Below are 144,179 nucleotides of genomic sequence, written 5' to 3' on the forward strand. Positions count from 1 at the left end.
CCCTGACGGCACATTGGGTGAATTTAGTGGAGGCTGGGACAGAGTCAGAGCCTGGGACCGCTCACGTCCTACCCACCCCCAGAATTGCGGGCCCCAGCTCGGTGGTGGTATCTGCGGAGGTGTATGCTTCCTCCACTAAAGCACCCTCCTCCTCCTCCTCTGTCTCGCAATCAAGATGTGTTAGCAGCAGCATGTCGCCAGCAGTCGGTGTCGCGCGGTGTGGCAGCACAGCGGTGGGCAAGCGTCAGCAGGCCGTGCTGAAACTACTTAGCTTAGGCGATAAGAGGCACACGGCCCACGAACTGCTGCATGGTCTGACAGAGCAGACCGACCGCTGGCTTGCGCCGCTGAGCCTCCAACCGGGCATGGTCGTGTGTGACAACGGCCGTAACCTGGTGGCGGCTCTGCAGCTCGGCAGCCTCACACACGTGCCATGCCTGGCCCACGTCTTTAATTTGGTGGTTCAGCGCTTTCTGAAAAGCTACCCACGCTTGTCAGACCTGCTCGTAAAGGCACGCCGGCTCTGCGCACATTTCCGCAAGTCCCACACGGATGCTGCCACCCTGCGCACCCTGCAACATCACTTTAAGCAGCCAGTGCACCGACTGCTGTGCGACGTGCCCACACGGTGGAACTCTACGCTCCACATGTTGGCCAGGCTCTATGAACAGCGTAGAGCTATAGTCGAATACCAACTCCAACATGGGCGGCGCAGTGGGAGTCAGCCTCCTCAATTCCTTTCAGAGGAGTGGGCCTGGTTGGCAGACATCTGCCATGTCCTTGGTAATTTTGAGGAGTCTACCCAGGTGGTGAGCGGCGATGCTACAATCATTAGCGTCACCATTCCTCTGCTATGCATCTTGAGAAATTCACTGCAAAGCACAAAGGCAGCTGCTTTGCGCTCGGAAACGGGGGCGGGGGAAGACAGTATGCCGCTGGATAGTCAGGGCACCCTCCTGTCTATTTCTCAGCGCGTACAGGAGGAGGAGCATGAGGAGAATGAGGAGGAGGGGGAAGAGACAGCTTGGCCCACTGCTGACGCTACATCGGCTGATTGCCTGTCATCCTTTCAGCGTGTATGGCCTGAGGAGGAGGAGGAGGATCCTGAAAGTGATCTTCCTAGTGAAGACAGCCATGTGTTGCGTACTGGTACCCTGGCACACATGGCTGACTTCATGTTAGGATGCCTTTCTCGTGACCCTCGCGTTGCACGCATTCTGGCCACAACGGATTACTGGGTGTACACACTGCTCGACCCACGCTATAAGGAGAACCTGCCCACTCTCATTCCCGAAGAGGAAAGGGGTTCGAGAGTGTTGCTATACCACAGGACCCTTGCGGACAAGCTGATAGTAAAATTCCCAGCCGACAGTGCTAGTGGCAGAAGGCGCAGTACCGAGGGCAAGGTAGCAGGGGAGGTGCGGAGATCGAGCAGCATGTACATCCCAGGCAGTGCAACAGTCTTTAAGGGCATGGACAGCTTTATGGCTCCCCACCAAGACTGTGTCACCGCTCCCCAGTCAAGGCTGAGTCGGCGGGAGCACTGTAAAAGGATGGTGAGGGAGTACGTAGCCGATCGCACGACCGTCCTCCGTGACGCCTCTGCCACCTACAACTACTAGGTGTCGAAGCTGGACACATGGCCTGAACTAGCGCTGTATGCCCTGGAGGTGCTTGCTTGTCCTGCGGCTAGCGTCTTGTCGGAGAGGGTGTTTAGTGCGGCTGGGGGAATCATCACAGATAAGCGTACCCGCCTGTCAACCGACAGTGCCGACAGGCTAACACTCATCAAGATGAACAAAGGCTGGATTTCGCCAGACTTCTCTTCTCCACCAGCGGACAGCAGCGATACCTAAGCAATACGTAGGCTGCACCCGCGGATGGAAGCTACGTTCTCTCTCACCATCCAAAAGGGGGACATTTCTGCTTCATCAATCTGTGTCTAATATTCCTCCTCCTCCTCCTCCTGCTACTCCTCCTGAAACCTCACGTAATCACGCTGAACGGGCAATTTTTCTTAGGGCCACAAGGCTCACTCAAATAATTTTTCTAAACAATTTTTAAAAGTTTCAATGCGCTTAAAAGCGTTGGAACTGTAACTTGAACCAATTTTTCGTTACACTGGGCTGCCTCCAGGCCTAGTTACCACTTAAGCCACATTAACCAAAGCGATTAATGGGTTTCACCTGCCCTCTTGGCTGGCCATGGCCAATTTTTGGGATGTACATTAGTACTGTTGATACAGCAATTTTTCTGGGCCCTCGCCTACAGTGTAATCAAATTAATTTTTAGCCCACCTGCATTCCAGCTGACGTTACCTCAGCTGTGTTGGGCAATGCAATGGGATATATTTATGTACCGCCGGTGGCTTCCTGGCACCCACCCATGCTGTGGGTCCACAGGGAGTTTAACCTACATGTGTCCACTTCTAAAGAACCCCAGTCTGACTGGGGCATGCAGTGTGGGCCGAAGCCCACCTGTATTACGCACGACATTACTACCTCAGCTGTGTTGGGCAATGCAATGGGATATTTTTGTGTACCGCCGGTGGGTTCCAGGGAGCCACCCATGCTGTAGGTGCACACGGAGTTTAACCTACATGTGTCCACTTCTAAAGAACCCCAGTCTGACTGGGGCATGCAGTGTGGGCCGAAGCCCACCTGTATTACGCACGACATTACTACCTCAGCTGTGTTGGGCAATGCAATGGGATATTTTTGTGTACCGCCGGTGGGTTCCAGGGAGCCACCCATGCTGTCGGTCGACAGGGACTTCACAATAGGGAGTTGTACCTGCCTGTGTCTATGAATTAAAAAGCCCGGTCTAACTGGGGCATGCAGACACCTTGACAGAATGAATAGTGTGTGGCACATAGGTTCCCCATTGCTATGCCCACGTGTGCAGCTCCTGATGGCGGTGGCACAGGATTCTATTTCTCATTGCTTCTGTACAGCATTGTGGGCTATCGCCCCGCCCCTTTTAAAGAGGGTCGCTGCCTAGCCATGCCAACCTCTGCAGTGTGTGCCTGTGGTTCCTCCTCATGGCAGACGCACTTCTAAATAGACATGAGGGTGGTGTGGCATGAGGGCAGCTGAAGGCTGCGCAGGGACACTTTGGTGTGCGCTGTGGGGGGGAGGGGGGGCGGTTGGGCAGCATGTAACCCAGTAGAAGTGGCAGTGGAGTGTCATGCAGGCGGTGATTGTGCTTTGTTGGAGGTAGTGTGGTGCTTAGCAAAGGTATGCCATGCTAATGATGGCTTTTCAGAAGTAAAAGTTGTTGGGAGGGGGGGGGGCACTCTTGCCGCTATTGTGGCTTAATAGTGGGACCTGTGAACTTGAGATGCAGCCCAACATGTAGCCCCTCGCCTGCCCTATCCGTTGCTGTGTCGTTCCCATCACTTTCTTGAATTGCCCAGATTTTCACACATGAAAACCTTAGCGAGCATCGGCGAAATACAAAAATGTTCTGGTCGCCCATTGACTTCAATGGGTTTCGTTATTCGAAACGAACCCTCGAACATCGCGGGAAGTTCGTTTCGAATAACGAACACCCGAACATTTTGGTGTTCGCTCATCTCTAGTTGTCATGTATCTGAATGTCACACCTTCCTTTGTTAGAATGCTATGTAAACCTTTTCCCACCAAAATAAAGGCAGATGTCCTGTGGTATACACACTGTGATGGGTGTCTTTCATTAGCTTCTCTGAGCTCATATTTTCCTGCTTAAACTAATTTGAGGCATATAATAAGATTGATTTCATGCACACCTATGAAGCTAAAGATAGGGAGAGGGAGCACTCCTGGATCTCTAGAGAACTGGCATGTATGATTTTGCTGCATTTGTGAGATACTTTAGAATGGACTTTCAGTAAGTCATTAATGGTAGATCATATAGATGTAACAGAAATAAGGAGGAGGCAAATGGTAGGTCAAAAACTTCAGAAATTGTCTCAAAATCTTTCCATTTTGGGCAATCCCAAAACTTGTATAGAAGGGAACCCTCAGGCATGTGACATCTCCAACAGTAACGGGGGGCAGGAGGGAATTTTTTGTGGAGCCTGGTAGGTACAAGATACCATCTAGCAGGCAGTTTGTAGCCAGCTTCTTGATACTTATTTGTAATAAAAGAATTACATCTAAATTCTAAAGTCCTGTCCATTTGTGATTCAGAAAACCTGTTCCTACTTAGTCAGGAAAATCAGTTTAAAGTTTGGATCTGGTGAAATGATGGGAGAGATAAAGACTTGAGAGGAAATGAACATTAGGGCAGAGCCATAGGTGCACCATGACAAAAATTGCCCTTACAAAGGTGTCAAATAACCTCCTGACAGCCAAATCGAGGGGTGACTACTCCCTACTCGATCCTCCTCCATCTCTCTGCAGCATTTGACACTATTGACCACAAACTCCTCCTCAGTATGTGGCACTCCATCAGCCTAAATGACACTGCTCTTTCCTGGTTCTCCTCCTACCTATCTGACGGCTCATTCAGTGTCTCCTTTGCTGGCTCTACCTACCCTCCTCTTTCCCTTGTTGTTGGGGTCCTCTTATTCCCCTTGCTGGAGGGTTCGGTCCCCAGCCCCCTTCTTTTCTCCATCTATACAGCCCCTATTGGGCAAGCCATCAGGTGATTTGGCCTCCGATACCACCTCTACGCAGATGACGCCCAGTTATACACCTCTTCCCGTGACATTTCTGAACTTTTCCGCCAAAACATCACCGACTATCTGCCCGCTGTCTCTAACAATATGTCCTCTCTCTACCTAAAACTGAACCTCTCAAAAACTGACCTACTAGTGTTTCTGTCCTCAACTAACCGACCTCATCCTGACATGTCCATCTCAGTGTGTGGTACCACCATAACTACCAAACAGTATGCCCGCTATCTTAGGGTTATAGTCAACTCTGATCTCTCCTTTACCCCTTACATCCAATCTCTCACTCAAACATGTCAGCTGCACTTCAAGAACATTGCAAGAATCCACCCTTTTCTCACTGTGGACATGCTAAAAATGCTCACTGTTGCCCATCCACTCTCGGCTCGACTATTGTAACTCACTGCTGATCGGTCTCTCCCACGCCAGACTCTTTCCCCCTCCAATCCATCCTGAATGCGTCAGCCAGACTCACCTTCCTGTCCAGCCGCTATTCGGGCACCTCTGCCCTGTGCCAGTCATTGCATTGGCTGCTTATTAAATACAGAATTCAATTTAAAATCACTACCTTCATCCATAGAGCTCTCCATAGCACCATGCCACCCTACATTGCCTCCCTCATTTCAATCCACCACCCAGCCCAGGTCCTTCGCTCCGCTAATGAAATCAAATTAAGTGCCCCATTCATTCAAACCTCTCATTCCTGCCTCCAAGACTTCTCCAGAGCAGCACCAGTCCTCTTGAATGCGCTACCGCGAAACTATCTGGGCAATCCCTGACTCAAAAAACATCAGGTGTGCCCTAAAAACATACCTCTCCAGGGAGGCATACCTCCTTATGACCACTAGGTGGACATAAATGGCTGCACATTCAAGTGGAAGAATGAATCAAGTGGGGTACCACAAAGTTCTGTCCTAGGCCCAATGTTGTTCAACATTTTTATAAATGATCTGGAGGAGGGAGTTGATGGGAAACTGATCAAATTTGGAGGAATAGCTAACACTAGGAAAGAGTGCACAATGGGCGGCGACTATAGGTAGGACGTATGGCAGAGTGCGGGGTAAAGCATTCAGACATAAACTGCATTCAGGGAAACAAGTCCAGAGGAACACTGGAAGACTCATTCTATAGGAACCTATTAGTTCATCTCAGCAAAACATCACCAATTAACAACTGTCTGGAGCAGGGAGGCCAATGTCACCTGTACATTTGGGTAAAAAAGAAGAAAGCAAGCCAGACATAGTGGTTTGTCAGCCCAAATGAACTACTTCAGAGCCAATTTTATTAAGTGAAAAAAAATCTGTTGGCGGTCTTGATTGTGAGCACCTGGAAAAATGTACAAGAGGCGGAGTATAATATTCATTTTAAAAATGGTGTAACATCCAACCAGGTGTAAAAGTTTTTGGACCTTTTGCATAGGTCATTTTTGATGGTTCACAAGAGATACAGGAGGATAGGAAGTCCAGATGAGCAGGAATCTGTACCCCAATAGGTGGCACTATGGAGTTTTTATTCAATCTCCCTTATCTGTACTTCAAGGTACAGCAAAAGGGGAAGGATCCTGCTAGCAACTCCTGAAGGGAAGAGGGCAGGGTAGTATTGAGAGATTCTGGTTTAGAGAAATGTATTTTAAAATTGGAGATTTGTTGAAAAGCACTAAATTCAACTAAAAGGACGATGAGAGAGGTCTGAGGGGAGGTAATAAAAAATAGAAAGTTGTCCACATAAGTAGCCATTTTTAAGTCTGTTTCACCTAAATGAACGCCGTTGATAACTGGGTTAGCCCTCAAGAAGGACTTCAGAGTAAAGACAAAGATCAACAGGGAAAGGGGGAATTCTTCTTTCGTGCTAATGTCACAGGGGCCCGGTATAGAGTAGAGATCCAGGAAGATATCATTGGACCTAGACTCAAAAGTTTCACAGGAGTGAAAATGAGAGGCCATGAATCCAATGACTCATTGGAGAGTAGCCCCCTGGTCAAACATACTGGCTACATGGCTCCCTCTCAGAAGGTACAAAAAACTTCCTCATTTTGGTTTTATATCAAAGGTCTAAAAGTGTGGCTATACAGTAGTCATCTCTTTGCTTCATGATAACAATACGGCTGTCAGCGCGAAACCCTGACTCGCTGATGCTGCTACTACTACTACTACTAGGCACACAGCTGCTGCTACTTATACTGAGCCTGACTACATGGCTGGTGCTGACAGTGCTGGTACTTTCACCAACACACTTACTGGCAGTGAACATGGCACAGGTGTTTTTTCCTCTTCCTGGTCCTTTCTGATTTTCACCCTTTCTTAAAGCAGATACAGCACAGTACTGTACAGTATGTCTCTCTCTCATAGTCACAGATATCTTCTTGCACTTCTCTATCCCTGGCTGAAGTGGCTGCTGATACAATGGTGCATAGACTTTTATTGTGGCTATGACCTAACCCGTATATTGCCTCCTGATTGGCTGGGAGTGCTATTTGCACAACATTATGGGCTATTCTGAGGTGATGTGATTCTTCCTTCTTCTTTCTGTCTTGTGGCAGATGCCATTTTAGTAGGTTCGGCCAAGACGTTCAAGTATGCACAGAACTGCAAAATTCAACCCAAAACCTGGTTCTACAGTTTCAGTTTGCTCAACACTATTTAAGACCTTTGCAATAAATAATATATGCATCATTATTGTTTGCAGTTGTACAAGGAATGCATCACTTAATCGTGGTTTCACACTCTGTTTTTATTTTGTGTTTGCGGCATTCTTCCTAATTTCCCCAAACCCAGCATGCTCTAGTTTTGGCACTTTTGTCATGTTCTCCATAGAACAAGGATGCAGCTAAGTTTGAAATGATTTTACCACAATTTGATAACTTTCTGTGTCACAGTTTGTTCACCCCTTCAATGGGTTTTGTTGATTGAAGAAAAAAGAACTATAGTTTTGAATGGCTTAAGACCAGACGTTCTGTAAAAAGTTCCAACAGATGCAGTGAGCACAACCAAGCACAGACCAACAGCTAGGCTTAAGTGGCGAGGTACAATAAGATGGTAGTCATGGTGGCTCTGACACTCCCTTCCAACATGGAAAATCGTGGGCTTGATTGGTAAGTCACATGCAAGAGTGGTAAAAATGGTTAGCATAAAATAAACAATTAGTTTATCATTATGCCAGTCCATGTGTGAACCGGAAACCATCACGAACAAAAACAATAATAACAAAAAATGGAATAATGATTCCATGGGATGATGTGATACCTCAGGGCAGAGGTGGTAAGATGGTGGGAATTAATCCTGAAGGCAGATATTAGGTGAAAGCAACTTTCAACTCTTTATTGCAGGAGAAAAAGGAAATAGGCTTACTTGGCAGTAGATAATCACAGTTCAGATTCACTTACAATTAACGGTTGCATCACATTGATTTGTGGTAATAGAGACATGGAAAAACCACACTATTCAACATCAGATTGGAGCATTGGCTCAGGGAGGCTGTGGCAACAAATTGCAGAAAATTACTTACAGCTCTCATCCCTGGCTTTGACTAATGATTAGTAGACACATTACTGCATGCATCCCATTCTATTGATTCTTCTGTCTCTTTCTTCTCTCTCCTCTGCCCCCTCTTCAACAGTACTCCATTTTTGTTCTGTTTGTTCACGGTTTTTGCCTCTCTTTCTTATCCTCATTCTCTTGTATATGTAATCACTCTTTGCATTATTCTTCCCACACTGGTTTAGAGTGGATCACCTCCTTCTCTCCTTGATCTTCTTCCACCTCCATTTCACTGGCTAGCCTTCACATGGCTCTCTCTCTTCTCCCACATACACTCTACTCCCCTTCACCTCCCCCCTCTCGCTATCTTTTATACTCTCTGCATCTCCCAATCCTGAGCAAGGGCCAAACTAACTGTCCAATCCCCAAACTACCAAAGGATGATTCACGGGAGGGAGAGGGGGTTAATTTGCGTTCTGCTGAATCATGCAGAGTTAGCTAATGGGGGCATTAAAAATTAACTCCTAAGGGACCAGACACTCTTGTTTTTCCATAATCATTCATACCTCACGTACAACTTTCCACATTTTGCTCTGAATATGGACATTTAGTCTGCAATAGTGAAAGATGTGCTGTGGGATGCCCAACTCTGGGACACTACACAGACAGCCTTAAATCTGCTAATCTGGAAACTGGAAAATATATACTAGGAATATTTATGACTGCTTAACAGGGAATTATGAATTTAGCAAAAAAAAATCCACTTGCTAAATTGGGAAAAAGACCTGAGGAAAGAGATCTCTATGAATAGCTGGGAATCGGCCCTCAGATTGGCTTTACAAAAGGAGTAGCAACACTTGAGACCTTCACAAAAAGTGATATCTACTGGTACCTTACACCAAGAGTTCTTAAAAATAGAGGATTAAGTGAGGACGATCAATGCTGGAGAGCATGTGGCCACTCGGGAACACTTATCCATGTTTTTTAGGAATGTCCTGAAGTGATACGTTACTGGGAACAAGTCTATGATATGTTAAATAAAATAAACTCCCAGGTACCCAAGAGACTAGAAGTAGCACTGATTATTCTAGGCCTAGAAAGTTATCAGATAGAGCTCAAGAAAATGCTAGCCCACATTCTTATGTAAGCAGCCAATTTAATTGCTAAGAGTTGGAAAACCCAATCATCACCCAAAGGGAGTGACCTCCACAATATACTACAGGCCTTATTGCTCACTTGTGCAGAAAAAAAATTAACTCCCTAAAAATAATCCGCCCACCATCTTTTTGGTATTCCCTAAATCTTAGATAAAAGTAATAATGTAAACTGAGTGGTATGTCTGAAAACAGGGGTAATTACAGAGGACAGGTTGGGGTGGGCACATGAGGCAATAAGACCAGATATCCCTCCTCCTCCCATGCTTGCTGCAAACCTGACACTTTTTTTTTGGGGGGGGGGGGGGTATTTCTTGACCTCAGTAGCAGGATTGGGGTGTAAAAAGTGGTGCTCTGTGAGGCTTTGTAAGCTTGCTGAAGTGTGGCGATCTCAAGCATAAGGCGTTCAACAAGCTGCTCCTGGAACTGCAGGAAGGCAAGTGTTCCCGGGGATTTTTAGTAAATTACGTAGGCATTATGCAGGGGATCCTAGCTGTGAGTCCGGCCGTGGCCCTGTGTATGGCTGTATAATATACTGCGCATAACTGCATACTCACACAGGCAGTAATGCACAGTAGATCTTTTTGTTTATATGTCCAGCGCCGTCGCTTAGCGATGATGCGGGTACCCGCAGCCCGTACACAGTGTAGTTGCATATGGGCTGTGGGCATATCCATGACTGTAGAGCACAATCGGCTTTATGTTGCGGATATCCAAGGTAAAATAGAACATGCAGCATTCTGTTTTCTGTGAGTGGATTACGTAATTCCGCCCCGATAATGTGAGCAGAATTGTGTAATGCAATGCTGTTGATTGATCCACGTATTACCACAGATCAAATGCATGCGGAATGTGCTTGGAGGTGGGACGAGGCGAAGACCGAGCACCCCGGCCTAGCGTTACTCACACACTGATCAGAAGCGCTAACCTTTAAGGATTTTGCTTACTGTATGAATCCATTAGCTATCCCCCTCCCTCCCCCCTCTCTTCTCCCCCCCAACCTGTACGTCTTGCCTGTGAGTCACCCCAACCATGCTTAACAAGTTCACTGTTAAGCTTATTAGCAGGACTACTCGGCTTCGACCTGACATGTTGAACTAGTAGTCCCTTTTCATCTGACCGACTTGTTTTGTATTGCTTTCATGTATTACATGTCTGTCATATATTGGAAATTATCAATAAAAACGGATTTTAAAAAAAAATGCATGCGGAATCCATAATTTCTATCCGAGCATGAGAGACCGGCCTTACGGTAGACTGCTACCTTTTTATCACGTGACCGGGGACAGCTCAACAAGGCCACTGGTCACTGCTCTAGGCCGTCGGCTATCTTTAGTAGACAAGAGCAAGGAGATTTTAAATTTCCCGGGTGCTCCCCTGCTCCTTCACATGTGTCCGTCATTTTGCCAAACAGTGCATTCGCAGAACCTGTGGAAGGACCGTGAAGGATGATCGTGTCGTTCAAATGCAGAGGCCTACAGCAAAAAAATCATCTTCCCTCACCGATTGCATTACAATTTTTGTTTCTTTGGCAATTGTGTCATTTTAAAAACATTTTTTTTTGTACAGCACACATAGCAATGAAGACTTTCATCCCAAAATGAATACCCCTGTTTCTCACGTGTTCAGAGCCATACCCATTGTGGCCCTAATCTTCTGTTTGTATGCACAACGGGGCCCAAACCAAAAGGAGCATCATTCTTCATCTGTATTTTAACTTTTACGTGATCGCCCTTATTCATTGGATAATGATGGTCACGTGGCCGGGGACTGCTCACCACGCCCCGTGGTCACTGCTCCAGGCGCTCGGCTACAGTTAGTAGCCAGGAGCAAGGAGATTTTACATTTTCACGGGGCCCACCCCAGCTTCTGTGCTTGAATCCACCATCTTTCCGATGGGCACATAAGCCAAAGCTGGGGAAAGGTCTGCGGATAAAGATCTGATTGAGGAACATCGTCAGCGGCCTTAGGAAAGTAATATAACCTCCCATCATGGATTGGATCCATGACAGGAGGTGAAATTTACAGTTTTTCTTCTTTACATGATCTCCGTTATCAATTGGATAACAGTGATCACAGGACCAGGGACCACGTACACGGCCCCCGTGAAATCTACAGGCTCTTGCCTACGTTTTTGCGTCTGCCATTTTGGCGACGGACGCGTGAGCAGAAACCCAGGTAAGGCCTAGGGATAAATCTGTGGGCCTAAGGTTTGTAATTTCATATCCACTCACAGATACGATCCGTGAAGGAAGATAAAACTTAATCTTTTCAAACTTTTTTTTTTACTTTTTAACCTTTTTTTTCCATGAAGGGAGCTGAATCTTTAACTTTATTTAACAATTTTTATAGTTTTATGCGATCGCCGGTGGTCGCATGACCACTGACCGCATCTCTCAGTGTGTGTTCTAGACTCCCACCTACCTTTGGTGTAAAAAGATTATGTAAAAAGATTATTAGTGTAAGGGATATAATATTTAACCCCATTCGTAATGTAGGGCAAATACTGTATATAAAACAGCCACAGATGTCTCACAATATGGAAATTAGGTGACGTCACTTCCTATTCTATAACATCTCCTCCATAATAAAGACAGTGCTGATGGGTCACACATCACCTCCTAGAAGTAACCAGCATCAATGAAGACTTTCCTGCTCCTCCTTATATCACTGGCCTGCTTGTCAGGTGAGCATTACTAGAGACATTACTAGTACATTAGTAGAGAGATATTACTAGCACTATGATGAGATATTTATATGGATGGAACCTTATTCTGTGTATTTCCAGGTGTCCAGTCTGAGCGACTTGTCCAGTCATCAGACCCAGTGGAGATAAAGAGCGGGGCTTCAGGCAAACTATCATGTGAAGGGTTTGATTACATCTTCAAAAACCACTGGCTGTGCTGGGTTAGAGAGACGTCTGATGGAAGATTACAGTGGGTGGCTTATATTAGCGGTACTGGAAGTAGCACAAGCTACCATGATTCTGTTCAAGGCCGATTCATAATCTCCAGAGATAACACTAATAACATGGTACATCTACAAATGAACGACATGAAGCCTGAGGACACGGCCAGATATTACTGTGTAAGAGACTCACACTGATACAAGACAATGTCTGAGTGTGACATAAACTGGTAGAGAGATTCCTCATTTCCCCACTAGGGGGCAGCACACATCCTATAATATTACAGGGAAGAGAAGAAATAACAATGGAACTACAGTATAAATGGAAATATCATAGAGTGACAGAAATACAATGCTTCATGTATTAGATCATAATTATTACTTGTACGTTCCTCTTTTAGAGGGGAACTTCTGCAATTTGTTCTTCTATAATAACAATGATATATATTATAATATCATAAAAATGGGTGGTTTATTTTGTGGATATAGATTGAGTCTATCAGATGTCACTACTACATCAGACAGGACACACACTCAACTTTTTTGCTCCCAATAGCTTCAGTCACAAGCGCGTTTCGACACACAAATTTTTGAACGCATCAGTTATGCGTTCAAAAATTTGCGTGACCGAAGTGGGCATCATGGCGGAAAAAACGCGGCAAGTAGTGTGATAGTTGCAGCAAGGGATTCCTTGGATGTAAAACCCCTGGATGCTGTCACATCCAGGGGTTTCACCTGTGGTTAATTTGGCCGGCAGCAGCTGTGGCGGCCCCATTGACATACAGAGAACATCGCGATCTTCTGCTACAGCTGTGACAGAGCATTTCTTCATCTCTGCAGGGAGTCCCACTGTCACTGGACACTGTGACAGCATTGTCACTGTGTCTAGTGAAAATGGGACTCCCCGCGGAGATTAAGAAATCCTCTGCCACAGCTGTCACAGATGTGGCAGAGGAGAGCAATATTCTCCCATTGAAAGCAATGGGCTGCCAGCCAGCGCTGCAGTGATTTTCGGGGAAGGGCTTAAAATATAAGCCCTTCCCTGAAAAACAATCCAAAAATGTGTAAAAAAAAATGTATACTCGCCTCTATGCAGCTGCCGGGGCTCAGCCGCGTCCAGCCGGCTCTTCTCCTGCACTGCTCCGAGTAGTATTCAGCAGGCGGGGATTTAAAATACCCGTCTGCTAAATGGGCTGCCTGTGATTGGCTGAGCACTTTGACTAATCAGAGACAGCTCTCAGTTATTGAAGGACAGCTGAGAGTCGCCTCTGATTGGTCCCTACGCTCAGCCAATCAGAGGCAGCACTCACCCATTCATGAATTTGTGTAATTTTTTCTTTTATAAAAACAATGATATATTATAATATAAAAATGGGTGGTTTATTTTGTGGATATAGTTTGAGTCTATCAGATGTCACTACTACATCAGACAAGACATGCACTGAACTTTTTTGCTTCCGATAGCTTCAGTCTGAGGCCTAAGTCACATGGCATTTTGATACACGAATTTTTAAACGGATTCACTGAGAAAACCCACGACTTGTTTGATGAAAAATTAAAAATTAACTTTTAATAAGGATATTTAAAAAAAGTGGAACTCACTATTACAAACACGAACACTTAATACACATAGAGTGTCGAGAATTGCCCAGGTTATATCCGTGGGTTTCAGCGACAAATACTGACCACTAAAGCAATTAATCAATTAAATACAGGTACTGGGTTATCATAGAGTAACAGGGAAGTTGATAAGAAAGTTTCTCTTGATAATTCCGTCACTTCCAGATAGACTAGAATAAGTCACGTTTAACGAAACACCTATTATGCTTTAATTGCTCCAGGGTTTATTAGTGTTCTGCTTGGTTGCTATTGTAGCTGGAAGGAGAGATCGTACCCTCAAACCTCAGGAGACTCCAAATCGGATCGTGGACCTTGGAGTATGGTGTTAAGAGCTTGTGGTCATTAGTTATAAAAGAGAGAAACAACGGAGTTTGTGTGTCCTGTTAATTAGGGTCTATAACACTCCGTTGAATAGAGAATAAGTCTGTCTACATACAGTAATTACTGTTCAATCAAGGACCACAGATGAAAGGGGCCTTATGGCTCTTATGACATTTAGTGCAAAAGTACTACAGGTACCATGTTGCTGATACCTGATTAGCCAGGTTCTAGAAAATTAAGCTCCTGAAGTAGTCAAAAAATCAACGCATTTCCTCAATTGCAAAAAATATGCAATTGCTTCATCAGGATTCTTGAGCTAGAGCTGTAAAGTCCTTTGTCAATTTTTGGCACAGACTGATAACTCCTATTTTCACATTAGGGATACACAGTTGTAATGTGAGTTAGGAGGTTGTGTTTAGAACAGATAGGAAGACTGAATATCAGGCGATTGTGGATAGGTTACGTGTTATAAACCCTTGTTAGGTGTTGTGCGTGATTGAGATCTGTACGCAGGGTAAAGGTGGAGGTGTTGCTTATTATAAGCACTTGACAGGACTGCTGCTGCGTATTTGGCAGTAGGGGCTTCTGATCATACTACTATTCAGCCAAAGTGATAAAAGCGACTAGAGTGAGTAGTATTCGCTTAAATGTGCTGCAGCCTTGAGCTGTCAAATAACCTATGGTTAGGTCTATTTGAATACATAGACTTTTGCCCTAAATGATAAGTGCATTGACCAAGATAATGGCCTCAGCACTCAGGGTCCGATATAGTTTGCCCCAGAAAGCTACCAGATTACAGCGCCCAAATGCCTGCTGAGATCTATAATAGTAGGTAATCACTTCCACAACACACACACATAACTGTCGGGATCAACGTCCCACAACCATCTGACAGACTTGGTAAGTAGCAGACCTAATGGTGTTTAAGTAGTGAATCCTGTAAGTTGTACAGTTAACCCTTCTGTCTCAGTAAATATTACGAATTATTAAACGCATCAGTTATGCGTTCAAAAAGACGCATGACCAAAGCGAGCATCATGGCGTAAAAAACACTGCTAGCAACTTTAACCGCTCAAGAAGGGCGCTGCCCGCTATCCCCTGCTGCGGCTGTGACAGTGGCAGCAGGGAATTCCTTGGATGTAAAACTCCTGGATGTGGCAGCTCATCTGAAACTGGCCTAACACTGCTACTAGAGATGAGCGAGCGTACTCGTTAAGGCAAATTACTTGAGCGAGTATCGCCATTTTCGAGTGCATGCCTGATCGTTCGAAAAAATTCGGGGGCTGGCGGGGGTGAGTGGCAGGAGTCCCCGCTCTCCCCCGCCGCCCCCGAATCTTTTCGGGCAAGCATGCATGTACTAGAAAATGCTCATACTCGCTCGAGTAATTACCCTTAACGAGTACGCTCGCTCATCTCTAACTGCTACATCTTATGTGTTCAACTTTGATAAATTCACATCTGTTGCATCTGATTAACTCATCACTACTACATGTGACATATAGTAACCTGTAACGTGTAACTATTAGAGATGAGCGAACGTGTTCTTCCGAGCTTGATATTCGTGCGAATATTAGGGTGTTCGGGATGTTCGTTATTCGTAACGAACACCATGCGGTGTTCTGGTTATTTTCACTTCCTTCCCTGAGACGTTAGCGCGCTTTTCTGGCCAATTGAAAGACAGGGAAGGCATTACAACTTCCCCCTGTGACGTTCAAGCCCTATACCACCCCCCTGCTGTGAGTGGCTGGGAAGATCAGGTGTCACCCGAACATAAAAGTCGGCCCCTCCCGCGGTTTGCCTCAGATGCCTGGTGAGTTAGCTGAGGGACAGTGCTGTTTGTACCGGAGCTGCTGTAGGGAAAGAATTGGTAGTTAGTGTAGGCTTCAAGACCCCCCAAAGGTCCTTATTAGGGCCACTGATAGCTGTGTGTTGGCTGCTGTTAGCAGTGGCAATTTTTTTTTCTCAAAATCGCCTCTGCAGACCGTTGCATCCGGCATTAGGGACAGAAGTGCTGCATAGGCAGGGAGAGTGTTAGGAGTGAGTGTAGCCTTCAAGAACCTCAACGGTCCTTTCTAGGGCCATATTTATCCGTCTGCAGTACTGTCCAGGCTGCTGTTAGCTGTGCTGCATTTTTTTTTGCTTCTCAAAATCGCCTCTGCAGACCATTGCACCCTCCATTGATACTGCAGGGAAAGAATTGTATAGGCAGGGCCACAACACAGTTATTATTCATAGAATATACGCAGTGCTGCCTTTTGCTTGTAAAACAAGTGAAAATAATTCTATTTGTCCGGCCTCTGTCCGTCCTAAGGGCGGTGGACACGTGTCGGCTGCGTGTGACACCTTTAAAAATCATACGCACCCAGCTACGTTTTACTCCTGGCTTCGCCATTTCCATTTGCTTTCCTTAATTGGGAAAAAAATACCTGCTCTGCCACAGTTAATAACTCTGCTACCCTCACGTTCTGTGACACATTAGCAGGGACACAGCACAGTTATTAAACTTCTCATGTTCATAGAATATACGCAGTGCTGCCTTTTGGTGCCAAAAAACGGAAAATAATTTTATTTGTCTGGCCTCTGTCCGTCCTAAGGGCGGTGGACACGTGTCGGCTGCGTGTGACACCTTTAAAAATCATACGCACCCAGCTACGTTTTACTCCTGGCTTCGCCATTTCCATTTGCTTTCCTTAATTGGGAAAAAAAATACCTGCTCTGCCACAGTTAATAACTCTGCTACCCTCACGTTCTGTGACACATTAGCAGGGACACAGCACAGTTATTAAACTTAGATTATACATTCACTAGAGGCAGTGGGGCCTTTCGTTTTCAAAAATGGGAAAAAATTTTATTTGGCCTGCAGTCTTGCGCCAATTTATTTCCTGCCTGTGAAATCAAATCACTGGTAATACAGCATGCTGAGGGGTAGGGGTAGGCCTAGAGAACGTGGACGCGGCCGAGGACGCGGAGGGCCAAGTCAGGGTGTGGGCACAGGCCAAGCTCCTGATCCAGGTGTGTCGCAGCCGACTGCTGCGCGATTAGGAGAGAGGCACGTTTCTGGTGTCCCCACATTCATCGCCCAATTAATGGGTCCACGCGGGAGACGGTTATTAGAAAATGAGCAGTGTGAGCAGGTCCTGTCCTGGATGGCAGAAAGTGCTTCGAGCAACCTATCGTCTACCCGCAGTTCTGCGCCGTCCACTGCTGCCAATCCGAATCCTCTGTCTGCTGCTCCTCCTTCCTCCCAGCCTCCTCACTCCACTACAATAACACCTGCTCAGGAGCGGGAACACTCCCAGGAACTGTTCTCGGGCCCCTGCTTAGATTGGGCAGCAGCGGTTCCTCTCCCACCAGAGGAGTTTATCGTCACTGATGCCCAACCATTCGAAAGTTCCCGGGGTCCGGGGGAAGAGGCTGGGGACTTCCGCCAACTGTCTCAACAACTTTCTCTGGGTGAGGAGGACGATGACGATCAGACACAGTTGTCTTGCAGTGAGGTAGTAGTAAGGGCAGTAAGTCCGAGGGAGCAGCGCACAGAGGATTCGGAGGAAGAGCAGCAGGACGATGAGGTGACTGACCCCACCTGGTGTGCAACGCTTACTCAGGAGGACAGGTCTTCAGAGGGGGAGTCAAGGGCATCAGCAGGGCAGGTTGCAAGAGGCAGTGCGGTGGCCAGGGGTAGAGGCAGGGCCAGACCGAATAATCCACCAAGTGTTTCCCAAAGGGCCCCCTCGCGCCATGCCACCCTGCAGAGGCCGAGGTGCTCTAAGGTCTGGCAGTTTTTCACAGAGACGCCTGACGACCGACGAACAGTGGTGTGCAACCTTTGTCGCGCAAAGCTCAGCCGGGGAGCCAACACCAACAGCCTCACCACCACCACCATGCGCAGACATATGATGGCCAAGCACCCCGCAAGGTGGGACGAAGGCCGTTCAGCGCCTCCGGTTTGCACCCCTGCCTCTCCCCCTGTGCCCCAACCTGCCACTGAGATGCAACCCCCCTCTCAGGACACAGGCACTACCGTCTCCTGGCCTGCACCCACACCCTCACCTCCGCTGTCTTCGGCCCCATCCAGCAGTGTAGCTCCGCGCACCGTCCAGCCGTCGCTTGCGCAACTGTTGGAGCGCAAGCGCAAGTACGCCGCCACGCACCCGCACGCTCAAACGTTAACCGTCCGCATAGCAAAATTCATCAGCCTTGAGATGCTGCCGTATAGGGTTGTGGAAACGGAGTCCTTCAAAAGTATCATGGAGGCGGCGGCCCCGCGCTACTCGGTTCCCAGTCGCCACTACTTTTCCCGATGTGCCGTCCCAGCCCTGCACGACCACGTCTCCCGCAACATTGTACGCGCCCTCACCAACGCGGTTACTGCCACGGTCCACTTAACTACGGACACGTGGACAAGCACAGGCGGGCAGGGCCACTACATCTCCCTGACGGCACATTGGGTGAATTTAGTGGAGGCTGGGACAGAGTCAGAGCCCGGGACCGCTCACGTCCTACCCACCCCCAGAATTGCGGGCCCCAGCTCTGTGGTGGTATCTGCGGAGGTGTATGCTTCCTCCACTAAAGCACCCTCCTCCTCCTCCTCCTCCTCCTCTGTCTCGCAATTAAGATGTGTTAGCAGCAGCATGTCGCCAGCAGTCGGTGTCGCGCGGTGTGGCAGCACAGCGGTGGGCAAGCGTCAGCAGGCCGTGCTGAAACTACTCAGCTTAGGCGATAAGAGGCACACGGCCCACGAACTGCTGCAGGGTCTGACACAACAGACCGACCGCTGGCTTGCGCTGCTGAGCCTCCAACCGAGCATGGTCGTGTGTGACAACGGCCGTAACCTGGTGGCGGCTCTGCAGCTCGGCAGCCTCACGCACGTGCCATGCCTGGCCCACGTCTTTAATTTGGTGGTTCAGCGCTTTCTGAAAAGCTACCCACGCTTGTCAGACCTGCTCGTAAAGGCGCGCCGGCTCTGCGCACATTTTCGCAAGTCCCACACGGACGCTGCCACCCTGCGCACCCTGCAACATCACTTTAAGCTGCCAGTGCACCGACTGCTGTGCGACGTGCCCACACGGTGGAACTCTACGCTCCACATGTTGGCCAGGCTCTATGAACAACGTAGAGCTATAGTCGAATACCAACTCCAACATGGGCGGCGCAGTGGGAGTCAGCCTCCTCAATTCCTTTCAGAAGAGTGGGCCTGGTTGGCAGACATCTGCCATGTCCTTGGTAATTTTGAGGAGTCTACCCAGGTGGTGAGCGGCGATGCTACAATCATTAGCGTCACCATTCCTCTGCTATGCATCTTGAGAAATTCCCTGCAAACCATAAAGGCAGCTGCTTTGCGCTCGGAAACGGGGGCGGGGGAAGACAGTATGCCGCTGGATAGTCAGGGCACCCTCCTGTCTATTTCTCAGCGCGTAGAGGAGGAGAAGGAGGAGCATGAGGAGGATGAGGACGAGGGGGAAGAGACAGCTTGGGCCGCTGCTGACGGTACACCGGCTGATTGCCTGTCATCCTTTCAGCGTGTATGGCCTGAGGAGGAGGAGGAGGAGGAGGATCCTGAAAGTGATCTTCCTAGTGAAGACAGCCATGTGTTGCGTACAGGTACCCTGGCACACATGGCTGACTTCATGTTAGGATGCCTTTCTCGTGACCCTCGCGTTGCACGCATTCTGGCCACGACGGATTACTGGGTGTACACACTGCTCGATCCACGGTATAAGGAGAACCTGCCCACTCTGATTCCCGAAGAGGAAAGGGGTTCGAGAGTGTTGCTATACCACAGGACCCTTGCGGACAAGCTGATGGTAAAATTCCCAGCCGACAGCGCTAGTGGCAGAAGGCGCAGTACCGAGGGCAAGGTAGCAGGGGATGTGCGTAGATCGAGCAGCATGTACATCCCAGGCAGTGCAACAGTCTTTAAGGGCCTGGCCAGCTTTATGGCTCCCCACCAAGACTGTGTCACCGCTCCCCAGTCACGGCTGAGTCGGCGGGAGCACTGTAAAAGGATGGTGAGGGAGTACGTAGCAGATCGCACGACCATCCTTGGTGACGTCTCTGCCCCCTACAACTACTGGGTGTCGAAGCTGGACACGTGGCCTGAACTAGCGCTGTATGCCCTGGAGGTGCTTGCTTGTCCTGCGGCTAGCGTCTTGTCGGAGAGGGTGTTTAGTGCGGCTGGGGGAATCATCACAGATAAGCGTAGCCGCTTGTCAACCGACAGTGCCGACAGGCTAACACTCATCAAGATGAACAAAGGCTGGATTTCCCCAGACTTCTGTTCTCCACCAGCGGACAGCAGCGATACGTAAGCAATACGTAGGCTGCACCCGCGGATGGAAGCTACGTTCTCTCTCACCATCCAAAACGGGGACATTTCTGCTTCATCAATCTGTGTCTAATATTCCTCCTCCTCCTCCTGCTCCTCCTCCTGAAACCTCACGTAATCACGCTGAACGGGCAATTTTTATTAGGGCCACAAGGCTCACTCAAATAATTTTTCTGAACAATTTTTATAAGTTTCAATGCGCTTAAAAGCGTTGGAACTTTAACTTGAACCAATTTTTCGTTACACTGGGCTGCCTCCAGGCCTAGTTACCACTTAAGCCACATTAACCAAAGCGATTAATGGGTTTCACCTGCCCTCTTGGCTGGCCATGGCCAATTTTTGGGATGTACATTAGTACTGTTGATACAGCAATTTTTGTGGGCCCTCGCCTACAGTGTAATCAAATTAATTTTTAGCCCACCTGCATTCCAGCTGACGTTACCTCAGCTCTGTTGGGCAATGCAATGGGATATTTTTGTGTACCGCCGGTGGGTTCCAGGGAGCCACCCATGCTGTAGGTGCACACAGAGTTTTTAATACATCTGTACACTTCTAAAGAACCCCAGTCTGACTGGGGCATGCAGTGTGGGCCGAAGCCCACCTGTATTACGCACGACATTACTACCTCAGCTGTGTTGGGCAATGCAATGGGATATTTCTATGTACCGCCGGTGGCTTCCTGGCACCCACCCAGGCAGTGGGTCCACAGGGAGTTTAACCTACATGTGTCCACTTGTAAAGAACCCCAGTCTGACTGGGGCATGCAGTGTGGGCCGAAGCCCACCTGCATTATGCACAACATTACTACCTCAGCTGTGTTGGGCAATGCAATGGGATATTTTTGTGTACCGCCGGTGGGTTCCAGGGAGCCACCCATGCTGTAGGTGCACACGGAGTTTTTAATACATCTGTACACTTGTAAAGAACCCCAGTCTGACTGGGGCATGCAGTGTGGGCCGAAGCCCACCTGCATTATGCACGACATTTCTACCTCAGCTGTGTTGGGCAATGCAATGGGATATTTTTGTGTACCGCCGGTGGGTTCCAGGGAGCCACCCATGCTGTAGGTGCACACGGAGTTTTTAATACATCTGTACACTTGTAAAGAACCCCAGTCTGACTGGGGCATGCAGTGTGGGCCGAAGCCCACCTGCATTACGCACAACATTACTACCTCAGCTGTGTTGGGCAATGCAATGGGATATTTCTATGTACCGCCGGTGGCTTTCTGGCACCCACCCAGGCAGTGGGTCCACAGGGAGTGTAACCTACATGTGTCCACTTGTAAAGAACCCCGGTCAGACTGGGGCATGCAGTGTGGGCCGAAGCCCACCTGTATTACGCACGACATTACTACCTCAGCTGTGTTGGGCAATGCAATGGGATATTTCTATGTACCGCCGGTGGCTTCCTGGCACCCACCCATGCTGTGGGTCCACAGGGACTTCACAATAGGGAGTTGTACCTGCCTGTGTCTATGAATTAAAAAGCCCGGTCTAACTGGGGCATGCAGACACCTTGACAGAATGAATAGTGTGTGGCACATAGGTTCCCCATTGCTATGCCTACGTGTGCAGCTCCTGATGGCGGTGGCACAGGATTCTATTTCTCATTGCTTCTGTACAGCATTGTGGGCTATCGCCCCGCCCCTTTTAAAGAGGGTCGCTGCCTAGCCGTGCCAACCCTCTGCAGTGTGTGCCTGCGGTTCCTCCTCATGGCAGACGCACTTCTAAATAGACATGAGTGTGGCGTGGCATGAGGGCAGCTGAAGGCTGCGCAGGGACACTTTGGTGTGCGCTGTGGGGGGGGAGGGGGGGCGGTTGGTCAGCATGTAAGCCAGGAGAAGTGGCAGCGGAGTGTCATCCAGGCAGTGATTGTGCTTTGTTGGAGGTAGTGTGGTGCTTAGCTAAGGTATGCATTGCTAATGAGGGCTTTTCAGAAGTAAAAGTTGTTGGGAGGGGGGGGGGGGGCCCACTCTTGCCGGTATTGTGGCTTAATAGTGGGACCTGTGAACTTCAGATGCAGCCCAACATGTAGCCCCTCGCCTGCCCTATCCGTTTCTGTGTCATTCCCATCACTTTCTTGAATTGCCCAGATTTTCACACATGAAAACCTTAGCGAGCATTGGCGAAATACAAAAATGCTCTGGTCGCCCATTGACTTCAATGGGGTTCGTTGTTCGAAACGAACCCTCGAGCATCGCGGGAAGTTCGTTCCGAATAACGAGCACCCGAACATTTTGGTGTTCGCTCATCTCTAGTAACTATGTAATCGGCAGCAGTGAAGGAAAGTGCTTTTTTCTGCAGGCCCGAAGTAGAATGGCCAAAAGGCGGAGTATCCAAAGGTTAAAATGTCTTATATAAGAATGCCTTCCTTTATTCATAATAACAGCAGAGATTCCTCATTATTAATTGTTGGCTGCATTGTGACAATATTTTAATAGTGTCATCTGAATGCCCCATTAAATAAAACAGTCACAAAAAAAATGCATTGTACATGGACCACCCTAATGGCCTACCAAAGTGGGCCCAGGCAAAAACGGGTTGTACAACCCTGATTAAAGCTTGGTTTAAACACAACAATAATCGCTCAAAAAATCTTTTGAGCGACTTTTGAGCGATAATCGTTGTGTGCCCTTAAAGGAGATGTCCCGAGTCGAAACGGGTTTTTTTTTTTTTTTAACCCCCCCCCCCGTTCGGCGCGAGACAACCCCGATGCAGGGGTTAAAAAAACCACCCGCACAGCGCTTACCTGAATCCCGGCGGTCCGGCGTCTTCATACTCACCTGCTGAAGATGGCCGCCGGGATCTTCTACCTTCGTGGACCGCAGCTCTTCTGTGCGGTCCACTGCCGATTCCAGCCTCCTGATTGGCTGGAATCGGCACGTGACGGGGCGGAGCTACACGGAGCCGCTCTCTGGCACGAGCGGCTCCATAGAAGACTGCTGAAGACCCGGACTGCGCAAGCGCGGCTAATTTGGCCATCGGAGGCCAAAAATTAGTCGGCTCCATGGAGACGAGGACGCCAGCAACGGAGCAGGTAAGTATAAAACTTTTTATAACTTCTGTATGGCTCATAATTAATGCACAATGTACATTACAAAGTGCATTATTATGGCCATACAGAAGTGTATAGACCCATTTGCTGCCTCGGGACATCTCCTTTAAGAGCAAGCTAATCGCTCAAACATTGAGCGATCACTTTGCGCTCTGAGCTGGGGATGCAGGAGACAAGCAGGGCCGCTTGTTTTCTGCATTCAGCTGTTCTCTGTTCAGAGCGCCCGGCTGTTATACAGCCGAGCGCTCCAAACGGTATATGCAAAACACAGCTGGACAGATGTGTTCCTCAAACCCGCCTGTCTTCAGGGAGCAGGATACAGCTGAAATAGTCCAATGTCTCAATAAAGGAATGACAAGCTTGACAAAGACCCCAATGGGGTCAAAACGTAGCAAGATTTTGGAGGAATAAATTACTGCTTTGGATTACGCCCTGGATGCTGCCATTACTTTATTGAGACATTGGAGTATATCTTTTTTGGGTTTCTGGAGCTCTTACCCCTGCATGTTTGGCGTGCATCCTATTGACTTGTTAGTCATCTTTAATAGGTTTAAAAATCCTGAGGAGTGCTGGGAGTTAATCGAAGTAAAGTACAGCTGAAATAGTACCAGCTGTATCCCACTGTGAAAGCATGATAAGGCTGATCATTCTCTTTCAGCATGCTGAAAGAGAACGTTTAGCGATTCCTTATCGAAAACTGCACGATGTAAGTGCAGTTAGACACAACGGTTATCGCTCAAAAGATGGCTTTAAGTGATTTTTGAGCAAAAATCTCCTTATCAGTAGGCTCTTTCTATGATGGCACTCATAGGTTATTACAGGAAGATCCCTTTCTTTATTTGATTTTCAGGCTTGACTGTCAGATCTCCTGTAACATCCAGGTCAGAAACAGCAGCAGTAAGTCATGGAGGTGAAATTATCCAAGCATCTCAGTTCTTGCATTCTTCATATCCATAGAGTCCTGGTCAGTCTACTGCAGTAACCCTATATTAAAATAGAGATGTTTATTAGAGATGAGCGAACCTACTCGGCCACGCCCCTTTTTCGCCCGAGCGCCGCGATTTTCGAGTACTTCCGTACTCGGGCGAAAAGATTCGGGGGGCGCCGTGGGTGAGTGGGGGGGGAGAGGGACAGAGAGAGGGCTCCCCCCTGTTCCCCGCTGCTACCCCCTGCTCCGCCACGCCTCCCCCCGACGCCCCCCGAATCTTTTCACCCGAGTACGGAAGTACTCGAAAATCGTGGTGCTCGATCGAGTAATTACGCGAAACGAGTAGATTCGCTCATCTCTAATGTTTATGTAATGGGAAAAGCTGCCCCGCTCTCCCCCCCACAGAAAACAGCAGCGCAATAATCACACTGAGCCCTTCCATATGATTGGGCCAGGGGGAACAGCAAGAGAAGACAGTGTAGAGCTGCCAGAAGGAGGCTCCACCCCAGTGACATCACCACTGAAAAACTGCCTCCACAGCAAGAGGTAGTAAAACGAGCCGATGCCTGCCCCTGCTGATCACTAAGTTGAACTCTGCACCTGCAGACACCCTACATATAAAGCAATTTGTACTGCACCACATGAGGTAGAGTGCACAGACTTGAGTCTATAGCCGAGGCGCTGTGACCCAGAAAAGCGCTGGGCCCAATAGTCTGCAGGAGCACAGCAGGAATGGCAGGCCAGAAGCTACTGGGAGGGCACTGGGGCCCCAAAAATGTGGGATATAGACTAAACAATGTCACATAGAAGCTGCTGCAGAGGTGCAATGCTCTGCAAAAGAAAGAGAGCCAGCAATGAGCCTGCAACCAGGAGAACATGAATGTTTGTAATTCCCGATTAGCCAAAATCAGTTGAAGTCATCAGTACTTCCATGCAAGTTATATAAGTAAGCGAGCATTATCATAACCTGAATTGTGGCAAACACCACAAAGGACTTGTTAGTTAGTCATCAGCAAGGCCGTCCATTGGGGTGTGGGACCTGTGCTACTGCAGCACTCCACTAAGACCACTTCAGCTCTTAAAACTCTCCCCCTGATTGCTGAGTCCTCTGAGCAAAATTTCAGCATGTCCTATTTTTGTCCAATTCTCGGATGAGAAGAGCACATGTGGGGGTACCCATACATTGGCCAGCACAGGGAAAGGATGTCTGTGTGCCCAGGATGCGAGTGGTGCCTGAGAATATCAATCTCAACTTTAAAATCGTCCGTGTGCATGCACCCTTAGGCTTCCTGTCCACGGGCAATATGTCACTGTGTTATTTGCGGCGATAATCCGGCCGCCGGTAACACAGTAAACGCTTTCCATAGACTTAACTATGAAAAGTGCAGCCTGACGTCCACGAGCGAAGAATCATAGTGATTCTCCGCTGGCGGGATTCAAATTGCGGCACGCTGCGATTTGCCACTATTCTCCGCAGTGAGCCTATCTATCAGATAGGCTCATCACAGAGACCTGTTATTTCTTCTCTCTACTTGGCCTAACTAGCAAATTTGTCTTCAGGTTTCGAGGATACAAACACTATTCCTTTGGAGAATAGTAATTTCACGGAGACCCGAACAGTTTGCAGTGGACTTTCATTAAGGCAATAGCCAATAATCAAGACTGGACATTTACGGACAATATTCGAGTTGATCCAAGCTGGCTTCTGAATCCACAAGCTGCAGAGTTGTGTTTTGTATTATTGAACTGTGTGGATATAACTAGGAGTTGTGGTTCTATTACTCTGTGTTAGGGCTTATTCACACGCCGTATATCGGCCAGGTTTTCATGTCCGGCCGATATACGGTGCCGCTTTCTGCAGGGGGAGGAGGTGGGCTGGGAGCAGTGCACTGAGTTCCCGCCCCCTCTCTGCCCCTCACCACTGTTTGCAATGGGAGGGGCAGGGGCAGAGCTAACTTCCACCCGCCCCGCCCCCTCCCATTGCGAATAGTCACGAGGGGCGGAGAGGGAGTGGCGAGGGACAGAGAGGGGGCAGGAACTCCACGCACAGCTCCCGGCCCGCCTCCCCCTGCAGAAAAAGACTATGTATATCTGTTGGGCGTGAAAACCCGGCTTCATATACGGACGTGTGAATAAGCCCTTAAAGTGTGAATTGCCTTTCTCATACTATGCGTTCTCAGTGTTGTGATTATTTCTTAAAAAATGTGTGAAATAGTTCCCTTTCTTCTCATGCATGTAGCAATACCTGCACACCTTAGTCACGCTAGCTAGGACTTATTAACAGTACAGTAAAAATTGATTTGTTTCCATCATACTGTATCATTGTTCTTTTACCGTTAATTGTTCTAAAATAAAAATCTCATATTTGTGTAACTCTGTCTACTGCATCGTATCTGGGAACCTGCGTTGCAGCAACACCTACCAATGATATATACGCTAGTTTTACTTGCCAATATCTATAATGTAAGCAGGTTGTGGACTGTAGCGACATCTCACTGCACAGTTTTCCACCCAACTGATGTTATGTCCCAAATGGTACGTTCCCACAAGACACAAAAATGGATTTCCCTTGCAGAATTTGCACACAGATGATCCCCAGAAGTGACGCAGTGGGTAAGATGGGAACAAATCTCATCAACATGATGTGGATAAAATCTGTGGAATTGAGCAGCTATGTGAATTTTGCATCTGCGGCGTGTCAATCGTTTGTTTTGTTAAATAGCTCAGATTTCATCCTTAGCTGCGCAAAAAGTGAAAATTGCAGCAAATTCGCATTATTTCCGCACCAAAAAGCGATCAGTATTTGGTGGGATTTTGTTTGTGCTGAAAAAAAGTATAGAAAGTATTTCCATAAAGGAAAACATCAGCTGCCAAAATATTTTCCACGTAAGAGTTACAGAATTTGTACCCCCAAAGAAATATGAATTTTTCCACTGTGGAATTAAAAGGTATCATATCCAAAAGATTACTTGTTTTTTTTTTTTACTGAGGACAATCACATTCCACTGTGTAATATCACATGTGATTCCGCACTATAAGGGTTTGTTCACATGGTAGATTTTTGTTCCATATCTGATGTCTAATCAGCGATAATTCCACGTCTAATCCTTGTCAATTCTGCATCCTATTACTTTCAATAGCAATCCACACTTTAGTCTATAGGGCATGGATTTCATATCCACATGCAGAAAAAAGAAAGCGATGTGTTACATCTTGTTGTGGATTCCATATCATATCGGCATAAAACCAGTGTCAGGAATTCCTTACGTGGAATTGCCTGTTAAAGAGATTAAACTGCACCCCCCTTACAGTTTACGTTAATCCCTCCGGCACTTAGATGCAAGCTGGTACTATATTGAGGCCATTAACAATATGATAGAGATACCAAGATATATACATCTCACAAAATGGAAATTAAGTGAGGTCACTTCCTATTCTGTAACGTCTCCTCCATAATAAAGACAGTGCTGATGGGTCACACATCACCTCCTAGAAGTAACCAGCAGCAATGAAGACTTTCCTGCTCCTCCTTATATCACTGGCCTGCTTGTCAGGTGAGCATTACTAGAGACATTACTAGTACATTAGTAGAGAGATATTACTAGCACTATGATGAGATGTTTATATGGATGGAACCTTATTCTGTGTATTTCCAGGTGTCCAGTCTCAGCGACTTGTCCAGTCATCAGACCCAGTGGTGGTAAAGACCGGGACTTCCTACAAACTCTCATGTGAGGGGTCTGGATTCACCTTCAGTAACCACTATATGCATTGGGTTAGAGAGACTTCTGATGGAAGATTAACATGGATTGGTCGGATTGATACTGGAACTGGTACAGTTTATCATGATTCATTTAACCCCTTAGTGACGAAGCCTGTTTGCGCCTTAGTGACGGAGCCAAACTTTGGAAATCTGACATGCGTTGTTCAACGTAGCATAACTCCATAAAGGCTTTACATATCCAAGTGATTCTGACATTGTTTTTTCGCCACATGTTGTACTTCATTTAGGTTGTAAAAAGAGACCGATATAATTTGTGTATATTTATTAAAAGTACCAATATTGGAAAAATTTTGAAAAAATTGTCATTTTTTCACATTTTCAACCGTAATAGCTCAAATATGTCCAAACACACTGTACAAATTTTTGATAAGATATATATTTCCATCTGTTTACTTTATTCTGAATGCACACTTGAAAAACTTTTGTGTTTTTTTTAACCATTTAGAGGACATACAAATTTAACATTACTTTTCAGCATTTTGAGGAACACTTTGCTTTCCTGCACCAAACCAAGTTTGCAAAGGCTCATAAGTGTCAGAATAATAGATACCCCCTCAAATGACCCCATTTTAAAAACTACACCCCTTAATGTATTCACTGAGGGGTGTCACGAGTATTTTGACCCCACCAGTTTTTTTCAGGAATTAATTCAATTTAGAGGAGAAAAAATAAAATTTCATATTTTTGCAAATATGTCATTTTAAAGACATATTTTTTTCCTATAGAGCCCATGAAAATGAGGATTTACACACCAAAATGGATACCCCCGTTTCTCCCGTGTTCAGAAACATACCCATTGTGGCCCTAATCTTATGTGTGGATGCACAACGGGACCCAAAATGAAAGGAGTAGTCGGTGTCTTTCAGAACATAAATTTTGCTTGAAGGCGTTTTAGGCCCCATAGCACTTTTGTAGAGCTCTTGAGCGGCCAAAACCAAAGAAAGCCCCCACCAGTGACCCCATTTTGAAAACTAGACCCCTTAACAAATTTATCTAGGGGTGTACTGCCCATTTTGACCCCACAGTTTTTGAAAGAATTGAAGCAAAGCAAAAGGAAAAAATTGTGATTTTCATTTTTTTGTCAATTCTGTCATTTTAAAAACAGCTTTTTTTGTACAGCACACACATGAATGAAGACTTGCACCCCAAAATAGATACCCCAGTTTGTCCCGTGTTCAGAAACATACCTATTGTGGCCCTAATCTTTTGTCTGCATGCACAACGGGGCCCAAAATGAAAGGAGTAATCGGTGGCTTTCAGAACAGAAATTTAGCATGAAGGTGATTTAGGCCCCATTGCCTACTTGTAGAGCCCTTGAGCGGCCAAAACGACAGAGAGCCCCCACAAATGACCCCATTTTGAAAACTAGACCCCCTAACGAATTTATCTAGGGGTGTACTGTGTATTTTTACACTACAATTTTTGAATAAATCTAAGCAAAGCAGTAGGAGAAAAATTACAATTTTCATTATTTCGGCAGTTGTATCAATTTAAAAACAGTTTTTTTTGTACAGCACACATAGGAATGAAGACTTTCACCCCAAAATGGATACCCCCGTTTGTCCCGTGTTCAGAGACATACCTATTGTGGCCCTAATCTACTTAAAGGACACATGGCTAGGCCTATAATGGATGGAGCACCCGTTGGATTTCAGGGTACAATGGTATAAATTCCAGGCCCCATTGCCCACTTATAGAGCCATTGAGCGTCCAAAATGATAAAACCCCCCCACAAATGACCCCATTTTAAAAACTAGACCCCTTAATGAATTCATCTAGGGGTGTATTGCGTATTTTGACCCCACAGTATTTGAATAAATCTAAGCAAAGCAGAAGGAAAAAATTACGATTTTCATTTTTTTGGCAATTTTGTCAATTTAAAAACATTTTTTTTTGTACAGTGTACATAGGAATGAAGACGTTCACCCCAAAATGGATACCCCCGTTTGTCCCGTGTTCAGAAACATACCCATTGTGGCCCTAATCTACTTACAGGAAACATGGCAAGCCTATAATGGAGGGAACACCCGTTGGATTGCAGGGCACAACTGACTACATTCCAGGCCCCATTGCCCACTTGTACGGAATAAAAATTGACACCTTAAAAAAATATCCCCACACACACACACCCACCCCTACCGCTCCGCCCTTTTCGGCGTTACCCAAATCTTAGATAAAAGTAATAATGTGAACTGTGTAATATTTCCAAAGACAAGGGTAATTACGGAGGCTGGATGGGTACATGGGGCTATAAAACCATGTATCCCCCCTCCTCTCATGCTTTTTGGGGGTATTTCTTGACCTCAGTGGCGGGTATGGGGTGTAAAAAGTAGCGCTCTGTGAGTCTCCGTAAGCCTGCTGAGGTGCGGTGGTCTCACACAGAAGGCGCTCAACAAGCTGCTCCTGGAACTGCAGGAAGGCGAGCGTTCCCGGGGCTTCTTGTAAATTGCGTATTACAGGTAGCGGTCTGAATAACGCCGGGCTCACACGGCCGTATGCAGAATCAGCTTGCGGAGGCCCACAGCGGATCCCAGCTGTGAGCCCGGCTGTGACCCTGCGTACGGCTGCGTAATGTACTGCGCATAACTGCCTACTCACACAGGCGGTCATACGCAGTATATATATATTTTTTTGTTTGTATTTTCCGCACCGTCGCTTAGCGATGACGCGGGTACCCGCAGCCCGTATACAAGGTAGTTGCGTATGGGCTGCGGGTATATCCACGACCATGGAGCACAATGGGCTCTATGTTGCGGATATCTGCGGTAAAATAGAACCTGCTGCGTTCTCTTTTCTGCGAGTGGATTACGCAATTCCGACCCGCTAATGTGAGCGGAATTGTGTAATCCAATGCGATTGATCTGATTACCGCGGATCAGACGCATGCGGAATCCGTAATTCCTATCCGGTCATGTGAGACCGACCTAAGGTAGATCGCTACCTTTTTTTCACGTGACCGGGACCGCCCAACGAGGCCACCCGTCACTGCTCCAGGCTCTCGGCGACCGTTGGTCGCTGGGAGCGAGGAGATTTTAAATTTCCTGTGCTCCCCGACTCCTGCGCATGTGTCCGGTGTTTTGCCGGCGGTCGCATGCGCAGAATCCGGGAACGTTCACGGAAGAAGATTGTGTCGGGGCGCAAATACGGAGGCCTCCGGTAAAAAGTTTCATCTCCTCTCACCGATCGCATCGGTGAGGGGAGATGAACCTTCACCTTTTTTTTACTTTTACGTGATCGCCATTATCCATTGGATAACGGCGAACACGTGATCAGGAACCACTCACCGCGGTGAAATCTCGTGAAATCTCCAGGCTCTCGGCTAAGTTTTGTAGCCAGGAGCAGGGAGATTTTAAATTACCATGGCTTTTGCGCATGCACCTGCCACATTGGTGACGGGCGCGTGCGCAGAAGCTGGGGTAAGGTCCGCGGATAAATCCGCGGGCCTTAGGTACGTCATTTCATCCTCCCTCACGGATATGATCCGTGGGGGGAGATGAAACGCAAGTTTTTTAAACTTTTTAAAACTTTTTTTATTTAACTTTTTGCACTTTTTTTTTTTACTTTTTACCCCTTTTTTTATTTTTTAACTTTTTGCACTTTTTTTTTAACTTTAAATGATCACTGTCATCCATTGGATGACAGTAATCATGTCCCCAGTGACATCCCTCTGCTCTTGGCTACACATTGCAGCCAAGAGCAGAGGGATTTTGAATTTCCCGGGGCTCGAGCCCCTCTGTGCACGCGCCCGATGTCAATCATCGGGCGCGCATGCGCAGACCGGGATTTCGAGTCCCGGGACATCGGGACATCGCAGAGGACCGGGGGTGAGTATTTTCACCTCCCCTCATGGATCCGATCCATGAGGGGAGGTGAAACCTTACTTTTTTTTTACTTTTTCAACTTTTTCGCGATCGCCGCTATCTGATCGATAGCGGCGATCGCGGGCCCGGGGACCGCTCACAGCGGTCCCCGGTAACACCTCCTGGCTCCCGGCTACCTTCAGGAGCCGGGAGCCAGGAGATTTTAAATTTGCCGGGGGCTCCCGGGCTTCTGCGCATGCGCGTGACGTCATCGTCTGGCGCGCATGCGCAGAAGGCCGCCGGCGAGTCCGGGAGGACGAGATCTCCGTGGGACACCGCCGACAAGCCGGGTAAGTAATTTCAGCTGCCCTGGTGGAGCCGATCCAGCAGGGCAGCTGAAGAACTAACTTTTTTGACAGTTTTCTTTACTTTTTTGCGATCGGCGCTAGCCATTGGCTAGCGCCGATCGCAATGCCGGGGGGGACTGCCCGCATCCTGGGATGACAGCTCCATGCTGTCGGCTACCTGCGGGCACCGACAGCATGGAGCTGTCACGTCCTCAGGCAAGTGGGCATTAATCCAAAGAGGATGCATAAAACTACGTCCTCTAGGATTAAGGCCCACTTTCTGAGGACGTAGTTTCCCGATGGGGCAGTCGTTAAGGGGTTAAAGGCCGATGCACAATCTCCAGAGATAACAGTAATAACATGTTACATCTACAAGTGAGCGACATGAAGCCTGAGGACACGGCCAGATATTACTGTGCAAGACACACACTGATACAAGACAATGTCTGAGTGAGACATAAACTGGTAGAGAGATTCCTCATTTCCCCACTAGGGGGCAGCACACATCCTATAATATTACAGGGAAGAGAAGAAATAACATCAGAACTACAAAATAAATAGAATTATCATGGAGAGACTGGGACACAATGCTTCATCTATTAGTGCATGATTAATATATTCTTTTCTATTTTTTTCTTTACCATTAATAACTAAATGACATATTATATGTAACTATAAACATGATTGGCTGGTTTGGTGGATATGAGTAGAGTATCAGATGTAGGAGAGGTTACTGTTACATCACTACTATATCACACAGGACACACACTCAGTTATACTGCATTTGGTAGACTCATCACTACTACTGTACGTATAAAAGGGCACAGACTCAGCACTGCTACATCTGATATGCTAAACACTACTCGGACTGACATATTCAACTCTGATAGACGTAGCTCTGCTGCATCTGATCAACTCACCACTACTGCATTTGATATACAATAACCTGTAAATTGTAACTATGTGACCGGCACCCATGAGGGAAAGTAGTCATTTTCAGGCCGAAAGTGGGATGGCCAAAAGGTGAAGCATCTAGGCATTAAAATATCTTATGTAACAAGAAGCCCTCTGTAGCAGTAGAGTGCCATCCTTTATTGAAGGATTTGTCCTATTTCAGCTATATAACCCATATACAATTGATGGGAGTCTAAAATTGGAACCCACACTGATCTTGAGACTTCACCCTTGGCATGTCCTGAAGTTTTAACGGGACTGGCTGCACACCACCATCGCTCTGTTTACTTCAATAGGAACCACTGGAGAGAGCCAAGTGCTTAAACTTGGCACTCTCCGGCGGTTTCCATAGAAGTGAATGGAGTGGTGGTGACATCTACAACAACCACAGCCAAAACTTCAGGACACTCCAGAAATGATATTTCAGAGATATTTCAGGACATTTCATAGATTAATATGGGGGTTCCAGCTGTCAGACCGCAGCCAATCAGCACAATATACCATATCCAGTGGATAGGAGATAACTTGCTGAGATTGAAATAACCCTTTAACAGTATCAGCAGAATGCTCCCATTTAATAGTGTCATTAGAGTGCCACCGAATAGTATTAATAGAGTTCTCCTAATTATTAGTAGTGTGATTAGAGTGCCCTCAATTATTAGTGTTCATTTAGTTCCCCCAATTATTAATAATTTCAATAAAGTGCCCCCGATTATAGTACCGTCCAGAGTGCCCGCAATTAAAAATCCAACTACAAAAAAAAATGTTTTTGCAAGGATCACCCTACTCATCTGTTAACTGTTAGTATTGTCAGCAGAATCTGGCCCTCAGACTAAAATGGTTGTGAACAAAAAGTTTCTGTAAAATTCAGCTTCACATGGGGTAATCTTCTTAATAACCAATCCCTCAGGCAACATCCAGCGGGCCACCAAAAAACCTCATAGAGGAAGCACTCGAGCACCAAATCATAACAAAGAAAGTGAAGTGTTTCTTATTGTAAAAAACTCCCGCATACCAATCTTCCATCACTTACCCAAAATCCATAAAGATAAAAAAAAATCATCCAGGTAGACCCATTATATCAGGCATCAATTCCGTCACGAATAACCTATCTCAATATGTGAAATGTAAACAGGAAAAAAGGGGGGGGGCACCGCGCTCCTTAAGGAAAATATCCTCCGGTATCCACAATCGATATAACAAACGTTTTATTCTGTACAACGCGTACCGCGTTTCGTCACTTGGACTTTATCAAGTACATGAAAATTTACAACATAAACACTTTATATAGTATCAGAAATCAAGTATTACCTTCCCTGTTGGTGATCCATGGCTGCCTCCGTGCCTCCGGCGCCTTCAGACGTCCGCTCTGCGTCCCGCGTCATGACGTTATGCTAGGGGAGCGCAGCGCGATGACGTCATCCCGCTAGACGCTTCCCCTTGTGCGGGGAGGAGTTCGGAGCCACCGGATCGTATCTTGCACCGTTGTGCCTGTATATTATGCTCCACAGTGTGTTCCTAGCCTAAAACACAACGGGAGCAATGTTAAAAACCAGGGCAATATAAGTAACAGAAGGAATAAAGGCTACCAATGATAAATACTATCAGGCATATAAATCCTACCCCAATCTATCTCCTATACATAATGCATATATAAAAACACCAACATATATAAAAACATAACATCATATTAAAAAACATATACTGTAAAAATACATAACACAGAAAAAAGTATATATATATATATATATATATATATATATATATATATATATGTGTATAAATACATGCTTATCATGAATAATTCATTATATATAAAAAACATTATCCTCCCTGCTATAGATGAAGACCTAAAACTCCAAAGGGGTGACAATTAATAAATTATATATAAATACAATGGAGCTAAAATTTATATTAATACCCTATCTAAAATTCATATATATACACACATACATACTCCATGTCATAAAAATTTTTTTCATTAAAACCTAACTTATACCTTTTCCAAAATCTCATTGAGACCATTGGGGATAAGAGTGTTTAACCTAAAAATCCAAAACATCTCTTTTTCTCGCAACTTTTGTACAGACTTTTCACTAATATATTCGATGGGTGTAACACGTAATCCTACCGTATCTTTATTATGTTTGTTGAGAAAGTGGCGTGATATACTGTGTTTTGTGTACCCCTTTCGGATATTGCTCCGATGTTGGTTTAACCTCTCACGGAGTACATTCTTGGTTCTCCCAACATATCGTAGCCCGCATGGACACTCCAATAGATATATCAAATTCTTTGTCTTACAGGTGAGATGTTGTCTAATCACATATTCTTCATTATTGGGTAATTTAATATTTCTTGTTCCATGAGCGATATTCACACAGCATTTACATTTCCTATCCTTACATTTATGTACCCCTCTATTCTCCTCCTCAATCCTTACCCCTTCTTTTTTCCTCTCCCTTCTCGGACGTGAGGGGGCTACCAGATTCTTTATAGTTTGATTTTTACGGAAAACACATGGCGGTTGTATGGGTAATTTATTACCTAGAAAAGGATCCTCTCTCAGTATAGTCCAATTTTTTCGGAGAATATGACTGATTTTATACGCCTGTACACTAAACTTAGTTACAAACGCTGTCCTATAACTACCACTGCCTCTACTACTCTGTGCTTTAGATGTTTTTTCTTTTTCACTTTGTGATAATACTTTATTGAATGCAGCGTCTATTAAGCCTTTGGGATACTGCTTATCTAGGAATCTCTTCCTCATAATCTGAGCTTGTGCCTTAAAATCCACTATCTTTGTGCAATTCCTTCTAATGCGCTGAAACTGACCAAACGGAATATTACGCCTCCAATTTCTATGATGACAGCTGTAGTAATCTAGATAGCTATTACTATCAACACTCTTAAAGTGGGTACGGGAGATGATTTTCTCTTCCTCGTTTCTCAATTCCAAATCCAGATATACAGCCACATTAGTGCTTATGCAATAGGTGAATTTCAAATGGAACTCATTATCCGATAAACCTAGAACAAAACCTTCTAGATCCCTTTCACTCCCATCCCATATCAAAATAAGGTCATCGATGAACCTTCTATAAAGTACTATCCTAGGGTCACTAAATCTCCCCTTTTCAAAAGACCCCATAACGAGGTTGGCAAAACTAGGCGCACACTTGGTGCCCATTGCTGTACCCCTTCGCTGTTTATAAAACGCGCCATTATACGAAAATACATTATTTTTCAAGATAAAGGTAATACTCTGAAGTAAAAAACTTCTCTGATGTGTGGGCATGAGTATATCCTCGGCAAGTATATCACCCACCGCTTTCACTCCCATGTCGTGATCAATATTAGAATACAGTGCTTCCACATCAATGGTGCACCAAAGATACGTAGACTTCCACTGAATATCTTCAATAACCTCCAGGATATGCCCTGAATCCTTTACGAATGATGGTAAATTCACCACATATTTTTGCAGTTGATTATCCACGTATTCGGACAACCGATTGGTAACAGATTGCATGCCTGCGACTATTGGTCGCCCAGGGGGATTTTTTTGGTCTTTATGGATTTTAGGAATATGGTAAAAATAAGGCGTTCCTATTGCTGTTTCTTTCAAGTACTGATATTCCGCTTTGGAGATACTGTTATTACCATATGCATTATAAATCAACACAAAGAACTCTTTACTAATAATCTCTGTGGGGTCACTCCTTAATTCCTCATAATAGGTAACATCACTCAATATTCTTAGTGCCTCTCTGTGATACTGATCATATCCCATAACGACTATTCCCCCACCTTTGTCCGCATTCCTGATAACTACATCCTCTTCTTCCATAAGTGACTTGAGAGTGGCCCTTTGATTTTTATTTAAATTTCCCTGTGTATACCTGTTACTGTTACATAATTTCGTAAAGTCCTCCATCGTTTTCCGATAGAACAATTCTACAAATTCCCCCTTAGCCTCAATGGGATAGAACTTACTACGAGGTCTAAGATCCGTCACTATAGGATCTTCCAGGTTGAACACATCTTCTTTAAATTCGTATAAATCATGGGTTTTCTGTCCCATATTCTTCAGTTCCTGTATATTATAGTATCTATTAAGGGTAATTTTACGAATAAATGAATTTAAATCAATAAATAGATCAAATAATTTAGAGTCTCTGGTGGGGCTAAACGAGAGTCCTTTGGCCAAAATCTCAAGTTCTTTTCTTTTTAACAGATGATCCGATATATTAAATATACCATATTGTTTCCCGGTTTCAAAATCTACAATCTCTTCACCGTCTGGTTTGAATTTAACCCTGTTTTGGGAGAGTTTGACGCCCCCCCCCCCCCTCTTCCCTCTCCTCCTTCTTTTATTGATTTTAATTTGGTTGTTCTTATCGGATGGTAAAACTGGTGGATCTTGGATTTCACTGTTGATGTTCTGTTTATTCTGCCTAGTTGTAAATTGGTAAGGTTTCTTTCTGCCCCCTGTCTCGATCCTGTGGATTCTAGATTGTTTATGGAGGTCCTCGGTTCCCAACAAGTTTGAGGACCTCGACCTCCTAAAAAAGAAGAGGAAGTAGAGGGCGTGGGGGAACTACCCTGTCTTTCTTGATTGTCTATTTGCAACCCCCTAGTATCCCTCCTCAGGGGGTCTATACTTCTTCTTGTACTCAAATCCACTATTTCCGTGGGTGAGTCCGCCATAGGGGAACTTAATAATATGTTGGTCACTCTTTCTGGTGTCAACTTTGGGGTAGATAATAGAGGTTCCTGATTTTCTCTGGATCGTCTATTATTTTGGCGCCTCTGTAGGCACGGATCCCTGCAAGGATGCGGTTTATGGACACTGCTGGCTCTCCTAGTCACTAGCCTGACAGGATGAAAAGGATCTCCGGGAGAAAATTACATCTGTAGTTCATTTTGAAGCTAACGTGGATAAGGGGTGTTAGTGGGTCCCTTTGCAGGGTCCTGCTAAACACCGGGTAAGTCCATCCATACATTTTTTTCCTAGCCCCTCGGGCTATATCTATTGAAACTCCCTTGTGGGCGCTGTCCTGATATAGTTTTTTTATTATATAGTGCGGCTATCTCAATATGTGAACATTCTCCTACGGAAATATGTCATAAGCTTAAATTCATACCTCAAAGACACCCCTTCTCATCAATTTATTGTAAACATTTCCTCGGCAGCCATCTTTCCTTTTAGCCATACTTGACATACCTCACTCTGTTTGAACATTCCACAGGAAAAAGGTCTTGAAGCCATTCACTTTGTTCTACAACAAGATTCTGCAATTCCGACTGAACAGAAGAATTTCATTTTAAATAGTATCAAATTCATTAAAAAAAATAACTACTTTTCTTTCAATTCAAACATTTTTTTGAATCATGGGCACCGCAATGGGGACTAAATTTGCACCTAATTTCTCAAATATATATGTTGAATGTTTTGAAAAAGAATATATATCCTCTGAACACGAATGGTCCAAGAATATCTAGTTTTTATCTAGGAAGGCACAGAAGAAGATTTTAACCATTTTACTAAATATCGAAATAAGAACCTTTAACCTTTTCTTTTCAAGCAAATGTTCCAACACTGAAATAGAATATTTAGACCTCGTCCTATATAGGGAAAAAATACAATCTTAACAAAACCCTTTTTTCAAACCCCAGATACAAATAGCTACCTGGATTTCAAGAGTGCACACTGCAAGAAATGGAAGACCAATCTTTCATATGAGCAGTTCAAAAGATTGAGATGTAACTGTTCCAAAACAGAGGAATTCATCAAACAGAGCAATATTATTAAAAAGAGATTAAAAGACAGATGTTAGCCGGGACAGTTAAGTTCCATTTGCATAGGAGCAATTCACAGACGTGACTTGTACTAAAACTATAAATTTTATTAAGATACGATTAAAATACGAAAAAAGGGCACAACACTGACAAACATACATGGACCAGGTGGAATGAGCCACATAAGAAAATAGTGCCTGTGGCAGCCTGGGTTATGACACTCGATGAATATCTAATGTCTAGAACACTTCCACCAAGACGAGGATCAAGGATACCTCAACAATACAGGGGGGGGGGGGGGGAGGAGATTGTAAGGGCTCGTTTGATTCTAATTGTATATGAGCCTAATAGAGTCCGTTTGGAATCTCTAAGCCCCACTAGATCCCTGTAAGAAAGGCGTGTCGGGTGGGTATTCAACTTAAGATCTGCATCAGGCTAGTACGATTTGATGCAAATACAGAAGTATTAAGATTTGTAAGTCCTATATGGACGGTCATTGGTCTAGTGCCCAAGTACAATCACCAGACACAGAAACTCGTAGAGCACCCAGAATAACACAATTTGTAATAAAGTCGTTTAGGGTCGGTTAGGGCTCGATATGTTATAGTGGAAGTGTATTTTCTCCAAATGTTAGATACAAAACTGTGGATAGTCAGGAGAGAATATATGTGTAATTTTATTTACTCCTCTATCCGATAAATGTAACTAAAAAGTAGTGATGCAGTGATAGTATCTGCTAGTTAATACGTGAAAACAGTACTTTGAACTCGACGCGTTTCACCACATGATCTTTGTGGATCATCAGGAGATGTAGTACTCGAACTATAGATGACGAGATTTATATAAAATCACAGAGTATCATGAAGGGTTCATAAACTGAGGTGAACGATGAGCTCTCAGCTTTGCTTATTAGACAAATAGGTCACCTAAAGTGACTCAGTGACCTATTTCAGGAGTCTAAGAAGATGGATCCTAACTAGAGATGCAATTAACTCCTGCTAACTGCTGAAGCATACCGGGCTATTATCCCAATCTGGGGAAATTATAACGCGATAGTTAAGCGCTTCAGGATGTTAAACACCCTGTACTAACATAGAAGAAGCACTGTGAGGGTAGACAACAATGTGTGTCTTTTAACCCCAGTCTTTATTGTGTACCAAAAAGACTAGTGCTTCTTTAAGGGAGTGTACTAAACCGCAGAATTGCAGCAAAGTTGTTATCCCAAATCTTAGTAGTAGATTTTAAAGCAAAAAGGTAAGTTAGAGCGCCTTCAGATGGTAGCTAATGCCCTAATACAAAAGAAAAAAAGAGCTCCAGCAGGAGCATAGTGGAGAGAGTAACCCGTTGCCTTGACTCCCTAGCCTACCATCAAGGCAACGGGTTACTCTCTCCACTATGCTCCTGCTGGAGCTCTTTTTTCTTTTGTATTAGGGCATTAGCTACCATCTGAAGGCGCTCTAACTTACCTTTTTGCTTTAAAATCTACTACTAAGATTTGGGATAACAACTTTGCTGCAATTCTGCGGTTTAGTACACTCCCTTAAAGAAGCACTAGTCTTTTTGGTACACAATAAAGACTGGGGTTAAAAGACACACATTGTTGTCTACCCTCACAGTGCTTCTTCTATGTTAGTACAGGGTGTTTAACATCCTGAAGCGCTTAACTATCGCGTTATAATTTCCCCAGATTGGGATAATAGCCCGGTATGCTTCAGCAGTTAGCAGGAGTTAATTGCATCTCTAGTTAGGATCCATCTTCTTAGACTCCTGAAATAGGTCACTGAGTCACTTTAGGTGACCTATTTGTCTAATAAGCAAAGCTGAGAGCTCATTGTTCACCTCAGTTTATGAACCATTCATGATACTCTGTGATTTTATATAAATCTCGTCATCTATAGTTCGAGTACTACATCTCCTGATGATCCACAAAGATCATGTGGTGAAACGCGTCGAGTTCAAAGTACTGTTTTCACGTATTAACTAGCAGATACTATCACTGCATCACTACTTTTTAGTTACATTTATCGGATAGAGGAGTAAATAAAATTACACATATATTCTCTCCTGACTATCCACAGTTTTGTATCTAACATTTGGAGAAAATACACTTCCACTATAACATATCGAGCCCTAACCGACCCTAAACGACTTTATTACAAATTGTGTTATTCTGGGTGCTCTACGAGTTTCTGTGTCTGGTGATTGTACTTGGGCACTAGACCAATGACCGTCCATATAGGACTTACAAATCTTAATACTTCTGTATTTGCATCAAATCGTACTAGCCTGATGCAGATCTTAAGTTGAATACCCACCCGACACGCCTTTCTTACAGGGATCTAGTGGGGCTTAGAGATTCCAAACGGACTCTATTAGGCTCATATACAATTAGAATCAAACGAGCCCTTACAATCTCCTCCCTCCCCCCCCCCCCTGTATTGTTGAGGTATCCTTGATCCTCGTCTTGGTGGAAGTGTTCTAGACATTAGATATTCATCGAGTGTCATAACCCAGGCTGCCACAGGCACTATTTTCTTATGTGGCTCATTCCACCTGGTCCATGTATGTTTGTCAGTGTTGTGCCCTTTTTTCGTATTTTAATCGTATCTTAATAAAATTTATAGTTTTAGTACAAGTCACGTCTGTGAATTGGGCCTTAATCTGTCAGTTTGACTTAACTGCCTACCCTCTGAGAACTCTCCATTTGCATAGGAGGAATGTCGGGCAAACGATGACCAACACTCGTCCCTGTGTTTCCTCACTCCCGTGCTCCTGCACTGGAGCTAGAAGAGCTGGCTCGCACATTGAGCGGCCAGCTGGGGGGTGGAGCAGTGCAGGAGATTTTTCTCCTCCCGCTCCACTGCAAAAAAAAAAGAGTCACAAGAAGATGCGCTCATTAAATCTATAAGAAAGGCACCAAAAGACTTACCTGGTCATAATTTCAACTTGAATTTTATCACAACATACAACTCCAAACACAGCATTATCAGGTCCATTCTTGACAAACATTGGCCTATACTGGTTTTAGGAAGCACAGCGTATCCTGCCATGCCAGAGCAACCCCCAATCGGAACTTTGGATCCTTTTCGATTATAGCAATAGAACAAGGTTCTCCGAACAACGCAAACAAATTTGAAACCCTGGGGATGCGAGAAATGTTCTGGATTTTCTGTTTCAGATTAAGTGTTTATCTCCAATAGGCCTAAACATAGCCCTAAAGACCAATATGTCAATCCATTCATTAAGTCATACCATATACATTTTTGACCCTACTGTGCTTATACATGATTATTCCACATATGTATTTTGGCTATACATATATAGCTACGCATTTTTCCGCGGCAATTAGAAAACGCTGCACATTTTTCCACGGCTATTAGAACACACCGCGGTTTCTTTCACACTGCGGAATTTTGCAGCGTGAACATTGAGCTATCAGACAAGATGCCCACGGCCAGAGCGGGATTCTGCCACGGTATTATACCACAATCGCTATTGGGGATAAACAAAAAAATCCCCGCTGGCGATCGCGGAATAACTCGCATTATTCCGTGGTTGCCGGGAGGTCTCCATTAACCCCTTAACGATGGCCCCATCGGGATTCTACGTCCTGGCCAGCTGGGCTTTATTCCTAGAGGACGTAGTTTTATGCATCCTCTAGGAATGACAGCCCTGCAGGCTCAGGACGTGATAGCTCCATGCTGCCGGTTACCGGAGGTAGCCGACAGCATGGAGCTGTCAACCCAGGCCGCCGGACCCCACCCCCGGTAACGCGATTGCTGGTATCCACCGGATACCGACGATCGCGTTAAAGTCAATGCAGAGTTAAAAACAATTAAAGTTTCAGCTCCCCTTACGGATCGGATCCGTAAGGGGAGCTGAGAGTACTCACCCCCGGCCCTCTGCAGCGTCCGGATCCTTCGGTCTTCTCCCCAGCACTGCCGCCGGCGTCTGCGCATGCGCACCAGACGAATTGCGTCACGCGCATGTGCAGAGAGCCGGGAGGCCCGGGAAATTTTAAAACTCCCTGCTCCCGGCTAGAATGAGTAGCCGAGAGCAGGGAGCTGTCACCGGGAGCCGCTGTATGCGGTTCCCAGTCACATGATCGCTGCTATCCAATGGATAGCAGCGATCATGTAAAAGTAAAAAAAAAGTTTAAAAAGTGTAAGAAAACAAAGATAAAAAGTTTGTTTTATCTCCCCTCATGGATCATATCCATGAGGGGAGATGAAATTAGGTACCTTAAGCCCCCAGAATTATCCGTGGAGCTTGCCCGGCTTTTGCGCACGCGTCCGTCGCCAAAATGGCGGACGCAGGCGCAAAAGCCGCAGATTGGCGCGGTAATTTAAAATCTCCCCGCACCTGGCTACTAAATGTAGCCAAGTGCCTGGAGATTTCATGGGCGGCCACGTTATCCAATGGATAACGGTGATCATGTAAAAGTAAAAGCTCAATTTTTACCTCCCATCGCAGATCGGATCCATGAGGGGAGGTGAAATTACTTAAATAAGGCCACCAGCGAGGTTCCCTGACGGGATCCTTATCCGCGGACCTTCCCCCAGTTTTGGTGCATGCGCCAGTCGCCAAAATGGCGGACGCAAGCGCAGAAGCTGGGGAGGGCAAGAGGAAATTTAAAATCTCCTTGCTCCTGGCTACTAAAGGTAGCCAAGAGCTTAGAGATGTCCCGGGGGGCCGCGGTGAGCGGTCTTTGGTCACGTGATCGCCATTATCCAATGTATAATGGCGATCACGTAAAAGTCAAAAGACAGTTAAAGTTTGACGCTCCGTTCAGTTTGGGCCCCGTTGTGCATCCAGACAGAAGATTAGGGCCAGAATGCATATGTTTCTGAACACGAGACAAATGGGGGTATACATTTTGGGCTGAACGTCTTCATTCCTATGTATGCTGTACAAAAAAAACTATTTTTAAAATTACATAATTGCCAAAAAAACAAAAATTGTAATTTTTTTCCTTCTGCTTTGCTTCGATTCATTTAAAAACTGTGGGGTCAAAATACGCAGTACACAGCTAGATGAATGCGTTAAGGGGTCTAGTTTTTAAATGGGGTCATTTGTGGGGGTCCTCTGTCGTTTGGGTCGCTCACGGGTTCTATAAGTGGGCAATGGGGGCCTAAAACACCTTCAACCAAAATGTCTGTTCTGAAAACCACCCGCTGCTCCTTCCAGTTTGGGCCCCGTTGTGCATACGGACAGAAGATTAGGGCCACAATGGGTATATTTCTGAACATGGGACAAATGGGGGTATCCATTTTTGGGTGAAAGCCTCCATTTATATGTCTGCTGTCCAAACAAAAAATGTTTTTAAAACCACATAATTGATAAAAAAAACAAAAATCGTAATTTTTTCCTTCTGCTTTGCTTTGCTTCATTCAAAAACTGTTGGGTCAAAATATGCAGTACACCCCTAGATTAATGCGCTAAGAGGTCTAGTTTCCAAAATGAGGTCATTTGTGGGGGTTCTCTATCGTTTTGGCTGCTCAAGGGGTCTACAAGTGACCAATGGGGCCTAAAACGCCTTCAAGCAAAATGTCTGATCTGAAAGCCACCGGCTGCTTCTTTTGGTTTTGGCCCCGTTGTACATATGGACAGAAGATTAGGGCCACAATGGGTATGTTTCTGAACACGGGACAAACGGGGTTATGCATTTTGAGGTGTAAATCCTCGTTTTCATGTGCACTATAGAAAAAAATTCTGTGTTAAAAATTACGTATTTGCAAAAATATGAAATTTTATTTTTTTTACTCTAAATTGCATTAATTCCTGAAAAGAAACTATGGGGTCAAAATACTCCTGACCCCCCTCAGTGAATACACTAAGGGGTGTAGTTTTTAAAATGTGGTCATTTGTGGGGATATCTATCATTCTGACACCTATGAGCCTTTACAATCTTGGCTTGGTGCCGGAAAATAAAGCGTTCCTCAAAATGTTGATAAGTAATGTTAAATGTGTACGTCTCCTAAATGGTTAAAAAAAAACGAAATTTTTTCAAACGAGCATTCAGAATAAAGTGAACAGATGGAAATATATATCTGAGCAAAAATTTGTACAGCATATTTGCACGTATTTGAGATATTACAGTTGAAAACGTGAAAAAATGACAATTTTTTCAAAGTTTCCCATTTTTGGGGTTTTTAATAAATATACACAAATTCTATGGGTCTATTTTTACCACCTAAATGAAGTACAACATGTGGCGAAAAAACAATGTCAGAATCACTTGGATATGTAAAGCCTTTATGAAGTTATGATATGTTAAGTGACACGTCAGATTTCCAAAATTTGGCTCCGTCACTAAGGCGCAAACAGGCTTCGTCACTAAGGGGTTAATACTGTATTATTGAAGATCTAACGCCATGGAATAACGCAGTAGAATAGAAAATGCTGTGATTTCTTTCCCGCGGTGTAAATCTGCGCCAGAATCAATAGAACCTAATAGCAGTGTTTTTCTGCCGCAGATTTACGCTACAAGAAAACAGAGAATAAAATGAATTAAAAAAATATATATATACACATTTTTAAAAACTTTTTTCTCCAGTTTTTTATAACACATTAACCATTTCAGCAAAACCCACATATGTGGTATCACCGCGCCCGTAACGATCAGTACAATAATTTTAGCACACTAATAATTGTGTGCATAAAAAATGAGAAACACAGAGGGAAAGTGCTTATTATAATAATGAAACAGCTTAATAATAGCAAGCAAGAAAGCCATATGTACCCAAAAATGATACAAATATAACCTACAGCTCTTGACACACAAAAAAGCCCTCACAGCGCTCCGACCATGAAAAAATAATGAACGTATGCCACTTTCCATGTGACACTTCAAAAATAAGTATAATTTTAAAAACAAAAGGGTTTTTTACCTGCAGAAGAGGAAAATACATACCAAAATTATATATATATATATATATATATTTTGTATGGTTGTAATCGTTCTGACCCCCTGAAATATTGTATTGTCATTAATGGTGTTTGATTGACGCTTTAAAAAAAAGAAGAAAACATGGCAGAATTAAAGCGTTTTCTCTTCCAGAAAACCCCCCAAAAAACAAGTTTTACAATACATATTACTCACCCAAAAAAGGTACCAATAAAAAATACACTTCGTTAGGCAAAAGCAAGACGTTGTACGGGCGAGACTATGGCAATAAAAAAAATGGCTCTTCGAAAAGTGGGAAATCAAATCCACAAAACATCATGGCGTTCTTCAGCCCCAAATGGGCCATGTCCTTTGGGGTTAAAGGCCACAAGCACCGCAATTTTACTGGTACGTATCCTAAGAACATGGAAACATTTTCAGCAATCAACAAAGCAGTAATGTCACATGAAAACCAGTTAGGTACACTAAAGGAAACTGGGCAGCGATCTCCGCCATTATGTCCTTGAAAGGTGGTTTTTCCTGCCCTTTTTTATACCAATATCCTGCCAAATGTCAGGGCAGCATGTTTGCTGATGTTCCCTTCACACGTCGCAAAATCTTGTTCTTCACATGTCTTCAGGTAGTTTCAGTACGTTGCATATTGGCACCGCTTACAGGGTCAACAAAATGATGCTGATGATTAACAGTTTTATGCATAAAATTGAACCCCGCCAACTGTGATACATTTTGGTATGCAGCCCATTCATCTGACCAAATTTCCGTACCTGGTGCTATATGAAGTTGAATAATGGCCCCTAGAGTTTGTTCCTTTTGTCAAAGCACCTGGAACATTCGTATTTCTTAAGTGCCATCAGCCCAATTCCACACCATTCCAAAAATCCAGGGCCCAACTACACATTTCCATTAAGTTTTGTGAGCCAATTGCACAGAATTACCTAGAAGCAAAAGCCCTCTCATTACGCTCTTATCAATTTGAACAATAGGGCTCCGAACTGCCATGGGTGGTTCTTTATTCAGGGACTTATCAATTGAATTCATCAATGAGAACAATGGATTACCAACCTCTACTCAGGGACTGTGGGCAGACTTCTTAATAGAAGGGTTATCAATTGATGAGCGGAGCGGTCCTTGCTGGCTTGGATTATTATTATGTGAATTCTTTATGTGAAAGATAGCATGTTCTAATTGCCACGGAAAAACGCGCGGCTGGCATCCATTGTAGTCAATGGAAGCTGTCTGTCATGCGATACTTCCGCTGTGAGCACAGTGGAAGAATCGCATGATTACGCGTCACCACCCACTGGGGACTGTGTCATCACCCACCAACGGAGCATCATCTGATCCAGAGAGGAGAGTATGGGGTCTTGTGGGGCACCGCGTGGGATTCCGCTGCGATATTCCGCTGGCGAAGTCTGCCTTGTCCGCGGGCATGAAGCCTAAGAGCTCCTGCCGATAGACGGAGCAGGATACGCCTGCAGTTTAACGCCACGGGAATCCCAAGGACATAACTAAAAAGTGCCTGCTGGTGATTGCGGAAAAACGCGCGTTTTTCTGCAATGTACTGGAGGTCTCCTTTAATACTATATTAATAGAGACCATACGCGGTGAAAAATGCACTAAAATACAGCATGCCGCGTTTTTTCCCCCGCGGCATTAATTCGCAGCAGCATCATGCCGCCGGGGGAGCCACTGCAGAAATTCTGCCCTAAAGGGGACCACCGGCGATATCACATATGTGGGGTTTAGCCGAAATGTTTAATGTGCTTCATGAAAATAGGGGAAAGAAGAGCAAAAGAGGGTTTTAAAAAGTCGCTGGCAAAGCTTTTGCACATCCCCACCAAGCTGTTGCTCTCTGCTGCACCCTGAAGGTGGCTGAAGATGTGTATAAAAGCAGCCAATCAGCAGCTAGCACAGACGTCTTGGCACATCAGTGAGGGTGTGTATGTGGATGCCAATAAGAAGCTCTGGACATTCCCTTTACCTCATCCCGTCTCCACCTTGTATCTTGTTTCTTGGTGACAAGATACAAGAATACCCACATTATTACTTACATGGTGGTGTCGGGCAGAGATGGCTTTTTGGCAAAAAATAGCAGCTGGCACCTGGTACTGTGGGTAAGCACAATGCATAAAGTTATAGAAGGTGTCTGTATCCTCCAGCCTGAAGGCAGCATTTCCATTGCAAGCAGCTGTGCAATGCTTTTGTTCCGGCTCTGTGCTCATGGATGGTTGAGATGGTATTTTTTCTATTTTCCCATAGCTGGGGTTAAGAGGGCTGGCTGTTGACCAGGGACATACTCAAGTATGGGGTGGATGTAATTTTCGGTGAAGGTGATGATAGTGACAGTTTAACTTTTGCTCTCCATTTCCCACCCCTGGCTATGATGCCTGCAGCCCCTTCCTCAATTGCAGAGGAGAAGCCTGAAGTAGGAATGCTACGGCCCTAAAGAAAACTGCTTTTCTGTGCTCAGAGACTACTGCATGAACAGGGGGGAGATGAAGGGAAAGGCAGCTACGCAGCCGAAGAGGTAGCAGGATGAGGCAAACTCTTTGCCCTCTGGCCAACTTGGGCTTTCCAAGGCAGTGGGTGGGCAGAGTTCATGTGACTGTCCATACACGTTGTGTTGGGGTTGTTTATGATCTTGTTATGCCTTAAATGCTTACCGCAGATCTTACAAATGACTACTTTTCTGTCATCACATGCAGTTACAAAGAATGTGCCGGCTGCACAAGGCCTGTAAGCAGATCTAGCTATGGGCCTAATGCCTTCATGCATACAGTATAGCTATAAGTGTCAGTATGTCAGACAACATGGTACTGATTGCAGAGAACCCTCCTCACACACATCCCCAGGCATTGATCATTGAGGGCTCCATTGATTTGGGATGTTTTCATGTGAATAAGAATATTCCGCCACCCGCAATAAGATATTCCAACAAGTGGAATAATTCACACCAAAGTCCACATGTCTAATGTGCAGACTTTAATGCTGATTCAAAAATGGCTTCATTCCACTGCAATTCCACATCAAAGGGAGCCATTAGACATAGATTTTGGAGTGTACTTCCTCTGTGGAATATTCTGCTGCAAGTTCTGGAATATTCCAGATGTGAAAACAGTCTAAATGGACCTTCCAGAAAAAGAATAAGAGCCACATTATATTTACACGACTTCATAAGATTTTCCGTGTGAACACCAGCTAAACACCAGTACCAAAATAACTCGGGCGAAACCGGGTGTATCAGCTAATATATATGTGTTAGTTGTTTTGGTACTGGTGTTTAGCTGGTGTTCACACGGAAAATCTTATAAAGTCGTGGTTACTTTGGAGATACCGAGGAAAAAAATATGTTCACCATTTTGCACGGTTCTTTGCGTTACCCAGGAAACACCATGTGGAGGTAATCATGTGACATTTCCTTTATATAAAATGACATCAGGAAGTGAATTAGATTGCGTACGTAAAATTTGGATGCTAAGAATTGAATAATTGACTTGGGACTCATTAACTTTTTCTATTTATGACATAATCAATGCCCGTGCCAAATTTCAAGTTTCTATGACATCGGAAAGTGATAGAATTAGATTACATATGTAAAATTTGAACGCTAATTCTTTTGCGCTTAGAATTAAATAATCGAGTTGGGACTCATTAACTTTTCCTATTTATGACATAATCAATGCTCATGCCAAATTTCATGTTTTTATGACATCAGGAAGTGAGAGAATTAGATTCCTTACTTAAAATTTAGACACCAATTCTTTTGCACTTAGAATTGAATAATTTAGTTGGGACTCATTAACTTTTCCTATTTATGACATAATAATCAATGCTCGTGCCAAATTTCAAATTTCTATGACATCGGGAAGTGAGAGAATTTGATTATGTACCTAAAATTTGGATGCTGATTCTTTTGCGCTAGAATTAAATAATAAAGTTGGGACCCATTAACTTTTCCTATTTATGACATAATCAATGCCCGTGCCAAATTTCATGTTTCTTCGACATCGGAAAGTTGGAGAATTAGTGGCGAGTCAGTGAGTCAGTGAGGGCTTTCGTCTTTATATATATAGATATGTCTTATAATAGGCAAATTAAGTGACATCACTTCCTATTCTGTAACATCTCCTCCATAATAAAGACAGTGCTGATGGGTCACACATCACCTCCTAGAAGTAACCAGCAGCAATGATGACTTTCCTGCTCCTCCTTATATCACTGGCCTGCTTGTCAGGTGAGCATTACTAGAGACATTACTAGTACATTAGTAGAGAGATATTACTAGCACTATGATGATATGTTTATATGGATGGAACCTTATTCTGTGTATTTACAGTTGTTCAGTCTCAGCGACTTGTCCAGTCATCAGACCCAGTGGTGATAAAGCCCGGGACTTCCCACCAACTCTCATGTGAAGGGTTTAATTACAACTTCGGTGGCTACTGGATGTGCTGGGTTAGAGAGTCTTCTGATGGAAGATTACAGTGGGTGGCACTAATTTATAATGATGGATCCGGCATATACTATCATGACTCTGTTAAAGGCCGATTCACAATCTCCAGAGATAACAGTAATAACATGTTACATCTACAAATGAGCGACGTGAAGCCTGAGGACACGGCCAGATATTACTGTGCAAGAGGCACACTGATTCAAGACAATGTCTGAGTGTGACATAAACTGGAAAAAAATCTATTACTTCCCCACTAGGGGGCAGCACAAGTCTTATAATATTATAGGGAAGCAAAAATAAAATCAGAGTTACAAAATAAATAGAAATCTCATGGAGAGACTGGAACACAATGCTTCATGTCTTATTGAATAATTATTACTTATACTCTTCTTTTCAATTTTTTTCTTTAATATTAGTAACTAAATGACATATTATATGTAACTATAAACATGATTGGCTGGTTTTGTGGATATAAGTTGAGTATCAGATGTAGGAGAGGTTACTGTTACATCACTACTATATCAGACAGGACACACACTCAGTTATACTGCATTTGGTGGACCCATCACTGCTACTGTACATATAAAAGGATACAGACTCAGCACTGCTACATCTTTTTTTTTTTTTTATAAATCAATATTTATTGGTTTTAGAATAAACACAGATATACATAACAAACATATATCAAAGAAGGGGTACAAATATAAACCATAAAGGCACAGGTGCGCCTCCCCCGTGAGTTCTGGAGCAAGATATAACGTAACTCTCAATACATCTACATGCTGGGGGGGGGGGGGGGGCACTTAAGCGAGAAGAGAGGGGTATGTGGACCCCTTCTTGAGTGTGAGGCTGTAACTGAGGTGAGATAGCTATAGGTTGCGCTCAGCCGCCTCTTAGATACAGACAGTACAAGACAAACAGTCGGGGGAGTAAATTACAGAGTAGTGGGGAAGGGAAGAGAGGGGAGGGGTGGGGAGAGATGTGGTAGGAAAGGGGAGGGGAGGGGTACTGCACTTCCAGAGTAGATCCGTGTCTCGTTGTGCCGTTTGATCGTATGCGCGATCAAAAGGTCGCCCGATATCTTCCCTCTTTAGAGCTAAGGGGAGCAAACGGCGTTTCGGGGATCAACCGCCACACAGGGGAACCAGGAGGAGAGTTCAACCGCAGAGGACTAGAGTGCCTGGGTCACGAGTCTGCCTTCCTAATTTCCTGCCAGGGTTCCCAGATCTTCAAGAATCTATCATGTGTTCCGTTTGACCAGCTTGAGAGCTCCTCTAAATTTCTCTAACCTATCAAATTTGGACCTCCACAGAGCCATCGTCGGAGGGTCCCTCTGCTTCCACAAAAGTGGAATAAGAGATTTGGCAGAGTCGATCAGCAGGGCGACAAGCTTGTGCTTGTACGGGTGGAAGGCAGGGGTAGGTCTCCACAGGAGGACCACATCTGGGGAGAGCACTAAGTCTGGTAGGAGTTTTTTTTAACACGATTGCCAAATCCTTCCAGAAAGGAATGATATTCGGGCAATCCCACCAAATATGAAGGTAGGAGCCTGTGGAACTCCCACATCTCCAGCACATGTCCTCCGCCACCAAATTATGGTCATGCAGCCACTGCGGGGTCCTGTACCACCGCGCCAGGAGCTTGTAATGTGACTCCTGGGCGGTGACGCAGGGGGAGAGCCCGAAAGCTGTCTTCAAAATCGCTTTGGTCTCGCTTTCTGAGAGGGAAATGTGTAGCTCCTTCTCCCAGGAGAAGAGGAAGGCAGGTTTCCCAGACGAGGGGCGGGAAACGAACTTTTTGCGGATGAGAGAAATTTTCCTCAAAGAGGGGTTAGGGAAGATGCCAATTGCGGTTTCAAAAGGGGTAAGTGGTCTAGAGGGACCGCGGGTTTTCCGAAATTCGCTCAGGACCTTCATCACATGGGCCGACACCAAGAAGGGGAGGGGGCGATTTGGTAGGAGATCGTCCGTAAGAGTGAGGTCGGCCCCCTGCTCAAGGGTAGGTACATCGTGGAAGTGTTTGCCAGAGAACATCCTCCACGCCCGTGTCGAGCAAGAGTCTAGGGAAAGATTCATAAATTTATATAAGGCAGACAGGGGCGTGCGAGGGGAAGGGGGGGGGGGCAAGGTCCTCCCCAAGACAGCCCAGGATTCCATTGCTCCCTCCAGAAGAGGATTTTTCTTCCGATCTCTTCTGCTCGTCCCCTCAGGGAACCAGAGATCCTCTATCAGAGTAGGGCCGTAGGATCCTTTTGCCAGGCGTTGTAACAGCGGATCTGTACTAGGGTGTGTAAGCTCTATCCAGTGGTTCAAGAGAGTAGCAAGATAGAACTCCCGTGGACAGGGGAGGTCCACTCCTCCTTCCGTGCGCCTTTTAATCAACAGGCCATAAGCCAGTCTAGGCCTCCTTCCCATCCAGAGATATCTGGAAAAGACTGTGCGAAGTGCTTTGAAGAAGCTGGCTGGGAGGGAAATGGGGAGGAGCCTCATTTTATAAAGGATTATTGGGATAACATAGGATTTTAGGATGTTCTTACGACCTAGCCATGAGATAAAAGGGAGATCATATGATCTTAGCAGTTTTTTAACTTTGGCCAGGATGGGGAGGAAATTTGTCGCGAATAGGTCTTCCGCTTTCTTGGGTATCTTTATGCCTAGGAAATCGATTGTCGTGTCGGACCACGCAAATGGGGATACTTTTTTGACAGCATTAATTTGGTTGGCGGGAATGGAAACATTTAGAGCAATTGACTTGGTGAAATTAATTTTAAAATTAGAGAGGTCACCAAAATTTTCTAGCATAGAAACCAGGCGAGGGAGCCCCTCCTCCGGGTTAGTAATAAGGAAAATAATATCGTCGGCGTAAGCCGCCGTCGAGAGAGTGTCGTTCCCAATTTTGAGACCTTTTATGGAAGGGTCCGATCTCACTTTTTGGAGAAGAGGCTCCAAGGCCAGGACAAAGAGCGTAGGGGAGAGGGGACACCCCTGCCTAGTGCCATTTCCTATTTCAAAGGAAGGGGAGAGAGAACCGTTAATCTTGAGTCTCGCATGGGGCATTGCGTAGGGAGAGAAGATCGCTGAGACGAATTGGGGTGGGAGATTAAAGTGTAGCAAGACTTGCTCCATATATGTCCAATGCACGCGATCAAACGCCTTTTCGGCATCAGTACCTACTAAGGCGAGTGATATGTTTCGTTTTTGGGCAAATCTAGCAGCATGTAGGAGTCTGAGAAGCACTGCTACATCTGATATAATAAACTCTACTCTGACATATTCAATTCTGATAGACGTAGCTCTTCTGCATCTGATCAACTCACCACTACTGCATTTGATATACAATAACCTGTAAAGTGTAACTATGTGACAGGCACCCATGAGGGATAGACTTATTTTCAGGCCAAAAGTGGAATGGTCAAAAGGCGAAGCATCCAGACATTAAAATATCTTATATAACAAGAATCCCTCTTTAGCAGTAGATTGCCATCCTTTATCCCTTTGAAGGATTTGCCCTATTTCAGCGATTTATCCCATATACAATTGATGGGGGTCTGACAGTGGGGACCCACACTAATCCCAAGTCTTTACCTTTGGCATGTCCTGAAGTTTTCACAAGGGTGGCTGCACACCACCATTGCTCTGTTTACTTCAACAGGAATCTATGCCCTATCCTGTGGATAGGAAATAACTTGCTCAGATGGGAATAACCCTTTAACAGTACCAGCAGAATACTCCCACTTAATAGTGTCATTAGAGTGCCCCCGAATAGTGTTAATAGAGTTCTACTAATTAATAGTGTCATTGTAGTGCCCTGATTATTAGTAGTATTAATACAGTTTTCCCAATTTTTTAATAGTGCCAGCACTCTGACAATATTATTAATAGGGCCATCCGGAGTTCCCCCAATGAAAAAGCCAGCTACAAAAAAAAAGTTTGTGCAAGGATCACCCTACTCCTGTAAACTGTTAGTATTGTTGGCACAATCTGACACTCAGATGAAAATGGTTGTGCACCTCTGTGTACAGCCTCCTACTCAGTAGGGACCCTCCATGATGGCGCTCAGAGGATATTATAGAATACTGACTGCTCCGACCCCTGTGTAGTGGGCCGCGCTTATAATTGCAGGCACAGGAAAGGAGCAGCAGCTTTGCTGCGACCCCATGTATCCCAGCACTGACAGCGGGCGCTGCCTGGAAAACACCTTTAACTCTCTGATCGTAAACTGGTACATCAGCTGCAGAAACAATAGCAGCAAGACACAGGCCAGAGAGGAATTATTACTATCACTCTTCACAGACATAATGTACTTGTATATGAAACCTATAAAATAGAGAGATTCGACCCCTAACCCTTGAAGACACCAGTCTGCTGCAGAACCATGTTGGTGATAGTAATCTTATGCTTAAATAGCAAACATAGTTTAATTGATGATATTTATACGCTAGTAGGGACTGTAGCCGCATCTCACTGTACAGATGTCCACAGAATGCCCTATGTTATATCCTTGAGGCCGGTGACAGACAAGCGTATTCCAACCACATTTATGCATCCACGAAAAGGATGAGTGTCCTTCTCTTACCGAGAGTACTCTGACACAAACAGATTCATTAGATTCTTTTCATTGGGGTCAAGAGAAGCGCGGTTGTACTTGCCCATACTTATAGACCACTTCAGAATGTATTTCATATTTGTCTTAGGCCGGCTTCACACGAGCGTGACGGGCTCCGCTGCGAAATATTCCGCAGTGAAGCCCGTCACGGCGCCCCCCCAGAGACCCCATACTTACCAGCGGAAGATAGCGTGAAGACGCTTCCCCGACCACCGCCGTCGCGTCATGTGACACGCCCACCGCGTCACATGACGCGGCCGGCCGTGTCACGTGACGCGCCGGCCGCATTATATGAGGCGCCGGCCGCGTTATATGACGCGCCGGCCGCGTCATAAGACGCGCGGCGGTAGGTGGGGAAGTGTTTTTTCACGCTATCTTCCGCTGGTTGCAGCGGGAGATAGCGTGAACGGACGGCTTCCATTGACTGCAATGGAAGCCGTCAGCGCGTACACCCGCGGCAAATAGAACATGCTGCGGGTGAGGACGGGAGATTTCACGGTGCGAAATTCCGCGGTGGAATTCCGCACCGTGAGCATTGTGCTATTAGGTTCAATAGAACCTAATAGCAGGGGGCAACGCAGCGGATTTTTGCCGCGGATTTACGCGGCGTAAATCCGTTCGTGGGAAGGAGGCCTTATGCCTTTGTATTGTCTGCAACTTCTGTGTGCATGAAGTATGTATGGTACACCTGTGCAGCACTGAAAGAGTTAATGTCTGCATGAGTTGTCTCTGTCTGGAAATGTATCCTTTTTCTGTTCTGAGTCTGTGGTCACCTGAGCATGCTTAATATTAATGTTTGCAAAGTGTGTGAGTATGGGTTGTGGTTCGGAGCAGTCTGCAAGGAGAGTAATCTGAGTCTAGCTAGTCCGTCTGCAAGTAGTCTGGCCTCAGTTAATAGAAATGGAGGAGGCCAAAAGGTATCACATGTCTCATTTGGACTTATCTAATCTCAGGAGACTGTTGGATAACTGCCAGCCTCTGTGAACAAGAGAAGTTTGCCATGCAGCATTGAGAAACGTCTGACAAGTAAGTCTTGACAGGTTGAGAGTCTGGAGAGTGAAGAGTGAGTGATTTTCCAGGAGGGGAGTTACACAGATAACTAAGACTGTGGGCCCGGTATTCATCCTGGGTTTTGCCTCCCTGTCTCACCACTAATTACGTCTATAGCTGTGCTGTATTGGACTTGTGTATTTTGGAACTGTTTAATATTGGATTACAAGTAAAGCAAGATTGACGACCATTCCCGGTTTTGTTTTCAACTACTCTGTGTGTGGACTTTCTTTCCATAGCCCAACATCACCGCAGAGGAAGGAACAGTGGCGTCAACTGTGACTATCCAGCAGAAGAAACAAGGTAACCAATTACCCGGTTGCCCACACTTTAATAGCCTGCCTGAGGCTCTGTTGTAAGGGCCCCTGGCTACTCTCAGAGTGGGAGACGGTAGCGCTACAATGACAAGGGACTACCACCAATCCCTCTGTCTTCTAGGCTAGGGCCTGCTCCTCGGGCGCCGCATGGTCAGCACACTTGTACGTATTATGTATGCATGAATGTGTCCAGAATACACTTGTCATTCACCACCTTAAGGGCTTTTACCCACTGGCTTTTTTTTGTAACGCTGCGCTTTTTTCAATGGGCCTTTCTAATGTTAAAATCGCATCAAATAAAAATCGCAAAAGCACAAACTTGCACTTTTTGTGCGATGCGATTTTAACATTCGAAAGTTCCATTGAAAAAAATGCAGCAATATTCCAGTGTTAAAAAAACGCTAGTGGGTAAAAGCGCTAAGGATGCCTTCACACTGACGATAAAACCGTGGGATTTTTACATGATGCAAAAGTGAATGAAAATGCATAATTATGAAACCAATCATTTTCTATGGTTATATTCCCATTTGCAATGTTTTTACTCACACAGTATTGAATAGAAAAAACAATCGCCACATGTTCTATCTTTTTGCAGACTCACTCATTGTTTTCAATGGGGCTGGTAGCTGCGGGGATGAAGGAAATCCTTGCAGTGATACAAGGCTATTCTCCCAATGAAACATCTTGCATTACTGGGGATTTCGCATGTTGGAGAGCGCAATATCAAGCCCTAAAAGTTGGTTCCCACGGAGAGCGAAGGCTGCTGACTTTCTGTTTAGAGTTTCCACGCAAAATCTCCAGCATTTGCAGTTATGAGTGGCGGTTGATATTTAACCCCTTAACACTATATAATGTAAGTTTACGTCATTGCAGTATGGTACTTAATGCACCAGGATGTACCTTTCATCATGCGGATAGTGTGGGATCAGAAGCACATTCTGCACCATCCCGCAGTGGGAGTTGTCTGTTACTGATAGCCGGCTTCCTGCTGCAAAACCCCAGATCAATCAGAACATTCATCTCCGCTTTTAACCCCCTGCATGCAGTGATCTACATGCATCTCGGCATGTAGAGGGCTTACAGAGGGAAGGCGCTCCCTTTGTGATGTCATCTGACCCCTGTGAGGGCCAATAGGTTGCCATGGCAACAGGATGCCAGATACTGGTGTCTAGACTTGTCATTGCCTATGATGACTATCACTGTACAAGCAATAGGGCATTGCAGTGCAAAGGTCCTGCAATACCCTAACATAGTGATTATAGCTGCTATGGTTTAAGCCTCTTACAGGAATATAAAAAGTGTAAAAAAAAAAAAAAAAAAACAAGAAAAAACAAATTACAAAATAAAATAAAATTTTATTCATTTTGCCTCACAAAAATGCATTAAAAGTGATAAAGCCGTGTGCACCCCTATACAAACTGCAGCTTGTCACACAAGCCCTCACAGAGCTTCGTCCATGGAAAAATAAAAGTTATAGGACTTTGAATACAGCAATGTAGAAAACAAAAATAATTTCCAAAACAGGGTTTTTAGTGTAGAAAAGTTAGAAAAACCTACAAAAAAAAACCTACAAAAAAATTGGCATCGTCTTAATTATTCTGACCTGCAGAAAAAATGTATCATGTTATTTATGCTGCATGATTAATGCTGTAAAAAAAGCAGAAGAAACAATGGCAGAATTTTCGATGGAAAAATAAAAAGTGTTGTCCCCTTATGCCCACATAGGCTGCAGGGTTAAACTAACCTGCGTGGATCTAATTGTGGAATTAACCTGCTGAGAAGACTTTGAATTAGAGCATTTCAATTGCTTGCTGAGGATTTCATAGCGAATATCATTAAGCAAAGAATGTAAGCTTGATGGCCATTAGGAAGAAAAGCACCCTGGGATCTGAGCGTTTAATGGTAAATATAATATATATGCCTTCAGTAATGAGGGATAGGGATTTAACCTTGTGCTTAAGTTCATTTCGGGGTCAGATGAGATCATCATTGGAAGATTCTTGAATATCTGCACCAGTAGCAGCTGGCCCAACAATGGTATCCGATTGGCCAGCGCAGAAATGGAGAGAAAAAGCTAAGCAGAATCGCTGGCCTAGTAACAGCAGCAGATTGGCTGGATGGAGATCTTAGGGAGGGAGCTGTTCTATAAGTATCCCAGAGATCAGTGAGGCAGCAGCAGTTAAAGAATCCCAGTAAAGGGATTACCCTGCCCTCCCTCCCCTTTTGGTTTACCCCATCGCGGATTTTGATTAAGAGGTAAGTCCTCATTTAAGTTATTACAAAGTTCATAGGGGTTTGGGGGCTGGAATTGGGTTGACAATGCCCTCATTAGTTACATGGTTACTTGGGTCGTGGTGACCAAGTATTGGTTTGAATTTTTACATGGTGATTGATAATATTGGTTTATGGGAGGAAAACTCCCCAACTGAACCCTTTAATAAAATACAGCAGCCCTTTATCTCCAAAATGCTGTTGTGTGTTTTTATTCAATGAAGTTGGTTTAATTATATGTCAATAACGCATAGGATCCCATGATAATCGCTGCAATTCTGCAGATTGTTTGCATCATAAGTCATTCCAACAGTCCACAGTTTTGTCACAGCAGATTTCCAACAGATCCACTACTCATTGTCTGCTGCAGAAGATCTACAGTAGATCTGTTCTGTGGGAACACAGCCCAAGGGTGAACACACAAAATATGGCACTAAATACACAGCAGTAGTTATGCAGAAAAAATGCAAACGGAATTAGGGTATTTTCACGCAGCGGAATTCATGGAATTCCACATGTTTTCTGCCTCTAAAATCTACAGCAAATTCCACGTCTTTTTGATGCAGAAAACATTTAATATGAAAAATTGCCTTTCGATGCGTTTCCACATCAAGATTTAACATGTTACTTCTTGATCCGGAAACACATGGAAACACGGTTTTCTGTATCTAAATTCGGCACGTGGATTTTGTCTATTGACAGGGAAATTCCCCAACCCTATACACACCAAAAAACGCATCAAAATTATGTGGATATTGAAATGGATTTTAGAGGCAGAATTCATACAGAAGTTTTTCATGGTGAATTCCACTATGTGGAATTACCCTTGAGCTAATTCCTCATGGGCGAGCACGGTATCGGGCTGTGAATCACAGCCAAATATTGCGCTCGCCAATGTGCAATTTCCCTCGCGGATGTGAGGAGTTTTTCTATCAAATACCTCTCACATCACTTTGAGGAGGTAGTGATCCAAAGTTAGGGCATGATGGGATTTTTTTACTACATCCCGGTATGACGCGGGAAAAAAATCGTTCATAGTTGAACCCCATACAACATTAGTAAGACAATCTTCTACTAGTCTATCTACCTTGGCCATCTTGAGGACCACAGTCACCAACGTGGTTTGCACTTGCCAGTCACAGGGCAGGACTCCAGAATTCTGTGCGCAGCCTCCTCCACCACAGGCTGGGGTGACGCTCGAGGAGCCACCAAGGCACGGAAACCCTTCGGCTCTGAGGCAAATTGTCCCTCTGGAACGGGAGGAAACACAACTGCTAAGTGCAGATAATGGGCTGGCGGCTCTTCTGCTACAAGGGGACAAGCACAGTGTTGAGGGAAGTGTACCGAAACAATCTTACCATTACACGCAGGTTGCTCCACGAACACAGCATGACTCTTTACAGCCGGCTGTGTTCACGCTCTCTCCCATTGATCTCTATGGCAGAGTGCGCGCTCACAGTCGGCTGAAAATAATCATGCTGTGCGCACGCAATTTCTTCAAGGGAATACAGAACTAAAACGGGGAGACCCGATAGATATCAGTCACAGCTCCCCAGCCTCCCTGCCTCATCCATGATTTTTCATGCTTTTTTTTTTTTGTATTGTTAAAACGTTGAGCAGTGGTCGAAGAACCAATCACAGCCACTACTACCTGGAGGTGGGATTTATGAATCCTGTAAAGAGGAAGTGATGTTGTATGAGTGGCGGAGGACTGCGGAAACTGCGTCAAACCTCTAGAGATCAGCGGAAGGGACCTAGACTGAGCCTGCAAGGTAATGTATTTCTTTTAATGTAGTGTAACTGTGCTTATTTTCAGACTGGGTTTATATTTCAAGTCTTCGCAAAAATTAGGCTAAGGATTATTTATCCTTTATTATTATAGTAGGTCTTATTTTTGGGGAAAACGGGTATAAGGAATCAAAACCCTTTGAGGAGCATGCTAACAGTTGTATCAGTGCTGAAACTCTCAGACCAATCCATTAAAGCGGACCTGTCAGGTGACTTACACTGGCCTCTGTGAGAGTGCAATATAATAGATTCTAAGCTCTGTAACATATTACTTTATACTGTATGATTTCAAGCAGGATTTCTGAGTAAAAAAGCAGAATAAGGGAGGCTTCGCAAATGGTGTAAACGTTGCAGAATTTTCACAGCAGATTTTTTTGCAGAAATTCTGCAGCATTTACAGTACAAGCCATGTGGACAAGATTTCAAAAAACTACTCCATATAGAGTAGGAACTGTCCGCATAAAATCCGATTTACACATGCATTAGCAGGTCCTATTTCTCATCCAGGACGTGAAGCGCCAATCTGCATAGGCCCATAGGCTAGAATAGGGCCGTGTGCAGCCCATTAGATAACGCAGTTACACTCAGCCCCAAATATGCTAGTGTTCGCATGGCCTTACTCGGAAATCCTGCTCCGAGTAATGTAAACTTACACATCCCATAGGGGACCGCATACAGTTAGGGCAGCATAAGTCACCTGACAGGTGCACTTTTATTTATCCTGTCTATAATGGCACAGAATACAAGTACTTTGCCCAAACTACCTGTAGATAAGCTCTATAACACCACAGAACAATAGTCACCAACTTTTCTAGTAAGTTTCTTGGCTTTTAATGGCATCTGGGATCTGTAAGTGGTGCAAAGCACTCATGTACATATATTTTACTGCAGGCATAAGATCTAGGTAGACAAAATAAAGTGTCTCACTGCTGTCACTAAGAAGACCAACTCCTTAATATCACTGCTGTCACCAAGAAAGTGATATTGAGGGTCTACTCTGAGAATGTTCACTCTCACTGCTGTCACTAAGAAGGCTGGCTTGACGCGTTTCACCAGCAGATCATTGCTGGATCATCAGGAGATTGACAAGCTTGACTAAAACATACATCTATGCCTAAATCCTAGACTGCTCTAAAGAATAAGGAGCTTTCTGATAATAGGCTAACATCTGACATGAAGAGGAGATAGAGCTCACAGATACAAAAATAATAGGGTAGGGTGGGTGTTTCTCTAGCAATATGGCTCAGTGGTTAGCTCTGTTAGCTTTCGGTACTAGGTTCCTAGGTTCAAATCCCAACAATGACAACATCTGCATATACTCTGAATATCTCCATCCAGCTGCTGCCCTTGGTCAGATTTGAACCTACAATTCCAGCACTGCAAAGCAGCAGTGTTAACAGAAAAGCCACCAAACTAGTTTGTTTTGCTCCATAGAAGGGAAAAGAACAACAAGAATGTAAAAAAACTCAAAGAGAACATAAAATCTCCATCCGGATGTTGGCCTTGAACAGATTTGAACATAGAATAGCAGCACTGCAAAGCAACAGTGCTAACAGCCGAGCCACCATACCTGGCCTTTCTGCTATCCTCTGGAGCCAAACAAAGAAGTGTAGTAGCTCAGTTATTGGTACTGCTGCTTTACAATGGTGGGGGTTCTATGTTCAAATCTGCCAAAGGGCAACATCTGGATGGGTTTTTTATGATACATAGTATGCTAGGCTGAAAAAAATACTTATGCCATCTAGCTCAGTCTATTACTCCCTCCTCCCAAAACTGGTCCAAAGGAAGGCAAAAACTCAAATGAGGCAGAAGTCAATGTTCCAAATGTTTGCTTTGTATTTATTCTTGTTGTTCTTCCCCCTCCTCTAGAACAGAATAGATGAGTGTGATGGCTCAGTTGTTAGCACTACTAGAGTAGGAGGTTCAAATCTGACTATGGGCAACATCTGGACGGAGTTTTTCAAAGTAGACACAGATGTTATCCTTGATGGAATTCGAACCAAGGACCCCAGCTTTAAAAAGCAACACTTCTATCAGCTGATCCACATTCACAGAAGAAGGGAAACGACACAGACATACTTAGTGAAGCCATGTTTCAATGCAAATTGACAGTTTTGATTTAGAATATTTTTTTAAAAATCAGGCCAGGCAGTCCCAAATCAAATAATTCACAAATTGTTCAACATTAGCAGTGTTGTATAAATGATCACAAATATTTATTGTGTAGCCAGAATATGAATCTGCATATTGTCATCATTTATGGCCATTTACAAGTTAAAGCAGAACTCTCACCTAAGGATTACATATTTGAATAAATTATATAATCAGAGACATATAATATTTAATGACATCTAGATAACTGTAGTCCATATCACATGCCCTTCAGTAGTAAATATACATTAGAAGGGGCTCCTATATAAATATGGATGACTATATGCAAATTGAATAGAATCATTTCCTTCTCTGAGATATCCGGCATCATAAAAGACAGGACTGTTCTATCTAATTCTCATCCTGTAGATCAGAACTGAACAACAATGAGGACTTTCCTGTTCATATCATTATTAGCACAGATTTCAGGTGAGAATGTCTGAGACGTCTAAAGATGAACAGAGATCATTATATTAACCAGCTGTAAAGTTACTAAAGAGGATTCTGCTTTCTATATTTCCAGGTGTCCAGTCTCAGCGACTTGTCCAGTCATCAGACCCAGTGGTGATAAAGCCCGGGGCTTCCCACAGACTATCATGTCAAGGGTTTGACTTCACCTTCAGTAGTCACAGTATCAACTGGGTTAGAGAGACTTCTGATGGAAGATTACAGTGGCTGGGGTATATTAGCGGTGATGGGAGTAGCACAGGCTATCATGATTCAGTAAAAGGCCGATTCACATTCTCCAGAGATAACAGTAATAACATGGCATATCTGCAAATGACCAACGTGAAGTCTGAGGACACGGCCAGATATTACTGTGCAAGATACACACTGATACAAGACAATGTCTGAGTGTAACATAAACTGGTAGGAAGATTCCTCATTTCCTCACTAGGGGGCAGCACACGTCCTAAAACATTACGGGGAACTGAATAACAGTGAAATACAAACAAAAAGCCACAGTATTGTGCAGCGAGATAATAACTCTGAATGCGCTGCACTTGGAAACTAGTTTGTGTTCGGGTACATTTACAGGGGTGATTTTTACAGGTGATTTCTGTGCATTGAGAGATGACAGAAATCATATATGAAAATAACCTACGATTTTTTATTTTTTTTGCAGCAATGATGCGATAATGTAAAATTGCAGCATGTCCTATTTTTGGGCAATTCTGTTCAATGAACCTCTAGAGAGTGAAATTAAAAAAAATTACATCGCACTCGCATCTAAGTGCAGGGCCTATGCGGGTGTGATTCCTTTTTTTATTATTGAAGCATATGAGTTTCATGCATATGAAGATCACAAGTGCAGCAATGTGATGTGTTTTTCTCCCTAAACCTACCGCACTAGCATGGAGAATAACAGGAATACAAGTGTGATATCAGTTTGAGTTTCTTGGACTGATATTGCACTCACCCGTGTAAAAGCACCTTTAAAATAAACCTGTCATCAGCTTTGAGCCACATACATTCCATAATGGAGTTCAAACATGAGGGGTGGGGAGGTCCGGGAACTGTTTGATACTCACTACATCCTCTGTTCCAGCGCTGTGTAAGAACATGGTTTTACTAATAAAAAAGGGAAGAGAGGGGTTTTTTTGTCCTCTGTGTTTATTCTTGCTGTTGTTTGTTGGCTCTAAAGCAGGAAAGACAACTTGGTCGCTCGGTTGTTATCGCTGCTGCTATGCAGTGCTGGAGTTGTAGGTTCAAACCTGTCCAAGGTCAACATCTGGATGGAGTTGGATGGAGGGACTCATAACCCTTTTTTTCAATTTTTCAATAATTGCTCAACACATTTATTTATCACTTAAAGATGACCGGTCACGTCTGCTGACATGTCTGTGTTGTACATAGCAAATCAATGTCAGACCCTTAAAACCATACACATACAGCTGTTTCGGGGTTTTGCCCCTATCAGTTTGCAGTAGGTTTCTGGCTTGGCCAGTGAGAGGCATGTGATGTGGATCAGGAAGAGTATCATCTCTCCAAAAGGAGTGCTCCAAAGTGCGTGAGAAGGCTTATAAGGCCATGCAAGCGCCTCTGGGAAATATATGCAAATTCTTATTCATAATAAGGGCTCCTTCACACTGGTGATCACGATATTGCCATTAAATTGCAGCAAAATTGTGACTTTTTTTCAGCAATTTTGAGTGTTAGCATTGTTTTTTCTCACAAAAGATTGCTACTACTTGCGATTTTCTCACGGGTTTTTTGCCTCGATTTTTTAGCATGAAAGTCAATACGAATTTCTAATGTTAAAAACACATTGCTCGAAAATCGCAAGTTTGTGCTTTGTGATATGATAAAAAGGATGCTGCATAAGGGAAACATGGGAGATTTAAAAACGCTGAAAGATAGGGCATGCCACATTTTTTTTCATGCAACACAGCATGAGTGTAAACATTGCAAATGTGAAGAAAACCATTAATTTCATAATTCAGTATTTTCACTCACTCTCGCATCGCTCAAAAACAGAAAGATTTTCTTGCAAGTGTGAAGCCATCATAAGGCAGTGCTCACAATGGTACTTATTGCTTCTTAAGGAGGGCCTCACGTATTCACACAGTATTTCAAATCAGTCACATCACAGACTTCTGAATTTAGGATGTACGTAATTTTTTTTAAAATCCACTATCAAAAAGGTGCCATATGTAATCAGATGCATATTTTCTCAGGCAAAGTGTAGTGACATTTCAGACCACAGCATCCTTTATCCAGCAATTAACAGGTAGAACTGCATAGCCGGGGACTCTAATGATACCTGGACAAGCAATGGCAATAAGAGGAGCATAAATGTGAACCCCCAGAAAAGTTGCTACTTTTTTTCCGTGATTTTTTGAGGCCGGTGATAGCTGAGCAGGTTATTATGATGCGTAATTATTGTTATTTTACAGCTCACAGTAAATGCTGGTAATGAGTCCTCAGTATCTGATGTATAAACACGCATCAGTTAGAATATTTATCATTGATTATGATATTATTTCCAGTCTGACTTAAAAACGGGGGCCGTCTGTGATTGCTGGATGAGTTGTACAAAGAAAAAGAAAAATTCAGGTGTTTATCCTGAGAAGCTCATGGGAGTCTTTAAGGTATCATAACTGCACTTTGGAAATATACTCTCGCCCCTAAGCTCAGCATGTATGGCCTTTGACCTGACAGCCCTGTCACTAATTCATGCTGCTTCTGATAGGTCATCATGAACATGGAGACAAGTTTGTTTCACTTCCTGTTCGTAATACATTTATATTTTTGCTATGCAAATAATGGTGACAAACTTCCTGTTTATTTATCCTGTCTATAATGGCACTGAATACAAGTACTTTGCCTAACCTACCTACACATAATCTCTATAATACCACAGAACAAAAGTCACCATCTTTTCTAGTAAATGTCCTGCCTTTTGATGGCTTCTGGCATCTGTAAGTGGCACAAAGCACTTATGTACATATATTTTATTGCAGGCATAAGAGGGCTAGGTAGATAAAAATATCGATAGGTAATATCCTGGTTCGTGTAAGGGTAACAGTAAAATTAGAGTTTCTCATATCTATCTATCTATCTATCTATCTATCTATCTATCTATCTATCTATCTATAGGTATTAGTGTAATATGTCTCCACCAGAAGAATGGGTGGAGACACGGTTTGGCAGCACTGAGAAATGGCAACACCTACAGTTCATTGACTGTTGGAGATGTGCCCCTTGTTGCTGCTCCTGGCACCTTCTCCAGCAGCATCCAACACTCTGTCTGCAACAAAGACATACTACTGCAAGCGGCTGCAGCTGTCCCGCTGAGGCCGCTCCTGTTCTAGCTCCAGGCCGGCCAGCTCCTGTAAGCGGCGCCGGCCCTGCTGCTATGCCACTGCGGCCGCTCCTGCTTGTGCTGCAGCCTACCCAACTCCTACAAGCGGCGCCAAAACTGCCGTGCTGACAACTCCAACTGTGGCAATGCACCTCCCAAAAAGGCGGCGCCGCCAGTGCTCCTCCCGGCTCCTTAAACTCCTGCCAGGGGACCTCATTAAAATAGCTCAGCAAGTCCCGCAGCAGGCGCTCCTGCTGCTGGCCGGCCAGCTCAGCAGGCGATCCTGCTTCCAGCCAGCTCAGCACCTGCTCCTGCTTCCGGCCAGCTCAGTGGCCGCTCCTGCCTCTGCCCAGCAAAAACTCTAATGAGGTAAAAGTCAATTTTCCAAATGTTTGCTTTGTGTTTATTCTTGTTGTTCTTCCCCCTTCTCTAGGTTAAAATGGGCTACATCTGGACGGAGCTTTTCAAAGTCCACGCAGATGCTATCCTTGATGGAACTTGAACCAAGAACCCCAGCATTAAAAAGCAACAGTTCTAACAGCTGATTCGCATTCAAAGAAGAATGAAAAAGATACAGACGTACTTACTGAAGCCATGTTTCAATGAGAGTCGGCAGTTTTGAGTTAGAATAATTTTTTAAAAATCAGGCCAGGCAGTCCCAACTCAAATAATTGACTAACTGCTCACCTAAGTATTACATTACTGACTAAATTATGTGATCACAGACATACAATATTTTAATGACATCCAGATATCTGTAGTCCATATCACATACCCTTCAGTAGTAAATATACATGAGAAGGGGCTTCTATATAAATATGGATGACTATATGCAAATTGAATGGAATCATTTCCTTCTCTGAGATATCCTGCATCATAAAAGACAGGACTGTTCTATCTAATTCTCATCCTGTAGGTCAGAACTGAACAACAATGAGGACTTTCCTGTTCATATCCTTATTAGCACAGATTTCAGGTGAGAATGTCTGAGACGTCTAAAGATGAGCAGAGATCATTATATTAACTAGCTGTAAAGTTACTAAAGAGGATTCTGCTTTCTATATTCTGCAGGTGTCCAGTCTCAGCGACTTGTCCAGCTATCAGACCCAGTGGTGATAAAGCCCGGGGCTTCCCACAAACTATCATGTCAAGGGTTTGACTTCACCTTCAGTGACATTAATATACACTGGGTTAGAGAGACTTCTGATGGAAGATTCCAGTGGGTGGGTTGGATTAGATATAATGGGGGTAGCACAGGTTATCACGATTCTGTAAAAGGCCGATTCACAATCTCCAGAGATAACAGTAATAACATGGCATATCTACAAATGACCAACGTGAAGCCTGAGGACACGGCCAGATATTACTGTGCAAGAGAGTCACACTGATACAAGACAATGCCTGAGTGTGACATAAACTGGTGGGAAGATCCATTATTTTCTCACTAGGGGGCAGCACATGTCCTATAATGATACGGGGAACTGAAGAATAAGGGCTCCCACCCACTAGCGTTTTTTTTCACTGCGAAATTCGCACGTTTTTTTTTCTACAGGGGGTCTATGGGACTTGTAAAGCTAAAATCGCGATCGCGCAAAATCGCGATTTACCGCGAAATCGCGATTTTGCGCAATCGCGATTTTAGCTTTACAACTCCCATATCCCAAAGACCCCTACAGAAAAAAAAAAAACGCTGCGAATTTCGCAGTAAAAAAACGCTAGTGGGTGGGAGCCCTAACAGTGGAATACAAACAAAAAGCTGCAATATTGTGCAGTGAGAGAATAACTCTGAATGTGCTGCACTTACAAATTAGTTTGTGTTCTGGTACATTTGAGGGGTGATTTTCATGGGTGATTTCTGTGCATTGAGAGATGACAGAAATCATATGTGATAAGAACGCATTATTTTAAATAGGTGTATGTACATTTGTGATTTTTCTTTTACAGCAATGCTACGATATCAAAAAATTGCAGCATGTCCTATTTTTTGGGCAATTCTATTCAATTAATTGCTATGGGAGTAAAATTTTAAAAAAATGCATCATGCTTCATTTTAAATTATGGAAATGTGATTTTCACACATGAAAATCACAAATGCAGCGATGTGATGTGTTTTTCTCCCTAAGGCCTTCTGTACACTGGCAGATTTGCATTGCAAAATACGTAGTGGGATTCTGCAGCAAATCCAACCCATAGCATGCTATGAGAATATGCAATTTTCTGTCCACGAGTGGAAATCGAGTGTGATTTTCCACTCGCGGGGGGAGGGTTCACAGCTTGCTGCGATTATGTGCGGGCTGTACACGGCCGGCTTCCATTGAAGTCAATGGAAGCCATCTGTCGAGCGGCCATTCTGCCATCATCATTGCAGAATGGTCATGGAAGCCACATCATTGCCATAGCGACGGCATGGCATCTTCTGTATTGTGCATGTGCATCGGCGCTCCAGAGGGCACATTCGCAACAGAGGAGTAGACCAGTGGAAAGGTCAGCTGGGGTCACCGGCCAGGCACTGGGTCGTACTCTGCTGCGGGAATCCCGCATGTGGGGTCTGACCAGCCCCTGTGCAGAAGGCCTAAAACTAGCATGCTCGCACAGAAAATCACAGGTATACAAGTGTGATATCAGTCTGAGTTTCTTTGACTGGTATTGCAGTTGCCCGTGTAAATGCACCCTGAGGGTGACTACCCGCTAGCATTTTCGATTTTTTTTGCAGGTTTCTATGGGGCTTTCTAATGTTAAAAACGCATTGCGGCAAAAATCGCAATTTACCGCAAAATTGCGATTTTGCACAATGCAATTTTAACATTAACAAGTCCCGTAGACCCCTGTAAAAAAACAAAACTGAATTTTGCAATGAAAAAGAACTGTAGTGGGTAGTCACCCTTGGGGTGAAACGGTCATCACTTTTGAGCCACAAACTATCATTGTGTTCAAACATGAGGGGATGGGCAGCTCCGGGAACTGTTTGATACTCACTACATCCTCTGCTCCAGTGCTGTGTAAGAACATAATTTTACTAGTAGAAGGGGAAGAGAGGGGTTTTCTCCTCTCTTTGTATTTATTCTCGCTCCTGTTTGTTGTATTCCAAGCAGGAAAGTCAACTGTGGTGGCTCAGGTGTTAGTGCTGCTGCTATGCAGTGCTGGGGTTGTAGATTCAAACCTGTCCAAGGTCAACATCTGGATGGAGTTTGTACAGATGTTACCTTTGATGGGATTTTGACCTAGGACCCCCACACTGAAACGCAACAGTGCTAACAACTGAGTCACATGAATAAAAACATTACCCACACATGAATGTACCATATTAAAGCTAATTTTTATTCCTAATGAAATAGGTGGGATTTGGAACTGTCTGTTCTAATTCATAATTATTTTATAGCAATCGGTTCAGGGACTCGTAACCCTTTTTTTTAATTTTTCAATAATTGCGCAACACATTTATTTATCACTTAAAGATGACCGGTCACGTCTCCTGACATGTCTCTGTTGTAAATAGCAAATCAATGTCAGACCCTTATATCCTTAAAACCATACACATACAGCTGTTTCGGGGTTTTGCCCCTATCAGTTTGCAGTAGGTTTCCCAGTGAAAGGCTTATGACTCTCTTTTTAAGGAGCACCCCCAAGGCTTGTGAGAAGGTTTATAAGGCCATGCAAGTTTCTCTGGGGAAACATAGGAGATAAAAAAAAAACACTGAAAGATAGGGCGTGGAGCAGTTTTTTCTTGCAACATCACATGAGTGAAAACATCGCAAATATGAAGGAAACCATTGAAAATCATTGGTTTTATAATTCAGCGTTTTCACTCACTCTTGCATCGCTCAAAAGATTAGCAATTTCCTTGCAACTGTGAAGGCATCATAAGGAGGTACACACAATATTACTAGTCACTTCTTAAGGACCTCATGTATTCACACAGTATTTCAAAAATTAGTCGTATCACAGACTTCTGAATTTAGGATGAACGTAATCCTCTATAAAGGCTGAGTCAGACAGACATTTTTATGTGCATATGTTGTTTGCATTTGCGATCTGCATGTATTAAGAAATAGAGATAAGCGAGCAGCAAAATGCTCGGGTGCTCGTTGCTCGAGTCGAACTCTTCGCGATGCTCAAGAGCTCGTTTTGAGTAACGAACCCCATTGAAGTCAATGGGGAACTCGAGCATTTTTGTATATGACCATGCTCCGCATAAATCTTCACTTGTGAAACTCTGGAAACCATCAGAAAGTCATGGAAACAGCACAGAAACGGATAGGGCAGGGCAGAGGCAGCATGCAGGGCTGCATCTCAGGCTCCCAGGTCCCACTATTAAGCCACAATAGGGGCAAGAGTCTGCCCCCTCCCCAACAATTTTTACTTTGGACAAACCCTCATTAGCAAGGCACACCTTAGCTAAGCACCACACTACATGCAACCAAGCACAATCACTGCCTGCGGGTCACACCGCCTTCTCCTGGGTTACATGCTGCCCACTCCCCCGCACAACCCTGCGTCCACAGCGCAAACAAAAGTTTCCCTGCGCAGCCTTCAGCTGCCCTCATGCCACACGCTCGCTTCATAGCTACACCACCCTCATGTCTATTTCCAAGTGCGTCTGCGATGAGGAGGAACCAGAGGCACCCACTGCAGAGGGTTGGCAGGGCCAGGCAGCGACCCTCTTTGAAAGGAAGGGGGGGGGGGGGGGGCGATAGCCCACAATGCTGTTGAGAATTGATGAGAAATTGACGTTCGGTATTCGTTCCAATCCTGTGCCACCTCTGCCAGGAACTGCAAATGTGGGCATAAAGGGGACTCAGGTGCCAGCACTTCTACACATCTTCACAATGCAGCAATACTCAGTGTGGGAAGCATGTGAGCAGGCCCAGGGTCAAGCTCGTTCCCAGCCTCCATCTTGTGTGACCCAAGGTGCCGCTAGTTATATAGCAATGGGGAATCCATGTGTTCACACACTATTCATTCTGTGTTGGTGTCGGATAGCTCAATTGACAACGCAAGGGGAAAGCCATCTGCACTCTGCCCTCTACCCAAGTCAGTCAGTGTCTTTGTGCAAGACAGGTAAATCACCGCAATGGGAGGTCTGTGTGCACCCACAGCATAGGTGGGTCCTAGGCAACCCAAGACATGATCCATGAAGAAATCAGAGTGCCCAAGCATGGCAGACTTTCACTGCACCGAGGACATAGGCCTCAGCCCACACCCTCAGCAATCGTGGGCATGAAGCGGACTTCGATGCTAGTACACCTGTGAAGGTCTCATTAAATCAGTTACGTTTTCTTTCACAGCTCCAAAGACTGGATTAGCCAGGAAAAAGTTCCAGAGGCCCAACCTGGCACAGTTGGAGTTCCCTTGGGACATAGGCCTCAGCCCACACCCTCATCAATCGCGGGCATGAAGCGGACTTCGATGCTAGTACACCTGTGACGGTCCCATTAAGTCAGTTGCGTTTTCTTTCACTGCTCCAAAGACTAGATTAGCCAGGAAAAAGTTCCATAGGCCCAATCTGGCGCAGTTGCAGTTCCCCCAGGACATAGGCCTCAGCCCACACCCTCAGCAATCGCGGGTATGAAGCAAACTTCGATTCCAGTACACCTGTGAAGGTTTCATTAAATCAGTTACGTTTTCTTTCACCGCTCCAAAGACTGGATTAGCCAGGAAAAAGTTCCACAGGCCAAACCTGGCACAGTTGAAGTTCCCCCGGGACATAGGCCTCAGCCCACTCCCTCAGCAATCACGGGCATGAAGCGGATTTCGATGCTAGCACAGCATTGAACGTCTCATTAATGGAGTAATGTTCCTCTTCTTTGGCCCAAACCAGTGTATCAGACAACTGTGGTAACACAAGAGCAAATATGTGATGCCTAGTGCTGTTCCCCTGACCCCAAGCAGGAGGAGGAGGTGGCCTTACAAGGCCAATAAAACCATGACCAGGACCCACTGTTGCTTGTGTGGGAAGTATGTGAGCAGGCCCTTGGTCCGGCTCGGTCCCAGCAAACACACCGTGGTACCCAAGGTGCAGCGAGTTACATAGCAATGGGCAATCTGGGTCCCCTCACACTATTCATTCTGTGTTGGTGTCGGATAGCTCAATCGTCACCGCAAGGGGAAAGCCATCTGCACTCCGCACCCTACCCAAGTCAGTCAGTGACTTTGTGCCAGACAGGTAAATCTCCGCAATGGGTAGTCTGTGTGCACCCAAAGCATAGGCAAGCAGAAGGAACCAAAAGAAAGTAATAAACATGAAGAAATTACAGTGCCCAAACATGGCAGACTTTCACTCCGCCGAGGACATAGGCCACTGCACACACCCTCAGCAAACGCAGGCATAGAGCAGACTCCGATGCTAGTGCAGCTGTGAACGTCTCATTTAAGCAGTAACGCTCCTCTTCAGTGGCCCAAACGAGTTTCACAGATAACTCTGGTAACACGAGAGAAAATACATATTGGCCTCGGCCCACAATTCATGCCCTAGTCAGTGAGTGTTTTTGGGCCAGATAGGTAAAACACCGCGATGGGAAGTCTGTGTGTACCCATAGTATAAACAGACCCTTGTAACATTCCAGTAGAAAAGGTATAAGCAGACCCCAGTAACATTTCGGTTGCAGTAGTATAGGCAGACCCTTGTAACATTTCGGTAGCAGGAGTATAGGCAGACCCCAGTAACATTTTGGTAGCAGAAGTATAGACAGACCCTTGTAACATTTCGGTAGCAGGAGTATAGGCAGACCCCAGTAGTACCATTTCTGTAGAAGTGTAGGCAGACCCTTATAACATTTATGGAGCAGCAGGATAGGCAGACCCCTGTAACATTTACGTGGCAGAAGTATAGGCAGACCCCAGTAACATTCTTGTAGCAAAAGTATAGGTAGACCCCTGTAACATTTAAGTGGCAGCAGTATAGGCAGACCCCTGCAACATTTATGTAGCAGCAGAATAGGCAGACCCCAGCATCAGTTCTGTAGCACAGTATAGGTAGACCCCAGCACCATTTCTGTTGTAGAAGTATAGGCAGACCCTTGTAACATTTTTGTAGCAGCAGTATAATCAGACCCCTGTAACATTTACGTGGCAGAAGTATAGGCAGACCCCTGTAACATTTTTGTAACAGCAGTATAGGCAGACCCCTGTAACATTTACGTGGCAGAAGTATAGGCAGACCCCTCTAACATTTTTGTAGCAGCAGTATAGGCAGACCCCTGTTACATTTTTGAAGCAGCATTATAGACAGACCCCTGTAACATTTAAGTGGCAGAAGTATAGGCAGACCCCAGTAACAATCTTGTAGCAGAAGTATAGGTAAGCAGACCCCAGTAAAATTTCTGTAGTAAATTATAGGCCAACCTCTGAAACATTGTGGTACTATGAGTGTAGGCGAAGGCCGGAAAAATTAGTTGGATAAGAGTGTAGGCGTGGGCCCGAAAAATTAGTGTACCAAGAGTACAAGTGTACCTCTGAAAAATTTATGAACCGAGAGGGCAGGTGAAACCCATAAATATTTTTTGAAAGATATAGCTTGCTGTTGCTTAATTTGTAACAGAGCCTGGAGGCAGCCCTGTTAAAAAAATTGGTTCATGTTGAAGTATCAATACTTTTGAAACTTTAAAAAATTGTAAAAACATTGTTAGATGAGCCTTTTGGACCGCAAAAAAATTGGCAGTTCAGCGCAATGACATGTTTCTGGAGGAGGAGCAGCAGTAGGAGGACAAATATCAGAGACAGATTGACAAAGCTAAATGCCCCATTTTACCGGTGATAGAGAAGAATGCTTTTATCTGTGGTTGCAGCGAAAAGAATCTTTAGGTTCTGCTGCTCTCCGCAGGTGGAGAAGAGAAGTCTGGGGAAATCCAAGCTTTGTTCATCTTTATGAGTGTAAGCATGTCGGCACTGGCAGTTGACAGGTGGGTACGCTTATTCGTGATGATTCCCCCAGCTGCACTAAACACCCTCTCTGACAAAATACTAGTGGCAGGGCAAGTCAGCACCTCCAGGGCATACAGCGCAAGTTCGTGCCACGTGTCCAGCTTTGACACCCAATAGTTGTATAGAGCAGAGGCATCATGGAGGATGGTGGTACGATCGACTACGTACTCCCTCACCATCTTTTTACAGTGCTCCCTCCGACTCAGACTTGACTGGGGAGTGGTGACGCAGTCTTGCTGGGGAGCCATGAAGCTGGCAAAGGCCTTGGACAGTGTTCCCCTGCCTGTACTGAACATGCTGCCTGATCTCCACGCCTCCCCTTCTACTTGGCCCTCGGAACTGCGCCTTCTGCTGCTAGCGCTGTCAGATGGGAAGTTTAGCATCACTTTGTCCACCAGCGCCCTGTGGTATTGCATCACCCTCATACCCCTTTCCTCTTCAGGAATGAGAGTGGAAAGGTTCTCCTTGTACCGTGGGTCGAGAAGGCTGCACACCCAGTAATCCATGTTGACCAGAATGCATCTAACGCGAGGGTCACGAGAAAGGCAGCCTAACATGAAGTCAGCCATGTGTGCAAGGGTCACAGTACGCAAGACATGGCTGTCCTCGCTAGCAAGATGACTTTCAGGATCCTCCTCCTCCTCCACAGGCCATACACGCTGAACAGATGAGCGGCAAGCAGCATGGGTACCCTCTGCAGTGTGCCCAGCTGTCTCTTCCCCCTCCTCCTGCTCCTGCTTCTCCCCGTTCTCCTCCTCCTCCTCCAAAATGCACTGAGATATAGACATGAGAGTGGTCTGGCTATCAGGTGACATACTGTCATCCCCCGTCTCCTGTTCCAACCGCAAAGCGTCGGCCTTTATGCCTTGCAGCAAACTTCTCAGCAGGCATAGCAGCGGGATGGTAATGCTAATGATTGCAGCGTCACCGCTCACCATCTGGGTAGACTCCTCAAAGTTTCCGAGGACCTGGCAGATGTCTGCCATCCAGGGCCACTCCTCGGTAAAGAATTGGGGAGGCTGACTACCACTACGCCACCCATGTTGGAGTTGGTATTCCCCTATTGCTCTACGCTGCACATAGAGCCTGGCCAACATGTGCAGTGTAGAATTCTACCATGTGGGCAAGTCGCACAGCAGTCGGTGCTCTAGCAGATTAAACCGATGTTGCAGGGTCCGCAGGGTGGCAGCGTCCGTGGTGGACTTGCGGAAATGTGCACAGACGCATCTCACCTTGCCGAGCAGGTCAGATAAGTGCGGGTAGTTTTTCAGAAACCGCTGAACCACCAGATTAAAGACGTGGGCCAGGCATGGCACATGTGTGAGGCTGCCGAGCTACAGAGCCGCCACCAGGTTACGGCCGTTGTCACACACGACCATGCCCGGTTGGAGGCTCAGCAGCGAAAGCCAGAGGTCAGTCTGCTCTGTCAGACCTAGGCTGAGTAGTTTCAGCACGGCCTGCTGACGCTTGCCCACCGCTGTGCTGCTGCGCCGCGCCACACCAACTGCTGGCGACATGCTGCTCACATTTCTTAATTGAGAGGTAGAGGTTGCGTAGGAGGAAGAGGAGGGGGAGGGTTTAGAGGAGGTGGCAGAGACCACCGCAGATACCAGAACCGAGGAAGGACCCGCAATTCTGGGTGTGGGTAGGACGTGTGCGGTCCCCGGCTCTGACTCGGTCCCAGCCTCCACCAAATTCACCCAATGTGCCGTCAGGGAGATATAGTGGCCCTGCCCGCCAGTACTTGTCCACGTGTCCGTGGTTAACTGGACCTTCCCAGTAACCGCGTTGGTGAGGGAACGATTGATGTTGCAGGAGACGTGCTGGTGTAGGGCTGGGACGGCACACTGGGAAAAATAGTGGCGACTGGGGACCGAGTAGCGTGGGACCGCCGCCATCATGCGTTTGAAAGCCTCCATTTCCACAAGCCTGTACGGCAGCATCTGCAGGCTGATCAATTTGGCAATGTGCACGTTTAAAGCTTGAGCGTGCAGGTGCGTAGCGGCGTATTTGCGCTTGCGCTCCAATGCTTGCGCTAGCGACAGCTGGACGCTGTGCTGAGAGACATTGCTGGATGGGGTCGAGGACAGCGGAGGTGAGGGTGTGGGTGCAGGCCGGGAGGCGCTCGTGCCTGTGTCCTGAGAGGGGGGTTGGATCTGAATGGCAGGTTGCGGCACAAGGGGAGAGGCAGTGGTGTGACCCGGAGGAGGTGAATGGCCTTCATCCCACCTTGTGGGGTGCTTGGCCATAATATGCCTGCGCATGCTGGTGGTGGTGAGGCTGGTAGTGGTGGCTCCCCGGCTGATCTTGACACGACACAGGTTGCACACCACTGTTCGTCGGTCGTCCGCGCTCCCACTGAAAAACATCCACACCTTTGAACACCTAGGCCTCTGCACTGTGGCTTGGCGCGAGGCGGTGCTTTGGGAAACAGTTGGGGGATTCTTTGCTCTGGCCCTGCCTCTACCCCTTGCCATCCCACTGCCTCTTTCAACCTGTCCTGCTGCTGCACTTGCCTCCCCCTCTGAAGATCTGTCCTCAGTTGGTTTAGCAAACCAGGGGGGGTCAGTCACCTCATCGTCCAGCGGCTCTTCCTCCGAATCCTCTGTGCGCTTCTCCCTCGGACATACTGCCCTTACTACTACCTCACTGATAGACAACTGTGTCTCATCATCATCGTCCTCCTCACCCACTGAAAGCTCTTGAGACAGCTGCCGGAAGTCCCCAGCCTCATCACCCGGACCTCGGGAACTTTCCAAAGGTTGGGCATCGGTCACAACAAACTCCTCAGGTGAGAGAGGAACCATTTCTTCCCAATCAAGGCAGGGACCCGAGAACAGTTTCTGGGAGTCTGCCTGCTCATCAGAATGTGTCATTTTCATGAAGTGAGGAGGCTGGGAGGAAGAAGGAGCAGCAGCGAGAGGATTCTGATTTTCAGCAGTGGACGGCGTAGAAGACTGGGTGGTCGATACATTGCTGGATGCATTTTCTGCCATCCACGACAGGACCTGCTCACACTGCTCATTTTGTAATAAAGGTCTACCACGTGGACCCATAAATTGTGATATGAAGCTGGGGACCCCAGATACTTGCCTCTCTCCTAATCCCGTAGAAGTTGGCTGCGATTCACCTGGACCAAGAACACGGCCTGTGCCCACACCCTCACTTGGACGTCCGCGTCCTCGCCCGCGTCCGTGTCCACGTCTTCGACCCCTACCCCTCAGCATGGTGGATTACGAATACAGCAGACACAGAGCGGTGTAAATAATTATGGAATTATTGGCGTACACTTTCACGCTGACAGCGGTATTGTAACGCTAACTCCAGGCAGAAACAAAGAATAGGGAAGGCTGCAAACAGGCCTAGCTGTGCAATAGTGATGCACTGCAGCTCCCACCAGACACACTGTAAATTTCAGACGTCAGAGGTAGCACAACGAAGGAGCTTTTTTAAAAAAAAAATTGAAAAAGAATACAGGCTATATAGCTTGTATATGACTTTCCCTCCATCAGTGACTGTGGCCGTACGCTGTGCGTTAAGTTCACTGCAGACACAGACCGGTGTAAAAAATTATGGAATTATTGGCGTACAGTTGGAGGCTGACAGCGGTATTGTAACGCAAACTGCATGCAGAAAAAAATTATATGGAAGGCTGCAAACAGGCCTAGCTGTGCAATCGTGATGCACTGCAACTGCCACCAGACACCCTGTAAATTTCAGACGGTCAGAGGTAGCCCAATGAAGGAGCTTTTTTTATTTTTTTGAAAAAGAATACAGGCTATATAGCGTGTATATGACTTTCCCTCTATCAGTGGCTGTGGCCGTACTCTGTGCGTTAAGTTCACTGCAGACACTGACCGGTGTAAAAAATTATGGAATTATTGGCGTACAGTTTGAGGCTGAGAGCTGTATTGTAACGCAAACTGCAGCCAGAAAAAAATTATACGGAAGGCTGCAAAAAGGGCTGGCTGTGCAATAGTGATGCACTACAACTCCCACCAAACAACCTGTAAAATGCAGGCGGTCAGAGGTAGCCCTAAGAAGGACCGTTGGGGTTCTTGTAGACAGGATCCTACACTACTACTGTCCCTGTCTCAGCACCACCTTCCCTTAACTCTGTATTACAGACTGCAGACTTAGAACGCTATAGCTGTAATAGCTTGCACAGCCCGAGATGAAAAAAACTATTTTGGTGCAAAACTGCTCCCAGCAGCCACAACAGTAATGCACACGGTCGGATGTGGCGCTAAGAAGGACCATTGGGGTTCTTGTAGACAGGATCCTACACTAACACTGTCCCTATAGCAGCAGCACTTTTCCTATGCTCTCCCAGTGTGTATCTGAGGCGAGCCGCGGGCGGGCCTGCTTTAAGTACTCAGCGGTCACTTGATCTCACCAGTTGCTCACTGCAGGGGGGTGGGATAGGGCTGGAACATCACAGGAGGAAGTTATAATACCTTCCCTGCATGTCTATTGGCCAAAAAATGGCGCTAAACATGCAGGGAAGGAAATGGAATTGACTCGAGTACCACGTGGTGCTCGTCTCGAGTAACGCGCATCTCGAACACCATAATGCTCGAACGAGCATCAAGCTCGGACGAGTGTGCTCGCTCATCTCTAGTCACCATCTTTTCTAGTAAGTGTCCTACCTTTTGAAGGCTTGCAGGATCTGTAGTGATAGGTAATATCCTGGTTCGTGTAGCGGTAAGAGTAAACCGGTATTGACTAAAATAATTGACTAATTGCTCAACATTAGCAGTGTTATAAATGATTACAAATATTTATTGTGCAACTACAATATGAATCTACATGTTGTGATCATTTATGGCCATTTACAAGTTAAAGCAGAACTCTCACCTAAGGATTACATATTTGAATAAATCATGTAATCAGAGACATACAATGTTTTAATGACATCTAGATAAATGTAGTACATATCACATGCCCTTCAGTAGTAAATATACATGAGAAGGGGCTTCTATATAAATATGGATGACTATATGCAAATTGAATAGAATCATTTCCTTCTCTGAGATATCCGGCATCATAAAAGACAGGACTGTTCTATCTAATTCTCATCCTGTAGATCAGAACTGAACAACAATGAGGACTTTCCTGTTCATATCATTATTAGCACAGATTTCAGGTGAGAATGTCTGAGACGCCTAAAGATGAGCAGAGATCATTATATTAACTAGCTGTAAAGTTATAAAGAGGATTCTGCTTTCTATATTTTCCAGGTGTCCAGTCTGAGCGACTTGTCCAGCTATCAGACCCAGTGGTGATAAAGCCCGGGGCTTCCCACAAACTCACATGTCAAGGGTTTGACTTCACCTTCAGTAGCTACTATATAAGCTGGGTCAGAGAGACTTCTGATGGAAGATTCCAGTGGCTGGGGTATATTAGCGGTGGTGGGGGTGATATAGCTTATCATGATTCTGTAAAAGGCCGATTCACATTCTCCAGAGATAACAGTAATAACATGGCACATCTACAAATGAGCGACATGAAGTCTGAGGACACGGCCAGATATTACTGTGCAAGAGACACACTGATACAAGACAATGTCTGAGTGTGACATAAACTGGTAGAAAGATTCCTCATTTCCTCACTAGGGGGCAGCACACGTCCTAAAACAAGACGGGGAACTGAAGAATAACAGTGAAATACTAACAAAAAGCTAAAATATTGTGCAGCGAGAGAACAACTCCGAGTGAGTTGCACTTGGAAACTAGATTATTTTCAGGTACATTTACATGGGTGATTTTCATGGGTGATTTCTGTGCACTGAGAGATGACAGAAATCATATGTGAAAAGAACCCATTGTGTTAAATGGATGTATGTACATTTGTGATTTTTCTTCACATGTGCAATTTTTATTACACAGCAATGATGCGAGATTGAAAAATTGCAGCATGTCCTATTTTTTGGCAATTGTGTTCAATTAATCGCTATGGGAGTAAAATAAAAAAAAAATTGCATCACGCTTCATTTTTTATTATTGAAACGTGATTTTCACACATATGAAAATCACAAATACAGCGATGCGATGTTTTTCTCCATAAGGCCTCCTGCATACTAGCGGATTTGTAGCAAATCCAACCCATAGCAAGCTATGAGGATACGCAATTTCCTGCCCATGAGCGGAAATTAATTGTGATTTTCCGCTCACGGGAGGGGGGGTGAGGAATCACAGCTTGCTGCAATTATGTACGGGCTATACACGGACGGTTTCCATTGAAGTCAATGGAAGCCATCTGTCCAGTGGCCATTCTGCCATCATCATTGCAGACTGGTCGTGGGAGCCACATCATCGCCATAGCGACGGCATGGTGTCTTCTGTATTGCTCATGTGCAGCGGCGCTCCGGAGGGCACATTCGAAACAGAGGAGAAAACCAATGGAGAGGTCAGATGGGTCACCGGCCCGGCACCGGGTCGTACTCTGCTGCAAGAATCCCGCATGCCGGGTCTGACCCGTCCGTGTGTAGGAGGCCTAAACCTACCGCACTTTCGGAAAATCACAGGTATGCAAGTGTGATATCGGTCTGAGATTTTCGGACTGGTATTGCAGTCGCCCGTGTAAATGCACCCTTAAGGTCAACCGGTCAACACTATTGAGCCACAAACACCATCATTGTGTTCAAACATGAGGGAATAAGAATCTCCGGGAACTGTTTGATACTCACTACATCCTCTGTTCCAGTGCTGTGTAAGAACATAGTTTTACTAATAGAAGGGGAAGAGAGGGTTTTTCTCCTCTTTTTGTGTTTATTTTTGCACCTGTTTGTTGTCCTCCAAGCAGGAAAGTCAACAGTGGTGGCTCAGGTGTTAGCGTTGCTGCTATACAGCATTGGAATTGTAGGTTCAAACCTGTCCAAGGTCAACATCTGGATGGAGTTTATGCACATTAGTAAAGCCAATTTTTACTCCAAATGAAATCAATGGGATTTGGAATTGTCTGTTCCAATTCATGATTATTTTATAGCAATCGGTTCGGGGACTCCTAAGCTTTTTTTAAATTTTTCAATAATTGCACAACATAGTTATTTATCACTTAAAGATGACCGGTCACGTCTCCTGACATGTCTGTGTTGTAAATAGCAAATCAATGTCAGACCCTTTATACCCTTAAAACCATACACATACAGCTGTTTCGGGAGTTTTGCCCCTTATCCGTTTTTTGCAGTAGTTTTCTGGCTTGGTTAGTGAAAGGCATATGACTGTCTTTTTAAGGAGCGCCCCCCAAAGCGTGTGGGAAGACTTATAAGGCCAAGTTTTTCTGGGAAATATATGGAAATTCTTATTAACAATAAGGACTCCTTCACATTGGCGATTATTATATTGCAACAAAAAAAATTGCGGCAAAATCATGACTTTTCTCCCACAATTTTTGAGTGTTAGCACTGTTCTTTCTCACGAAAATATTGCTACCGGTTGCGATTTTCTCTCACGTTTCTTTCACACGATTTTGCCTTGAGTTTTTAGCACGAAAGTCAATAGGAGTTTTTAATGTTAAAAAAGCATCACATCACAAGGAAATCGCAGGTTTGTGCTTTGCGGTGCGATAAAAGGGAGGCTCCATGGGGAAACATGGGAGATAAAAAAAAACACTCAAAGATAGGGCGTGGTGCAGTTTTTTTTCTTGCAACATTGCATGAGTGAAAACATCGCAAATATGAAGGAAACCATTGAAAATCATTGGTTCTATAATTTAGCGTTTTCACTCACTCTCGCACACAATAGTACTTGTCACTTCTTAAGGGCCTCATGCATTCACACAGTACTTCAACAATCAGTTGTATGACAGACTTCTGAATTTAGGATGCACGTAATCCTCCATAAGGGCTCGGTCAGATGGGCATTTTTATGAGACAATGTAACTTGAATTTGCGATCCGCATGTATTAGAATTAATGCTTTTCAATGATAGCGGTGATATGCCCAATATTTTCCTGCACGCAAAAATGAGCAGCGGTAAATATAGGGCAGTGGATTTTAAAACGCAGGTAACTGCGGCACCCGTCTTTTTTGGATGTCATATCTAGGGGTTCCACCTTGTGCTCAATGGGGCCAGCGGCAGCAGCACTGACTCCATCGAGAACGTAAAGGGAAGATCGCGATCCACTGGCACAGCTGTGGCACAGGAGCGCAATGTTCTCCCCTTGAATTCAGTGGAGCCGGCGCTATACCCAGCTCTATTGAAAGCAATAGGCTGACGGCAAGCCCTGCAATGATTTTCGGGGAAGGGCTATAAACATAAGCCCCTCCCTGAAAATCATCCCTAAAATGTGTTAAAAAAAAAATATATATATACACATCATGTCACCGCTACCATACAAGGATTAAAGACCTTTGAGGAGCACGGTGACAGTTGTATAAGTGCTGAAGCCGCAGGAGGTTTAAACAGGTACGTTTTTAATATACGTCTGGCTCTTAGCTTAATTTTCAAAACTCTCAGACCAATCCATTAAAGCAGATCTGCCAGGTGACTTACGCTGCCATCTGTGAGAGCGCAATATAATAGATTCTAAGCTTTGTCATATATTGCTTTATACTGTATCATTTCAAGCAGGATTTCTGAGTAAAGAGCAGAATAAGGGGGCTTCACAAATGGCGAAAACCTTGCAGAATTTCCATAGCGGATTTTTTTTTGCGGAAATCCTCCAGCATTTACAGTACAAGGCATGTGGACAAGATTTCAAAAAACTCCATATGGAATTGGAAATGTCTGCATAAAATACGATCTATACAGACAGAGCACATAGATATGCATTAGCAGGTCCTATTTCTCATCTATGATGTGAAACACCAATCTGTATAGCCCCACAAGCTATACAGCCCCTCAGGCTATAATCGGGCCGGGTGCTGCCCATGGGATAACATGGATACACTCGGCCTCAAATGCGCTAGTGTTTCCGAAACTTTACTCAGAAATCCTTCTCCAAGTTATGTAAACTTACATATCACATAGGGGGCAGTATATAGCTAGGGCAGCATAAGTCACCTGACAGGTTCACTTTTATTTATCCTGCCTATAAAGGGACCAAATACAAGTACTTTACCCAACCTACCAGTACATAATCTCTATAACACCACAGAACAAAGATCACCATACTTTCTAGTAAGTTTTCTGGCTTTTAATGGCTTCTGGGATCTGTAAGTGGCACAAAGCACTCATGTAAATACAGAGGCGTAACTTGAAGCTTCTGGGCCCCGATGAAAACTTGTAACAGGACCCCCAACTATAATGCTTTACTCATAGTACTGGGTTCCCTATATGGAAAAGAGAGGCCTTATGGGCCCCCTAAGGCTCCTGGGCCCGGGTGCAACCACATCCCCTGCATCCTCTATAGTTACGCCCATATGTACATATATTTTATTGCAGGCATAAGAAGGGCTAGGTAGACAAAATAAAGTGTCTCACGGCTGTCACTAAGAAGACCAACTCCTTAATATCACAGCTGTCACCACGAACATCAGCTCACTCCTGGAGTCACTACTGATATTGAGGGACTACTCAGAGAATGTTCACTCTCACAGCTGTCACTAAGAAGGCCGGCTTGACGAGTTTCACCAGCAGATCATTGCTGGATCATCAGGAGATTGATAAGTTTGACTAAGGCCTCATGTCCACGGGGAAAATCAGGCCCACCGCGGATTCTCCATGCAGAATCCCGCAGCGGGTCCCTCCTTTCCCGCGGACATGAGGCTAAAAATAAGATTAAACTCACCTGTCCGGACGCTGCGGATCTTCCCTCTGTCGTGGCCGGATCTTCTTTCATCGGCCCGGCGGATGTGTTCGGCACGCCGGCAGCATGCCGCGCGCATGCGCCGGGCACATCCGCCGAGCCGAAGAAAGAAGATCCAGCCACGACGGAGGGAAGATCCGCAGCGTCCGGACAGGTAAGTTTTAATTCTGGTACAGGTGTTCCGCGGATCCGGACGGCTTCCATAGGCTTCAATAGAAGCCTGCAGGAGCCGTCCCCGCAAGAGACACGCACTAAAATGGAGCATGTTGCGTTTTTTTTCCCGCACAGACAATCCGCACCTCAAGGGGAAAATGACATCCGCAGATATTTAACTACCTGCGGGTGTCCAATGCATCCCTATGGGGTGCGGATCCGCATGCAGGAAAAACGCTGCGGATTTTAAATGATCTTTTCCCCGTGGACATGAGGCCTTAAACATACTTCTCTCCCTTAAATCTGTCGGCACCTAGACTGCCCTATAGAATAAGTAGCTTCCTGATAATAGGCTAACATCTGACATGAAGAGGAGATAGAGCTCACAGATAAAAAAAATAATAAACTCTCCTTCAGGAGAATCAACTCTATTTCTTCAAAACTGGCAGACAATCGTCTTACAGAGAGGTACGGTGGGTGTTTCTCTAGCAATGTGGCTCAGTGATTAGCTCTGTTAGCTTTCAGTACTGGGGTCCGGTTCAAATCCCAAAAATGACAACATCTGCATATACTCTGAATATCTCCATATTTGAACCTATAATTCCAGCACTGCAAATCAACAGTGCTAACAGATAAGCCACCAAACTAGTTTGTTTTGCTCAATAGGAGGGAAAAGAGCAATAAGAATGTAAAAAAAACTCAAAGAGAACATAAAATCTCCACCCAGAAGTTGGCCTTGAACAGATTTGAACATAGAACACCAGCACTGCAAAGCCACAGTGCTAACATCCAAGCCACCATACCTGGACCATATCCTCTGGAGCCAAATGAAGAAGTGTAGTAGCTCAGTTATTGGTACTGCTGCTTTACAATGGTGGTGGTGGTGGTGGTGGTGGTGGGGGGGTGTCTATGATTAAATCTGCTGAAGGGCAACATCTGGATGGGCTTTTTTATGTTACTTAGTATGCTAGGCTGAAAAATACTTATGCCATCTAGCTCAGTCTATTACCCCCCCCCCCCCTCCCAAAACTGATCTAGTGTAAGGCTAAAGCCCAAATGAGGTAGAAGTCAATGTTCCAAATGTTCGTTTTGTATGTATTCTTGTTGTTCTTCCTCCTCCTCTAGACCAGAATAGATGAGTGTGATGGCTCAGTTGTTAGCACTACCAGAGATGTAGGTTAAATCTGACTAAGAGCAACATCTGGACGGAGTATTTCAAAGCAGACACAGATGTTATCCTTGATGGAAACTGTACCACAGCATTAAAAAGCAACAGTTCTAACAGCTGATCCACATTCACAGAAGAAGGAAAAAGACACAGACGTACTCAGTGAAGCCAAGCTTTAATGCAAATTGGCAATTTTGATTTAGAATATTTTTTTAAAAATCAGGCCAGTCAGTCCCGAATCAAATAATTCACAAATTGCTCAACATTAGCAGCGTTGTATAAATGATCACAAATATTTATTGTGTAGCCAGAACATGAATCTGCATATTATCATCATGTATGGCCATTTACAGGTTAAAGCAGAACTCTCACCTAAGGATTACATATTTGAATAAATTATGTAATCAGACATACAATATTTTAATGACATCTAGATAACTGTAGTCCATATCACATGCCCTTCAGTAGTAAATATACATGAGAAGGGGCTTCTATATAAATATGGATGACTATATGCAAATTGAATAGAATCATTTCCTTCTCTGAGATATCCTGCATCATAAAAGACAGGACTGTTCTATCTAATTCTCATCCTGTAGATCAGAACTGAACAACAATGAGGACTTTCCTGTTCATATCATTATTAGCACAGATTTCAGGTGAGAATGTCTGAGACGTCTAAAGATGAACAGAGATCATTATATTAACTAGCTGTAAAGTTACTAAAGAGGATTCTGCTTTCTATATTTCCAGGTGTCCAGTCTCAGCGACTTGTCCAGCTATCAGACCCAGTGGTGATAAAGCCCGGGGCTTCCCACAAACTATCATGTCAAGGGTTTGACTTCACCTTCAGCAGCTACTGGATATACTGGGTTAGAGAGACTTCTGATGGAAGATTCCAGTGGCTGGGGTATATTAGCGGTGCGGGTGGCACAGGCTATCATGATTCTGTAAAAGGCCAATTCACAATCTCCAGAGATAACAGTAATAACATGGCATATCTACAAATGAGCGACATGAAGTCTGAGGACACGGCCAAATATTACTGTGCAAGAGACACACTGATACAAGACAATGTCTGAGTGTGACATAAACTGGTAGAGAGATCCATCATTTCCTCACTAGGGGGCAGCACACGTCCTGAAACAATGCGGGAAACTGAAGAATAACAGTGGAATACTAACAAAAAAGCTAAAACATTGTGCAGCGAGAGATTAATTTCTCTTGGAAACTAGTTTGTTCTGGTATATTGACAGGGGTGATTTTCACGGGTGTTTTCTGTGCATTGAGAGAGGACAGAAATCATATGTGAAAATATGTCATTATTTTAAATGAGTGTATGTACATTTTTTGATTTTTCTTTTACAGCAATGATGCAATATTGAAGAATTGCAGAATGTCCTATTTTGGTCAATTCTGTTCAATTAATCCCTATGGCAGTAAAATAAAAAAAAATTGCATCACACTTGTATGTAAATGCAGGTCCTATGCGAGTGCGATTTTCTTTTTTTATTATTGAAGCATATGAGTTTCACACATATGAAGATCACAAGTGCAGCGATGTGATGTGTTTTTCTCCCTAAACCTACTGCACTCGTATGGAGAATCACAGGTATAGAAGCATGATATCAGTCTGAGTTTCGCGGCCTGATATTGCACTCGTCCGTGTAAAAGCACCCTTAAGGTAAACCTGTCATCACCTTTGAGCCACATAAATTCCATCATGAGGTTCAAGGATGAGGGAATGGGGAGCTCCGGGAACTGTTTGTTTGTCACTACATCCTCTGTTCCAGCGCTGTGTAATAACACAGTTTTACCAATAGAATGGAAGGGAAGGATTTTCTGTTCTCTTTGTGTTTATTTTTGTGATTATTCTTGCTGTTTTTTGTCAGCTCTAAAGTAGGAGAGCAAACGGTTGTTGACAAAGTCTATTGCAGCCGAAACGCGTTCAGCGCAGACCTGTGAGCTGTATGCTTTTTATTTAATAAAGAATGTAAATTTTTTTAACGGTAGCAGCTCCTCTCCACTTCTACTTTTTTCATATGGAATTTAGCCGTCTGCCGTCGACTGCTTGAGAACGCAGCTCCCATTGAAATTCAGATTTCCCTGCTATATTGGAAGATACTGCTGGTGAGGTGAGCCCATACTTTTTTGGCTTATTCACATACAATAGATCACCATGTTCCATTATAACATAGTGTTACTAGTGAAGCAATGCTTTCAGCTACACTATTGCCTCTTTCTCCAGGTGTCTACTCTGATACTAGTCTTACCCAGCCATCAGACCCCATGGTGATAAAGCCTGGAGGTTCTCACCAACTCTCATGTAAAGCCTCTGGATTCTCTATGAGTAACCATTGGATGAGCTGGGTGAGAGAGACCTCTGATGGAAGGCTGCAGTGGTTATGCCGGATAATCTCAGGAAGCACTTACTATGCTGATGCATTTAAAGGACGATTTACAATCTCCACTGACTACAGTAACAGCATGTTACATCTACAATAGAGATCAGCGAGCATACTCGTCCGAGCTTGATGCTCGTTCGAGTATTAGGGTGTTCGAGATACTCGTCTCGATTAAACGATCACTGACCATTGAATTCAATGGAGCTGGCAATACAGCCGGCTCCATTGAAAGCAATGGGCTGCCAGCGATTGCGGGATGAATTGTCGGGAAGGGCTTAAATATATAAGCCCTTCCCTGCAATTCATCCAGAAATGTGTAAAAAAAAAAAATATATATATACTCACCTGGTCCCAGCAGACTGAGTTCAGCGCGGCAGGCTGCAGTTTCCCTGAACTGCTCTAAACAGCTGTGAGTAGTATTCAGCTGCCGGGGATTTAAAATCCTATCAGAGCCAATCAGAGGCAGCCCTCACTCACCTATTCATGAATTCATGAATGGGTGTGAGTGAGGGCTGCCTCTGATTGATCAGGCTGTGACCAATCAGAGGCAGCTTATTGAGCAGGCGGGGATTTTAAATCCCCGGCAGCTGAATACTACTCACAGCTGTTCAGAGCAGTTCAGGGAAACTGCAGCCTGCCGTGCTGAACTCCGTCTGCCGGGACCAGGTGAGTATATATATTTTTTTTATTTTTACACATTTCTGGATGAATTGCAGGGAAGGGCTTATATATTTAAGCCCTTCCCGACAATTCATCCCGCGATCGCCGGCAGCCCATTGCTTTCAATGGAGCCGGCTGTATTGCCGGCTCCATTGAATTTAATGGGCTAACATCGTTCTTCTCTGCCACAGCTGTTACAGCTGTGGCAGAGGAGAACGCTCTTTATGCTGACAGTGGGGGGGGGAGGGGGGGTCTCACTCTTGCCACTATTGTGGCTTAATAGTGGGACCTGGGAGCTTGAGATGCAGCCCAAAATGTAGCTCCTCGCCTGCCCTATCCGTTTCTGTGTCGTTTCCATCACTTTCTTGGGTTTTGCAGATTTTCACAAATGAAAACCTTAGAGAGCATCGGTCATATACAAAAATGCTCGAGTCACTCATTGACTTCAATGGGGTTCGTTACTCGAAACGAACTCTCGAACATCACTGAAAGTTCGACTCGAGTAACGAGCACCCGAGCATTTTGGTGCTCGCTCATCTCTAATCTACAAATGGAAAACATGAAGTCTGAGGACTCGGCCAAATATTACTGTGCAAGAGACACACTGATACAAATCATTCCTCATCCCTATCAAGAACCAAATCCTATTCATTCAGTCTGACTGTAGGTGGCAGCATATAGCTAAACAGCAAACCTCAGGGCTCAGTCACTCGGGTGTTTTTAACGGGCGTTTTTCTGCACGTCAAAAAATTCACACTAGATAGAGCCAATGCTTTTCAATAGCAGCTGTTACATGTGCGAATTTTACGCATGCGACAAAAATATTAGGCCGCCAGTTCGCAGAACGCATGTAACTGTATTCTGTGGCAAACTGGTGTTCTGTGTATGTGACGCGGCTGAACCCCGGCAGCTGCAGAGAGATGAGTATAAATTTTTTTTTACACATTTTTGGATTGATTTTCAGGGAAGGGCTTATATTTTAAGCCCTTCCCCGAAAATCACTGCAGCGCTTGCCGGCAGCCTATTGCTTTCAATGAAACCGGCTGTATTGCCGGCTCCATTGAATTCAATGGGAGAACATCGCTCTCCCCTGTGACTGCTGTGGCAAAGGATTTCTTCATCTCCCTGCGGGGAGTCCCATTTTCACTAGACACTGTGACAATGCTGTCACAGTGTTCAGTGACAAAGGGACTACCTGCGGAGATGCAGCAATCCTCTGCCACAGTTGTCACAGCTGCAGCAGAGGATTGCAATGTTCTCTGTATGTCAATGGGACCACCACAGCTGCCACCAGCCCCATGGACCACAGGTGAAACCCCTGGATGGGACAGCATCCAGTGGTTTCACATCCAAGGAATCCCCTGCTGCAGTTATCTCAGCTGCAGCAGAGGATAGCGGGCAGTGCTCTTTTTGAGCAGATAAATGCTGCTAGCAGCGCTTTTTCCGCCATGACGCCTGCTTCAGTCACGCAAATTTTTGAATGCATAACTGATGCGTTCAAAAAATCGTGCATCAAAACGCCCGTATGACTGAGGCCTTAAAGAGAATCTGTCAGCATGAAACATGTCCATGTACTACTACAGTATGTAGAGAGCTGAAGAGATACAAATAACAGGCAAGTAATTCTTATTTCTGAACTCCTTATATATCAGGAGGTTCTCAGACTTAGGGCTCCCACCCACTGGCGTTTTTTTCTCCACTGCGATGCGATTCTAAAGTTAAAGTCTCGCATTGCAGTGCGAGAAAAACGCAGGCAGATATCCCAAAATCGCTGGGATATCGCTGCGACATCGCCAGTCTTTTCAATGGGGCCAGCGGCAGCAGCGCTAGTCCCATTGAAAAGATATGGAGAATGCCGCGGACTTCTGCCACAGCTGTGAAAGCTGTCACAGCTGTGGCAGGAGTTTCCTTCATCCCCGCGGGGACCGTGGGGATGAAGGAACCCTCTGTCACAGCTGTGGCAGAAGTCCGCGGCATGCTATCGCATTGCTTTCAATGGGATCGGCACTGCTGCCGATCCCATTGAAAGCAGTGCTTTCTGACAAGCCCTGCAGAATGATTATCGGAGAAGGGCTTGTAATATAAGCCCTTCCCCGATAATCATAAAAAAGTGGTTAAAAAAATAATAAAAAAGTTACTCACCTCTCCTGCTGTCAGCCGCGTCCTCCGGCTGGCTCCCCGACACTGCTACTGAGCTCTTTCAGCAGATGGGGATTTAAAAATCCCCGCCTCCTGAAAGGGCTGTGCAGATTGGCTGAGGGCTCAGCCAATAGCAGCTACTGCTTAGCTATTGGCTGAGCGTTCAGCCAATGGCAGATAGCTTCTAGCTATTCATTCATGAATAGCAATATCTTAGCTATTCATGAATGAATAGCTAAGAGCTATCTGTCATTGGCTGAGCGCATGAAATGGAGCGTTCCGCAGGTGTTTTTCCGCACGTGTGGTCTGCGCGCCAGGGAAAAATGTAATTACCCGTGGGTGTCCAATGCATTTCTATGGGCACAGATTACGCATGCGGGACACTTGCGTGAATTTGATATTTCTAATTTGCCCGTGGACATTGGGCCTCAGTGAGGTGACAGAATTGCTTGGGGCTCCTAGCACATCCCCCCTTTCAGGGGATGTTTTAACAATGTTGAGTTTTTTATAGAATGTTAATTTTAATAAAATGGCTGCTGTAGCCAATTTATCCAAAGCTAGAAGTTTTGTGTGATTAATGTCACTGAGGGGAGGGAGGAGTTATAGGCTACAACAGGATGAATCCTTTATGTGCCTATAATATCAATACCCCCTAAAGACACTTAGGGTCTTAATTACTTAAAGGAGTTGTCCAATATATTTTTTTTCTCAAAACTATGTTCGCCCTGCAAGACGATAATAAGAATAATAATCTTTATTTATATTGCACCATCATATTCCGCAGCGCTTATAAGCATTCATATACTCACCTTTCCTGGCTCCCTGCTTTGTCTTGAGCTGCTGCTTTGGGTTCCCCCTATGATGTTAAGTTTACAGGCTGCAACAGCTTGTTTACAGTATGCAACACGTTGCTGTTGCAGTCAATGACAGCTCAGTGCTCGATCGTTGAGTTTGGTCATTGGATGCAGCAGCCTGTCACATCCCGCACACAGACTGACTGCAGCCTTAACAAACTAAGAGCATGGACTGTGCAGTGGTGCAGGAGATGCAGGGAGAGGTAAGTAAATGACTGATATGTTCCTGGATGGGAAACAGTTTGGAGAAGAAAAAAAACGTATCTTGGTCAACCCCTTTAATTGGTCCCTATCACCTGGGGTGTCTCGGAATTATATACATGCATATACAGTTTCAATAAAAATTATTCACCCCTCTTTTTCAAATTAAGTGTATTTTCTAGTGTTAGCAAAATCAACGTGTGCGTGTTACAGATCATATAAAATAATAGAATGAAGTGCTTCACAGAACTATGAGACACCACACCAATTCTGAGTGTAAATAAGCAGTTTCTCTTTATTCTACATCAAAACAGACTTTTATAATAGCAAACAAAAAACAACGGACTGTCAGACATGCGCTGTGCAAGATATATTTAAACATATACAGTTTGGTTTCTTCCTTTTGAAGAGATCAGCATTAGAGATGAGCGAACGTACTCGGATAGGCACTACTCGTCCGAGTAATGTGCCTTATCCGAGTACCGCTGTACTCGTGCTCAAAGATTCGGGGCCCTCCGCTGCTGACAGGTGAGTCGGAGCGGGGAGCGGGGCAGAGCGGCCGGGAGAGAAGGAGAGAAAGATCTCCCCTCCGTTCCTCCCCGCTCTCCCCTGCAGCTCCCCGCTCCGCAGCGCGTCCCGAATCTTTGAGCACGAGCACAGCGGTACTCGGATAAGGCACATTACTCGGACGAGTAGTGCCTATCCGAGTACGTTCGCTCATCTCTAATCAGCATCAATCTCTAGATAGAGTCTTAAGGCCAATTTACACGCAACGATTATTGCCCAAAGTCCGTTCAGACAACCGCAAATGAGCGATAATACTACATTTGTAGTATATATGGGCAAATAAACCATCCTGTTAGCCATGCCCATAGATATCGCATGAAGCTTGCAGTTTGGCCTTGGCCAATTATCCACAACTCTCTTGAAGACTGTGTGTTCAGGGATTAGCTTTAATGACAGACCACAACGTAGTAATGCAAAGATGGCATAGCTACTACTGAGATCTAGGTTGTCAGACAACTGGTGATCAGCACCCAGGAGCGATGCTTGTACAGCATCCTGTAGGGTGACCCCAGACACAGGTCGTACGTTGAGGAGCTATGAGGGTAAAGTGGTTGCTAGTCATGGCAGCACTTACCACACTCCTTCCCAGAGAGACGCATGTAGCCTTGGCCAGGGCAGCACTTGGCCTCTTCCGACCCATCAGAGAGTGATGCCCAATAAACTTGTGAACAGGCATAGGGGTTGTCATGGTGATGCCACCATTCCGATACCCACTGGAAAGACCCTAGGCTGTAAATAAATGACCAAAGACCGTGTAATGTACCTCAGGTTCCTGGGAACAGTCAGGGCCTTGCAAAACTTTACTTGGCATTAGAGATGAGCGAACGTACTCGTCCGAGCTTGATGCTCGGGCGAATATTAGGGTGTTCGGGATGCTCGTTACTCGTAACGAGTACCACGCGATGTTAGGGTTACTTTCACTTTCATCTCTGAGACGTTAGCGCGCTTTTCTGGCCAATTGAAAGACAGGGAAGGCATTACAACTTCCCCCTGTGATGTTCCAGCCCTATACCACCCCCCTGCTGTGAGTGGCTGGCGAGATCAGGTGTCACCCGAGTATAAGAATGGGCCCCTCCCGCGGCTCGCCACATTTGTCGTCTGACATAGCTTAGGGAAAGTGCTGTTGGTGCCTGATCAGCTATAGGGAGAGTGTTAGGAGTTAGTGTAGGCTTCAAGAACCCCAACGGTCCTTCTTAGGGCCACATTTAACCGTGTGCAGTACTGTGGAGGCTGCTTTTTGCAGTGGTGCACATTTTTTTTTTTTCCGGCCGTGCAGAGCATTGCGCCCTGCAGTAATACTACAGGGACAGAAGTGGTGGTTAGGCAGGGAGAGTGTTAGGAGTGATTGTAGGCTTCAAGAACCCCAACGGTCCTTCTTAGGGCCACATCTAACCGTGTGCAGTACTGTGGAGCCTGCTTTTTGCAGTGTTGCACATTTTTTTTTTTTTCCAAATCGGCCGTGCAGAGCATTGCGCCCTGCAGTAATACACCAGGGACAGAATTGTGTAGGCAGGGCCAGAAGACATATTTTATTGATTGAATATAGGCAGTGGGCCTTTCCTTAAAAAAAAAAGGGCAAAAATTCTATTTGGCCTGCCTCTCACAGTCCTCAGCGTTCTGGGTACGTGTGTACTGGGTGGAGAACTCAAAAAAAATCATACGCAGCCAGCTAAGTTTAACAGCAGGCTTGCGCCAATTTATTTCCTGGCTGTGAAATCACTGCTCTGCTGCAGTTAATAACAGTGCAAAACTGCAGTTCTGTGACACACTGCAGGGCCACAACACATATATTATTCATTGAATATAGGCAGTGGGCCTTTCCTTAAAAAAAAAGGGCAAAAATTCTATTTGGCCTGCCTCTCACAGTCCTCAGCGTTCTGGGTACGTGTGTGCTGGGTGAAGAACTTAAAAAAAATCATACGCAGCCAGCTAAGTTTAACAGCAGGCTTGCACCAATTTATTTCTTACAGCGTTCTGTTTCTGAATTACTGGTAATACAGCATGCTGAGGGGTAGGGGTAGGCCTAGAGGACGTGGACGTGGCCGAGGACGCGGAGGCCCAAGTCAGGGTGTGGGCACAGGCCGAGCTCCTGATCCAGGTGTATCACAGCCGACTGCTGCGGGATTAGGAGAGAGGCACGTTTCTGGCGTCCCCACATTCATCGCACAATTAATGGGTCCACGCGGGAGACCTTTATTAGCAAATGAGCAGTGTGAGCAGGTCCTGTCGTGGATGGCAGAAAGTGCTTCCAGCAAGCTATCGTCCACCCACAGTTCTGCTCCGTCCACTGCTGCAAATCCGAATCCTCTGGCTGCTGCTCCTCCTTCCTCCCAGCCTCCTCACTCCACTACAATGGCACATTCTCAGGAGCGGGCAGACTCCCAGGACCTGTTCTTGGGCCCCTGCTCAGATTGGGCAGCAGTGGTTCCTCTCCCACCCGAGGAGTTTATCGTGGCTGATGCCCAACCATTGGAAAGTTCCCGGGGTCCGGGGGATGAGGCTGGGGACTTCCGGCAACTGTCTCAAGACATTTCAGTGGGTGAGGAGGACGATGACGATGAGACACAGTTGTCTTTCAGTCAGGTAGTAGTGAGGGCAGTAAGTCCGAGGGAGGAGCGCACAGAGGATTCGGAGGAAGAGCAGCAGGACGATGAGGTGACTGACCCCACCTGGTTTGCAACGCCTACTCAGGACAGGTCTTCAGAGGGGGAGGCAAGGCCAGCAGCAGGGCAGGTTGCAAGAGGCAGTGCGGTGTCCAGGGGTAGAGGCAGGGCCAGACTAAATAATCCACCAAATGTTTCCCAAAGCGCCCCCTCGCGCCATGCCACCCTGCAGAGGCCGAGGTGCTCAAAGGTCTGGCAGTTTTTCACTGAGAGTGCAGACGACCGACGAACAGTGGTGTGCAACCTTTGTCGTGCCAAGATCAGCCGGGGAGCCACCACCAACAGCCTCACCACCACCAGCATGCGCAGACATATGATGGCCAAGCACCCCACAAGGTGGGACGAAGGCCGTTCACCGCCTCCGGTTTGCACCGCTGCCTCTCCCCCTGTGCCCCAACCTGCCACTGAGATCCAACCCCCCTCTCAGGACACAGGCACTACCGTCTCCTGGCCTGCACCCACACCCTCACCTCCGCTGTCCTCGTCCCCATCCACCAATGTCTCGCAGCGCACCTTCCAGCCGTCGATAGCGCAAGTGTTTGAGCGCAAGCGCAAGTACGCTGCCACGCACCCGCACGCTCAAGCGTTAACCGTGCACATAGCCAAATTTATCAGCCTGGAGATGCTGCCGTATAGGGTTGTGGAAACGGAGTCCTTCAAAAGTATGATGGCGGCGGCGGCCCCGCGCTACTCAGTTCCCAGTCGCCACTACTTTTCCCGATGTGCCGTCCCAGCCCTGCACGACCACGTCTCCCGCAACATTGTACGCGCCCTCACCAACGCGGTTACTGCCAAGGTCCACTTAACAACGGACACGTGGACAAGCACAGGCGGGCAGGGCCACTACATCTCCCTGACGGCACATTGGGTGAATTTAGTGGAGGCTGGGACAGAGTCAGAGCCTGGGACCGCTCACGTCCTACCCACCCCCAGAATTGCGGGCCCCAGCTCGGTGCTGGTATCTGCGGCGGTGTATGCTTCCTCCACTAAAGCACCCTCCTCCTCCTCCGCAACCTCTGTCTCGCAATCTAGATGTGTCAGCAGCAGCAGGACGTCGCCAGCAGTCGGTGTCGCGTGGCGTGGCAGCACAGCGGTGGGCAAGCGTCAGCAGGCCGTGCTGAAACTACTCAGCTTAGGAGATAAGAGGCACACGGCCCACAAACTGCTGCGGAGTCTGACAGAGCAGACCGACCGCTGGCTTGCGCCGCTGAGCCTCCAACTGGGCATGGTCGTGTGTGACAACGGCCGTAACCTGGTGGCGGCTCTGCAGCTCGGCAGCCTCACGCATGTGCCATGCCAGGCCCACGTCTTTAATTTGGTGGTTCAGCGCTTTCTGAAAAGCTACCCACGCTTGTCAGACCTGCTCGTAAAGGTGCGCCGGCTCTGCGCACATTTCCGCAAGTCCCACACGGACGCTGCCACCCTGAGCACCCTGCAACATCGGTTTAATCTGCCAGTGCACCGACTGCTGTGCGACGTGCCCACACGGTGGAACTCTACGCTCCACATGTTGGCCAGGCTCTATGAGCAGCGTAGAGCTATAGTGGAATACCAACTCCAACATGGGCGGCGCAGAGGGAGTCAGCCTCCTCAATTCTTTTCAGAAGAGTGGGCCTGGTTGGCAGACATCTGCCAGGTCCTTGGAAAGTTTGAGGAGTCTACCCAGGTGGTGAGCAGTGATGCTGCAATCATTAGCGTCACCATTCCTCTGCTATGCTTCTTGAGAAGTTCCCTGCAAAGCATAAAGGCAGACGCTTTGCGCTCGGAAACGGAGCCGGGGAAAGACAGTATGTCGCTGGATAGTCAGAGCACCCTCCTATCTATATCTCAGCGCATTGAGGAGGAGGAGGAGCATGAGGAGGATGAGGAGGAGGGGGAAGAGACAGCTTGACGGTACCCATGCTGCTTGCCTGTCATCCTTTCAGCGTGTATGGCCTGAGGAGGAGGAGGAGGAGGATCCTGAAAGTGATCTTCCTAGTTAAGACAGCCATGTGTTGCGTACAGGTACCCTGGCACACATGGCTGACTTCATGTTAGGATGCCTTTCTCGTGACCCTCGCGTTGCACGCATTCTGGCCACTACGGATTACTGGGTGTACACACTGCTCGACCCACGGTATAAGGAGAACCTTTCCACTCTCATTCCCGAAGAGGAAAGGGGTTCGAGAGTGTTGCTATACCACAGGACCCTGGCAGACAAGCTGATGGTAAAATTCCCATCCGACAGCGCTAGTGGCAGAAGGTGCAGTTCCGAGGGCCAGGTAGCAGGGGAGGCGCGGAGATCGAGCAGCATGTACAGCACAGGCAGTGCAACACTCTTTAAGGCCCTGGCCAGCTTTATGGCTCCCCAGCAAGACTGTGTCACCGCTCCCCAGTCAAGGCTGAGTTGGCGGGAGCACTGTAAAAGGATGGTGAGGGAGTACGTAGCCGATCGCACGACCGTCCTCCGTGACGCCTCTGCCACCTACAACTACTGGGTGTCGAAGCTGGACACGTGGCCTGAACTCGCACTGTATGCCCTGGAGGTGCTGGCTTGTCCTGCGGCTAGCGTCTTGTCAGAGAGGGTGTTTAGTGCGGCTGGGGGAATCATCACAGATAAGCGTACACGCCTGTCAACCGACAGTGCCGACAGGCTTACACTCATCAAGATGAACAAAGCCTGGATTTCCCCAGACTTCTCTTCTCCACCAGCGGACAGCAGCGATACCTAAGCAATACGTAGGCTGCACCCGCGGATGGAAGCATCGTTCTCTATCACCATCCAAAACGGGGACATTTTTGCTTCATCAATCTGTGTATAATATAGCTCTTCCTCCTCCTGCTCCTCCTCCTGAAACCTCACATAATCACGCCGAACGGGCAATTTTTCTTAGGGCCACAAGGCTCAGTCATATAATTTTTCTAAACAATTTTTATACGTTTCAATGCTCTAAAAAGCGTTGAAACTTTAACTTGAACCAATTTTTAGTTAATCTGCGCAGCCTACAGGCCTAGTTACCACTTAAGCCACATTAACCAAAGCGATTAATGGGTTTCACCTGCCATCTTGGTTGGGCATGGCAATTTTTCTGAGGTACATTAGTACTGTTGGTACACCAATTTTTTTGGGCCCTCACCTACAGTGTAATCATAGTAATTTGTATGTTCTTCGCCTGCACTCATGGTACAGAAAGGTGTGTGGGGCTGGCTTACACTTTTGCTACATAAATGTAACTGGGGCCTTGTCTATACTGCAGCTACTGAAATGTGAAAGACACTGTTATCTCCCTAAACTGCTGCAATGGGAATGTTACTGGGGCCTGTCTTGAGTGCTACTATTACTGAAATGGAACTAAGACTGCGCTTCCCCTATACTGCTGCTTCGGAATTGTTACTGGGGCCTGTCTTGAGTGCTACTATTACTGAAATGGAACTAATACTGTGCTCCCCCTATAATGCTGCTAGTGATATGTTAGTGGGGCCTGTCCCTAATGCTACCGCTGAAATGTTAATAATTCTGGGCTCTGCCTATACCACTGCTAATGGTATGTCACTAGGGTGTGGAAATAGAGGCTTCCCAAAGACATGATGACGGCGAGGCAATTTCCCACCAACGCTGTTACTGTTAAGGTGCATATAACCACGGACACGTGGAGAGAACACATCGTGGCTCCAAAACATCCCCTTCCTCCTCCAACAATGAAAACATTCTTGGCAAATACCTTTGCATTGGTCCGTCTGGTGGCAGTCCAAGAATTTCAGCTTTAACGACACAACAAGAGAGCCCCACCACCATCCCCCCGCCACGGCCCACTTAATCCTGGCCACATTCCGAAAACCAACTAAATAAAACCGCGCTACTAGGTCCGCAGTCACCACCACATTACCACCAACGAGGTTACTGTTAAGGTACATATTACCAGTCTGACTGGGGCATGCACTGTGGGCCGAAGCCCACCTGTATTGTATCTGACGTTAGCTCTGCTGAGTAGGGCACTGCAATGGGATACATTTATGTACCGCCGATGGGTTCCAGGGAGCCAACCATGCTGTGGGTCCGCAGGTACTTCACTTTACGGATTTGTACCTGCCAGTATCTACGTATTGAAAACTCCGATCTGACTGGGGCATGCAGTGTGGGCCGAAGCCCACCTGCGTTTAATCAGACGTTACCTCAGCCGTGCTGGGCAATGCAATGGGATTTATTTATGTACCGCCGGTGGGTTCCAGGGAGCCACCCATGCTGTAGGTGCACACGGAGTTTAACCTACATCTGTCCACTTGTAAAGAACCCCAGTCTGACTGGGGCATGCAGTGTGGGCCGAAGCCCACCTGCAGTAAGCACGACATTACCTCAGCTGTGATGGGCACTGCAATGGGATATATTTATGTACCGCTGGTGGCTTCCTGGCACCCACCCATGCTGTGGGTCCACACGGAGTTGAACCTACATCTGTCCACTTCTAAAGAACCCCAGTCTGACTGGGGTATGCAGTGTGGGCCGAAGCCCACCTGCAGTAAGCACGACATTACCTCAGCTGTGATGGGCAATGCAATGGGATATATTTATGTACCACCGGTGGCTTCCTGGCACCCACCCATGCTGTGGGTCCACACGAAGTTGAACCTACATCTGTCCACTTGTAAAGAACCCCAGTCTGACTGGGGCATGCAGTGTGGGCCGAAGCCCACCTGCAGTAAGCACGACATTACCTCAGCTGTGATGGGCAATGCAATGGGATATATTTATGTACTGCCGGTGGCTTCCTGGCACCCACCCATGCTGTGGGTCCACACGAAGTTGAACCTACATCTGTCCACTTGTAAAGAACCCCAGTCAGACTGGGGCATGCAGTGTGGGCCGAAACCCACCTGCATTATACATCACATTACCTCAGCTGTGCTGGGCAATGCAATGGGATTTATTTATGTACCGCCGGTGGGTTCCAGGGAGCCACCCATGCTGTAGGTGCACACAGAGTTTAACCTACATCTGTCCACTTGTAAAGAACCCCAGTCTGACTTGGGCATGCAGTGTGGGCCGAAGCCCACCTGCAGTAAGCACGACATTACCTCAGCTGTGATGGGCAATGCAATGGGATATATTTATGTACCGCCGGTGGCTTCCTGGTACCCACCCATGCTGTGGGTCCACACGAAGTTGAACCTACATCTGTCCACTTGTAAAGAATCCCAGTCTGACTGGGGCATGCATTTTGGCCCGAAGCCCACCTGCATTATACATCACATTACCTCAGCTGTACTGGGCAATGCAATGGGATTTATTTATGTACCGCCGGTGGGTTCCAGGGAGCCACCCATGCTGTAGGTGCACACGAAGTTTAACCTACATCTGTCCACTTGTAAAGAACCCCAGTCAGACTGGGGCATGCAGTGTGGGCCGAAGCCCACCTGCATTAAGCACGACATTACCTCAGCTGTGATGGGCAATGCAATGGGATACATTTATGTACCGCCGGTGGGTTCCAGGGAGCCACCCATGCTGTAGGTGCACACGGAATTCCCATTGCGGAGTTGTACCTGGCTGTGACTATTTATAAAAAACTGCGGTCTGACTGGGGCACGCAGACACCTTGACAGAATGAATAGTGTGTGGCACATAGGTTCCCCATTGCTATGCCCACGTGTGCAGCTCCAGATGGAGGTGGCACAGGATTGGATTTCTCATTGCTTCTGTAGCAATTGTGGACTATCGCCCCGCCCCTTTTATGGGGGGGATCGCTGCCTAGCCATGCCAACCCTCTGCAGTGTGTGCCTGCTTTTCCTCTGGCAGACACACTTATAAATAGACATGAGGGTGGTGTGGCATGAGTGTAGCTGAAGGCTGCTCAGGGACAATTTGGTGTACGCTGTGGACACTGTCGTGCGCGGGAGGGGGGGGGTTTGGGCAGCATGTAACCCAGGAGAAGTGGCAGCGGAGTGTCATGCAGGCAGTGATTGTGCTTTGTTGGAGGTAGTGTGGTGCTTAGCTAAGGTATGCCATGCTAATGGGGGCTTTTCAGAAGTAAAAGTTGTTGGGAGGGGGGAGCACTCTTGCCTGTATTGTGACTTAATAGTGGGACCTGGGAACTTGAGATGCAGCCCAACATGTAGCCCCTCGCCTGCCCTATCCGTTGCTGTGTCGTTCCCATCACTTTCTTGAATTGCCCAGATTTTCACACATGAAAACCTTAGCGAGCATCGGCGAAATACAAAACTGCTCCGGTCGCCCATTGACTTCAATGGGGTTCGTTACTCGAAACGAACCCTCGAGCATCGCGATAATTTCGTCCCGAGTAACGAGCACCCGAGCATTTTGGTGTTCGCTTATCTCTACTTGGCATGAAGACTGAGTATAAGGAACAGAAGTGCAGGTAAAACAATAAGATCTCTGCATCTGTACATGGTGATCCGAGACACAGGACTGCCGTGTAGGAACAACAGAATTTGAGTACCTCTACACGGTGATCCCAGGAACAGGATGGCAACGTAGGAACAGTACTAGGGGAATACCTCTGCACAGGACTTTGGCCTTACTCACCACCAACACATTCACACTCTCTCTCTGACTTTGGGGCTCACTTCTCTACAGTCAATGGCATACAGGCACTCAGGTACTGCTGTTCCTCCTCCATCTTCACCACATGGGCGTTGAAGGTACCCTCCTGTGACTGGAACTCTTTCTAAAGAACTCAGAAGATGAAGAAGACCTCTTCCCACTCTCACATACTCCTATTTATATTCTTACTCATACCACATGACAGGACATAGATTGATTCATTGCAAGCATTTCCCAGGCTCATGCAACACTTAACCTCTCACTTGCTGCAGCTGTGCAATACACATAACAGAATGACTAGACAATTTGCACAGCGCACCTACAAAGGACATGACATGCATGACATTATGAAGGGGGGCCAGAAATAGATGTACTGGGCCACTACACTTGCATACATGGCGGGAGACTGCTGAGGCCAGTGAACAGCTGCAGATGTCACCTGGATGGACATCATGTCACCACTGGGAGGTAACAAAGGAGCACGGTGACAGTTGTATCAGTATCAGTCAGTCCCGACTCAAATAATTGACTAATTGCTCAACATTAGCAGTGTTGTAAAGATGATCATTATAGATGAGCGAACGTACTCGTCCGAGCTTGATGCTCGCTCGAGTATTAGGGTACTCGAGACGCTCGTTACTCGAGACGAGCACCACGCGGTACTCAAGTTAATTCCATTTCCTTCCCTGCAAGTTTTGCACCATTTTCTGGCCAACAGACATGCAGGGAAGGCATTACAACTTCCTACTGTGACGTTCCAGCTCTATCCCACCCCCTTGCAGTGAGTGGCTGGCAAGATCAAGTGACCGCCGAGTATATAAGGCAGTGCTACCCGCGACTCGCCTCAGACACACACTGGCAGAGATTGTGGATAGTGCTGCTGGTGCTATAGGGAGAGTGTTAGGCTACTGTTTGTGTCTGCAAGAACCCCAACGGTCCTTCTTAGTGCCACATCTTACCATGTACATTACTGTTGTGGCTGCTAGGAGCAGTTTTGCACCAATTTTTTTTTCATCTTGGGCTCTGCAGACTATTGGGTTCTCAGTCTGCAGCCAATTATACAGAGTATAGTGGAAGTATTAGTGAGGCAGGGACAGTGGTAGTGTAGAATCCTGTCAACAAGTACCCCCCAAAAGCTCCTGCTTAGGGCTATCTGTGAACCTGTGCATTACTGTTGTGGCTGCGGGGAGCAGTTTTGCACTAATTTTTTTTTTTCATCTTGGGCTCTGCAGACTATTGCGTTCTCAGTCTGCAGCCAATTATACAGAGTATAGTGGAAGTATTAGTGAGGCAGGGACAGTGGTAGTGTAGAATCCTGTCAACAAGTACCCCCCAAAAGCTCCTGCTTAGGGCTATCTGTGAACCTGTGCATTACTGTTGTGGCTGCGGGGAGCAGTTTTGCACTAATTTTTTTTTTTCATCTTGGGCTCTGCAGACTATTGCGTTCTCAGTCTGCAGCCAATTATACAGAGTATAGGGGCAGTACTGCTGAGGCAGGGACAGTGCTAGTGTAGAATCCTGTCAACAAGTACTCCAAAAAAGCTCCTGCTTAGGGCTACCTGTGACCGTGTGCATTACTGTTGTGGCTGCTGGGGGTTGTAGTAGCTCACTATTAGCCAGCTTGGCCTTTCTGCAGACCAGCGTATACTTTTTTGGCCTACAGTGTGCGTTACAGTACCGCTGTCAGCCTCCAAGTGCAAGCCAACATTTGCCTAATTTTGTACACCGCTCTGTGAGTCCCGTCAACTTCCCGCACAGCGTACATCCACCGCCACTGATAATGGGAAAGACATATACATGCTATCTAGGCTGCTGTTTTTTTAAAAAAAATCTGAAAAAAAAATCCTCCTTAGGGCTACCTGTGACCGTGTGCATTACTGTTCTGGCTGCTGTGAGTTTTAGTGGCTCACTATTAGCCAGCTAGGCCTTGCTGCAGGCCAGGGTGTAATTTTTTGGGCCTACAGTGTGCGTTACAGTACCGCTGTCAGCCTCCAAGTGCAGGCCAATAATTGCCTAATTTTTTACACCACTCTGTGCGTCCCGTCAACTTCCAGCACAGCGTACATCCACCGCCGCTCGGTTCTGGTATCTGCGGTGGTCTATGCCACCTCCTCTAAACCCTCCCCCTCCTCCTCCTCCAACAATGAAAACAGTCTTGGCAAATGCTTTCGCTTTGGTCCGTCTTGCGCCGGTCCAAGAATTTCACCTCTACTGGCACAATACGAATGCCCCCGGCCGTCCCTCTTAATCATGGCCACAGTTCCGAAAACAACAAAATTCAACAGGGGTCCTATTTAGAGATGAGCGAACGTACTCGTTTCGAGTACTTACGCGCCCGAGTACCGCCATTTTCGAGTACTTCAGTACTCGGGTGAAAAGATTCGGGGGGCGCCGGGGGGCGGGGAGAGGCATGGCGGTGCGGGGGGGGGGAGCAGCGGGGAACAGGGGGGAGCCCTCTCTCTCTCCCTCTCCTCCCCACTCCCCACTACTACCTCCCGTGCCGCCACGGCGCCCCCCGAATTTTTTCGCCCGAGTACGGAAGTACTCGGAATTCGCGGTATTCGGGCGAAAAAGGGTCGTGGCCGAGCACGTTCGCTCATCTCTAGTCCTATTCCATTATTTCTAGCTGAAGCATTCAGCCAACGGGTAGAGCAATAGTGGCTTCCATCTTGTTGGTACTGATAATAATTACATATTGTTTTGTACAGCTGAGGTAGGAATAGAGCCGATTATAGAACACAGCATCCCTGCAGGGCTGGGGACAGAGTAGCAGCAGTCACATATCCTGGGTGGAAGCACGCCAGCTGAGAGCCACATACTCCAGGACTGATTTTGGACTGATTGATGAGGCCTTTACTTGTGATCATCTTTGGTAATTCCTGACAAAGATGAGTGGTATAGTCAGAAACTTGCATTGCTAACACTTTGAAGTGGTCAACAGAAAACATATGAATGAAGCCTTTCCATATTTCTGATTGAGATGAGGAGGAGTTCAGACTTTTAGTACCTAGAATATCCTTTTCATTGCTATCAAATGCCCCTCTTGTCTCAGAAAATACTAGCTTTTCCACATAGCTGTTGTCGCTTCCACTTTTGTTCTGTGGCTTTACTTTTGTCCATTGGCTCTTATTCGTATCTGAAGGTTTGATTTTGCCCATGGAGGCAAAATTCAAGGTGGAGGCGCGGAACCGAGCATGACCTTGGGCCCGCTAGTGTTACTGGGGTCTGTCTATATTGTTACTACTGAAATGTAACTAATACTGGGCTCCGCCTATACTGCTGCTTCGGAAATGTTACTGGGGTCTGTCTATACTGTTATTACTGAAATGTTACTAATACTGGGCTCTGCCTATACTGCTGCTACAGAAATGTTACTGGAGTCTGTCTATACTGTAACTACGGAAATGTTACTGGGGTCTACCTAGACTTCTGTAACATAACTGTTAGTGGGGTCAGCTTATACCTTTGCTACAGGAATATTACAGGGGTCTGTGCATAGTATGGGTGCACTAAGTTTTCCCATCGCAGTGTTCTATGTATCTGGCCCCCCCAAAAAACCCAGACTGACTAGGGCATGGAGTGTGGGCTGAAGCCAACCTGTATTTTATCTCACGTTACCTCAGCTATCCGGGGCACTGCAATGGGATTTATTAATGAACCGTAGGTGGCTTCCAGGGACCCACCCATGCTGTGGGTCCACACAGACTTCCCATAGCGGAGTTGTACCTGCCTGGCACTATGAAAAAAAAAATAGACTGACTAGGGCATGCAGTGTGGGCCGAAGCCAACCTTTATTTTATTTCACGTTACCTCAGCTATTCAAGGCACTGCAATAGGATTAATGTATGTACCGTCGGTGGCTTCCTGGGAGCCACCCATGCTGTGGGTCCACACAGACTTCCCATAGCGCAGTTGTACCTGCCTGTGACTATGAAAAAAACCCAGACTGACTCGGGCATGCAGTGTGGGCCGAAGCCAACCTGTATTTTATCTCATCTATCCGGGGCACTGCATTGGGACAAACAAGAGGAGCGATAAAGCGCTAATGAGACGTTCACAGCTACGCTAGCATTGGAGTCCGCTCTAGGCCCGCGATTGCTGAGGATTTGTGCAGAGGCCTATGTCCTGGGTGCAGTGAAAGTCCGCTTCCTGCCTACGATTGCTGAAGCTGTTGGCCGAGGCCTATGTCAGGTTGGGGCTGTGCAACTTTTTCCTGGCTAATCCAGTCATTGGAGCGGGGAAAGAAAACATAACTGATTTACTGAGCCCATCGCAGATGAACTAGCATCGAAGTCCGCTGCATGCCCGCGTTCGCTGAGGGTGTGGGCTGAGGCCTATGTCCCGGGGAAAGTGCAAGAACACCAGGTTGGGTCTGTGGAGCTTTTTCCTAATAATCCAGTTATTGGAGCGGTGAAACGAAAGATAACTGATTTACTGAGCCCATTGCAGATGAACTAGCATCGAAGTCTGCTTCATGCCCGCATTTGCAGAGGGTGTGGGCTGAGGCCTATGTCCCGGGGGAAGTGCAAGAACACCAGGTTGGAGCTGTGCAACTTTTTCCTGGCACTTATTAATAGACAGGAGGGTGGTGTGGCTATGTAACCAGCGTGTGGCATGAGGGCAGCGTCGTGCGGGGGGGGGGGGGGGGGTTGAGCAGCATGTAACCCAGGAGAAGAGGCAGGGGTGTGTCCCACAGGCAGTGCTTGTGCTTAGTTGGAGGTAGTGTGGCGCTTAGCTAAGGTATGCCTTGCTAATGAGCGTTTGTCCGAAGTAAAAATTGTTAGGGGTGGAGGGGGGTGGGGTCACTCTTCTTGCTATTGGGGCTTAATAGTGGGACCTGAGAACCTGAGATGCAGCCCAGCATGTTTCCCCTCGCCTGCCCTATCCGTATCTGTGTAGTTTCCATCACTTTCGTAGGTTTTGAAGATTTGCACAAATGAAAACCTTAGCGAGCATGGATCATATACAAAAAAGCTCGAGTCACCCATTGACTTCAATGGCGTTCATTACTTGAAACAAACCCTCGAGCATCGCGAAAAGCTCGTCTCGAGCAACGAGCAGCCGAGCATTTTGGTGCTCGCTCATCTCTAATGATCATTGATCACACATATTTATTGTGCAGCCAGAATATGAATCTGCATATTATGATCATTTATGGCCATTTACAGGTTAAAGCAGAACTCTCACCTAAGTATTAAACATTTGAATAAATTATGTGATCAGAGACATACAATGTTATAATGACATCTAGATAACTGTAGTCCATATCACATACCCTTCAGTAGTAAATATACATGAGAAGGGGCTTCTATATAAATATGGATGACTATATGCAAATTGAATGGAATCATTTCCTTCTCTAAGATATCCGGCATCATAAAAGACAGGACTGTTCTATCTAATTCTCATCCTGTAGATCAGAACTGACCAACAATGAGGACTTTCCTGTTCATATCATTATTAGCACAGATTTCAGGTGAGAATGTCTGAGACGTCTAAAGATGAACAGAGATCATTATATTAACTAGCTGTAAAGTTACTAAAGAGGATTCTGCTTTCTATATTTCCAGGTGTCCAGTCTCAGCGACTTGTCCAGCCATTAGACCCAGTGGTGATAAAGCCCGGGGCTTCCCACAGACTCTCATGTCAAGGGTTTGATTACACCTTCAGTGACCACTGGATGCACTGGTTTATAGAGACTTCTGATGGAAGATTATTGTGGGTGTCTGCTATAAGCAATGGGGGTAGCACATACTATCATGATTCTGTAAAAGGCCGTTTCACAATCTCCAGAGATAACAGGAACTGCCGGAGCCGAAAAACCCAGGGTGTAGGCGGGAGGCAGGCATGACGGGGTTAACGGGGAGTGAAAGGGTTAATTGTAGAAAGCTGGGAGTAAGAGAAGGAGGGGTGAGTGGGGAGAGAAAAGAGCGGCAAGAAAGAGGAAGGGGAGGGGTTAAAATTCAAAGAGGAGCAGTTGGAGCCGAGACGTGGAAGAGTGAAGAAGCAAGAAGAACAGCGACGACCAGACCAAGAGGGAAGAAAAAGGTAAAAAGGTGAAGAGGGAAGACCGGGAAGGGAAGACCAGGAAGAAAAGGAGAAGAGGGAAGACTAGGAAGGGAGAAGAGGGAAGACCAAGAAAGGTGAAGAGAGAAGACCAGGAGCCGGGAAGAGGCAGCGGGAAGTGAGAAGAGAAGCCATAGAAGAGGAGCGGAATATCGGCGGGGAGAGAAGAAAGGCAGCGGGGCGAAGATTGTAGAAGAGAGTCCCGACGTCCACTTACCGGGTGAAGAAATGGAAGAGATGCTGAGGAGGATCCGGGCTGAAGCGGAGGAGAGGGACCTCACCTGGCTGGTGAGGCTGATTGACGGACCCGCGGGAGAGGCTGCGCCGGCCCCGGCTGCAGCTCCGATGTCTCCAATGCCGGAGGAAAGCGGGAGAAGACCGAGGAGGGCTCGGGCGCCGGTCAGGTTGAGCCCGGAGCAGGCGCCTGCTCGGCGGCGCCGCGTGCGGAGCCCCTCCCCCGCCCCACCACGAGATGTTCCTCCTGCAACCCCTACGGGCAGGGGAAGGAGGCCGGGGGGGGGGCGGCTGCACGCCGGAACATCAGAGCAGCTCCGGATGTAAGGGAGCAGGAGAGGGCGACTCAGCAGCAAACAGCGGCAGCAGCGGAGAGGAGGCAGGGAGCGGGGGGAGGTGCACCCGGACATGTGCCGGTCGGGGCACCCACCAGACGCAGCAACAGGCCAGACCATGGGGGCAGCAGACAGCGCCCCATCAGGCAACAGCAGGCCGAAGATGGGGGCAGCAGGCAGCGCCCCAGCATTACAGAGGCGGCCAAGCGTGCATCGGCGCCACAAAAAGCGGCTGGGACCAGAACCGAGCGGTTTCAGCCAGGAGGAGAGCTACCAGCAGCAAGGATCGACGACCCGGAGGACGATGAGAGTCAGCAGCAGGACGTGGGAGCAGCGGCTGGTGGGTACACAGCCCCCTCGCAGCCAGGTGAGAGATCTATGTCGGTATTGTCCAATGCGTTCAGCCATGTGGCGCGTACGGGAGTTAGGTCAGGGGCGCAAGCAGGCGGTGGCGCAGCGACGGTTAACGTGCCGGGCGGTGGCGATATGGGAGCGTTGCTGGGTGTGTTGTGTGGGTTACTTATGCGTCAGGGAGGGGAGGGAGTAGGGCAAGCCACGCCGCCTGTGGCGGCGGACATAGCGCCGTGTAGAGCGTCATCCAGCGTCACGAGCGGCCCAAGCGGGAGCTCGTCTGGGGGGACAGGGGGTGAACAGGCGGTGTGGGGAGCCATAGAACAGCCCTCCCCTTCAGTGGTGTCAGCATGGAGCTCGGACATAGGCTCGCAGGGGGACAGGAGACAGGCAGCAAGCGGGGGTGCGGGCGTTAACCAGTCAGTAACGGTAGCGGTGCAGACGGAAAAAGATGGGGACGGGGTTAGATTGGATGATAGAGCCAGGGGGGAGGTGTACGTCTGCTTCGAGGGCCCCCTGGGGGCCCATCTGAAGAAAGAAGTTAGAGAGAAAATATGGAGGGACGAATATGTCGAAACATTCTCCCTCCTCCCCTTGGAGAAATTTAACCTTGACAAGGGGAAGAGAACCGAATTCAAAAAGGAGGAAGAGGAGAAGCGGAGGTGGCGTCTGATCCCACAGACGTTCACTAACTGGCTCCAAGCGTTCGCCATTCTGGCAAGCGTGATTGGGGAAAAAGCGCCGGAAAATTGTTCCGGCCTTTTTTGCTACCTAGACTCGATTGGCGAAGCCTATCGGGTTTACGGTGGACAGACCTGGCTGCGATACGACGAGCAGTTCAGGCAACGTAAGGCGGTGCGTCCCTCCATTCGGTGGGACCAAAAAGATATCGGGCTGTGGCTGAGGGTGATGGCCCCGGCACGGCTAGGACATCCCTTTCAAGGAGGCGCCGGGTCTTCGGGCTCGGCCTCTACTTCCGGATCAGGACAAGGAGGGCAGGCTGGAGGGAATAGGCCCGGATTTTGTTGGCAATTCAATGAAGGCCAATGTAAATTCGGGGCGACATGCAAGTTCAAACATGCATGTTCCCATTGTAGCGCCCAGTCCCACGGGGCGGTCAGATGTTTCAAAAAAGGTCGGGGTAGAGGTGCAGGGGGTGTTCCAAAAAGGGATGACCCCAGTGAGGGTGGCAGAGATGGCACCCTTTCTAAATAAATATCCAGATAGGGAAAAGGCGGAATTACTGTTGAACGGTTTTTTAGACGGTTTTGTTATCCCACCCCCGACTCACGCGGTCCCCTTTTCGGTTAAAAATTTGCGTTCGGCGCGGGAGCACCCGGGGGTGGTGGGGAAGAAGCTTGCGAAGGAAGTGAGGCTAGGCCGCATGGCCGGCCCCTTTTCCGAACCCCCTGTTCCAGATTTGGTGGTGTCGCCACTTGGCGTGGTGCCGAAAAAAGAGCCGAATGAGTTTCGGCTAATTCACCACCTATCCTATCCAAAAGGGTCCTCGGTGAATGACGGAATTGACCCTGACATTTGTTCGGTAGTTTATACGTCATTCGATGCGGCCGTTCGGTGGGTTAGAAAATACGGTAGGGGGGCTTTGTTGGCAAAGGTCGATATTGAATCGGCCTTTCGCCTACTGCCGGTGGCACCTGAGAGCATTAGACTACTGGGGTGTTTTTGGGAGGGAGAATTCTTCGCGGATCGCTGTTTGCCTATGGGATGTTCCATCTCATGCGCATACTTCGAGGCCTTTAGCACATTCCTCGAATGGGTGGTAAGGGATACCGCGGCAGTACAATCGGTCATCCATTATCTGGATGACTTCTTGTGCGTTGGTCCCGGGGGATCGCCACTTTGTGCGACCCTACTGGGTACGGTCCAGTGGGTGGCAGAGCGGTTTGGTGTACCGCTGGCCCCGGAAAAAACGGAGGGCCCCACAACCTGCCTTAGTTTTTTGGGCATTTCCATCGATACAGATGCAATGGAGTGCCGACTGCCGGAAAATAAATTGCGTGATTTGCAGGGGGAGGTGCAGTTTGCGCGTTCCGCCAAAAAAGTCACGTTGCGACGTTTGCAATCCTTGCTGGGCAAGCTTAACTTTGCCTGCAGAATCATGCCTATGGGCCGGGTCTTCTGCAGGCGGATGGCGGCAGCGACGGCAGGGGTGAGCGCTCCCCATCATTTTATTAGGTTAGGATCAGGACACAAAAACGATCTGGCGGTTTGGGACGCTTTTTTGAAGCGTTACAACGGCAGGTCGGTTATGATGGCCGAAGTCAGCGAAAACGCAGACTGGGAGCTGTTCACGGACGCAGCTGGGGGGGCAGGTTTTGGGGCCTATTTTCAGGGCAAGTGGTGTGTTGGCGAATGGCCAGAACAGTGGAAGCGAGAGGGCCTGGTTCGGAACCTGGTGCTATTGGAGCTATTTCCAATAGTTGTAGCGGTGGCGCTTTGGGGGGCTCACTTTCGGGATCGAAAGGTGAGGTTTCACTGCGACAACTTGGGGGTTGTGCAGGTCATCAATAATATGACGGCCTCATCTCCCCCAGTTGTTAATTTATTGCGGCACTTAGTACTTGAAGCGCTGGCACTGAACATCTGGATAGTAGCGGTTCACGTTCCAGGAGTCCATAATTCAATTGCGGATGCTCTCTCTCGCTTTCAGTGGGAGCGGTTCCGGACGCTGGCGCCGGGAGCGGAGCAGACGGGGAGGCGGTGTCCTTAACAGCTCTGGAACGTGGTAAGCGAGCAGTGGGGGACTTGATTTCACAATCACTGGCTCGGGGGACGAGAGCGGCGTATAGCGCTGCGTGGACGGAGTGGGAGGATTGGATGGATCAATGTGGGGGGGGGGGGCTTGTTCGACAGATGATAGGGTAGGAATGTTACTGAGTTGGTTGGGAAGGGGTTCCAGGGAAGGGTGGACACTGGGGCGGGTTAACAGGTTTATGGCCGGGGTAGCATTTGGGTGTAAACTAAAAGGGGTAGTAGACGTGACAAAAAATTTTATTGTAAGACAGGCGTTAAAGGGTTTTAGGAGAGGGAAGGGGCGGCCAGATACGAGAAGGCCAGTGTCTTTTGGCATCTTAGAAAGGTTGGGGGGGCCATAGACTCGGTTTGCGGGGAAAATTTTGAGCGTTTGTTGTTTAAAGCGGTTTTTTCCCTGGCGTTTTTTGGGGCTTTTCGGGTGGGAGAATTAGTTTCACCAAGCAAGGCGGTAGGGGGAGGAGTGCAGAGGGAGGACGTTAGGTTGGTGGAGGATCGACTGGAAATTTTTGTGCGACGGTCTAAGACAGATCAGGAGGGGAGGGGACAACTGGTACGGTTGGGAAAGGTCGCAGGGGCTGTTATGTGCCCGATTAGAGTTTTCAATAACTATAGTCAAGTTGCAGGGGGGGGTAGCGGTCCATTGTTTCGACACCGGGATGGGCAATTTTTGTCGCGTTTCCAATTCACGGCGGTTTTTAAGAGAGCGTTAGAGGAGGCGGGTTTTGATAGCTCGCAGTTTGGGTCCCATTCCTTCAGAATTGGGGCAGCGACGGAGGCCACGGTCCAGGGTATGGATGAGCAGGCGGTGAGAAGGATAGGGCGTTGGGACTCGGCACGATTTAGGTCATATGTACGACCACACCTGTTATAATTAAGAGTTGTAAGGTATTTAAAGAAATTAATATTTAAAAAAAATATATATATTTATATATATATAAATAAATAAAAAATAAAAAGATTAAAAAAAAAAAAAAAATTAAAATTTTTGTTTATTAACTCCTTCCCGCTCCTGGACGTACTTGGTACGTCATGGCAGCCTGGTACTTCCCGCAACATGACGTACCTGGTACGTCCTGGAGATAGCACAGCCGGCGTCCCGCTCCAACAGCGGGGGGGCATCGGAGATGCGCCCCCCGCTGTTAACCCCTTCCCTGCCGCGATCTAAGTAGATCGCGGCAGGGAAAGAGTTCACAGAGGGATCGCGATCCCTGTGTGTCTCCGGCCGGAACTCGCGATGTTATCGCGAGAGCCCGGCCTGTCACCATGGCAACAGGACGCCAGACACTGGCGTCCTGTATTGCCTGTGCCTATAATCGCTGTACAAGCGATAAGGCATGGCAGAGCAGTAGCTCTGCCATGCCTTATGACAGCGATCATAGGCACAGTGATGTAAGTCCCTCAGAGGGACACAAATAGTATAAAAAAAAAAGAAAAGAAAAGTGAAAAAAAAGAAAAATGTAAAAAAAAAAAATGTAAAAACCCCCTTTTTTATGCTTTTTCTAATATTAGCATAAAAAAAAGGGAAAAAAAACTAAAACCCCACATATTGGGTATTGACGCGTCCGTAACGACGTGTACAAAAAGTTGAACATGCTTTTTATTTTGTACGACAAAAAGCGTAAAAAAACCCGCTAAAAAACAGAGGCAAAATGCTAATTTTTAGCATTTTGCCTCACAAAAAAATGCAATAAAAGTGATCAAAAAAGCCGTACATTTCCCAAAATGGTACCAATAAAAACTACAGCTCGTCTCGCAAAAAATAAGCCCTTAAAGAGCTCCGTACATAGAAAAATAAAAAAGTTACAGGACTTTGAATGCAGCTATAGAGAAAAAAAAAAGATTTCCAAAAAAAGGGGGTTTTATTGCAAAAAAGTGTAAAAACCTAAAAAAGATATAACAATTTTGGTATCGTTGTAACCGTACCGACCCGCAGAAAAAATTTAGTGTGTCATTTATGCTGCATGATTAACGCTGTAAAAAAAAAAAAAAATCTATGGCAGAATTGATGCGTTTTCTCTCCCTGTTATCATTAAAAAATAAAAATAAAAAATTTACGATATTGTCTATATACCCAAAAGTGGCACCGATAAAAACTACAGATCGCCACGCAAAAAACAAGCCCTTACACGGCCGCGTCCACGGAAAAATAAAAAAGTTATGGCTTTTGAAAAATGGAGATGGAAAAATACCAAAAAATCGCTTGGTCCTCAACGCCAAAATAGGCCATGTCATTAAGGGGTTAATAGAAAGTGGACTTATTTTGTCTGTGATTGGTTCTGTTTTGTTTTCTTTCAGGTTGTCCTCAAGCTTTAGTGTGGATATTAGGACATTCTTTTGTTTTTTGGGGGGCTGAGCGGGCTAGGGTTAGGTCTAACGGGAGACAGCTTCGGTTTGCTAGGAGTGAGGCGTTACTCAGGTGGATTGGGATTAGGGGGATGCTGTGGGGTAGGGTGATAGAAGAAGTGGAAAGAGGAATAGAGTTGGATAGAGTGCCGGACGTACTGGTCCTGCACGCCGGGGGGAATGATTTGGGGCAGAGACCGTTTAGAGACTTATCTAGAGACATAAGGTATGACATACTTAGATTGATGTCGTCATACCCGGGATTAAAAATAGTCTGGTCGGAGATAGTCCCCAGAAAAACGTGGAGGGGGGTGAGATCAATTAAGGGGTTAGACAAAGCTAGAATCAAATTGAACAGGGAAGTTTCACGCTTCGTTGGGCAGCGAGGGGGTTTGGCCATTAGGCATATTGATTTGGAACGGGGTATAGGCAACTACTGGAGGTCGGATGGGGTCCATCTGAACGAGATAGGGACAGATTTATGGATGGAGGGGATTCAGGAAGGAATCGAGTGAGCGTTGTTGTTGTGGCGGGCGGCGCAGGCTTGAGGGGGTCAAGCCGTGCTGGCTGTGGAGGGGTCCCGTGGAGTCAGAAAGTGGGGGTAGTAGGGGGTAACAGGGAGCTGGATAGCTTCCGTTCCCCTCGGTAAACTGTTTGTTAGAACTGTCGCCTATGGGAGTAGCAAGGCGGTGCCTTGCAGTGGTTTTGGGATGGGTTAGCCAGGTTATGGCTAGCCGTCCTCAGGGTCCGGATGAGGCGACCTGAGACGAAGTGGAGAGTGCCGGGCCCCCGTGTCTGTCGACTTGCGGCCGGGGCACTTGTAGGGAAGTAGTGTTGCCCGAGTCCGCCATGCGACGGGTGACAGGCACAACTACTTCCAGTTTTTCTGGTAAGGCGACAGTCCAGGGGTAGGGCTCCATGGGATCCCTTCCCAGGTTATCTGCGGTTAAAATTGGTTATTTTACTGTTGATGTTTGTTGTTTAAATAAATGTGGCTGCTGTGGCCATTAATTAATCCAATATTGGTGTTGCGTGGTTTGTAAGGTATGGAGGTAAAGGGAGGTGGGGATAGGTCACAGTGCCCGGCGACTCCGTAATACCCTAGTCAAGGAACTGCCGGAGCCGAAAAACCCAGGGTGTAGGCGGGAGGCAGGCATGACGGGGTTAACGGGGAGTGAAAGGGTTAATTGTAGAAAGCTGGGAGTAAGAGAAGGAGGGGTGAGTGGGGAGAGAAAAGAGCAGCAAGAAAGAGGAAGGGGAGGGGTTAAAATTCAAAGAGGAGCAGTTGGAGCCGAGACGTGGAAGAGTCCCACCCGCCCGCCCTGGAAGATAGGGGTTGGGGAAGGGGGGGGGGGGGCAAACTGTCATGGCAGCAGGGGGATGGAGGGGTCCCGTGGAGTCAGAAAGTGGGGGTAGTAGGGGGTAACAGGGAGCTGGATAGCTTCCGTTCCCCTCGGTAAACTGTTTGTTAGAACTGTCGCCTATGGGAGTAGCAAGGCGGTGCCTTGCAGTGGTTTTGGGATGGGTTAGCCAGGTTATGGCTAGCCGTCCTCAGGGTCCGGATGAGGCGACCTGAGACGAAGTGGAGAGTGCCGGGCCCCCGTGTCTGTCGACTTGCGGCCGGGGCACTTGTAGGGAAGTAGTGTTGCCCGAGTCCGCCATGCGACGGGTGACAGGCACAACTACTTCCAGTTTTTCTGGTAAGGCGACAGTCCAGGGGTAGGGCTCCATGGGATCCCTTCCCAGGTTATCTGCGGTTAAAATTGGTTATTTTACTGTTGATGTTTGATGTTTAAATAAATGTGGCTGCTGTGGCCATTAATTAATCCAATATTGGTGTTGCGTGGTTTGTAAGGTATGGAGGTAAAGGGAGGTGGGGATAGGTCACAGTGCCCGGCGACTCCGTAATACCCTAGTCAAGTAATAACATGGCATATCTACAAATGACCGATGTGAAGTCTGAGGACACGGCCAGATATTACTGTGTAGGACACACTGATACAAGACAATGTCTGAGTGTGACATAAACTGGTAGAATGATCCATCATTTCCTCACTAGGGGGCAGTACATGTCCTAAAATGATACGAGGAACTGAAAAATGACAATGGAATACAAACAAAAGGCTACAATATTGTGCAGCGAGAGAACAACTCTGAATACGCTGCACTTAGAAACTAGTTTGTTTTCAGGTACATTTACAGGGGTGATTTTTATGGGTGATTTCTGTGCATTGAGAGATGACAGAAATCATATGTAAAAAGAATGCATTATGTTAAATGGATGTATGTACATGTGTAATTTTTCTTCACATGTGCGATTTTTATTTCACAGCAATGAGGCGAGATCGAAAAATTGCAGCATGTCCTATTTTTGGGCAATTGTGTTCAATTAATCGCTATGGGAGTAAAATAAAAAAAAATTGCATCACGCTTCATTTTTTATTATTAAAATATGTGATTTTCACACATATGAAAATCACAAATGCAGGGATGTGATATGTTTTTCTCTCTCTGGCCTCCTGCAAACGGGCGGATTTGCATTGCGAAAACTTGTAGTGGGATTGTGCCTCCGTATTCTGCAGCAAATCCAGCCCATATCATGCTATGAGAATATGCAATTTTCTGCCCATGAGCGGAAATTAATCGCAATTTTCCACTCGCAGGGGGGGAACACAGCTTGCTGCGATTATGTGTAGGGTTATACACGGTTGGCTTCCATTGAAGTCAATGGAAGCCATCTGTCCAGCGGCCATTCTGCCATCATCATTGCAGAATAGTCACGGGAGCCACATCATCGCCATAGCGATGGCGTGGTGCCTTCTGTATTGCGCATGTGCACCGGCGCTACAGAGGGCACATTTGCAACAGAGGAGAAAACCAGTGGATTATTCAGCTGGGGTCACCGTCCAGGCACCGGGTCGTACTCTGCTGCGGGAATCCCGCATGTGGGGTCTGACCCGCCCCTGTGCAGGAGTCCCAAACCTACCGCACTCAGAGAAAATCACAGGTATAGAAGTGTGATATCAGTCTGAGTTTCTCGGACTGGTATGGCAGTCGCCCGTGTAAATGCACCCTTAAGGTGAACCGGTCATCACTTTTGAGCCACAAACTCCATCATTGTGTTCAAACATGAGGGAATAGGAAGCTCCGGGAACTGTTTGATACTCACTACATCCTCTGTTCCAGCGCTGTGTAAGAACATGGTTTTACTAATAGAAGGGGAAGAGAGGGTTTTTCTCCTCTTTTTGTGTTTATTCTTGCTCCTTTTTGTTGTCTTCCAAGCAGGAAAGTCAAAGGGGTGGCTAAGGTGTTAGAGCTGCTGCTATGCAGTGCTGGACTTGTATGTTCAAATCTGTCCAAGGTTAACATTAGAGATGAGCGAGCGTACTCGGATAAGCACTACTCGCTCGAGTAATTGGCTTTATCCGAGTATCGCTGTGCTCGGGGCTAAAGATTCGGGTGCCGCTGCGAGTGACAGGTGAGTCGCAGCGGGGAGCAGGGGAGAGCGGGCAGGAGAGAAGGAGAGAACGATCTTACCTCCGTTCCTCCCCGCTCTCCCCTGCAGCTCCCGCTCCGTGCCGGCACCCGAATCTTTAGCCCCGAGCACAGCGGTACTCGGATAAAGCCAATTACTCGAGCGAGTAGTTATCCGAGTAGTTATCCGAGTACGCTCACTCATCTCTAGTTAACATCTGAATGGAGTTTATGCAGATGTTACCCTTGATGGAATTTGGAGCTAGGGCCCCAGCACTGAAAGGCAATAGTGCTAACAACTGATCCACAGTAATAAAAATATAGCACACGTATGTATATTAGTAAAGCCAATTTTTACTCCAAATGAAATCAATGGGATTTGGAACTGTCTGTTCCAATTTATGTTTATTTTATAGCAATTGGTCCGAGGACTCCTAACCAGAGATGAGCAAGCACCAAAATGCTCGGGTGCTCGTTGCTCAAGTCAAACTTTTCGTAATGCTCGAGAGCTCGTTTCGAGTAACGAACCCTATTGAAGTCAATGGGCGACTCAAGCATTTTTGTATGGGACTGATGCTCCGCATAGCTGATGACTTGTGAAGCACCAGTAAACATCAGAAAGTCATGGAAATGCCACAGAAACAGAAAGGGAAGGGCAGGGGCAGCATGCATGGCAGCATCTGAGGCTCCCGGGTCCCACTATTAAGCCAAATGGGGGCAAGAGTCTGCCGGTCACCCCCCTTACAATTTACTTGGGAAAAACCCTCATTAGCAAGGCACACGCGCTGGCACATCTTAGCCAAGCACCACACTACCTGCAACCAAGGACAATCACTGTCTGCGGGTGACACTGCTGCCTCTTCTCCTGGGTTACATGCTGGCATTGCTGTCTAACCCCCCACCCCCCACACACACACAAACACACGATCCTTCGTCCACAGCGCACACAAAAGTTTCCCTGCGCAGCGTTCAGCTGCCCTCATGCCACACGCTCCCTTCATAGCCACACCACCCTCATGTCTATTTATAAGCGTGTATTGGATGAGGAGGAACTGGAGGCACCCTCTGCAGAGGATTGGCAGGGCCAGGCAGCCACCCTCTTTGAAAGTGTGGGCGATAGCCCACAATGCTGTTGAGAATTGATGATCAATTGACGTATGATCATCATTCCAATCCAGTGCCACCTCCGTCACAAAATTGTCAGGAGCCGCAAATGTGGGCATAAAAGGGATTCACGTGCCAGCACTTCTACACATCTCCAAATGCAGCAGCACATACTAACACCAAAGATTGCTTTGAAGCAGGAGGTGTTGCAAAAGTAACCACCACAGGTATACAGTGACGCTGTGAAAGTCTCATGAAATCACTAACATTTCCTATGAATGCTCCAGTCCTGTATCTCGGATAACTGTGGGAATTTGTAGCACGAGAGATAATACATGCCGACCAACGCAGATCCCCAGACCCCATGCAGGAGGAGGAGGTGGCATAATAACCCAGAGAAACCATGACCAAGGTAGGACCCGCAATGCTCTGTGTGGGAAGCACGTGGCCGGGCCCTGGGTCAGGTTCAGTACCAGCCTCCGCCTTGTGTGACCCAAGGTGCCCTGAGTTACATAGAAATGGGAAATCCAAGTGTCCCCACACAATTCATTCTGTGTAGGTGTCAGATAGCTGAACAACGCAATGGGAAAGCCTTCTACACTCTGCACCCTACCCAAGTCAGTCAGTGTATTTGTGCTCGACAGGTAAAACAGCACTATGGGAAGTCTTTGTGCACCCACAGCATAGGTGAGCCAAAAGAAACCCAAGGAAAGTATTAAACATGAAGCAATTACAGTGCCCAAACATGGCAGACTTTCACTTCGCCGAGGACCTCGGCCTCCGCACACACCCTCAGCAATCGTTGGCATAAATTGGACTCCGATGCTAGTACAGCTGTGAACATCTCATTAAATTAGTTGTGGTTGCTTTCATCGCTCCAAAGACTGGATGAACCAGGATGAAGTTCCACAGTCCAAACCTGGCGCAGTTGCATTTCTCCCAGGACTTCGTCCTCTGCCCACACCCTCAGCAATCGTGGGCACAAAGCAGACTCCGATGCTAGTACAGCTGTGAACGTCTCATTAATGCAGTAACGCTGCTTTTGTTTGGCCCAAACCAGTGTCTCAGATAACTGTGGTAGTATGAGAGAAAATTCATGTTGCGCCTGTGCTGATCCCTTGACCCCAAGCAGGAGGAGGAGGTGGCATAACAAGCCCAAGAAACCATGATCGAGGTAGGACCCGCAATAGTCTATGTGGGAAATATGTGAGAGGGCCCAGGATCAGGCTCGGTCCCAGCAAACACCTTGTGTGAACCAAGGTGCCGCGAGTTACATAGCAATGGGAAATCCATGTGTCCACACACTATTCATTCTGTGTAGGTGTCAGATAGCTGAACAACGCAATGGGAAAGCCATCTGCACTCTGCACCCTACCCAAGTCAGTCAGTGTATTTGTGCCAGACAGGTAAAACAGCGCTATGGGAAGTCTTTGTGCACCCACAGCATAGACTTTCACTCCACCGAGGACCTCGGCCTCTGCACACACCCTCAGCAATCGTTGGCATAAAGCGGACTCCGATGCTAGTACAGCTGTGAACTTCTCATTAATGCAGTTATGGTTGCTTTCATCGCTCCAAAGACTGGATGAACCAGAATGAAGTTCCATGGGCCAAACCTGCTTTTGTTTGGCCCAAACCAGTGTCTCAGATAACTGTGGTAATACGAGAGAAAATACATGTTGCCCAGTTGCTCAACACAGTTAATTATCACTTAACCCCTTAGTGACGAAGCCTGTTTGCGCCTTAGTGACAGAGCCAAATTTTGGAAATCTGACATACGTAGTTCAACATAGAATAACTCCGTAAAAGGCTTTGCATATCCAAATGATTCTGACATTGTTTTTTCGCCACATGCTGTACTTCATTTTGGTTGTAAAAAGAGACCGATATAATTTGTGCATATTTATTAAAAGTACCAATATTGGAAAAATTTTGAAAAAATTGTCATTTTTTCACATTTTCAACTGTAATATCTCAAATATGTCCAAACATACTGTACAAATTTTTGATAAGATATATATTTCCATCTGTTTACGTTATTCTGAATGCACATTTAAAAAACTTTTGTGTTTTTTTAACCATTTAGATGACGTACAAATTTAACATTACTTTTCAGCATTTTGAGGTACACTTTGTTTTCCTGCACCAAGTCAAGTTTGCAAAGGCTCATGAGTGTCAGAATAATAGATACCCCCCCAAATTACCCCATTTAAAAACTACACCCCTTAATGTATTCACTGAGGGGTGTCATGAGTAGTTTGACCCCACCGTTTTTTTTTCAGGAATTAATTCAATTTAGAGGAGAAAAAATAAAATTTCATATTTTTGCAAATATGTCATTTTAAAGACATATTTTTTTCCTATAGTGCCCATGAAAATGAGGATTTACACCCCAAAATGGATACCCCAGTTTCTCCCGTGTTCAGAAATATACCCATTGTGGCCCTAAACTTATGTCTGGATGCACAACGGGGCCTTAAATGAAAGGAGTAGTCGGTATCTTTCAGAACATAAATTTTGCTTGAAGGCGTTTTAGGCCCCATAGCACTTTTATAGAGCTCTTGAGCGCCCAAAACCATAGAGAACCCCCACAAATGACCCCATTTTGAAAACTAGACCCCTTAACAAATTTATCTAGGGGTGTACTACCTATTTTGACCGCATTGTTTTTGAATGAATTCAAGCCAAGCAAAAGGAAAAAATTGTGATTTTTGTTTTTTGTCAATTCTGTTATTTTAAAAACAGCTTTTTTTGTACAGCACACACATGAATGAAGCCTTGCACCGCAAAATGGATACCCGTTTCTATCGTGTTCAGGGACATACCCATTGTGGCCCTAATCTTTTGTCTGGATGCACAATGGGGCCCAAAATGAAAGGAGTAGTCGGTGGTTTTCAGAACATACATTTTCCTTATAGGCGTTTTAGGACCCATAGCACATTTGTAGAGCTCTTAAGCGGCCAAAACCAAAGAGAACCCCCACAAGTGACCCCATTTTGAAAACTAGACCCCTTAACGAATTTATCTAGGGGTGTACTACCTATTTTGACGTCACAGTTTTTGAATGAATTCAAGCAAAGCAAAGGGGAAAAAATGGGATTTTCGTTTTTTTGGCAATTCAATCATTTTAAAAACTGCTTTTTTTGTACAGCACACACATGAATGAAGATTTGCAGCCCAAAATGGATACCCCTATTTGTCCCGTGTTCATAGACATACCCATTGTGGCCCTAATCTTTTGTCTGGATGCACAACGGGGCCCAAAATGTAAGGAGTAGTCGGTGGCTTTCAGAACTGAAATTTAGCATGAAGGTGATTTAGGCCCCATTGCCCACTTGTAGAGCCCTTGAGCGGCCAAAACGACAGAGAACCCCAACAAATGATCCCATTTTGAAAACTAGACCCCTTAACAAATTTATCTAGGGGTGTACTGTGTATTTTTACCCTACAATTTTTGAATAAATCTAAGCAAAGCAGTAGGAAAAAAATTACAATTTTCATTTTTTTGGCAGTTGTATCAAATTAAAAACTGTTTTTTTTGTACAGCACACATAGGAATGAAGACTTTCACCCCAAAATGGATACCCCTGTTTGTCCCGTGTTCAGTAACATACCCCTTGTGGCCCTAATCTACTTAAAGGACACATGGCAAGGCCTGTAATGGAGGGAACACCCGTTGGATTGCAGGGCACAACTGAATACATTCCAGGCCCCATTGCCCACTTGTACGGAATAAAAATTGACACCTTAAAAAAATCCCCCCTTCCCCTCCGCGTCCTTTTTGGTGTTCCACAAATCTTAGATAAAAGTAATAATGTGAACTGTGTAGTATTTCCGAAGACAGGGGTAATTACGAAGGCTGGTTGAGATGGGTACATGGGGCAATAAAACTGGGTATTCCCCCTCCTCTAATGCTTTTTGGGGGGTATTTCGTGACCTCAGTAGCGGGTATGGGGTGTAAAAAGTGGCGCTCTGTGAGTCTCCGTAAGCTTGGTGAGGTGCGGCGGTCTCACACAGAAGACGCTCAACAAGCTACTCCTGGAACTGCAGGAAGGCGAGCGTTCCCAGGGCTTCTTGTAAAATACGTATTACAGGTAGCGGTCTGAATAACGCCGGGCTCACACGGCCGTAGATGGAATCCGCTTGCGGAGGCCCGCAGCGGATCCCAGCTGTGAGTCGGCTGTGACCCTGCGTACGGCCATGTAATGTACTGCACATAACTACCTATTCACAGAGGCGGTCATGCGCAGTACTTTTTTTTTGTTTGTATTTCCCGCACTGTCGCTTAGCGATGACGCGGGTACCCGAAGCCCGTATACAACGTAGTTGCGTATGGGCAGCGGGTATATCCACGACCATGGAGCACAATGGGCTCTATGTTGCGGATATCCGCAGTAAAAGAGAACCTGCTGCATTCTCTTTTCTGCGAGTGGATTACGCAATTCCAACCCACTTATGTGAGCGGAATTGTGTAATCCAATGCGATTGATCTGCATATTACTGCGGATCAGACGCATGCGGAATCCATCATTCCTATCCGGTCATGTGAGACTGGCCAAAGGTAGATCGCTACCTTTTTATCACGTGACCGGCGACCGCTCAATAAGGTCACTGCTCCAGGCTCTCAGCAACCGTCGGTCGCTGGGAGCAAGGAGATTTTAAATTTCCTGGGCTCCCCGACTCCTGCGCATGTGTCCGGTGTTTTGCCGGCAGTCGCATGTGCAGAATCCGGAAAAGTTCACGGAGGAAGATTGCGTTGGGGTGCAAATACGGAGGCCTCCTGTAAAAATTTAATCGCCTCTCACCGATCGCATCGGTGAGGGGAGATGAACCTTCACCTTTTTTTTACTTTTACGTGATCACCGTTATCCATTGGATAACGGCGAACATGTGATTAGGAACCGCTCACCGCGGCTCTCCGTGAAATCTCCAGGCTCTCGGCTAAGTTTTGTAGCCAGGAGCAGGGAGATTTTAAATTACCCTGGCAATCCACGGCTTTTGCACTGCGCCTGCCATTTTAGCGACGGTCGCGTGCGCAGAAGCTGGGGTAAGGTCCGCGGATAAATCCGTAGGCTTTAGGTACGTCATTTCATCCTCCCTCACGGATTTGATCCATGCAGGGGGGGGGGGGGGGGGTGATGAGACGTAAGCTTTTTTAACTTTTGTAAAACTTTTTTAAACTTTTTTTTTACTTTTTACACTTTTTTTTTTTTTTTACTTTTTTACACTTGTTTTTTACTTTAAAAGATCACTGTTATCCATTGGATAACAGTGATCATCTCTGCAATGACATCCCTCTGCTCCTGGCTACACATGGCAGCCAGGAGCAGAGGGATTTTAAATTTCCCGGGGCTTGAGCCCCTCTGTGCACGCGCCTGACATCGGGCGCGCATGCGCAGACGGAGATATCGGGGAGGACCGAGGTGAGTATTTTCACCTCCCCTCATGGATCCGATCCATGAGGGAAGGTGAAACTTGTCCTTTTTTTAAACTTTTTTAACTTTTTCGCGATTGCGGCCATCCAATGGATAGCAGCGATCGCGGGCCCGGGGATCGCTCGCCACGGTCCCCGGTAACACTTCCTGGTTCCTGGCTACCTTCAGGAGCCGGGAGCCAGGAGATTTTAAATTTGCCGGGGGCTTCCGGGCTTCTGCGCACGCGCGTGACGTCATCGTCTGGCGCGCATGGGCAGCAGACCGGCGGCGGGTCCGGGAGGACCAGATCTTCGGGGGCAGCGCGGAGAAGGTGGGTGAGTATTTTCAGCTGCCCTGATGGATCCGATCCATCAGGGCAGCTGAATGTTTAACTTTTTTCACTGTTTTATTTACTTTATTGCGATCGGCGCTATCCATTGGATAGTGCCGATCGCAAAGCCGGGGGTGACTGCCCGCATCCTGGGATGACAGCTCCATGCTGTCGGCTACCAGCGGGCACCGACAGCATGGAGCTGTCACGTCCTCAGGCAAGTGGACATTAATCCTAAGAGGATGCATAAAACTACGTCCTCTAGGATTAAAGCCCACTTACTGAGGACGTATTTTCCCGATGGAGCCGTCACTAAGGGGTTAAAGATGACCAATTTCAGGCCCTTTATACCCTTAAAACCATACACATACAGCTGTTTCAGGGTTTTGCCCCTTATCCTGGTTTTGCTAGTGGGAGGCATATGACTCTGTTTTTAAGGAGCGCCCCCAAGGCATGTGAGATGGCTTACAAGGCCATGCAAGTTTCTCTGGGAAATATATGCAAATTCTTGGTCATAATAAGGGCTTCTTCACACTGGTGATCACGATATTGCCACAAAAAAAATTTGGCAAAATCCTGACTTTTTTCCAGCAATTTTTGAGTGTTTTGTATTGTTTTTTCTCACAAAAATATTGCTACTACTTGCAATTTTTTTAGCATTCTTTTGCCTCAATTTTTTAACATGCGAGTCAATACGAGTTAAAAAGTTTGTGCTTTGCGATACGATAAAGAGAGGCTCCATAAGGGAAACATAGGAGATTTTAAAAAAGGGCATGCTGCAAATTTTTTTTCTCACAACATCGCATGAGTAAAAACATCGCAAATATGAAGGAAACCATTGAAAATCATTAATTTCATAATTAAGCGTTTTCACTCACTCTCGCATCACTTAAAAATTAGCAATTTTCTCGCAAGTGTGAAGGCATCATAAGGAGGTGCTCACAGTAGTAGTTGTCACTTCTTAAGGAGGGCCTCACGTATTCACACAATATTTCAAATTCAGTCGCATCACAGACTCCTGAATTTAGGATGCACGTAATTTTTTTTAATCCTTTAAAAAGAAGGTTCCACATGTAATCAGATGCCTATTTACTCAAAGTGTAGCGACATTTCAGACAACAGCGTTCTTTATCTAACAATTAAAGGGGTTGTCCCGAGGCAGCAAGTGGGTCTATACACTTCTGCATGGCCATAATAATGCACTTTGTAATGTACATTGTGCATTAATTATGAGCCATACAGAAGTTATAAAAAGTTTTATACTTACCTGCTCCGTTGCTGGCGTCCTCGTCTCCATGGTGCCGACTAATTTTCGCCCTCCGATGGCCAAATTAGCCGCGCTTGCGCAGTCCGGGTCTTCTCCTCTTCTCTATGGGGCTCCGTGTAGCTCCGTGTAGCTCCGCCCCGTCACGTGCCGATTCCAGCCAATCAGGAGGCTGGAATCGGCAATGGACCGCACAGAAGCCCTGCGGTCCATGAAGACAGAGGATCCCGGCGGCCATCTTCAGCAGGTGAGTATGAAGACGCCGGACCGCCGGGATTCAGGTAAGCGCTGTGCGGGTGGTTTTTTTAACCCCTGCATCGGGGTTGTCTCGCGCCGAACGGGGGGGGGGGTTTAAAAAAAAAAAAAAACGTTTCGGCGCGGGACATCTCCTTTAACAGGTAGAATTACATAGCGGGGGACTCTACCGATACCTGGACAAGCAATGGCAATAAAGAGGGGCATAAATGCGAACCCCCAGAGATCTGACACCGTGCAGCCTGTGTGGAGGCAGGAAGCGGTAAATTGTTTAATAACAGACGCTTTGTCTGAAAAATTGGCTACACTTTGTCGGTGATTTTCTGAGGCCGGTGATAGCTGAGCAGGTTATTATGATGTGTAATTATTGTCCTTTTACAGCTCACAGTAAATGCTGGTAATGAGTCCTTCTCAGTATCTGATGTATAAACACGCATCAGTTAGAATCTTTAGCAATTATTATGACATTATTTCCAGTGTGTCGTAAAAACGGGGTCCGTCAGTGATTTTTGAAAAAAAGAAAAATTCTGGTGCTTATTCTGAGAAGCTCGTGGGAGCCTTAAGGTACCATAACTTGTGAATCACACAGCACTTTGGAAATATATTCTCGCCCCTAAGCTCAGCATATATGTATGTGATTTTGCACAGTTTCATAGCTTTTTCATGACCTTTGACCTGCCAGCCCTGCCACTAATTCATGCTGCTTCTGATAGGTCATCATGAACATGGAGACAAGTTTGTTTCACTTCCTGTTCGTAATACATTTATATTTTTGCTATGCAAATAACGGTGACAAACTTCCTGTTTATTAATCAGTTCCTTAATCTGCCCGATATATTAGAGGACATTGCAAGTTAGGGGCATCTCATCACTTGTCATCATCTGCAACCATGAAGACATCTCTAGTTTTCATCATATCAGTTTTATGCTTGGCAGGTATAATAACGCAGGGGTTCACATACAATAGATTGCCATGTTACATTATAACATAGTGTTACTAGTGAAGCAAGGCTTTCAGCTACACTATTGCCTCTTTCTCCAGGTGTCTACTCTGATACTAGTCTTACCCAGCCATCAGACCCCGTGGTGATAAAGCCTGGAGGTTCTCACCAACTCTCATGTAAAGGTTCAGGATTCTCTATGAGCAGCTATTGGATGAGCTGGGTGAGAGAGACGTCTGATGGAAGGCTGCAGTGGTTATGCCGGATAAACTCAGGAACTACTTACTATGCTGATGCATTTAAAGGACGATTTACAATCTCCACTGACTATAGTAACAGCATGTTATATCTACAAATGGACAACATGAAGTCTGAGGACTCGGCCAAATATTACTGTGCAAGAGACACACTGATACAAATCATTCCTCATCCCTATCAAGAACCAAATCCTATGCAATTAGTCTGACTGTAGGTGGCAGCAGATAGCTAAATAAGGAACCTTAAAGAGAATCTGTCACAATGAAACATGACTGTGTACTACTACAATGTATAGAAAGCTGAAGAGACACAGATTCCAGGCAGGTAGTTCTCATTTTTGAATTCCCCATATACCAGGATATTCTCAGACTATGGGCTCCTGCACACTTGCGTTTTTTTCACGCGTTATAGCTTGCCTTTTTCATGCTATATTGCTGCTTTTTTTTCACGCGATTGTCAATGGGACTTTCTAATGTTAAAAATGCTTTGCAAGTTGGTGCGTTTTTTTAATATTAGAAAGTCCCATTGACAATCGCGTGAAAAAAAAGCAGCAATATAGCATGAAAAAAAAAGCAAGTGTGCAGGAGCCCTTACTGTGAGGTGAAGGGAGGTCAGAGACAGACATTACATCCATGGAATCTGTGCGTCTTCAGCTTTCTACACATTATAATAGATCACTTGGGTTTTCATTATGACATTCTTTTTAAAGGGAATAGTGACAATGATAATGAGAATCACCTTTACTTACTATTAAATGCAGTATAAAGTGAAATGTAGTTTATAAACGGGTCCCCATAGCTCTGTTCAGGGCTCCTATGAATACAAATGACTGCTGCCTATTATGATGACACTAATAACATCTGAAGCAACAATGAATTAAGAACCCCCAATGATCAATAAAGTAAGTGAACCCTACCCCTCAGACTCAGCACTGAGGGAAGCACTTGGCTGTTTCTGTTTCTCCAAGTATTGGATTGGTGCAGGAATGTGCTTTTTTTTATTGCTGAGGAATTCAAACTCCTCTTTGTGTGCTGATAATGATGATCAATGTAACCCATGTCTGGGGATCAAGATGCGCCGGAACAGAAGCCTGCAAAACTGTAAGTGAAGGCACCACATGACAGGGTTAACGGGGAGGGAAGGGGTTAACAAGTAGCAGGCTTAGTAAGGAAAGGGGGAGAGAAAGTGTGGGAAAAAGAAAGGAGGAGCCACTTCAGAGCAGGAAGAAGAAGCAGCAGGATGGACAGTGGGGACAGCGTGGAAGTCACACCCGCTGATCCTTATTGATCGTATGGTTCATCCGGGGACCACGGAGTGCTGAGATCATGATTTGTCATGGCAGCGGTTAATGCGGGTCCCTGGAGTCAACAGAAAAGTGTCGTAGGAGGAAAGGCAGTGGCTGGAGAGCTATTCCCCCCCTTTTTATTGAGTATTTGGTGGGTCTGTTTCCTCTTGATTTTGACAGGGTGGAGCCCCAGCAGAGTTTTTGGGAGTGGCTAGTGGGTCTCTGAGTAGGGAGGTAGGCAACTGGGCATGTTTTGGGTCTCCCAAGTCAGGTGGCTTGCGGCAGGAGACGTTGGTTAGGAAATTTGGGCCCCCGAGTCAGTGGTGTGTGGCACGAAGCAGTACAAAAGATTTCACTAGTTAGTGAGGTGACAGAATTGCTTGGGGCTCCTAGCACCTCCGCCCTTTCAGGGGATGTTTTAATAATTTTGAGTTTTTTATAGAATGTTAATTTTAATAAAATGGCTGCTGTAGCCAATTTATCCAAAGCTAGAAGTTTTGTGTGATTAATGTCACTGAGGGGAGAGAGGAGTTATAGGCTACAGCAGGGCAAATCCTTTATACCTGGGTCATGGGTTCCCAGCCTTCAGACATCCACTGATCCAACCTTTATCACCCTTCCAGGGAAAAGTTGATACATTTTTTGGGTTGAGATATTTCTTTATCTCAAGTGGTACATTCTTGCAATCCAGAGATATTCAATGTGCCTATAATGTCAATACCCCATAAAGACACTTAGTGTCTTAATTACTTAAAGGGGTTGTCCCGCGCCGAAACGGGTTTTTTTTTTTTTTTAAACCCCCCCCCCCCCGTTCGGCGTGAGACAACCCCGATGCAGGGGTTAAAAAAACAACCCCCACAGCGCTTACCTGAATCCCGGCGGTCCGGCGTCTTCATACTCACCTGCTGAAGATGGCCGCCGGGATCCTCTGTCTCCATGGACCGCAGGGCTTCTGTGCGGTCCATTGCCGATTCCAGCCTCCTGATTGGCTGGAATCGGCACGTGACGGGGCGGAGCTACACGGAGCTACACGGAGCCCCATAGAGAAGAGGAGAAGACCCGGACTGCGCAAGCGCGGCTAATTTGGCCATCGGAGGGCGAAAATTAGTCGGCACCATGGAGACGAGGACGCCAGCAACGGAGCAGGTAAGTATAAAAGTTTTTATAACTTCTGTATGGCTCATAATTAATGCATAATGTACATTACAAAGTGCATTATTATGGCCATGCAGAAGTGTATAGACCCACTTGCTGCCTCGGGACAACCCCTTTAAAGGAGTTGTCCAATATATATATTTTTCTCAAAACTATGTTCGCCCTGCAAGACCATAATAATAATAATAATCTTTATTTATATTACACCATCATAATCCGCAGCGCTTATAAACATTCATATACTCACCTTTCCTGGCTCCCTGCTGTGTCTTGAGCTGCTGCTTTGGGTTCTCCCTATGATGCAACAGCGTGTTTACAGGATGCAACACGTTGCTGTTGCAGTCAATGACAGCTCAGTGCTCGATCGTTGAGTTTGGTCATTGGCTGCAGCAGCCTGTCACATCCCGCACACAGACTGATTGCAGCCTTAACAAACTAAGAGCATGGACTGTGCAGTGGTGCAGGAGATGCAGGGAGGGGCAAGTAAATGACTGATATGTTCTTGGATGGGAAACAGTTTGGAGAAGAAAACAAAATGCATCTTGTTCAACCCCTTCAATTGATTACTAACCTTTCAAACAATTAATATAATTTTTTTTACCTACAATTATACTTTCCACAAAAGTCACTCAGCAGTGCTCCCCACTAGAGGCCTCTGTACAGAGGTCTTTGGTTTGTTCCCCACTAGAGGTCTTGGGTTTCTTCTTTTGGAAGAGATCAGCGCCAATCTGTAGGCAGAATCTTAAGGCCCATTTACACACAACAATTATTACCCAAATTTCGCTCAAACGACCGCAAATGAGCGATAATACTACCTTTGTAGTATATATGGGCAAATAAACCATCCTGTTAGCCATGCCCATAGATATTACATGAAGCTTACTGTTTAGCCTTGGCCAATTATCCGCAGCTCTCTTGAAGACTGTGTGTTCAGGGATTAGCTTTAATGATAGACCACAATGCAGTAATGCAAAGATGGCATAGCTACTACGGAGATCTAGGTTGCCAGACAACTGGTGATTAGTACCCAGTAGTGAGGCTTGTGCAGCATCCCGTAGGGTGGCCCCAGACACCGGTCATACCTTGAGGAGCTATGAGGGTAAGGTGGTTGCTAGTCATGGCAGCACTTACCACGCTCCCTCTCAGAGGGAAGCACATAGCCTCAGCCAGGCCAGTGATTGGCCTCTTCCGGACACCCCTCAGAGAGTGATGCCCAGTAAACTTGCGAACAGGCATAGGAGTTGTCCCGGGTGACGCTACCATTCCGATACCCACCGGAAAAACCCTCGGCTGTAAAGAAATGAGCCATAGACTGTGTAATGTACCTCACGTCCCTGGGAATGGTCAGGGCCTGGCAAAACTTTACTTGGCATGAAGACTGAGTGTACGGAACAATAAATACAAACAGACATGCAGGCAAAACAATTAGATAGTATCTCTACAAGGTGCTCATAGGCACAGGATAGCCTTGTAGGAACAACAGAATTTGAGTACCCCTACGCGGTGATCCCCACGAACAGGACGGCCGCATAGGAACAGTAGTAGGCAAGTACCTCTGCAAGGAACTTTGGCCTTACTCCCCACCAACATGCTCACTCTCTCTCTCTCTGACTTTGGGGCTCACTGCTCTATGGTCACTGGCAAACAGGCATTTAGGTACCGCTCTTTATCCCCCATCTTCACCACAAAGGAGTTGAAGGTACCCCCATGTGGCTGGAACTCTTTCTCAAGAACTTAGAAGATGAAGAAGACCTCTTCCCGCTCTCACATACTCTTATTTATATTCCCACTCATACCACATGACAGGACATGGATTGATACATTGTAAGCCTCTCCCAGGCTCATGCAACACTTCACCTCTCACTTGTTGTAGCTGTGCAATACACATAACAGAATGACTAGACAACTTGCACTGCACACCTACAAAAGACATGACATGTATGACATTATGAAGAGGGATAGAAATAGATGTACTGGGCCACTACCCTTGCATACATGGTGGGAGACTGCTGAGGCCAGTGAATGGCTGCAGACGTCACCTGGATGGACATCATGTCACCGCTACCATATAAGAAATCAAAGCCCTTTGAGGAGCAAGGTGACAGTTGTATCAGGGCTGAAGCAGCAGGAGGTTTAAAAGGTATGTTTTTATATACGTCTGGCTCTTAGCTTAATGTTGAAAACTCTCAGACCAATCCATTAAAGCAGACCTGTCAGGTGACTTACTCTGCCCTCTGTGAGAGCGCAATATAATAGGTTCTAAGCTCTACCACATATTGCTTTATACCGTATCATTTTTAAGCAGGATTTCTGAGTAAAAAGCAGAATAAGGGGGGCGTGGCTAGCTGACCAGATGGCCGGATGGGTGTAGACTGAGCTCCCAATGGACATTCATCAGTCCTTAAAAAACCTGAGGAAGGAGGCTCAGAAAATTGCCTGAAAGGCTAAGTAATCTTACCTGGATGGGCCCTGCAGAATCTTGTGACTGATTGGAGCAGCGGAACGAGGTGTCGGGCTCCGTGTGGCGTCCCGTGCAGAGACCTCGGGAGACATTAGCTGCGCTGCAGCCGGGACTCTTCTGATGTTGGATGGATCTCCGCTGGCTCTCCCTGGTGTTTGCCTAGAGGAGGATCGGTGGGGCAGGTGAGGAGAGCGGAGCAGCTGAAGTGGCAGCACGGAGAAGACCATGGCGGTGTCGGGAGCCGGAGCGGCTGGAGCTGCTAATGGATAGAGGGAGACTGGAGGAGGGCTGTGCATAGTGCCGTAACTCCCCTCTGCATAGCGCCTACACCGAGAGAAATTGCAGACAGAGACAGCCGCCATTAATTCTGCACCATGTGGAGCCGCCATTTACATTGAACATAAACCTCTGCTCTGGGCTGTCAGGGCCAGTGCAAAGTTCTGAACACAGCGGTCAGCAGCACACAGAAAACATTAACCCTGAGGAAAAAGATAACCCCTAGGCATATAGGAATAAAGTACTCTGCAGCGAGTGCAATCCCTCCCGCAAATACAAATATTGATTAACTCTGAAGAATTATTCTCTTTTTTTTCCCTTTCTTTCAGCGTCAGAGAGAGAAACCTTTTGGGAGGCGGAGCCTAGCTTCAGAGGAGAGCGGGCATGCGGGCGCTGTGCCCTGGGATTCCGGTAATATTTCTATACCTTAAAGAGCTCTCACCGCTCCATTGCACACCCCTGGTCCCCTCTGCTGCCTTCCTTTATCTGGGGCGCCTACTCCAGCGGTCTGGGGTCTTTTTCCGTTGGTGGCAGAGCGCGGGGCCTGCTAGGGCCTACAGATCCCAGCGCACCGCCAGCCTAAATTGCCTTCCTCAGTCGGCCGCACGGAGACTAGTGGTGGGCTCCCCCGGTTACCCCCGATACCGGCGAGAGTGCCGGCTCCTTCTCCTGCTTGCCACCATCGGGTCGGGGGTCGCAGCGGAGGCACCACACGGGGATAGTTTGCACACTGCAGGAGAGCATGATAGGGGCAAAAACCCTGAAACAGCTGTATGTGTATGGTTTTAAGGATATAAGGTTCTGACACTGATTTGTTATTTACAACACAGACATGTCAGGAAATGTCACCGGTCATCTTTAAGTGATAAATAAATGTGTTGAGCAATTATTGAAAAAATTGAAAAAAGGGTTAGGAGTCCCCGGATCGATTGCTATAAAATAAACCTGAATTGGAAGAAATAGTTCCAAATCCCATTGATTTCATTTGGAGTAAATATTGGCTTTACTAATGTACACACATGCGCCGTTTATGTTTTTATTCATGTGGCTCAGTTGTTAGCACTGTTGCCTTTCAGTGCTGGGCTTCCTGGTCCAAATTGCATCAAGAGTAACATCTCCATAAACTCCATGCAGATATTGGCCTTGGACAGATTTCATCCTACAACACCAGCACTGCATAGCAGCAGCCCTAACAACTGAGCCACCACACTTGTCTTTCTTGCTTTAGAGATGACAAACAACAGCAAGAATAAACACAAAGAGAACAGAAAAACCCTCCCTTCCCCTTCTATTAGTAAAACCATGTTCCTACACAGCGCTGGAACAGAGGATGTAGTGAGTATCAAATAGTTCACTGAGATCCCCACCCCTCATGTTTCAACCCCATGATGGAATTTATGTGACTCAAAGGTGATGACTGGTTCACCTTAACCGCTTAAGGACAAGGCTGTTTTTTACCTTAAGGACCAGACATTTTTTAGGGATTTTACCCATGTGGTTGTTTTACTACCCTATTTTTTTTCCTTTAGCTATGAAAACTATTTTTGCTGTGTTTTTTTTCCTGTGACATTTTTTAGGGCTATTTTTAAAAAAATATTTTTACTGACTTTTTTTTAAAGTTTTATTGGGGGTAAAAAGCTAAAGAAAATGATTTTTTTAACATTTCTAGTTATTTTTTTTTATTAGTATTTTTACACTAAAATAAAGTATGAAACCTATTCCTTATTTTGTTTCAGACATTTTGATATATAGTATGTATGGTTTTAGATTACAGGGTGCTTATAGCGACATTTTAGGTTGGCGTCGGTTTTGGGTTATTTTCTTTCTTATGTATGTATTGTTGTTTTATTCTGGAATTTTGTCTTACTGATGTATGTAATTATGTTTTTTTACTATCTATGTCCCCTAATGACGTCATGTAAGATCTCTGGGGGACATTCACATGTTTTTTTTAATTTTTTTATTTGACACCTTCCCACTGTAGCTGGGGAATCCATAGGAGCCCCAGTTACAGGGGAAAACATCCCCTGTAGTGACAATAGTCACTGGCAGAGCTGACCAGGGTCTAGTATGACCCTCCAGCTCTGCTGTAGCAGGGAATCCCAGCGGTCACGTGACCGACCCCTCCCCTCCCAGAGTGATAATTACACTTTACTTTCACTTTCTAGTACACAGTGCTCAATGAGCACTCGGGTCCTAGGTTCAAATCCCAACAATGATAACATCTGCATATACTCTGAATATCTCCATCCAGCTGCTGCCCTTGGGCAGATTTGAACCTTGAACTTCACCATTGCAAACTAAGCCACCGCATTTGCTCTGTACTGGTGGAGGAGAAGAACAAGAACAAACACAAATAGAACGTAAAATCTGCATACAGATTTGAAAATAGACCACCAGCACTACAAAGCAACAGTGCTAACAGCCGAGCCACCACATCTGGCCTTTCTGCTCTCCTCTGGAGCAGAACAAAGAACTGCAGTGGCTCAGTTATTAGTTCTACCACTTTACAATGGTGGTGGGTCTATGTTTATATCTGACAAAGGGCAACATTTGTATGAGTTTTTTTATGTTACATAGTATGCTAGGCTGAAAAAATACTTATGCCATCTGGTTCACCCTATTTCCTCCCCCTCCCAATAATGATCCAGAGGAAGGCAAAAACTCAAATGAGGTAAAAGTCAATTTGTCAAATATTCGCTTCTTGTTTATTCTTGTTGTTCTTCCCCTTCTCTAGGTTAAAATCTGACCAATGGCTACACCTGGATGGAGCTTTTCAAAGTCCACGCAGGTGTTATCCTTGATGGAACTTAAACCAAGGACCCAAGCATTAAAAAGGAACAGGGCTAATAGCTGTTCCTCATTCATAGAAGAATGAAAAAGACACAGACGTCCTTAGTGAAGCCATGTTTCAATGAGAGTCAGCAGTTTTGATTTAGAATAATTAAAAAAAAATCAGGCCAGGCAATCCCAACTCAAATTATTGACTAATTGCTCAACATTAGCAGTGTTGTATAGATGATCACAAATATTTATTGTGCAGCCAGAATATGAATCTGCATATTATCATCATGTATGGCCATTTACAGGTTAAAGCAGAACTCTCACCTAAGTATTAAATATTTGAATAAATCATGTGATCAGAGACATACAATATTTTAATGACATCTAGATAACTGTAGTCCATATCACATGCCTTTCAGTAGTAAATATACTTTAGAAGGGGCTTCTATATAAATATGTATGACTATATGCAAATTGAATAGAATCATTTCCTTCTCTGAGATATCCGGCATCATAAAAGACAGGACTGTTCTATCTAATTCTCATCCTGTAGATCAGAACTGAACAACAATGAGGACTTTCCTGTTCATATCATTATTAGCACAGATTTCAGGTGAGAATGTCTGAGATGTCTAAAGATGAGCAGAGATCATTATATTAACTAGCTGTAAAGTTATAAAGAGGATTCTGCTTTCTATATTTCCAGGTGTCCAGTCTCAGCGACTTGTCCAGCTATCAGACCCAGTGGTGATAAAGCCCGGGGCTTCCCACAAACTCTCATGTCAAGGGTTTGATTACACCTTCAGTGACTACAATATCAACTGGGTTAGAGAGACTTCTGATGGAAGATTCCAGTGGCTGGGGTATATTAGCGGTGGTGGGAGTAGCACAGGCTATCATGATTCTGTAAAAGGCCGATTCACATTCTCCAAAGATAACAGTAATAACATGGCATATCTACAAATGACCGTCGTGAAGTCTGAGGACACGGCCAGATATTACTGTACAAGACTTGCACACACTGATACAAGACAATGTCTGAGCGTGACATAAACTGCTATAAATATCCATCATTTCCCCACTAGGGGGCAGCACACATTCTAAAACAATACGGGGAACTGAAGAATAACAGTGGAATACTAACAAAAAGCTACAATATTGTGCAGTGAGAGAACAACTCTGAATGCGCTGCACTTGGAAACTAGTTTGTGTTCGGGTACATTTATAGGGGTGATTTTTACAGGTGATTTCTGTGCACTGAGAGATGACAGAAATCATATGTGAAAATAACCTGATTTTTCTTTTGCAGCAATGATGCGATAATGTAAAATTGCAACATGTCCTATTCTGGGCAATTCTGGTCAATTAATCTCTAGAGAGTAAAATAAAAAAATCACATCGCACCCTCATCTAAGTGCAGGTCTTATGCGAGTTAGATTTTTTATTAAAACATGCGAGTTTCACGCATATGAAGATCACAAGTGCAGCGATGTGATGTTTTTCTCCCTAACCTACTGCACTCTCATGGGGAATAACAGGAATACAAGTGTGATATCAGTTTGAGTTTCTCGGACTAATATTGCAGTTGCCTGTGTAAATGCACCTTTAACCCCTTCAGTGGCAGGTTTCTTACCCCCCTGTCGTACCCACCAGGGCAGGTTTTTTAAATGGTCTAATCATTTAATTTCAACTAATTTTGTGCTCGCGTTCCAAGAGCCATAACTTTTTCATTTTTCCATTGACATGGCCATATGGGGGCTTGTTTGTTGTGGGACAAGTTGTACTTTTTGATGGCTTCATTTTTGGGTATATATAATGTATTGCAAAACTTTTGTAAAAAAGTTGTAGGGAGATTGGGGGGGGGAAAGAAATTCTGCCATTTGTTTTTTGGATGTCATTTTTACGGCGTTCAGCGTGCAGAATAAATAGTGTGATAACATTATTCTCTGAGTCAGCACGATTCCGGCGATACCAAGTTTATATAGTTTTTTAATGTTTTGCTATTTTTGTACATTTAAAACATTTTTTTCTTAAAGGTTTGCTTTTGTGTTGCCACATTCCAAGAGCCGTATTCATTTTATTTTTCCATTGACAGAGCTCTAGAAGGCCGTTTTTTATGATGAACTCTAGTCTTCATTTATCTATTTTTTTTAGGAACATGTAAAATTTTGATCGTTTTTTATTCCATTTTTTTCTAGTGGCAAAATTAACAAAATCTGTAATTCTGGCATGTTTTTTATTTTTCACTGCATTCTCTGAGCAGTATAAATAATATATTAAAGTAATTCTACTGCCTGGTACGATTATGTCAATACCAAATTGTAAGAGTTTTTTTTTTCCTTTTTCACGACTTTTTCACACTTAAAAAAAAAAAAGTAATAAAAGTTTAAATCACCCTCCTTTTGCCATATCTATAATAAAAAAATCTAAATCATAAAAGAAAAATACATATTTGTTATCACCGCGTCCATAAAAGTCCGATGTATCAAAGTAGTGTATTATTTACCCCGCATGGTGAACGTAGTCCAAAAAAAAATAAAGAACGCTACAAATGCAGTTTTTCAGTCACCCTGTCTCCTAGAAAAAATGCAATAGAAAGCAAACAGAAAGTCGTATGTATTCCGAATTAGTACTAACGTAAACTACAGTACATCTTGCAAAAAATGAGCCCTTGCTTAAGTACGTTGACGAAAAAATAAAAAGGTTATTGCACAGAAGATGCAGCAGAAGATAATTTTAAAAAATTATCTTTGAAAAAAAATACAAGTACTGGGTCATTATGACGCAGGGATACAACATGTAATTTTATTTTTAATTTTTTACAAAGTAAAGATATACAAGTGTTTTTTGTTTTATTTTTTTAAATAATTTTTTTCCTTTTTTTTCTGTCCCTTTAGGGGACTTCCACAGAGACCCATCAGCACCCCCTGATCACATTCTAGGGTTCCCATGGTAACAGCCTTTTACATGCTGCAGTCACATGGACTGCAGCATTTAAAGGGTTAACACAGCAGAGATCGGAGGTTTTCTCTGATCTCTGCTGTAAGAGCTGGTACCTGGCTGTCCTGTGACAGCCAAGCACCAGCTCTCCCTGCGACAGGGACAAGCCGGTGGTCTCTATGGCAACCTGTAAACAAACCAGTGCAGGAGTTTGAAATTCAGAAGCGGGAGGTTGTCGGCAGATCGGCAATATCTCCCAGCTTCTGTTTTTCAATGTCCTGCACGTGTTCTCTGTGGGACTGTGCAGGCAAGCACAATGCCACAGCTTGTGGCATTGTGCTCTGCAGCTCCCATAGTGAAACATCGCTATGGGCAGTGGAGCTGGTCCCGGAAAATTTCCGGGCGTGCCACTCAAGGGGTTAAGGTGAACCGGTCACCACCTTTGAGCCACATTAATTCCATCATGGGGTTCAAACATGAGATGATGGGGAGCTCAGGGAACTGTTTGATACTCACTACATCCTCTGTTCCAGCGCTGTGTAAGAACATAGTTTTACTAATTGAGGGCTCGGTCAGATGAGCAGAGATCCACAAGTTTTCCCATGCAGAAGAAAAACCGCACTGCATGTGGGAAAAAAATCAGCATGACCACGTCCATTGCCACCCATGTTTTCTATCTTTGGTAGGTGCAGATTTCTGCCCACACACGCGGTGTGTTTTTTTTCTCCGCGGAAAAATGTGAGGATCTCCACTTGATGGACCAAGCCCTGAGGGGGAACAGAGGGTTTTTCTGCTCTCTTTGTGTTTATTCTTGTTGTTGTTTGTTGGCTTTAAAGCAATAAAGACAAGTGTGGTGGCTCAGTTGTTAGCGCTGCTGCTATGCAGTGCTGGCGTAGGTTGAAATCTGTCCAAGGTCAACATCTGTATGGCGTTTATGCAGATGTTACCCTTGATGCAATTTGGACCAGGGACCCCTGCACTGAAAAGCAACAGTGCTAACAACTGAGCCACATTAATAAAAATATAAGCCAAGCACGTATGTACATTAGTAAAGCCAATATTTACTCAAAATGAAATCAGTGGGATTTGGAACTGTCCTTTCCAATTCATGATTATTTTATAGCAATTGCACAACACATTTATTTATCTCTTAAAGATGACCGGTCACGTCTCCTGACATGTCTGTGTTGTAAATAGCAAATCAATGTCAGGCCCTTTATTCTCTTAAAACCATACACATACAGCTGTTTCGGGGTCTTTGCCCCGTAACAGTTTGCAGTAGGTTTTTGGCTTTGCCAGTGAGAGGCATATGACTCTCTTTTTAACCCCTTAGTGAAGAAGCCTGTTTGCGCCTTAGTGACGGAGCCAAATTTTGGAAATCTGACATGTGTCACTTAGCATATCATAACTCCGTAAAGGCTTTGCATATCCAAGTGATTCTGACATTGTTTTTTTACCACATATTGCACTTCATTTAGGTGGTAAAAATAGACCCATAGAGTTTGTGTATATTTATTAAAAGTGCCAATATTGGGAAAATTTCGAAAAAATTGTAATTTTTTCAGATTTTCAACTGTAATATCTCAAATATGTGCAGACATACTGTACAAATTGTTGCTAAGATATATATTTCCATCTGTTCACTTTATTCTGAATGCACATTTGAAAAACTTTAGTTTTTTTTTAACCATTTAGGAGACGTACAAATTTAACATTAATTATCAATATTTTGAGGAACACTTTATTTTCCGGCACCAAGCCAAGATTGCAAAGGCTCATAGGTGTCAGGATTATAGATAACCCCACCAATGACCCCATTTTAAAAACTACACCCCTTAGTGTATTCACTGAGGGTGGTCAGGAGTATTTTGACCCCACTGTTTCTTTTCAGGAATTAATGCAGTAGATAAAATAAAATTTCATATTTTGGCAAATACGTAATTTTAAACACAGGATTTGTTTCTATAGTGGACATGAAAATGAGGATTATGACCTCAAAATGCATACCCCCGTTTGTCCTGTGTTCAGAAACATACCCATTGTGGCTCCAATCTTCTGTCCATATGCACAACGGGGTCCTAACCGAAAGGAGCAGCGGGTGGCTTTCAGAACAGACATTTTGGTTGAAGATGTTTCAGGCCCCATTGCCCACTTGTAGAGCCCTTGAGCGGCCAAAACGATAGAGAAACCCCACAAATGACCCCATTTTAAAAACTACACCCCTTAACGCATTCATCTAGGGGTGTACTGCGTATTTTGACTCCACCGTTTTTAAATGAATCGAAGCAAAGCAGAAGGAAAAAATTATGATTTTTGGGTTTTTTTGGCAATTATGTCATTTTAAAAATAGTTTTTTTTGTACAGCATACATAGGAATAAAGACTTTTTTTTAAAACAAATCTTTATTTGTAACTGGGGAAAGGGAAAGTGGGAGAAAATGGTTACATTATTTCCGCTGTAACAATTATGGCATAAAAAGTGTCAATTAATAAAACAGTAAGAAATAAGAGCTTTTGCCAGCTTAAGTACATTTTCTATAGAACTTACAATTATAACATAATAGTTAGTATCTTCTTCCAGCTGAGCAAATTATCAAACTTACAATCCGTTCGGAAGAATGGAAATTATAAAACAGAGTATCTTTATCAAAAATTATGAACAATAGTTTATCAACAACTATGTACATAGTGTGGTTGCAACCATTGCGTCTGGAGTTACTGTAGCCCGGGTGGGAGGCTAAACCTCGCACCCAGATTTTAAAAGGCAAAAGTTCGCTGGTCCAAGTCAGTGAGAGACCAAACTGAACGGAGCGTCAAACTTTAACTGTCTTTTAACTTTTACATGATCGCGTGACTGGGGTTGGGTCCCGCGGCCCTGGATGACAGCTCCATGCTGTCGGCTACCTCCGGTAACCGTCAGCATGGAGCTATCACGTCCTGAGCCTGCAGGGCTTTTATTCCCAGAGGAGGCATGTTTTTACGTCCTCTGGGAATTAAGCCCAGCAGGTCAGGACGTAAAAAGGCAATGAGGCCATCACTAAGGGGTTAAGGAGCGCCCACAAGGCATGTGAGAATACTTGTAAGGCCATGCAAGTTTCCCTGAGAAATATATGCAAATTCTTACTCATAATAAGGGCTCCTTCACACTGGTTATCACGATATTACCACACAAAAAAATTCGGCAAAATCATGACTTTTTTTTCAGCAATATTTGAGTGTTAACATTGTTTTTTCTCACAAAAATATCGCTACCACTTGCAATTTTCTCGCAGTTTTTTTTTTCGATTTTCCCTCAGTTTGTTTAGCATGAAAGTCAATACGATTTTCTAGTGTTAAAAACGCATTGCACAAAAATCGCAAGTTTGTGCTTTGCTATATGATAAAAAGGTGGCTCCATAAGGGAAACATGGGGGAGGTTAAAAAAAAAACCGCTGAAAGATAGGGCATGCCGTAAATTTTTTTCTCTCAACATTGCTTGAGTGTAAACATCACAAATGTGAAGGAAACCATTGAAAATCAATAATTCAGCATTTTCACTCACTCTCGCATTACTTAAAAAATGAGCGATTTTCTCGCAAGTGTGAAGACATCATAAGGAGGTGCTCACAATAGTACTTGTCACTTCTTAAGGAGGGCCTCACGTATTCACACAATATTTCAAATTCAGTCACATCACAGACTTCTGAATTTAGGATGCACGTAATTTTTTTTAATCCACTAAAAAAAAGGTTCCATATGTAATCAGATGCGTATTTTCCTTTATCTAGCAATTAAGATGTAGAACTGCATAGCGGGGGACTCTACCGATACCTGGAGAAGCAATGGCAATAAAGAGGGGCATAAATGCGAACCCCCAGAGATCTGACACCGTGCAGCCTGTGTGGAGGCAGGAAGCTGTAAATTGTTTGCTAATGGACGCTTTGTCTGAAAAGTCGCTACACTTTGTCGGTGATTTTTTGAGGCCGGTGATAGTTGAGCAGGTTATTATGATGTGTAATTATTGTCCTTTTACAGCTGACAGTAAATGCTGGTAATGAGTTCTCAGTATCTGACTTATAAACACGCATCAGAAAGGTTGGGTTACCACGAGACAGAAATTTTGCGGCCTGGCTGCACCGAAAAGCTGCAAGATTTCCACAGGAGATTTGCAGGTTCAAAACCCGCCGCATTTCACCGCGGGTTTTGGAGCGGTTTGGCCGATAGCATTTCCTTGTGACTTTCTCTCCTCACAGAAAGGAGGGACGCTGCAACAGGAAAAAAAAAAGATTTGAAATGCCGCGGCTGTCAATTTCGAGCCACACCGCCGATTCCACCCAGCTTTGCCGCAACGGATTGGCCGCCCCATGTGGACGAGATTTTGCAAAAATCTGGCTAACCCCGAGATTATGAGCCGTGGGCAGATTTGCAGCACAGAAATTCTGCACGGAATTTCTGCGGCAAATCCGTCCCGTGTGAACCCAGCCTTATAATCTTTATTATTCATTATTATTTTATTTCCAGTCTGTCGTAAAAACGTCAGCCATCTGTGATTGTTGGATGAGTTGTCCCGAGAAAAATTCAGGTGTTTATTCTGAGAAGCTCAAGGCAGTCTTTAAGGTATCATAACTGCACTTTGGAAATATATTCTCGCCCCTAAGCTCAGCACGTATGTGTGCAATTTTGCACAGTTGCATAGCTTTTTCATGACCTTTGACCTGACAGCCCTGCCACTAATTCATGCTGCTTCTGATAGGTCATCATTAAGGATGAGCGAGTATACTCGCTAAGGCACTACTCGTTCGAGTAATGTGCCTTAGACGAGTATCTCTCTGCTCGTCCTTAAAGATTTGGGGACCGCTGCGGAGCGAGGAGCTGCGGGGGAGAGCGGGGAGGAATGGAGGGGAGATCTCTCTGTCCCTCTCTTCCGCCCGCTCTCCCCTGCTCCCCACCGCGTCTCACCTGTCAGCCGCGGCGAATCTTTATGGACGAGCAGGGAGATACTCGTCTAAAGCACATTACTCAGACGAGTAGTGCCTTAGCGAGTATACTCGCTCATCCTTAGTCATCATGAACATGGAGACAAGTTTGTTTCACTTCCTGTTCGTAATACATTTCTATTTTTGCTATGCAAATAATGATGACAAACTTCCTGTTTATTAATCAGTTCCTTAATCTGACCGATATATTAGAGGACATTGCAAGTTAGGGGCATCTCATCACTTGTCATCATCTGCAACCATGAAGACATCTCTAGTTTTCTTCATATCCGTTTTCTGCTTGGCAGGTATAATAACGCAGGGGTTCACATACTATGGTCACCATGTTACATTATAACATAGTGTTACTAGTGAAGCAATGCTTTCAGCTACACTATTGGCTCTTTCTCCAGGTGTCTACTCTGATACTAGTCTTACCCAGCCATCAGACCCCGTGGTGATAAAGCCTGGAGGTTCTCACCAACTCTCATGTAAAGCTTCTGGATTCTCTATGAGTAGTTATTGGATGAGCTGGGTGAGAGAGACGTCTGATGGAAGGCTGCAGTGGTTATGCCAGATACTTACAGGAACCACTTACTATGCTGATGCATTTAAAGGACGATTTACAATCTCCACTGACTACAGTAATAACATGTTACATCTACAAATGGACAACATGAAGTCTGAGGACTCGGCCAAATATTACTGTGCAAGAAGCACAGTGATTCAAATCATTCCTCATCCCTATCAAGAACCTAATCCTATGCAATTAGTCTGACTGTAGGTGGCAGCATATAGCTAAACAACGAACCTTAAAGAGAATCTGTCAACATAAAACATGACCGTGTACTACTAGAATGTGTAGAAAGCTGAAAAGATACTTATTCCAGGCAAGTAATTCTTAATTCTGAACTTCCTATGTATCAGGATATTCTCAGACTTACTGTGAGGTGAAGGGAGTTCAGAGACAAGAATTACATCCTTGGAGTCTGTGTGTCTTCAGTTATCTACACATTATAATAGATCACTTGGGTTTTCATTATGACATTCTTTTTAAGGGTAATAGTGACAATGATAATGAGAATCACCTTTACTTACTATTAACCCTTCCCGCTCCAGGGCGTAATTTTATGTCCTGGCAGTGGGATACTTCCCGCAACAGGGCTTAAACTTATGTCCTGGGTATAGCCCGAGATCATAAGTGATCTTGCGCTGTCCAGCAACGGGAGTCGGCTGTCAGTCATAGCTGGCATGGCAAGGGTTCAAAGAGGGAGCGCGCTCCCTCTGTGAAGTTGCCGGGCTCTCGCGATATAATCTCAGAGAGCCTGCCTGGTTGCCATGGCAACAGGATGCCAGATACCAGTGTCCTGTATTGCCATAGCCTGCCATGCCTTATCGCAACGATCATCAGTGCTGTGCTTTAAGTACCCCAGAAGGACACAAATAGTGTAAAAAAAATGTATAAAAAAGAAAAAGGTAAAAAAAAACAAAAAACTTTTTTGTGCTTTTTGTCATATTAGCATAAAAAAGGTAAAAAAAAATTAAAAACCCCGCATATTTGGTATTGTCACATCTGTAAAGTTGCATACAATAAGTTGCACATGCTTTTGACTCTGCATGGAAAAAAACATGTTAAAAAACGCTAAAAAGCTGAGGCAAAATGCTAATTTTTAGCATTTTGC

Source organism: Eleutherodactylus coqui, chromosome 5, assembly GCF_035609145.1.
Source record: "Eleutherodactylus coqui strain aEleCoq1 chromosome 5, aEleCoq1.hap1, whole genome shotgun sequence".
Lineage (NCBI taxonomy): Eukaryota > Metazoa > Chordata > Amphibia > Anura > Eleutherodactylidae > Eleutherodactylus > Eleutherodactylus coqui.